At 43.4% G+C, this 142,891-nt stretch overlaps 1 protein-coding gene and 1 pseudogene across 4 annotated transcripts; one reads left to right on the forward strand and one right to left on the reverse strand.

The window, feature by feature from the left end:
* Window positions 1-53,475: 53,475 nt before the first annotated feature.
* Window positions 53,476-112,241, reverse strand: XPNPEP1 (X-prolyl aminopeptidase 1). Of its 4 annotated transcripts, none has more exons than XM_003825561.4 (21): window positions 112,058-112,241; window positions 103,730-103,818; window positions 96,408-96,532; window positions 81,702-81,765; window positions 80,413-80,517; window positions 77,206-77,298; window positions 76,752-76,895; window positions 74,937-75,032; window positions 72,764-72,845; window positions 71,125-71,335; window positions 69,537-69,626; window positions 68,883-68,933; window positions 66,705-66,763; window positions 66,495-66,572; window positions 64,235-64,306; window positions 62,074-62,134; window positions 60,500-60,569; window positions 59,439-59,612; window positions 58,661-58,737; window positions 57,322-57,420; window positions 53,476-54,019 (listed from the first exon to the last, which is right to left on the reverse strand). In XM_003825561.4, exons 1-21 carry the CDS (start codon window positions 112,087-112,089, stop codon window positions 53,891-53,893), a joined length of 2,001 nt encoding a protein of 666 aa, XP_003825609.2. In that variant the 5' UTR covers window positions 112,090-112,241; the 3' UTR covers window positions 53,476-53,890. The 4 variants fall into 4 exon arrangements, with proteins under 4 accessions (XP_003825609.2, XP_034787334.1, XP_008949139.2 ...); XM_034931443.4 differs by lacking the exon at window positions 112,058-112,241 and adding an exon at window positions 111,536-112,053; XM_008950891.4 differs by lacking the exon at window positions 103,730-103,818 and having other exon boundaries at window positions 112,058-112,078.
* LOC112441126 (U4 spliceosomal RNA) lies at window positions 58,566-58,634 on the forward strand (annotated as a pseudogene).
* Window positions 112,242-142,891: the final 30,650 nt, after the last annotated feature.

Raw genomic sequence — 142,891 nt, forward strand, 5'->3', positions numbered from 1 at the left:
ACAGAATGGGAGAAACTATTTGCAAACTATGCATCCTACAAAAGTTTAACATCCAGAATCTGTAAGGAACTTAAATCGACAAGCAAAATCAATCGACTTCATTAAAAAATGGGCAAAAGATATGAATGGACACTTCTGAAAAGAAGACATACATGCAACCAACAAGCATATGAAAAAATGCTCAACATCACTAATCATCAGAGAAATGGAAATCAAAACCACAATGAGATGCCATCTGACACTACTCAGAATGGCTATTATTAAAACGTTAGAAAATAACAAATGTTTACAAGGTTGCAGAGAAAAGAGAACACTTATACACTGCTGGTGGGAATGTAAATGAGCTCAGCTACTGTACAAAACAGTTTGGAGATTTCTCAAAGAACTTAAAATATAATATTTAACCAAGCAATCCCATTACTGGATACGTAACCAAAAGAATATAAATTATTCTACCAAAATAAACATGCACTCATATGTTCATCACAGCATTAGTCACAATAGCAAAGACATGGAATCAACCTAGATGCCCATCAGTGGTTGACTGGATAATGAACATATGACACATATACACCATGGAATATTACTTGGCCATAAAAAGCAAAATCATATCTTTTGCAGGAACGTGGGTGCAGCTGGAGACCATTATCCTAAGCAAATTAGCACAGGAACAGAAAATCAAATACCACATATTCTCACTTATACATGAAAGCTAAACATTGAGTACACATAGACACAAAGAGGGAAACAATAAACACCAGGGCATACTTGAGAGTGGAGAGTAGGAGGAGGGTGAGGGTTGAAAAACTACCTACCTATCAGGTACTATGCTCAGTACCTGGGTGACTAAATCATTCCTACAACTAGTGACATGCAATGTATCCATTTATGTACCTCCACATGTACCTCCAAACCAAAAATAAAAGTGGGAAAAGAAAATTTTAAAAACATTCAAAGATCAATCAATATAATTTATTATTAATAATATATATTTATTTTTACATACTATTGATGTTAGCAGAATAAAATAGAAAATGTATATTATCATTTTCTTAGATGCATAAGAAGTGTTTGACCAAATTCAACACCCATTCATTATAACAATTCTCAACAAACTAGAAATAGAGGAGAATTTCCCCAACCTGATAACAAGGCATCTATGAAAATCCTACTGCTAACATTATACTAAATGATGAAATGCTGAATGCTTCATCCATAAAACTGGGGACAACACAAGGATGTCCACCCTCACCACTGCTATCCAACATTGTGGTAGAGGTCCTAGCCAATGAAATAAGCCAAGAAAAACAAAGGGCATATAGATAGGAAAATGTGTTTATGCACAAATGACATAATTGTGTATGTAGAAAACCCTAAGGAAACCCCCCAAAAAGCTACTAGAACTGAGCAGTGAGACTAACAAGTTTGTAGAATACAAGGTTGATATACCTACAATTTTATGTCTATACACGAGTAATGAACAAAACAATACTACCTACGATAGCATCAAAAACAATGAAACACTTAGAGATAAATTTATCAAAATGAGTGCAAGACTTGTCAAATGAAAACCATAAAACATTGCTGGAAAAAGTAAAGGAGCCATAAATAAATGGAAGAGACACCTATACTAACCTATAGATTCAGTGTAATCTTTAATTCCAGACAGGCTATTTTTGTATTCAGAAAAAAAAGCCAATTTCAAAATTTATATGGAAGGCAAAAGACTGGAAGAGTCTCAACAATTAGGAAAAAGAAATAATAAATACAGACGACCTACTCTACCCAATTTCAATACTTACTCCAAAGTTACAGTAAGTAAAGTGTGTAGTGGCATAAACATAAATATATAAATTAATGGAACAGAACAGAAAGTTCAAAAATAGATCCATACATTTATAGTCAGTTGACTTGGGGTATTTTGCTGAGGTAAAATGGGGAAATGATACTGTTTTCAACATTGTTGCTGGAACAACTAGATATAAATATGAGGGAAAGTATCTTCACTCTTACCTCACACCATATATAAAACATTTACTTGAAATGGATCATAGGGTTCTATGGCAAAGTTAATACTCAAAAACTTCTAGAAAAATAAAACTGAAGAAAAGATCTTTGTAACTTTGGATGGAAAATGATTTTTCAACTAGGATACAAAAAGCATGAATGATTTAAAAAAAGAAAAGAAAAACTGGACCTAATCAAAATTTAAAATTTTTGCTCATTGGAAGACATTATTAAAAATAAAACTGCAGCCTTTCAGCCAGAACTGCCACCTTCCAGTAATTTACCAAAATGACAAACACAAAGAGAAACAGGAGAGGCACCCGACAGATGTTCTCTAGGTCTTTTAGAAAACACAGAGTTATTCCTTTAGCCATGTATATGCAAATCTGGAAGAAAGGTAATATTGTAGACATCAAGGGAATGAGCACTGTTCAAAACAAAATGTCCCACAAGTGTTAACATGGCAAAACTGGAAGAGTCTACAATGTGACCCAGCATGCTGTTGGCATGGTTGTAAACAAACAAGTTAAGGGCAAGATTCTTGCCAAGTGAATTAATGTTCATATTGAGCATATTAAGCACTCTAAGAGCCAAGATAGCTTCCTGAAACACATGAAGGAAAATGATCAGAAAAAGAAGGAAGCCAAAGTGAAAGGTACCAGGGTTCAACTGAAATTCCAGCCTGCTCCACCCAGGGAAGCACACTTTGTAAGAACCAATAAGAAGGAGCCTGGGCTGCTGGAAACTCTTCCTTATGATTCATGTATAGTAGGTGTTAAAAAATAAAATAAAAGACCTCTGGACTGTAGAAATGTTTCTCTTCATTGAGTAGAAGTATGGTCCTCTCCCAAAGAAATATTTAAAGCAAATCTTAATTGTGTCCTAATTCATTTGTGTAATGTCTTTACTATTCAAATTTAACGTATTTCTTGCTGAAAGATGTAAGGTAGCTTATTGTGCAACAAATTACTCAATTGGTTGGAAAATGGCCAGATTGTATTTATGAAATATTTGTACTGCTTTGAAGATAGTCCCTCTAAATCATCATGGAAGAAATAAAATAATTTAGAAAAAAATAAATAAAAACCTGCAAGTAACAGACTGGAAGAAAATATGTACACTGCATACATCTGACAAAGAACTTGTATTCAAAATTTTTTTAACTTACAAAACAATACTAAGACAAAAAAAATTTAAAATGGCCAAATATTTAACAGACACTTCATAAAAGAAAATATGCAAATGGCCAATAAGCACATGAAAAAATGCTCAACATTATTAGTTGCTAGGAAAATGCAAATTAAAACTGCAATGAGATACCAGTAAATACACACTACAGTGACCAAAATTAAAAAGACCAAAAATACCATGTGTTGGTGAGGACATGAAGCAACTCTCATGATTGCTAGTAGGAATGTAAAACAGTACCATCATTTTTAAGATCATTTGGCAGTTTGTTGAAAATTTAAATCTATACTTACCATATGATCCAGCAGTTTCACCTTTAGGTATTTGTATTTGTCTATTTGTATGCTGCTGCTAAAGACATACTCGAGACTCGGAAGAAAAAGAAGTTTAATGGACTTACAGTTCCACATGGCTGGGGAGGCCTCACAATCATAGAGGAAGGCAAGGAGGAACAAGTTACATCTTACATGGATGGTGGCAGGCAAAAAGAAAGAACTTATGCAGGGGAACTCCTCTTTATAAAACCCTCAGATATTGTGAGACTTAGTCACTATCACAAAAACAGCATGAGAAAGACCTGCCCCCATAACTGAATTACTTCCCACTGAGTTCCTCCCACAACATGGTGGAATTGTGAGAGTTACAATTCAAGATGAGATTTAGGTGGGGAGAGAGCCAAGCCCTGGCCCCTCCCAAATCTCATGTTCTCACATTTTAAAACCAATCATGCCTTCCCAACAGTCCCCCAAAGTCTTAACTCATTTCAGCATGAACTCAAAAGTTCACAGTCCAAAGTCTCATCCAAGACAAGGCAAGTCCCTACCACCTATGAGACTGTAAAATCTAAAGCAAGTCAGTTACTTCCAAGATAAAATGGGGGTACAGACATTGGGTAAACAGAGCCATTCCAAATGGAAGAAATTGGTCAAAACAAAGGGGCTAGAGGCCCCATGCAAGTCCAATATCCAGTGGGGCAGTCAAATTTTAAAGCACCAAAATGATCTCCTTTGACTCCAGGCCTTACCTCCAGGTCATACTGATGCAAGAGGTGGGTTCCCATGGTCTTGGGAAGCTCTGCCCCTGTGGCTTTGCAAGATATAGCCTAGCCTCCTTCCTGGCTGCTTTCATGGGCTAGCACTGAGTGTCTGCCACTTTTCCAGGCACAGTGGAAGCTGTCAGTGGATCTACCATTCTGGGATCTGGAGGACAGTGGACCTCTTCTCACAGCTCCACTAGCCAGCACCCCAGTAGAGAGTCTGTGTGGGGGCTCTGACCCCACATTTCCCTTCTATACTGACCTAGGAGAAGTTCTCCATGAGAGCCCTGCCCCTGCGGCAAACTTCTGCCTGGACATCCAGGCATTTCCATACATCCTCTGAAATCTAGGTGGAGGTTCCCAAACCTCAATTCTTAACCTTTCTGCACCCGCAGGCTCAACACCACATGAAAGCTGCCAGGGCTTGGAGTTTGCCCTCTCTGAAACCATGGCCTGAGCTGTACCTTTGCCCCTTTTAGTCATGGCTGGAGTGGCTGGGACACAGGGTACCACCAAGCCCCTAGACTGCACACAGCACAGGGACCCTGAGCCTGGTTCACGAAACCATTTTTTCCTCCTTGACCTCCAGGCCTGTGATGGGAGGGGTTGCCATAAAGACCTTGAGAGACATTTTCCCCATTGTCTTGGGGATTAACATTCTGCTCCTCATTACATATGCAAATTTCTGCAGCCAGCTTGAATTTCTGCTCAGAAAATGGGATTTTCTTTTCTATCACATTGTCAGGCTGCAAATATTCCACACTTTTATGTTCTGCTTCCCTTATAAAACTCAGCCAGGCACAGTGGCTCACGCCTGTAATTCCAGCATTGGGAGGCTGAGGTGGGTGGATCACCTGAAGTCAGGAGTTTGAGACCAGTCTGACCAACATAGAGAAACCCTATCCCTACCAAAAATACAAAATTAGTCAGGCATGGTGGTGCACGCCTGTAATCCCAGCTACTCAGGAGGCTGAGGCAGGAGGATCACTTGAACCTGGGAGGCAGAGGTTGTGGTGAGCCGAGATCATGTCATTGCACTCCAGCCTGAGCAACAAGAGTGAAATTCCATCTCAGAAAAAAAAAAAACTGGATGCCTTTAACAGCACCCAAGTCACCTCTTCAATGCTTTGCTGCTTATAAATTTCTTCTGCCAGATACCCTAAATCTTTCTCTCAAGTTCAAAGTTCTACAAATCTCTAGGGCAGGGGCAAAATGTCACCAGTCTCTTTGCTAACACATAACAAGAGTCATCTTCTCTCGAGTTCCCAACAAGTCCCTCATCTCCATCTGAGACCACCTCAGCCTAGATTTCATTGTCCATATCATTATCAGCATTTTGGTCAAAGCCATTCAAAAAGTCTCTAGGGAATTCCAAACTTTCCCACATTATCCTGACTTCTGAGCCCTCCAAACTGTTCCAATCTCTGCCTGTTACCCAGTTCCAAAGTCACTTCCACATTTTCAGGTATCTTTTCAGCAGCACCCCACTCTTCTGGTACCAATTTACTGTATTAGTTTATTTTCATGCTGCTGGTAAAGACATACTGGAGACTGGGAAGAAAAAGAGGTTTAATAGACTTACAGTTCCACATGGCTGAGGAGGCCTCACAATCATGGTGAAAGGCAAGGAGGAACAAGTCATGTCTTATATGGATGGCCACAGGCAAAAATAGAGAACTTGTGCAGGGGAACTCCTCTTTATAAAACCATCAGATATCGTGAGACTTACTATCACAAGAACAGCACGAGAAAGACCCACCCCCATGATTCAATTACTTCCCACTGTGTTCCTCCACAACATGGGGGAATTGTGGGAGTTACAATTCAAGATGAGATTTGGGTGAGGACACAGCCAAACCATGTCAGTATTTATCTAGAAGAAATGAAAACATAGGTCTACAAACTAAGTCTTTTATCACAGAAACATTATTCATAATAGTAGCCAAAACTTGAAAACAATTCAAATGTCCATTAACGAGTAAATGCATAAACAAATTGTGATATGTTTATACAATAGAATACTACTTGGAAACAAAACCAAAAAAACTACTGGTATGTATAGCAACATGAATGAATCTCAGAAACCATATGTTGAACAAAGGGATCCAGAAACAGAAGAGTATCTGCCATGCTGTTCATTCATTAAAAATTCCTGGATAGGCAAAACTAATCTACAGTTGTGAAAAGCAGTGGTTGCCTGGAGCTGGAGGTTGGAGGATTGAGTGCAAAGGGGCAGGAAAGGGTTTTGGGGGATAAAAATGTTCAATATCTTATTGTGCTGATAGTTACGTGGGTGTCTATATCTGTCAAAACATTAGCACTTTGAGAGGCTGAGGCGGGCAGATCATTTGAGGTCAGGAGTTCAAGACCAGCCTAATCAACATGGTGAAGCCCATCTCTACTAAAAATACAAAAAATTAGCCAGGTGTAGTGGCACACACCTGTAATCTCAGCTACATGGGAGGCTAAAACACGAGAATTGCTTGAACTCAGGAGGTGGAGGTTGCAGTGAGCCCAGATCATACCACTGCACTCCAGCCTGGGCAACAGAGCAGTGAGACTTTGTTTCAAAAAAAAAAAAAAAATTAAACTGTACGTTTAAAATGAATCATTTTATTGTATTGTAAATTAAATCTCAGTATGGTGATTTTTTTAACAAAACATAAATGAGAGTCAGCTGCAAGGGCAACAATACTTTTTCCCCTTCAGATTAATTCCCATTTAACATGTGGTATTTGTCCTCCCAGAAGACAAATAAAGCCATGTTCTGAGCTGGAAATTTCCTGTTAGTGACATGCAACTGTCAGAAGCAATGCCTGAGAGATGTCCTTGAGATGTTCCTTCAAATGGGTCATAAGTCCTTGTGGCTATGAAGGTTGGGAGGATGTAGCTCTGGCCTTCTTGTCTCAGAAATGAAGATGACATTATGATTTAAAGGACTAAGTAATTTCCTTGTCAGCAGAACCAGTGTTTTCTGCTAATGGAGGCAACCAGGGAGACTTGCCCTTTGGTCCCTCACAGTGAGGCAGGTCTTCGTTGAGTTTGTTAGGACTGTACAGGGAAAGCTGGCAAATTCCACACAGCAACACCAGCGGTATCATGTATTATTGTTGCCACAGAATCCTGTCATTTATCATCATCTAGAACTCAGGCATGCTTCTAAAATGGCAAACAGTTTTTTACCTGTGCCAACCTAGTCTAGGAATTATAAAATGAATCACGAAGACCAAAAAGAAAAAAATGAATAAGCATTTTCCCTGCAATTTTTTCACCAACTTGTTATCAAAAAGCAAACAGCTTAGCTGGCATTCACCACAAGGGTTATGGCGTGATTTTAGAGAAGAGATATATCTGGAAATGAATTTTTCCTGAATGTTTTACACCTAAATTTATGAGGGATATTGACAAGCAGGGCGATCGGTCAGGAATAAGTGAAACAAAGGATACTTTGCTGAATTCAAGGATTTACTAAATAACTTCACTGAGGCTTGCTGTGCCCTTTCTCATCAAAGAACAACATTCAGATCCAAATATTGTGGAACAAAGAAAGGGAGTGTGGGTTTGTTTGCGGGGAAAGTAAGAGGAGCCATCTGCTTCACCTTTGTTTAAAAATCATGAGGTTTGGGAACTGGAAGGGACCCTGGAGTCATCTAGCTCTGAGCTTCCCAACACTGAAGGAATGAGGTGCTAATGCCAGTGAGGGTAGAAATCAAAGGCAAACGTGGTTCAGCTTCCAGGACAATTCTATCCATATATAGCATTACTATACGTTAAAGCAAACACAGGTATACAATCAAGTAAAATGAAAAATGTGCCTGAACTTGAAAAATGGCACTATAAAAGAACTTTAGTGATTGAGGTAGCTGCTTTCAGCTGTGCTCCAAACCCACAGGCCATCTCTCTCTGCCACCAGGCATACCTCAGTGGAAATGTCAGTGCAGCATAGAGTGAATTGCCTCCTTGCCAGTGCTGTCATGATGAAAGGGGGTCCAGGAAAAAGCAAGGTCCTGTCCAGGCCATCCTATGTCTATAGGCAGAGCTGGAACTAGGTTCCACTTTCTCCTCCTTCAGGGCCCTTCCTCTGACCCTCAACACGGCAAGAGGCTGCACCAGGAATTGTTGTATAGAACCTGGAGAGGTGAACCTGCTCGATCTTCCTTGCTCCAGCCAGGCCCTTTGGGGTAGAAACCAAATGGCTGGCTGCTCTTTCTGAGGAGGAATCATCGGCCCCTGGGCTAATGGTGCTGGGTCCTCATTCAGGAGTCAAGCCTTATCTCCTCTCCACCCTCCTGCAGCACTCTTCCGCTCTAATAGAGCCAGCTTCCCTTCTCTCTGCAGGGATGGTTTTTTAAGAGAGATCATTCATCAATTCTCTCATTCATTCATCATTCATTCACTTATATTTTGTGCATGTTGATGGAAATACAGAGCTAAGTAAGCCAGCCATCACCTCTTCCCTCAGGACGCTTACAGTCTATTCTAGCAGGAAGACAGCCTTAATTAATATATATTCACCTCACACAGGGAGTACATCCTCCTTCCTCTCTTCACCTTCACCCACCAAGAGGCTTTTGTTTTTTTGTTGAGGTCTCACTATATTGCCAAGACTGGCCTCAAACTCCGTGGCTCTTCCCACCTCAGCCTCCCAAGTAGCTGGGAGTACAGGCGTATGCCACTGCAGCTAGCTCCCAGCAGGAGTCTTCATGACAAAGAAAGCAGTTTGGTTTTCCCACAGCCATCAGCTGGGGTTGCTCTGCCCTGGTTCCCTGGCCAAAGAAAGTAACCACCCCTTCCTGGTCCTGACCTACTCCCATAAAATATATCCACAGCAAATAATGGAACTGAAATTCTAAAACTGAGTTATTTTGGTAAATATTTGCCTGTTGATGGTGAAGCCTCGGGTTAACTTCAGGAGAACAAATCTTGGTGCTAAGACCAAGACTCATGGGCCTTTGTGTGTCCTGAGGACTTTTTCCCCTTGTTTCTTGGTAGTGTCTCCTGTCATTGGCCTCCCACCTGTGTCCATGGGTGTGGGAGGCAGGATGGAGATTAAGGCCATCCACGCCTGAGTGACCATCCTGCCCAGCAGTAACAGAGGTGGCTCAGGGGTGGCATACCCAAGTGGCTTCCCCTTCTGGCTCCTCCATGAGCCAAACCCCTTTCTCTGGCCTCCCATGCCTCATGTCTCCCTGTACCCTGTGGAAGGGGCAGGCACCACCACACAGCAACCCTGCTCTTCCCCAGCCTTCCTAATAAGGGGGATTTCAGAGGCCGACCTGCTATGTGAAGTATGAGACTATGGCAGAATCATTGTGTATAAATACAATTCATGAGAAGTAGATTTTGTTTCAAAGCATCCCTCTCTCTTGCCATTCATTACACCTCTCCTTACTCTTTTAAAGCATGGCAGCAGCTTCCCCTTTCTGACTCACAATAAGATGGGATTTTCTTTTCCAGGTCAGCAGCTGACAGGAGCCTTGCATTCTCAGAGACCTGGATCGGCACACACCTGCTGTGTTTCTGAGCGCACCTGCTGTGTGATTTCTCACCCAGATTCTCCTTGTCTGCTTGAGAGATTATGAAAACATGTGGTATGTGTACAGACAGTTCATTCCTAGGTACTTTAATACTTACCATTTCACTTAATCTTTGCCACAATTCTGTGAGCATTTTCCTTCTTATACTGGGGAAGAAACTTATTCAACCAACGTAGACTGAATGTTTGCCAAGTGCCATCACCAGGCTGTGGGCAGAAAGATGAGCCAGGCAGACATCCTGTTTTTAAGACACTTACAGTCTGAAAGGGCAGGCGGCAAGTAGACAGACAATTATAATACCATGTGGCAAATGAAGCCCACTACCACCATTCCATCTTATATACATAGTATTAATAAATGTTAATGCTTGTCCTTATTCTTAATGAGGAAATTTTACTGTCTGCCCTCCATGATGAGACCAGGAAAAGATCTTAGGTGACGCTCTAAAAGAAACTGAAGAAAGACAATTTACTAAATGGACCTTAGAGGAACAGGGAAGAGGGCATTCTCGAAAGTGAGAAGATGTTATGCAAAGATCTGGATGATTCGTTTGCAGTATAGTGTGTTTAGGACTCTTCATAGTAGGGGGCCTGGATGAAGTACTTGTCCAAGGTCCTGCAGCTGTTTAACCGCAAGTCTTGGGTTCAAGGATGGTTTCCAGAGCATCCTTCTCCCCGGCTGTAAGTGGCCAGACCCTCCCTAACACACTGAGCTTCCTGAGTATAATGCTGCCTGACCATTTGCCCTCCAAATGGGTGCTCACAGCAAATCATCTCTGTGATTCTTGATTTCAAGCTGCATCTCTTTGGACAAGCCATCTCTATACACTAGCAAATTGCAATCGTTATGATCATAGTCATAACATCACAAGAATAATCAAATGCTATTGAAACAAAATGTACCAATTTAGGCTAGGCTTCAGCTACTGTAATGTGCATTTAAATGTGTGCATAGTTATGATTTATTGTAAAGATGATGCCCTTGATGATTCCCCTAGAAGCTGTGATAGACTGCCCTCTATAATCTGGTTTTGTTTGGCAAATTTATCTCCCCTTCATCCATCCTCAATTTTGAAAGAGAGGGAAACCAACCCATCTGCTGTAATCTGAGCCTATGCAAACTAGGCCAGGCTGAAGTCATGATAAACTACTATTTGATAATTCCATTCAGTCTTCTTTTCACTGGCAGGACCAGATCGGGCTTCTGTAAATAAGCTTCCAACAGAAATCAGTTCAGCAACTCAGTCCCTGACACTTTCCTGAGGCTGCCCATGATCTACATTCCCCTGCCCTACGTCAGTTGGTCTCATGCAGGCTGCTCTGGTAACTTTCAGACTCGAAAGAACACAGTGTCTGCCACCAATTTTCTCTACAGAAAGGAGCAATCTGGTTGCAAGTCAGGGCCAGAGACTTTTTTGAAGCTATTATATTTGCATGGCAAGGACATTGGGCTTATTCAATTATGTGTTTATTTGAGATGGCGTGGAGAGAGCTGATGGCACGGTGTAATGAGAACTCTCCCACATGACCCCTCAGTACTAATGTTGACAGCTGTTGTGATACCTCGCTTCTTGTCTTCTTAGTTTAAAAGAATTTAAGCAAGAGACACACAGCAAAGGATATATATCTAGAATAGAATAGATTTATTCTATTCTAGAATAATATTCTAGCATTTACTCTATTCTAGAATAATATTCTAGCATTTACTCTATTCTAGAATAATATTCTAGCATTTACTCTAGTCTAGAATAATATTCTAGCATTTACTCTAGTCTAGAATAATATTCTAGCATTTACTCTAGTCTAGAATAATATTCTAGCATTTACTCTAGTCTAGAATAATATTCTAGCATTTACTCTAGTCTAGAATAATATTCTAGCATTTACTCTAGTCTAGAATAATATTCTAGCATTTACTCTAGTCTAGAATAATATTCTAGCATTTACTCTAGTCTAGAATATTATTCTAGCATTTACTCTAGTCTAGAATATTATTCTAGCATTTACTCTAGTCTAGAATATTATTCTAGCATTTACTCTAGTCTAGAATATTATTCTAGAATTTACTCTATTCTAGAATATTATTCTAGAATTTACTCTATTCTAGAATATTATTCTAGAATTTACTCTATTCTAGAATATTATTCTAGAATTTACTCTATTCTAGAATATTATTCTAGAATTTACTCTATTCTAGAATATTATTCTAGAATTTATTCTGTAGAATAATTTATTGCAAAAGAAAAAGAATATTTTGAAAGTTAGATGCAGAATAGACAGTACACCCTGAGAGACAGAATTCAGAGAGGGTGACTCAGAAGGAACAGACAGCAAAGACTGGCGCTAGGGACACTCCCTTTATGGGAGTCTTATCTGATTATTCATAAAGGGATAGGATGAGGTGTTATTAGTAAGCATGTCCTGGGTGGTCCTCTGGGCACACATGCGCAGTAGCTGTCCATGCTTGTTCATACATCGCCTGTCTCATTAGCATCTTAAATCTCCACCCGGGGTGTGACTTTTACTATTATAATGAGTAAGGGGTCAGTTTGAGAACACATAAAATCAAAGTACACATGATATCTACAGGAGAAATTCCCTTCTGAAGATATCTTTACTTTAATGAGCTCAATTACAATGCAATGCTGGGCTTATTATGTTGATTATACCATCACCATGGTTGCTGTGTCCTGAAGATATGGTCATTTTCTTGACTACCTATCCTGCCTCACTACTAGTAGGAGACCACTCACTTGAGAAGACTGCTTTGTTGTTCCCTCCCCATTTTAAATCCCATATTCCCAGGTAGAATTCCTCTCTCCATCTCTACAGCTACCTTGGCACTCTTCACCTGTATCTGAGCACTTTTTATAGACAGCCAGGTACTAGGACTGCTTGAGTTTCATGTATTTTCTCCATTACGAGATGAGCTCTTAGAGGACAGAGTGCCATAATTCTCTCTGCTTTCCGCATGTATGTTAGAGGTTCAATAAAACCTACGGGAGCTTGTCAAAGACAAAAGTCAGATGAGTAAAGAGATTGATTTTATTCAGGTAATTGCAATAAGATGAAAAGATCTGAAGACCAGAATGTCTCGACAAGGTGGCTTTGCCTTAAACTTTTAGGGAAGGGGATGGAGGGTAAATAGCTTACAAAGGAGGTAATTTACAGTTGGAGTTGTTTTGCAAGCAGGACAAGTCTATGTTAGTTATCAGGCCCGGAATATTTTTCTCTATGGTTAACTAATTTCAGGGATACAAGCCATTCCAATCCAGTTAATCAAATATGAGAAAAAAAGAACAGGAGTTGGAGGGGCTGTGTCCAGCCTTGTCAGCAGGTTCAGACCAAAGAGGAAAGGTCTGTGTTTGGCCTTGTCACAGGGTAAACAAGGGAGCCACCCACGAGTCTTATGAGAGTCATGGGAAAGAATGGATTCTGAGTTTTATCCAAATCATATAAGGAAGGGTGTTCTTTACTGGAACACAAAAGGCTGGGGAGATTTCTCAACCATCACTCTTGCTCTCCAGGAGCACAGGGCTCAGGTAAGGTCAAGCTCATCACACTGAATGAAAGCAACTGTGCTGTATTCTTCACCCTCTCTCACTGACCTTCTTTCTATATATATTAATCTATATTGGCCAATAGTCTGCTCAAAGAAAGATTATTCACGCTCTCTCTCTCTCTCTCTCTCCCCCCCCATCTCTATTTGTGACCCATTCAAATAGAGAACTAGAAAGAGAAGGCAGAAAGTTCCAAAAGAAAGAATTGCCTTTAAGATTATTGGACTTCAATAACTTTCAGTATAAATATCACACTGGTAATTTTTCCACTAGAATTGAAGATGTGAGAAGCAATGAAAATAGTGTTTCTGTGAGTGTATTGGGTGAAGAGACTGGTCAAAGGGGCTGTTCTCTGAAGAGCTAGAGTCAGGGAAATTATAAAGATTTGGTTCAATCCTGGTTTACTCTGCAGTGACCCCTTATTCACCACATCTAGAGTTTTGTGGAGCTGAATCCCATATCCAGGTTGTTTCAGCAACCATCAACCTATACTATGGTTCACTGAGTCAGGGATAGTTTTGCAAGTCTAGCCTGCTCAAGAGTTGAATTTTCTTTCTCCCTACACATTTCTTTTTCATAACATAGAGTTTTTGTGTATGTTTCTAGAATGGAGTGAAGAAAGGAGAATTAGGAGATTTGGACGAGACTTGTAAGGTGAGGAAGCTCTTTGAAAAACAAGCTTTCGCTCAAAATCTGGGCAGAAACTCTAGTTGGCTCTCCCCTTTTATTTTTAACTGGTTTGTTTATCCCTAACAAACAGTAGATGAGCAGTTCTGGGAATCATTATCAAAAACATTAAAAAAAGATAAGCCTGCATGTAAAGAAATCCTTTGCTGTTGTATTTGATGAGGTGACATGTTTTATTCAAATACCCCATTACCTAGTAGAATCTTTGGCACATAGTAGGTGCTCAATAAACAGTGATTAGTTGACTGACTGAATGTATTAATTGTCTTTTAATGGTATTTATCTTTCTCCTCTCATAAGGGGACACAGCTGTACCTCCCAACATTCTCATGTGGCTTGTCGAAACAAAAACAGACTAGGCTTGAATTGGCCACCCTGCTTAATCTGGTCTTGATATTTTTTCAGAAGCCATTTTTGTCATCAGTGTAGCTGGTGAAAGACTTTATCTGCAGGTACGGGGGATACAGGCCAAACTTGCCCAAAGGTAGCAAGGTGGATGCCCAGGCAGTGCCAATTCTTGGTCAAAAGTAAGAAATGTGGCAGAGGAGGAGGAGCCAAGATGGCCGAATAGGAACAGCTCTGGTCTACAGCTCCGAGCGTGAGCGACGCACAAGACAGAAGACAAGTGATTTCTGCATTTCCATGTGAGGTACCGGGTTCATCTCACTAGGGAGTGCCAGACAGTGGGCGCAGGTCAGTGGGTGCGCACACCGTGTGCGAGCCGACGCAGGGTGAGGCATTGCCTCACTCGGGAAGTGCAAGGGGTCAGGGAGTACCCTTTCCTAGTCAAAGAAAGGGGTGACGGATGGCACCTGGAAAATCGGGTCACTCCTACCCGAATACTGCGCTTTTCTGACGGGCTTAAAAAATGGTGCACCATGAGATTATATCCCGCACCCGGCTCGAAGGGTCCTACGCCCAAGGAGTCTCGCTGATTGCTAGCACAGCAGTCTGAGATCAAACTGCAAGGTGGCAGCGAGGCTGGGGGAGGGGCGCCCGCCATTGCCCAGGCTTGCTTAGGTAAACAAAGCAGCCGGGAAGCTCCAACTGGGTGGAGCCCACCCCAGCTCAAGGAGGCCTGCCTGCCTCTGTAGGTTCCACCTCTGGGGGCAGGGCACAGACAAACAAAAAGACAGCAGTAACCTCTGCAGACTTAAATGTCCCTGTCTGACAGCTTTGAAGAGAGCAGTTGTTCTCCCAGTACGCAGCTGGAGATCTGAGAACTGGCAGACTGCCTCCTCAAGTGGGTTCCTGACCCCTGACCCCCGAGCAGCCTAACTGGGAGGCACCCCCCAGCAGGGGCACACTGACACCTCACACGGCAGGGTACTCCAACAGACCTGCAGCTGAGGGTCCTGTCTGTTAGAAGGAAAACTAACAAACAGAAAGGACATCCACACCAAAAACCCATCAGTACATCACCATCATCAAAGACCAAAAGTAGATAAAACCACAAAGATGGGGAAAAAACAGAACAGAAAAACTGGAAACTCTAAAAAACAGAGTGCCTCTCCTCCTCCAAAGGAACGCAGTTCCTCACCAGCAACGGAAAAAAGCTGGATGGAGAACGACTTTGACGAGCTGAGAGAAGAAGGCTTCAGACAATCAAATTACTCTGAGCTACGGGAGGACATTCAAACCAAGGCAAAGAAGTTGAAAACTTTGAAAAAAATTTTAGAAGAATGTATAACTAGAATAACCAATACAGAGAAGTGCTTAAAGGAGCTGATGGAGCTGAAAACCAAGGCTCGAGAACTACGTGAAGGATGCAGAAGCCTAAGGAGCTGATGCGATCAACTGGAAGAAAGGGTATCAGCAATGGAAGATGAAATGAATGAAATGAAGTGAGAAGGGAAGTTTAGAGAAAAAATAATAAAAAGAAATGAGCAAAGCCTCCAAGAAATATGGGACTATGTGAAAAGACCAAATCTACATCTGATTGGTGTACCTGAAAGTGACGGGGAGAATGGAACCAAGTTGGAAAACACTCTGCAGGATATTATCCAGGAGAACTTCCCCAATCTAGCAAGGCAGGCCAACGTTCAGATTCAGGAAATACAGAGAACACCACAAAGATACTCCTCGAGAAGAGCAACTCCAAGACACATAATTGTCAGATTCACCAAAGTTGAAATGAAGGAAAAAATGTTAAGGGCAGCCAGAGAGAAAGGTCGGGTTACCCTCAAAGGGAAGCCCATCAGACTAACAGCGGATCTCTCGGCAGAAACCCTACAAGCCAGAAGAGAGTGGGGGCCAATATTCAACATTCTTAAAGAAAAGAATTTTCAACCCAGAATTTCATATCCAGCCAAACTAAGCTTCATAAGTGAAGGAGAAATAAAATACTTTACAGACAAGCAAATGCTGAGAGATTTTGTCACCACCAGGCCTGACCTAAAAGAGCTCCTGAAGGAAGCACTAAACATGGAAAGGAACAACCGGTACCAGCCACTGCAAAATCATGCCAAAATATAAAGACCATCGAGACTAGGAAGAAACTGCATCAACTAACGAGCAAAATCACCAGCTAACATCATCAAGACAGGATCAAATTCACACATAACAATATTACCGTTAAATGTAAATGGACTAAATTCTCCAATTAAAAGACACAGACTGGCAAATTGGATAAAGAGTCAAGACCCATCAGTGTGCTGTATTCAGGAAACCCATCTCACGTGCAGAGACACACATAGGCTCAAAATAAAAGGATGGAGGAAGATCTGCCAAGCAAATGGAAAACAAAAAAAGGCAGGGGTTGCAATCCTAGTCTCTGATAAAACAGACTTTAAACCAACAAAGATCAAAAGAGACAAAGAAGGCCATTACATAATGGTAAAGGGATCAATTCAACAAGAAGAGCTAACTATCCTAAATATATATGCACCCAATACAGGAGCACCCAGATTCATCAAGCAAGTCCTGAGTGACTTACAAAGAGACTTAGACTCCCACACATTAATAATGGGAGACTTTAACACCCCACTGTCAACATTAGACAGATCAACGAGACAGAAAGTCAACAAGGATACCCAGGAATTGAACTCAGCTCTGCACCAAGCAGACCTAATAGACATCTACAGAACTCTCCACCCCAAATCAACAGAATATACATTTTTTTCAGCAACACACCACACCTATTCCAAAATTGACCACATACTTGGAAGTAAAGCTCTCCTCAGCAAATGTAAAAGATCAGAAATTATAACAAACTATCTCTCAGACCACAGTGCAATCAAACTAGAACTCAGGATAAAGAATCTCACTCAAAACCGCTCAACTACATGGAAACTGAACAACCTGCTCCTGAATGACTACTGGGTACATAATGAAATGAAGGCAGAAATAAAGATGTTCTTCGAAACCAACGAGAACAAAGACACAACATACCAGAATCTCTGGGACACATTCAAAGCAGTGTGTAGAGGGAAATTTATAGCACTAAATGCCCACAAGAGAAAGCAGGAAAGATCCAAAATTGACACCCTAACATCACAATTAAAAGAACTAGAAAAGCAAGAGCAAACACATTCAAAAGCTAGCAGAAGGCAAGAAATAACTAAAATCAGAGCAGAACTGAAGGAAATAGAGACACAAAAAACCCTTCAAAAAATTAATGAATCCAGGAGCTGGTTTTTTGAAAGGATCAACAAAATAGTTAGACTGCTAGCAAGACTAATAAAGAAGAAAAGAGAGAAGAATCAAATAGACACAATAAAAAATGATAAAGGGGATATCACCACCGATCTCACAGAAATACAAACTACCATCAGAGAATACTACAAACACCTCTACGCAAATAAACTAGAAAATCTAGAAGAAATGGATAAATTCCTCAACACATACACTCTCCCAAGACTAAACCAGGAAGAAGTTGAATCTCTGAAGAGACCAATAACAGGATCTGAAATTGTGGCAATAATCAATAGCTTACCAACCAAAAAGAGTCCAGGATCAGATGGATTCACAGCCCAATTCTACCAGAGGTACAAGGAGGAACTGGTACCATTCCTTCTGCAACTATTCCAATCAATAGAAAAAGAGGGAATCCTCCCTAACTCATTTTATGAGGCCAGCATCATTCTGATACCAAAGCCTGGCAGAGACACAACCAAAAAAGAGAATTTTAGACCAATATCCTTCATGAGCATTGATGCAAAAATCCTCAATAAAATACTGGCAAAACGAATCCAGCAGCACATCAAAAAGCTTATCCACCATGATCAAGTGGGCTTCATCCCTGGGATGCAAGGCTGGTTCAATATACACAAATCAATATATGTAATCCAGCATATAAACAGAGCCAAAGACAAAAGCCACATGATTATCTCAATAGATGCAGCAAAGGCCTTTGACAAAATTCAACAACCCTTCATGCTAAAAACTCTCAATAAATTAGGTATTGATGGGACGTATTTCAAAATAATAAGAGCTATCTATGACAAACCCACAGCCAATATCATACTGAATGGGCAAAAACTGGAAGCATTCCCTTTGAAAACTGGCACAAGACAGGGATGCTCTCTGTCACCACTCCTATTCAACATAGTGTTGGAAGTTCTGGCCAGGGCAATTAGGCAGGAGAAGGAAATAAAGGGTATTCAATTAGGAAAAGAGGAAGTCAAATTGTCCCTGTTTGCAGACGACATGATTGTATATCTAGAAAACCCCACTGTCTCAGCCCAAACTCTCCTTAAGCTGATAAGCAACTTCAGCAAAGTCTCAGGATACAAAATCAATGTACAAAAATCACAAGCATTCTTATATACCAACAACAGACAAACAGAGAGCCAAATCATGAGTGAACTCCCATTCACAATTGCTTCAAAGAGAATAAAATATCTAGGAATCCAACTTACAAGGGATGTGAAGGACCTCTTCAAGGAGAACTACAAACCACTCACTGCTCAATGAAATAAAAGAGGGTACAAACAAATGGAAGAACATTCCTTGCTCATGGGTAGGAAGAATCAATATCGTGAAAATGGCCATACCGCCCAAGGTAATTTACAGATTCAATGCCATCCCCATCAAGCTACCAATGACTTTCTTCACAGAATTGGAAAAAACTACTTTAAAATTCATATGGAACCAAAAAAGAGCCCGCATCGCCAAGTAAATCCTAAGCCAAAAGAACAAAGCTGGAGGCATCACACTACCTGACTTCAAACTATACTACAAGGCTACAGTAACCAAAACAGCATGGTACTGGTACCAAAACAGAGATATAGATCAATGGAACAGAACAGAGCCCTCAGAAATAATGCCGCATATCTACAACTATCTGATCTTTGACAAACCTGAGAAAAACAAGCAATGGGGAAAGGATTCCCTATTTAATAAATGGTGCTGGGAAAACTGGCTAGCCATATGTAGAAAGCTGAAACTGGATCCCTTCCTTACACCTTACACAAAAATCAATTCAAGATGGATTAAAGACTTAAACGTTAGACCTAAAACCATAAAAACCCTAGAAGAAAACCTAGGCAATACCATTCAGGACATAGGCATGGGCAAGGACTTCATGTCTAAAACACCAAAAGCAATGGCAACAAAAGCCAAAACTGACAAATGGGATCTAATTAAACTAAAGAGCTTCTGTACAGCAAAAGAAACTACCATCAGAGTGAACAGGCAATCTACAAAATGGGAGAAAATTTTTGCAGCCTACTCATCTGACAAAGGGCTAATATCCAGAATCTACAATCAACTCAAACAAATTTACAAGAAAAAAACAAACAACCCCATCAAAAAGTGGGCAAAGGACATGAACAGACACTTCTCAAAAGAAGACATTTATGCAGCCAAAAAACACATGAAAAAATGCTCATCATCACTGGCCATCAGAGAAATGCAAATCAAAACCACAGTGAGATACCATCTCACACCAGTTAGAATGGCAATCATTAAAAAGTCAGGAAACAACAGGTGCTGGAGAGGATGTGGAGAAATAGGAACACTTTTACACTGTTGGTGGGACTGTAAACTAGTTCAACCATTGTGGAAGTCAGTGTGGCGATTCCTCAGGGATCTAGAACTAGAAATACCATTTGACCCAGCCATCCCATTACTGGGTATATACCCAAAGGACTATAAATCATGCTGCTATAAAGACACATGCACACGTATGTTTATTGCGGCACTATTCACAATAGCAAAGACTTGGAACCAAGCCAAATGTCCAACAATGATAGATGGATTAAGAAAATGTGGCACATATACACCATGGAATACTATGCAGCCATAAAAAATGATGAGTTCATGTCCTTTGTAGGGACATGGATGAAATTGGAAATCATCATTCTCAGTAAACTATCACAAGAACAAAAAACTAAACACCGCATATTCTCACTCATAGGTGGGTATTGAACAATGAGATCACATGGACACAGGAAGGGGAACATCACACTCTGGGGACTGTTGTGGGGTGGGGGGAGGGGGGAGGGATAGCATTGGGAGATATACCTAATGCTAGATGACGAGTTAGTGGGTGCAGCGCACTAGTGTGGCACATGTATACATATGTAACTAACCTGCACATTGTGCACATGTACCCTAAAACTTAAAGTATAATAATAAAATTTAAAAAAAAAAGATAAAAAAAATAAGGAAGAAATGTTACCTTATGCTTGCCTGATGAAGCTGGACATGTCCTTCATACAGAAGGAAGATTTCACACCATGACTCACTTTGGCCTCTCCAGCCAGGGCCCTCCTCCTCTTGTGTGATCCTAGCCCTTAGTCACAGTTCACTGGAGCTGAACAAAGCAGAGGCATAAGATTCACTTGGAATCAGGGCATGCGAGTGAACATTGGAAGTGGACATACTATGCCGAGGTCTGTGCCAGGAGCCAGGAGGTATGGGAAGCTACCTCCTGGGAAGATGAAACAGAGTTTCCTACTCTAGGAACAAGTTTACATGTGCAAGCACTGCCGGGGGCAGCAGTTTCGTCCTGTGTCATATGAGGAACGTAGATCGGTGGTTCTAAGTCCTGGTTACACACCAGAATCGCCTTGGAAGACACATTTTTTAATAGGATGTCGAAGCCTCAGCCCAACCCAATTAAATCAGAATTTCTAGAGTATGGATCCCAAGTTTATTAGTCTGTTCTCACCCTGCTAACAAAGACATACCCAAGACTGGGTAATTTATAAAGGAAAGGGGTTTAATTGACTCACAGGTCAGCATGGCTAGAGAGGCCTTAAGAAACTTACAATCATGGTGAAAGGGGAAGTAAACATGTCCTTCTTCACATGGTGGCAGCAAGGAGAAGAATGAACAAAAGGGGTAAAGCCCCTTATAAAACCATCAGATCTTGTGAGAACTCACTATCATGAGAACAGCATGAGAGTAACCACCCCCATGATTCAATTGCCTCCCACTAGGTCCTTCCCACAATACATGTGGATTATGGGAACTGCAATTCAAGATGGGATTTGAGTGGGGACACGGCCAAACCATATAACCAGGCATAGATTTTTTTTAAAAGCTCCCCCAGCTAATTTTAATGAGCAGCCAAATTTGAAACCCCATGAACTTGATGATTCTTAAGAGCTGTTCCGGGATTAAGATTCAAAGTACCGCATACTTGTTACAACAAAATCAAGAAAATATAAATACCCCATTGTTTGGGCCAAACGGTGTGTGGATGGGGTGTGTTGTAAATAGAAGGTATGGCTGCCTCATGATTTGGGGAGATTTTGAAAGGCTGAGCCCAAGGTGGTGAAAAGATGTAGGAGTCTGGAGAAATAAGGCACAATTGGTAATAAACTTAGAGATCACCAACGTGGGAGATTTATTGAATTTATTTATCAATAAATATTTATTGAGCACTGACTGTGCGCCAATACCTCTTGGACTCTGAGGTTGAAACACAGTATATTGGACATGGCCAATTAGATATGAGCATAATAGAAACACCATCAGTATAGGCACTAGGATCACTTCTCTGTGAGCACCAGGATATGCTTCAGGAAGGAGGTGGTGTTTGAATTGAACCTTGAAGACTGCATGGATGCACCTGACCAGGTGAAACTCAGGTCAGGGCAGAAGGCAAAGTCAAGGGAGGAGAAAGTTGGTAAACAAAGCTTTGCACTTCACACTTAACAAAACTGAACTGTGTTGTTCCACACACTCCATGCTCTTCCACATCTCTGTACCTTTAATCAAGACATTCTGCCTGCCTGTGATACCTTCCTTCTTTTCACCTGGACAAGTCCTGTCATTTTTTTTTTAAGAGTCAGCTGAGATTAGTCTCCTCTAGGAAACCATCTCTGAGGCCCCTGTCAGTCTCCCAACACTTTCCTATGCTTGCTTCCATCAACACACTTACACACAATAGCCCCAATTATGCTGTGAGCTCTTCAAGGGCAGGAACATCCTCTATATTCATTCATGCGCTTGTCTCCAGTGCCCATCACATGCCCCTTGCTCTAATGGGTCTTCAATAATATTTACTTAACTGAACATTTTAAACATTATTTAAAAGAAAATTTAATAATAATTAAATCATTTTGCTTAATTTATTATATAGAATTATATCTCCAATAATGGCTGTATTAACGTTCTTTCTGATAATTCCATCATTCCTTTTCTGTATCTGTTTCTATTGGCTAATTTCTCTGTTGGTTAAAATATAATATAATTATATTTTAATTTAATTTATCATATTAATTAAAGATAACTTTAAACATTATTTAAAAGAAAATAGTCTTTTTAAAAAGATAAATCAGATTGATATCATTCTTTAGCTGAAACTCATCTCATGGTTTCTTGATTACTTACAATAAAATCTAAAGTCCTCATGGGGATATACAACATTCTAGATGATTTGGCTCCTAAATATTTTTCTAGCCTTGAATCACTTTCCTTTTTCACCATGTACATAAAACTAGTCTTAAAAGAATCAGCCTGATCCACAAGTAAACCCTACCAGAATAAAACACTTTTATTAAGAAAGATAATGAAATCCAGACAGTCAACACTACAGCATCCAACATACAATTAAAATTTACTAGTTATGTAAAAAAGCATGAGAATGTGATTCCTAACCAACAGAGAAATGAGCCAATAGAAACAGATACAGAAAAGAAAAGGAATGATGGAATTAGCAGAAAGAACTTTAATACAGTCATTAGTGGAGATAAAATAGGATGCTAAAAAAAAAAAAAACCCAGTTACTCCTAAAAAATGCAGGAAAGAAGGGGAAAAGGAACAAAGAACATATGGCCCAAGTAGAAAAGAAATAGCAAAATGGTAGACTAAATCCTAACTAAATGTAAATGGAATAAACATGCCAATTAAAGTGGGGAGGTCGTCTGGCTAGAAATAAAATTGAAAATAATCACTTGGAAAATAGCAAGTGTCCAGTCTGACCAACTAGTCAGGTTTGGAAAGTTAAGTAATGGGAGATAGGCCAGAAAGTTTGACTGAAGCCAAGCTATGTTGGGTCATGGATGTCAAGTCCTATACTTACTACAGGCACTTGTGCCTTCTGTGTGCAAATTAGTAGTCAAGCCTATGAAATGGCATGAGCCGCTGAAAGAACAGGTATAAAGCTTCCTTTTCGGGATGTTTTATTTCATATGGAAAGCAAACCTTTCTCCCATCTCCTGATTGTTACCTTCTTCATAACAGAGTGGCCATGGCCATACATTTCAGCTGCCCAGGTCCCTAATGCGTAAATAAGCCAGGTGAAAAAACATTAACCTTCAAGCTACATACTACATACTATGAATCTTTCCTTTTAAAGTGAAAATACACTTGGAAACTGAGGGAAGTAGTAAGTATAATCTTCCCTTGTCATTAAATCAATAAAGAAATTACTCAACATTACTGAAAATCTGCAGTTCTTGGAAGGTATCTCCTTGTTTGTTATTATCATTATTGTTGTTATTTCACTTTTCAGTGGCTGCCAAGTCTGAAGGTTCCTGGAGTTAAGGACATAACAAGATAAAGAAAAGATATTGCTTTTGCATGAGTTAATGAAGCTGATATCAATCTTTTATTTCATATACTTCAGGCTGATTATTGCTTTAAATGCAAGCTTTGCTGCATTAAATGTGACACTAACAGGAATACAAATAAGAGAATTCTCAATGATATTAATGAGTGGGGCTGAGGAAAGGCTGGCTTCCCTCCCACGCCTAGAGAACAAAACACAGGAAAGGTCACAAAGCAGCCAGACCTGGAGATAAATCTGAGCTCCACTAACTCAGTGAATGACTCAGAAGTATATTTTTGCTGTTGTTTGTTTCAAACTAGAGGAAGAAAAGACAAAAAATTTGACTGAGCCTCAGGACAAGGGCTGGCCAGGGTGAGGTTGAAAGGGCCCAGACTTCAGAGTCAGAAGACTTGGTGTTTACCCCTAATTCAGCCCGTAACTAGCCAACCCCTCTGGGCATACACTATTCTGTGAAATGACAGCATTTTGCAGCAGTTAATCTGTAAAAGTCCTTTCTGGCTTGAAATTTTAAAGACCAAGTACAAGCCTATTATGAAATAATCAGAAAGATTTGGAAAATGCCTTCCAAAAGACCAATTGCCTTGATGCCTATGACCTGAAGAGGAAAAAAGGGAACAGTTGAGTAAACTGAGTTTTCACTAAGCTGAAGTACATATGATGAGCTAACCAAACAATAGAGCTAGTCCTACTCTATGGGTCTTCTGGCTTCTAATCCTGCTTCTAATATTGAAGCAAAACGGGGAAATGGTGCTTTGGAGTTCCACAGGGAGGATTTGGATCTGGAACCAAACTGTAAAAGCTTCATGGGTTTTTTCCATAAAGTGAAGATTTAGAATGACATTTGCCCACTCCAAAGTATATACCCAAGAGAATTGAAAACAGGTACTCAAACAAACCGTGGTGCATGAATGTCATCAGTGGCAGAGGATAAGAACAGCCTTTATACTGCTTGACATCCAGATCATTTCTCCACGGACTACAGAATAAACAGCAAAATCCCTAACTTCATTTCCAAAGCCCCCAGTAAACTGGCCTTCTTCTCCTCCACTTCCCATGTAATCCTCACCACTCCACTTCAGTCAGAACAAAGAATAGCCCTTTCCTGTGCCTGCCTCACACTTTCCTGCCAACATACTATTTCCTCAGTCCGTGATTGTATTCTCTTGCTTATCTCCACACATCTCCAAAATTCCAAGAAACATTCTGGCTGGAAGTGCTCCTCTCCCTTTCTCTTCTAAACATTTTCTTCTTTCTCCTCTGTGTACTTTACTTCACTCCTATATTATCATCATTGCTGAACTTGCCTTATCTCCCCTCTTAAATGGTACATTCCATTAAGGCTAAAAAATATGGACTTTCACAGGACATGGCTTTAGGGACTTGAACCAATCTTATCTTGATCTCTATGGTGCCAGGAGCCCCTAGTTGGCATCTCAAATTGGATATTAAACAGCTCAGTATAAGTATATAAATATATAGTAATATTTGTTGAATGTTATTTGTTTATTGGTTCATTTCATTTCAAGGCCATTTTATGCTAAAACTCTCACTCTTTATTCACTTTTGGAGTAATATTATCTAACTGCAACACAAATCTGTGGAAAAGCTGAAGACTTCCATGAGCACTTTAAGGGATTTTCTTCTTTAAAAAATGGAGCACTAAAGACCAAGACTTGGGATCCCATTGCTCAATTCTGATATCACCAGAAGAGCTTTAGCCTTGGCAATAGAATTTTCTTTGTGATATATTTTTAAACCTCCCAGAAGGAAACATGCCGAATTGAAAGGAGATAATTTGATTTCATTGATTTAAACCCTTATTCAGTTGATTACTAAAGCACATACCTAATCATGGCACATATTTAAAACCATGAAATATTCACAATGCAATGCATAAGAGACATGATGTATCGTATATTTATTCTACAGTTCAGTAAATTCTGGATACAAAGGCTCAAATTGATGCTCTCAAGTTATCGTGTTGGTACAAACACAATTTCTTTCAAAAACAGTTCTTCATCTCCAGAATTTGATTTCCATTCTGAAAGATGCTGTCTGTAGATATGCCTTAGATGACATAAATAAATCTAGGCTATAACTCTTTCATACAGCCATCAAAGTACATTCTGCCTGTGGCTGAATCACTTCTGAACAGGTGAGGCTGTTCCTGCTGCTCCTAACATTTTAGAGTTACCCCATAAAAGGCTACGTCTAAGTACATATTTGCTAAATGAAATAAAAATTCTCAGTTGAATTTCCCAGAGCTCTGAGCGACTCCCCACTGCTGTTTTGATGTCTCATAGGAAGCGCTGGCACATCACTGAGTTTGTAATCCTGGGAAACCACAAGGACTTAGTAGTAGTAGGTGCATGAAAGTGGGACAGGCCAAGAGCCTTTCTTGGTCAAAGACTGGAACTGTTTTACTAACTTCTACATTTTATTCATTTGCCTCTTTAAATCGAGTTACTCTGCAACTTCCTTTTCTACAGTGATTCCACCATTAACCTTTTGTTTTGTTTTCCTTGCTCACTTTGTGCAATAGTCACTAGAGTCAGTTAGCGAATACTTAACAAATATTGGTTGAATGAATACAAAATTATTTATGATACTTGGTTACCACATGCCAAGTATTGTGCTAGGTGCCAGAGATGAAACTGTGAAAAAATAAATATGGCCTCTCACACTACAAAGTTAAAAGTCTAGTGGGGAAGACAGACCACCAGTCAAATCATCACAAAATAAATGCTGACTTATACATGCGTTAAGTGCTAACACAGAGCAGCATGCGTGGCTCTAAGAGGGGTTAGGGTAGGGGGCTCTGAGCTGGTCAGCAAGGTCAGGGAGTGCTTCCCCGAGAAACCGAAGCTTTAACTGAGATCTCAATTGTGAGTGGGAGGTGACAAGTGGAGAGAGAGGAGACGTCCCTGGTAGAGGCAGTGGCAAGTGCAAAGTTCCGTGGAAAGGAATCTGGAAGTTACCAAGGGCTGAAAGAAGCCTGAAGGGCTGAAGCAGAGAGTTAGGAAGTATGGGCCAGGCGCGGTGGCTCACACCTGTAATCCCAGCACTTTGGGAGGCCAAAGCGGGCGGATCACCTGAGGTCAGGAGTTTGAGACCAGCCCGGACAACCTGGTGAAACCCCATCTCTACTAAAAATACAAAAATTAGCCAGGCGTGGTGGCCAGCGCCTGTAATCCCAGCTACTCAGGAGGCTGAGGCAGGAGAATCACTTGAACCCAGGAGGCAGAGGTTGCAGTGAGCCGAGGTTGAGCCATTGCACTCCAGCCTGGGCGAAAGAGTGAAACTCCGTCTCAAAAAAAAAGAGAGAGTTAGGGAGTGTGGTGAGAGAAAAATCCAGAGAGAATGGGCAACATCAGGTCACGCAGACTCCTAGGTCCATGTTCCAGGGTCTCTATTCTAAGAGCCACAGAAGTGTTGGAGGATGCTAAGCAGAGGGTGGCAGATCTGGATTTGGATTTCAAAACCAGAGTGAAATCATTAATACAAAAGGAGAAAGCAGAGGTAGAACTGCCTTATGGTAGCAGACAAATATTAACTGCAAGGTTAATAATAACAATACGCTTTCATTATTGAGCTATTATTGTTCCCCACTCCTGTTGCTACATCAACACATGTGTTTCTAGAGGAATCATCTGTTTGAAATCATCTCCAAGTAGATCCTTGGAAACCCAGTCTCCTGTAGTAGTAGCCTTTTGGCCTGCAGAGATACTACCTTTGTGATGAAAACAGTGAGGGAAAGATCATTAGTCTGTGGCCTGACCTTCGGAAGTATGCTGCACCTCCTGGTGGTCATTAGCTCACTCAGCTTCTACTGGACACGAACTCGCAGGCCACCATGGCCACCAGAAAGCACAGACTGCAGACTGCTCTCCTGACCCAGGATGACCATTACGGAATAACAGCCCCTGTCACGTGCCACCTCACTCCTACAAAATATCCTAGCTACGACTTAGGGCCATAGGTTCATCACATCAATTTTGCATATGAATCAATGTCCTATTTACTTTTCCTCTATGGTGTTTAAATGACATCTGATTCCTCACTGTAACCTTGAGCTTCTAGTACATGCTACAGGATAGTTCTATAACTGAGGAAGCTTTTTAAGTGGGAATGTTAGCCACTTGGGCACTTAATCATCTTTTTATGGATTACAGGATGCATTTTAGGATATTGTTTATTTATGAGGGAGTCCTTATAAGCTCCCTAAGTACAAAGACATTCTAACTAAAAATATGAGACTTTATTCTTAATTCTCTCTTCCTAATTAAACTGAATAGTCCGTCTTCCTAATGAGACTGAATAGTCCGCCTCACTGATTTCAAATCTACCATGTTTGTGAATCCAAACACAATTCCAAAGGGCCACCTTTTGCTCTTTCTCAGTTGAAATTACACCACTCTGGCTAGGCGTGGTGGCTCACGCCTGTAATCTCAGCACTTTGGGAGGCCGAAACGGGTGGATCACCTGAGGTTGGGAGTTTGAGATCAGCTTGACCAACATGGAGAAACTCCGCCCCTACTAAAAATACAAAATTAGCCAGGTGTGGTGGCACATGCCTGTAATCCCAGCTACTTGGGAGGCTGAGGCAGGAGAATCGCTTGAACCCAGAAGGCAGAGGTTGTGGTGAGCTTAAATCATGCCATTGCACTCCAGCCTGGGCAGCAAGAGTGAAACTCCATCTCAAAAAAAAAGAGGAAGAAGAAGAAGAAGAGAAAGAAAGAAAAGAAAGGAAAGAAAGAAAGAGAGAGAGAGAGAAAGAAAAAAGAAAGAAAGAAAGAAAGAAAGAAAGAAAGAAAGAAAGAAAGAAAGAAAGAAAGAAAGATTATACCAATCTTCATGGTCCATATTATGATAATATCTCCCTTGTTGAGTTTTCCTGATTACTATCCCTTAAAAGGCCATGATATCTTTCTTCTCTAAATCTTCCAAAGCTTTTATATCACAATTTTTCCTTTTATGCCAATACCACACACACCTTCCCTAGGCCGTAAGTTGTTTGAAGGCAGGGGCTTTACAATGAGTACCTAGTAGTACGTGCTACAGTCTTCCGGGGATGCTCGACAAGTTGATTGTATCCTCCAGAAGAACCCTGAGAACCCAAACTTAATTATTAGCCCTCCCACGGCTGTCTCAACAATGCAGGAAAATATGCTTCTCATGTTCAAGCTGCTCTTTCCATCTGCTGGGCTGGGCCTTCTTGCTGCCAAGGTAATAATAAACATAATTCCAAACTTACAAATGAGAGAAGCTTTGTAGCTGAAAGAATTGCAATCCTAAGTGTATAAATGGGTGAAAATTGCTAAAGAGAGGAATGAATGCATGTCAGTTACTATGTATACAGGGTTTACAAGTGTATTCATAAATTATTTATATAAGCAGTTGCTTGCTTTCCTTACAGAAACTTATACTGTTAAGGAATTGAGGCTGCTTTTATCTTTATATCCATAGTACTCTGGTTGGTAGTAGAACTATGCCTGGTTGGCAGCAGAAGCCCCATAAATACATGTGGAAACTGATTTCTGGTGTGCCTTGCCATCATGATCAGAGTAAACTATGTTACTAACAATGTGCTACCACTTCCCAGATATCCTTGTTTTTAAAAGGATAACTGCAGATGATAAAGCCTAACCTAGATCTTTGATAAAGTTGACTGCTTGGGCTTCTTCAAACCACAGATATAAGATGGCCCATCCCCCTCTTAGAAGGTATTCTGTTCTCCCAGCTCTATTTTGAGCTCTCCAAGGGCAGGGGCTGGGTCTTGCCAGTATTCCTCAGCCACCTGACACAGAAGTGAGCACACAGAGAGAAAAAAAATAAAAGATTTTCTAGGCCAGGCACAGTGGCTCACACCTGTAATACCAGCACTTCGGGAGGCCGAGGTGGGTGAATCACAAGGTCAGGAGTTCAAGACCAGCCTGGCCAACATGGTGAAACCCCATCTTTACTAAAAATACAAAAATTAGCCAGGCATGGTGGTGCACACCTGTAATCCCAGCTACTCAGGAGGTTGAAGCAGGAGAATCACTTGAACCCGTGAGGCAGAGGTTGCAGTAAGCTGAGATCGCATCAATGCACTCCAGCCTGGGCGACATAGTGAGACTCAAAAAAGATTTTGTATATTATTATAGGCACAATCTCAACAGCTGATGGCAGACAGCAGCACTCTGTTACCGCTGCCAAGCCCAGCACCAGAAATGGACTCCATCAAATGCCAGGCTACCCTATGCCAAAATACTCTCACCCAGGCAGAAAGAAGGTCTGTCCTAGTCTTCCAAAAGAGCCAAAACAGGGCAGAAAAAAAGAGGATGAATAAAAATTTAAAAAAAAACATTTAGTTCTGTCATTTGCAAATAACCACATCATCACCAAGATTGTCAAACCAGCGAACCTGAATGCCCTCTTTATCCCCTCAAGGAATTCAAAGTCCATCTTTGCACAGGTCTGGCTATAGAAAGTTCATCCTGACATTGAGCCTTTGTTCCCTGCAATTTCCTCCTGTTGAGGGGGGAATAAAAGTCAGCACCCTGATCGCAGGGATTTTTGTCCTTTTTTAAATGTTTCACTGCTTGTAACCCCAATGTCTAGAATACAACCTGACACAGAGTAGCATACAATATGTATCAGCTGAATGAATGAATAAATTAGTCTTAGCTCGGCCTCTCAGAGCTACACAGAATAAGTCTGACCTCCTTCCACATACCACCCTTTCACATTCTGATGCATAATCATTACACGATGTATCCGTACATGTTTACCTGAGCTTCCTGCTAAAACTTCTCTCCTAGGACAAGTTTCCAAGCTGCTTCTCCATGCTGGTCTTTCTTCTCTGACTACTAAGTCAAGGTTCTCAACAGGTTGGCTTCAGGTGATTTTATCCCCCCAACCAGGTGACAAGCAATGGTTGTAGCCTATGAGACCAGGGGTCATGGTCATGACCATTTCTATAATCCTCACATTGTCTGGGACTGCACATGGCATCATGGCATGCAGTAAGTGCTTAGTAAGTGTTGATGAATAAAGCCCTTAGCCCCTGTTTAAGCTGCAGCCTGGCTGAGCTAGATTTCCATAGCAAGATCTCTTCTCCTTTGTTTCTTTCTGTTTTGTCTCTTTTCTCCAGAGCATTCACTGTCAGGGAACTCCTTCCTCCTCCAATCTAATTAGAGGAGTTATAATTAATCCAATCTATAAGTAATTAGGCAAAGCAACAACAAAACACACTATAACTACAAAATGGAAAGTATATTCCTAAAACCAAGGTTGTTCACACACACACGCCCCACCTACAAACACGCACACGCACACGCCCGCACACACACACACACACTCATATTTTTTCTACCTGTCCAGTAGGAATTAAGAAACATGGGGAGAAATCAGAATGAGCAATAAGACCGAAGTGGAGACTGTGGGGACAGGAGCAGGGGCCACCTCATTCATAATGACTTAAGTGAAATCTTTGACACACACTCATTTTATATGTATGAATGTCATTATTTTAACTTTAAAAAATATCTTTTAACACTTTTCAGAAGGATAGAAAGACAATTAATTATAATACATAGAGTGGTATTGAGTGTTTTTAAATAACCCCAGATACATCTTGCTTTGGGATATAACTTGCGATTTCACTGAGTGCTGTGTGTCCGGCCCTTAGAGAGCCTAGCTTACAACAACCCTCGGAGAAGGTTGTTAGTTGTCTCCATCTTAAAGGTGAAGAGCTTGAGACTCTAATCACATCCTAAACTTGTTGAGCTTATGATCTGCCTGGCACTTCAGCTTGCTATGTCACTCTACCTCCTACAGTCTTGTGAGGATGAGAACACTGAAGCTCAGATGACTTTCCCAAAGTCACTCAGTCAGCAATTAGGAGATCCAGGATTTACAACCAAGTCACTCTGATGCCAAAGCCTGTGATGTTAGTCACTAGACCATGCTGAAAGAAGATGAGGAAACAGAGACTTAGAGCGGTCCCATGACTGGGAGAGAAATTGTCCCTCAGGCCAATGAATATGTCAGGAAACAGACATGACTGCCCCCTCCCAGGATTCCCATCTACTGCCAGCCAATCCTTGTGTCTCCTGCCTTCAGGTCACTGTACAGAACTCCCTGTTCCACTGAGCCATGTCCCATTATATGCAAGGTTGAGTCCTCCCTGCTCTGCAGCCTCTTAGCACTTGCCAATTCTCTGGGGCCCTGTCTTTAATCTGCACTCATTTATGAGCTGTGCTGCTCTGAGAATGTTCCTAAGTGCACGCACGCACACACACACACACACACACACACACACTTTCCTCAACTCAGCTTTATGCTCCCTCGTCGCAGAGAAAAAGAAGATTGTCCTATGGCTGTGTGGTTCTTGCACACAGTGGCAAGAAATAGCTCCTGTCCTGGAAATGCCGAGAAAGACTACCATCACTAATAACAGTGGGCAGGAGACAGGCCAACATGAAACTAGTGACAGGTGACCTGTTTGTGAATAAATGATCTTCAGATAAAATGCAGGGTAGAAAGCAGAACAGTCATTGGAAAGGTTCACACAGAGTTCCAGAGAATCTTTCCAATGTGGAGTATATGAAAAATCAGAGCAGGCTCCAAAGAGAAGATGACATTTCCTCTGGGCGCTGAAGGATGGAAGAAGTTGAGTACATGAGAGGGAATGGGCGTTCCAAATAAACAGCAAAGATAAAAGCCCCGAGGCAGGTAATCACAGGAAGAACATGAGGGGCAAAGAACATGTCCATCTAGCTGGATCGCTGGGTGCAAAAGGGTGCAGCGGGGGAATTAAGTTGGTTATGCAGGTGGGGTCCAGATGCGGGGAGCTTGAGTGGCAGGACCGAGGATTTGATCTCTAGTCTGCGGACAATAAGGAGCCACTTGAGGTTTTAGAGTAGGGGAGTAGCATAATCTAAAATGTGCTTCAGAAAAATATACCTGCTATTAACATGGAAATTGGATTGGAAAGGGAAGAGGTCTGTAGCAAGGATACTTGTGTGAGATTATTTCAGAAGATTACAAAGAAAGAAGATGATCTGAAACAACTAGGGCAGCAGCAGACACAAAGGAAAGGAAAGGGTTCTGAGTGCCCACAGAGACAGAATGGACAAGATTCCACAAAGGGGAAGAGGAAGGGAGAGAATGGACAAGATTCCACCAAGGGAGTGTGGGAGAGGAAGGAGTCAACGCAGGACACCTGGGAAGCTGAGACAGGAACAGCAGATACTGGATGCTTACTGAGTGCCAGGCATTATGTGGAGGACTTGATACAGGTCCCAGCCCATGGAATCCTCAGAAGCACCTATGAAGTAAGCAAACTCATTTAACAAGTGTGATCACTGAGGCATTGAGAGGTTAAATAACTTGCCCAGGTGCTCTCAGCTGGTAAGTGACAGCACTGGGGTTTGAACTAGGGGATCCTGTCTCCACAGCCCATCCTCTTCATCGCAAAGCTAGGCTGAGTTGCAGAAACCAGGAATCCAAGAATTCCAGCAGGTTAGGATGGGCCAAGGCTGAAGAGAAAGAAAAGGAGTCTAGAGAGCCAGGAGGAGACTGTGGAAAGTCCAGGAGTCAAGGGAGAAGGGAGCTTCGAGAAGGGAGCAAGGGTGGGAGGGTCCTGCTTCCTGGGCACCCCCTCCAACGGATCTTGCAAGCACTGCACTTGCTTCCCTCCCAGAACCAGCAGCCACCCTATGAAGCAAGCACTTTCCTTCCATTCCTGTGTTTACAGGTAAAGAAACTGAAGCTCAGAGCTTGTGCACAGATGAGGTGTGGGAAATTAATTCAGGTCTCTGTTTGTCCTAAAGTCTGAGCTTTTAACCAATACTTTGTCAAAACAGACCCAAGAATCAGTACAAATGAAAAAAAGAAAAGGCCACTGTATATGTCTAGTAAGCAGGGGCTGCTGGGGAGGTTACTGTATAGCTTAAAATCCAAACCAGAGCATTTTAGAGAGTGAAATGGATGCTATCAATAATTATGCCAGGAGAAGTGGTGTCAGATGGGACTTTCCCAAGCAACCTAAGATGTGTGTTCATCCTACTAAAAGGGCATTGGCCACTAAAACAAAATAAAATTTAAAAAATGCAATGGCAGTGAGCATGGAAGCCAGATAACAGCAAGCGAAGAGAAATAGGACATGAGGAGCTGGAGAAAATGAAGACGAACTTGGCGACCTCAAAAAGTCTGAAAACTTTAAAAATAACTTGTGGAGGGCGGCAGGTAAGACCTGCTCAACCATGAGCAGGAACAGCACCTTGCACAGTGCCCAGTACAAGCACTTCAGAAATGCCTGGTGACTCATTAATTGGGGGCAGGGAAAGAATTCTTTTTTAGGAAAGAAAAATACTGAGTATATTTGTAATCAGAAAGAGATGATCCTTTGGCAGAGGAGTATAAAAAATGCAAATGCAAGAGAAATTAATAAAATAAAGAGAGCCTCAAGGAAGTAAGTGGGAGAATAGTTTGCCTTAAAAAGGAGCAGAGGAGCTTTCTTCTGGAAAATATATAAAAGGCAGGGATCATAAGCAAAGGACGTGCAGGGAGGAAGTAGACAGCTACTCAGGAGACGAAATTGAAGAGCCTTGGGGCGAGGACAGGATATCGGCAGCGTCCACTCCACATTTCACCCAACAAGTATGTACTGAGTGTCTTCCCATGAACAGGTTTCCTGAGGCAGCCAGGACCCTTTTTTTAGAGTAGCCTGCAGCTGCGTGGTGACCCCAGGACTAGGAAGCTGGAAGCAGAGAGTCCAGGGGCCAGGGACCAATTTCTAATTTGGCCACTGATTTGCTTTGTGACCTGGAACAAGGCACTTCCCCTCTCAGGGGATCAGTTTTCTCCACTATCAAATGTGGAGGTTGAACTTTATCATTGGGTCCCAGAGAACTAGAGACCCAGGTTAGACAATGATGAACTGTGTGTTTTTAACAATTCAAATGTAGTAAGGACAGAAAAATGCATGTTTCATACATTTTCAGTTCTCTGCATTTTCACAAACTGAACATGCTATGAAATCAACACTCAGATAAGAAACAGAACATAACTAGTAGCTCAGAAGCCCCATGGTGCTCACTAACCCCTCACTCAGAGTAACTATACCCTTATCACTAACAGCATGGATTAGTTTCACCTGTGTTTGTCCCATCTCCAAGTATACTCCTAGAATACGTGCTATTTTATGTCTAATTTCCTCCACTCAGGATCATTCATGAAGTTTGCTACAATACATTCCTACATATGTGAAAAATAAAGACAATACTGTACATTCTGTTATCAAGCTAAATATGTTTAAGTTAAATGACTGTCCTTTATTCTGAGATAATATTCTTTCATCTACTTTGTATAAACAGTCCTTTTGAAAAATTTCCCCCATAGCATTGGAACTTTGGTTGGTATTTTGTTTTCTTTTGTTGTTGAGATAAATGTTTTTGTTCCCATTTAGAAAATTCAACTTCTAAATTATATTGTCCAGGAATTTGGCTGGGCTAGGCCACCCCCAGATGTGGGCCCTGCTGGTGTAACTGGGCTGTAGGGTTCTGGACACTGTAATTTACTGGGCCAAGCTTTAAGACTCTGAGCTTCCTGGTTAGAGCCCTCTCTGATGGCAGAATGTGAAAGAAGAGATGCCACAGGTTCTCAGCAGTGTCTGCAGAAGCCACAGACATAAGACTCGACTTTTCTGAAGAGAAGAGAGGAGAGGAGAAGAGAGGAGAGGGGAGGGGAGGCTTGAAACCTCCACACACTATCCACACAGTGACATAAACAGCAGTTTTATCTCCCCATTAAAACAGACCAGATGAGGTTTTATCAGGCAGCAAAGAAGTCTGGGCTGGGAGTCGGGGGAGGGAGGAGGTGGGCAGAGGGAAACGTGTAACTCACTTGTGGGACAGGACCAGAGGATGGAGCAAGGCAGCACAAACTCAAATCAGAGTCTCCTCAACTCAGGGTCCCTATGGAATGCTGGGGAGAGGAGGATGGTGTGTGGGCTGTATCCTCAGGAGGCCTCAGAACCAGAAGCAGGACCTTGAGGAGAATGCAGGGCCTCTGTTTTAAAAAGAAGGAAAGAAAAAAGAAAAGAAAAGCTTGCTGCACTGACTTCTCCGGCAGAGGGGCAAAAGGTAAAGAAAGTCTGAGAAAGAAGCAAAAATCACCTGTGCTGTTGCAAACAATACCAGTTGTGATGAGGGTTCGGTCTATCTGCAACAGCATCCATTTAACGTGAGCACCCCACAGGAAACCTTAAAAAAAATGACCCTGGCTTATTCCCTGTTCTCAAGAAGCCATACAGGAGACAGAATAAACATGAAATTTTTAAAAAGGGAACCCTGGCATGCCCAGTTCTTAAGGAATAATTGTCTGGTGTGATTATACAGAGTCTGTGATGGAATCTTCCATCAAAATCTATTCAAGGAGATGTGCCTTCAAGGAAAAAGATCTCTGTTCCTCAGGAGTGCACAATTATATATGCAGCTGGATCTTCTTTGGAGCAATCCATTATAGGACAATTCCACATAAAACAAAATTACTCTCAGGCTATGTTTGCATCATTAGTTTGCAAAAGGATGTACCAAGAGTTTCTTTTAATAGATGGTGTCCTGCTCCATTCAACATAGGATTCCTTGTGAATACAACTTTTTAGAAGGCTTATATATTGCATAAAGCAAGATACATACCAGCATCTCTCCACAGTTGGTTGTTTTGCCATTGTTTCCATAGGGGGCAGTTCTGGGTTTTGTTTTGCTGTTGTTTTGGGGGTTTTTTGTTTTTTGTGTTTTTTGGCTGTTCAGCATTCAACAACACCCCCCACACCCACCCCACCGCCCATTTCTGCTAGCACCTCCATCTCCTGTTGGGGAAAATTCCCCAGTTTTAAGATCTCGGCAGAAGGTAAGTCCCAGCCCCTGCCACCTTGCACCACCTGCTCTACTAGCGGAAGTCAAGGAGGCCACACTGTTTCTCCACCACACTATGCCAGGCTTGACCAGTCAGATGTTCATTCCTGGGACTTTGAGATTTGGCCAAGTGATGTCAAGTCAGAGGGAATATTCAAAGGGACACATTCACCACAGTGACTGAAGCCTTTTGACACCAACTGTTCCTGATATCCCAAAACCAATCCCACCAATAACTTTTCCTAAATCCCTCCCCCTTCCACCTTTTCTCCCTAAATATGGACAGAGTTGGTTTCTGATTCTTGCAAATGAGAATACATCTGGGAAACTGAAAAACACTGTTTCTAGCCCACATATAAAAGGGCCACAGGCCTTCCCAACAGACTCTACACCTAATACATTGCAGGTCCTTCAATAGTAGAGACCACATTTTCTGTTATCTCTTCCCATTCCACCGATGAAACAGACCAACAAAAGAGCTGAGGGACACTAACCAATATGGACTCCAAAGTCCATATTGAAACTTAGCATGAAGTTAACCGAGAAGAGGCCAAATAGAAGCATCTTAAAGTCTTCTAGAGTAGATTGGGTTGTAAATAATACAACAAGTTCATATACTAAAGTACAAGAATATAAATAACTATACTTCATGTCTGCCTCATGAGCAGACATTATGTCTTAGGTATTTAATTTTAAAGTCACGCTGAACATTATGTTTTAATTAACGAACCTTGCTTCACAAGGCAATGAGGAGCATTTCTGCCAATTAGCGTCAGATCTATCTTTCATACATATGTCCTCTAATTCCTCACTTGCACTCCGGAATGGCCCAGGGGAAATTAATGACCTCTCTTTCACTTTATGTATATGGGTTTTTCCACCCACTGGTGGCTCACTTTTTGTCACCTCCCTGCCAAAGGACATCTGGAATATCTACAGCTGCATCTGTGGATGCCATTCCTTGATGTATAATCATGGCAAATCCAATTTCCCTCATAACAAAACCATCAAGAGTGCCCCCGCAACCCCAGGTCCCCAAGCCTTTCCCCTACAACCAGGTTATGCAAGGATGTGTCCAAGTCTGCAAATGGTAGCTGCCTCCATGAGATCAGCACAGGGCAGGGGGCAACACTGCCTCTCAGATGCCAGCGCAGGCTCCAGCATCAGCCCGCCAGGTGAAATTCCTGGTTTTACTAGCTGTAAATTCCAGCATTTACTAGCTGTGCAACCTTAACAAGTCCTTTCACTCCTCTCAGGTTTAGCTTCTTTACATGGAAAATTGGACTATTAATAGTAGCCACCTTACAGGGGTGTTGGGAGGACTAAATGAAACAGCATGTGTTGCACTTAGAAAATAACCCAGCACTTAGGAAATGCTTAATAAGCGTTTGCTATTGCTCTGCCTTCAACTTTGTGAAGTTCAACTTTGTGCCTTCAACTTTGTACACTTTGTGGAGACCTTTCTGTCCATCTTTACAACAATCCCATAGACCCAAAGGTTCCTAATGTTTGGGGGACTTTTTGGCTTTGCTTTGTTTGGTTTTGTTTTTTTTGCAGGCCACCCACTTGCCTTGCCAAATGCTCCATGAACCAGGTGCCCAGGATGGTAATGGGCTGCTCTAATTCATTCACATTCTCCCTCACCTGGCTGCCACCTAATCCGGTGCTACAGAGATGTAAGCAACATGTCCTATGACTCCCCTGGGAAAAGAAGGGTAGGGAGTAGACAGGCGAGATCAGGGATCTGATCCCTGGGGCAGGCAGCAACACAACACACAGTGACAGGGAAGTGGTGTTAGAGAGGGGGTGAGAGGCAGTGGGTGGTCTAGGCTAGTGGCACCTCCTCTGAGGAGTCCAGCAAAAAGGGGCATGTTCCACCAGATATAAAGGAACATGCGACTCTGTAGTCGGGGGGTGAGTACAGCATAGACTTTCAAGAAATATTTGGCATCGATCAAGCTTAAGCTTCCAGGTCCTAGGAATGTAAAGGTGGGGGAAGTGGGAGAGTTGGAATTAGCATTAACTGATGTCCATTTTGCTCGGATTCGAAGAAGGCCACAGTATGAGCCACTCCCATCCCTTTTTTGTTGTTGTTGTTTGCTTGTTTTTGAAATGGAGTTTCGCTCTTGTTGCCCAGGCTGAAGTGCAATGGCGCGATCTCGGCTCACTGCAACCTCCGCCTCCTGGGTTCAAGTGATTCTCCTGCCTCAGCCTCCCGAGTGGCTGGGATTACAGGCATGCGCCACCACACCTGGCTAATTTTTTGTATTTTTAAGAAAGGAAGAAAGTGTGTTTCGGAGAAGCCAGGAAACAAAGTCAAGGCACATGGTGGGAAACTGGTAGGTAAGCTCCACCCCACCAAGCTAGTACCTCTGCCCTCTCAGAGTCCAGAAGCCACCAGAGGGCTGAGCAAGAAACCAAAGCTGAATTTCAGGCAAGGAAGGTAATTCAGAAGCCCAGGCCCTTTCTTAGAAGTGGGCACAAGGGTGCTGGCTGCGGTGGCTCAAGCTTGTAATCCCAGCACTTTGGGAGGCCGAAGCAGACGGATCACTTGAGATTGGGCATTTGAGACCAACCAGGCCAATATGGTGAAACCCCGTTTGACTCTTCTAAAAAAACAAAAATTAGTTAGGTATAATGGCACACATCTGTAATCCCAGCTACTCAGGAGGGTGAGACAGGAGAATCACTTGAACCCGGGAGGCAGAGGTTGCGGAGGTTGCGGTGAGCCAAGATCACACCACTGCACTCCAGCATGGGCAACAGAGCAAGACTCTATCTCAAAAAAAAAAAAAAATGGGCACAAGGGGGAAACAGGCCTGCAAAAAGAAGACTCCGAATCTGCTCAGCATTCAGCTTCACAGAGACGGCCCTGGTCCTAGAGTCTGGGCAGGGTTGGTTCTGAAGATGGGGATGAAAGGAGATCATTTTGGGGCTGGAGAGATGGGGATGCAGGAAGTAAAGCCAGGACATCATGTCAACAGGGCCAAGGTGAAAGTTATTGGCTGTGATCATGGAACAAATGAAATCTACTAGATCACCTGAGGTCTTGACAAAGATTCTTTGCTTGGCCAAACTTTAGTCCACTTTTGGAAACTTCTCCTAGGCCCAGCTATGTACTCTCTTGTAAAGTCCACTTTTAGCAAAGAATCCTAAGTCAGTTTAGCAAGAACCCCCACTCCCACCCTTGATATCAGACCATCCTCAAAATCTGATCAGGTTTCTCATCCTCCACCATCCCCCAAATGATAACTGATCCCCCTGGCCTTTCTTCAGGAAGATTCCTTTTAGGTCAGTTTAGCCAGAACCTCCTAGCCCCTGATGTTTCTTCTAAGTAATTTTCCATCCACTGACCCCACCCTGCTCCTTGGCTATAAATTGCTGCTCGCCAATGCTATCATGTATTCAAAGTTGAGCCAAATCTCTCTCCCCGGCTGCAAGACACCATTGCAGGGGTCCCTCTAGCTATCACAGTGGTACTGAATAAACTCTGCCTTACAGTGCTTTGACAAGTATCATTGAAAAATTTTTTCTTTAACAGTTTCAGCAAAGGATTTTGATCTTATCGGTGCTGAGCTCCAAACCACTGAACTAACCAGACTACCTGAGGCTACAGACTACAAAGCACAACACATGAAGAGAGAAGAAAGGATTCTGGGGTCAGAGTGAACATAAACGCCTAGTGGTATCACAGCACAAAGCCTTTGTTTAAATAGGAAATGGCACGATAGAAGGCAGCCCTTAGCCCTCCTCTTGCTATTGCAGAGAATAGAATCCTCATTAGGTTTCCTGTTTAGGACAAAGTCAGAGGAAAGTCACAGAGGGATCCATCGGAAGAGTCCCAGAGGGAAAGGGAAAGGGAAAGGAGGTGAGATCGTTGACAATGAAGATAAAAAGGCTGGGGCGACTTGCTGGCACGGTGAGCCGCCTTACACAGAGGCCAGAAGTAGGCTGTTCTGATGAAATGGATTCGCACATAACTGGGGAAGTCTGAGCCAGATACAGGCTGTGCCAATGGGACAGAGTACTGGGACCCAGCCAGGGGACACCCTAGAGAGGTTCTGTAGATGCCTTACACCTGTTCCATTGCATCATAACCATAACCTCCTCTGTACTGTAGTCACATTTGGGCATGTCAAGTCTCCGTCAAAGCACAGGCTCTGTGAGGGACACCGTAGGATGTATCTTTCTGTTCCCATCACACCCAGCTGAGGGTCCCATCAGAGCTGGCATTCAGCCCATCTTTATTAAATGAGCTCTCCCTACATTCCTGCCTACAGTCATGAGCTGGGTACAATGGCCTCTGAGAGGACACTGAGTGGCAGCCACATGAGCGCCTCCAGGTCAGTAGGAAACCTCGAGAGGGTCCTCCCCGTGTCATCCTTCTCTATAATAACCCATCCGCTTCCTCAGCTGGCTGGCCGTCTCCACTCTCTCCACAGATCCACACTGCCATCTGCTGGCAGAAGGCACAGGAGCGTCTCAACGCCGCTGTGCCTGCCTTGCAGGGCGTGCAGCAATTCCCAATGCCTGATGCCCAGAGTAATGCCCTCCTAACCCTTGGCATGTGACAGTGTCAGCCGTAGAAACTTCAGGCTCTGTTCCTTGTGACTTCCCAAGCATCTCCCTGTACTCATCCTCCCTTTCTTCACAAATTGTTCTCTAGTTCAGAAACGTGTCTTCCTCCACCATCCCACCTGGGCATACTGCAGACTCCTTTGACCCTGGGTTGGAGAAAAGAGAGCACAGAAGAGAGCCAGACACCTTCCACTTCGCAGCTCAGCCCTTCTCTAAGGCACTTCACTACAGATCATGATGCCTGAGCAGGCTTGGTTAGATTTTCTATAGTGAGATCTGTGATTTGTTTGTTTCACATTTCAACAACTCAGAAATGAGGATGCATCTTAGAGTCATGAGGTCTCGTGTGAAAACTTTGACACCTTCTGGAGAGATCAAGAAGCACCAGCATTAACGTGTCTCACTTTAAATAGGTGAAGTGCATGATGTGTGAATTATATCTCAATAAGGCTACACTTAGTTTTGTTTAAAGCTGTCTCAGGTTGGGTTGGGGAACATGGATGTATACACAAAGCTAACATTCAAGGATACACTCTACAGGAGCTTTCTCATTCCATCCTCATAGCCTAATGTGGAGACATCGCCGCTAACCTCACATTACAGAGCAGGAAATGGGGGCTCAGAGAGGCTGTGCTCTTGCCCAAGGACTCACAGCTGGTACACAGTGCCATCTGCTTTAGAACCCATGTTCTAAACCACTATATACTCTTTTTTCACATGTTACTTCTATAAAGGAAAAACAAAAGAAAAATTTCTGTTGTAAGAAAACAAACTTTCTTTTTTGATTTAAAAAAAAAAAAGTTATGATAGGAAGTATCCAAGATGTCCTCCAATAGGTGAATGTATAAACAAACCTTGTGTATCTATAACAAGAACATTATTCCATGATAAAAAGAAATAAGCTAACAAGCCATGAAAGGACATGGATGAACCTGAAATACATATTGCTAAGTGACAGAAGCCAGCATGAAAAATTCTACATGCTGTTTGATTCCTATTATATGGTATCTGGAAAAAGCAAAACTATAGAGACAGTAAAAAAAAAAAAAATCACTGGTTGCCAGGACCTCACGGGGAAATAGGAGGTTGAAATCAGGGAAGCCCAGGGGATATTTTTTTCAGGTGGTGAAACTATTCTGTACGATTCTGTAATTGTGGATACATGACACTATGCATTTATCAAAACATACTGAACCTTACAGCACAAAGAGTGAACCATAATGTATGCAAATTGAAAAAACAAAAACCATTTAGGAGGTCAAAGGAATCCCAGGATGGAATGCAGTATGTGATAAAATGATCTAACTATATTAAAATGTATGAAACTGTAATACCTTACTGAAAGAAGGGGAGGGGGTGAGAAGGAAGGTGCTGACCTAAGCAACTTTGGAAATAAATGAGTGGAGTCTGTAAAACCGAAGCAAAAATAATTGCATATAAACACTATACTCGGCCGGGTGCGGTGGCTCATGCCTGTAATCCCAGCATTTTGGGAGGCCGAGGCAGGCGGATCACGAGGTCAGCAGAACGAGACCATCCTGGCTAACACGGTGAAACCCCATCTCTACTAAAAAATACAAAAAATTAGCCAGGCGTGGTGGCTGGCACCTGTAGTACCAGCTACTCGGGAGGCTGAGGCAGGAGAACAGCGTGAACCCGGGAGGCAGAGCTTGCAGTGAGCGGAGATCGCGCCACTGCACTCCAGCCTGGGCGACAGAGCAAGATTCCGTCTAAAAAAAAAAAAAAAACCACCGTACTCAAGTTGATAAAGCTGTTCCCCACAGTAGTACAGGTTAGCAATCTTAACACTGCTACACATGTACACTAGAATTAAGCAATTAAGTGAAATATAAGTGAAATGGATGGCGGATGGTGGGAGCCAGGTTCTCACTGATGAAGTAGGAAGTCACAGAGAAGCAAGGGGAGATGATCATGAATTAGAGTTGGAGACATCAGTGTGAACTCATGTTTAGTTTAATATAGAAACAGATGGTTACATATAGAAACACTGAAAGATAGTTGTGTGTGTATATGTATATATACATATACATATGCATACCTCTTTGTCCTTGCTCTCAGCTGAGACGGCCTAGCAGCAAGGACAAGCCAGTAAGAGAACCTATCTAGTGCTCAGATCTTGGTTTTATTTATTTATTTATTTATGAAATGGAGTTTCACTCTTGTCATCCAGGCTGAAGTGCAGTGGCATGATCTTGGTTCACTGCAACCTCCACTTCCTGGGTTCAAGTGATTCTCCAGCCTCAGCCTCCCGAGTAGCTGGGATTACAGGTGCCCACCACCAGGCCCAGCTAATTTTGGTATTTTTAGTAGAGACAGGGTGTAATTTTTGTATTTTTAGTACAGACAGGGTTTTGCCATGTTGGCCAGGCTGGTCTCGAACTCCTGACCCCAGGTGATCTGCCCGCCTCGGCCTCCTAAACTGCTGGGATTACAGTTGTGAGCCACCATGCCCAGCCTGGATCTTGGTTTTAAATACCTTTCTCCAGTAAAAGGCACTAGAGCTTCTTGAAGAAATGGTTGATTCTAGAATTGGAGCAGGAAATACACAAGATGAGCCTGGAGCAATTTGTAGTGCCAGAAAGTAAAGAAGTGCTTACAACACACACACACACACACACACACACACACACACACACGATGGGATATATCAAAGGAACACAGGAGACAGCTGAAAGAGCCCTCAGTGGCCAAAGCTGGAACAATTTAAAGAAAGCAGTATTGATTATAATCCAAAGTATAAAATAAATATCTGCAAGCCTATACAAATATGAAAAAATAAAAGAATGTGGAAAAAGAGACAAATCTGTGCAGAAGCATTCTAAATAATTTACATATATTCTGTGCCCTCAAGAAAGTTGAACATAACTTCCACTCCTTAAATATGGGCTACACGTAGTGACTTTCCAAGAATACAGGATAAGCAGGGGGTTGAAAGAGTCACTTTCCTATGGAGAAATATGACAAACACTACCTCAGCCAGATGATCAAGGTTAACCTCATCAGTCAAAAGCCATGTTGATAGTATGTACCCTTGACATGATGTGACAAAAATGGCACTTTACCTCCATCGACTTCCGCCTATAAAACTAAAACCACAGTCTAATCATGAGAAAAATATTTAAAATCCCAATATAAGGATATTCCACAAAATATTTGACCAGTATTCCTCAAAACTGTCCAGGTCATCAAAAATGAAGAAAATCTAAGAAACTGTCACAGCCTAAGAAGACGGGACAACTAAATATAATGAGGGACTCCGGATGGGATTCTGGAAGAGAAAAAGGACATTAGTTAAAAACTAGGGAAATTTGAATAAAGTGCAGCCTTTAGTTACTAATACTGCGATAACATTGGTTCGTTAATTGTGACAGATGTACTATACTAAGATCTGAATAATAGTGAAAACTAGGTGTGGAGCATAAAGAAACTCTCTGTACTTTCTTCGCAGTAAGTCTAAAACTGTTCTAAACAATAAAGTTTGTTTTTAAAAATAATAATATAGGAAATTTGGGAGGTATTTGGGAAGGAAGAAATAAGGGACAATAAACAGAGAATTCAAAACAGAATTGCACATCTCCTTCTTGTTTAAAAATATAGGTGCCCTGTCACGATAAACAACTAACATTTACTGAGAGCTGATTACATGTCTGACAGCATGCCAAGTGATTTGTGCATATTATTTCTTTTAATCCTCACAAATATGCTGTCAGAAAATACCATCACCCTCATTTTGTAAAGGATGAAACTGGAGGTCAGAGAAGATACATAATTTACCCAACCAAGGTCACCAGCTAGGAAGTAATGGGACTGAATTCAATTCTGCTCCCATCATCCATTCTGTTGTAAACTTGTTTGGAATGTCTTCATCAATTCTTAAATGTATCCATCAATAAATATTTATTGAGTAGCTCTTATGTGCCTGGTCCTGAGCAATAGCTGGGGCTGGGCCCCAAGGAACTACAAGTCTAGTTGGAGAGACATGGGAAAGGTTAAATTTCATAAAGAGAATGTCAATTACAGTTTGTGAAGAAAATGAATGCCAGCAAAACTTAGAGCAAGGACTTGTAGCTGGAATAATTGGGAAACACTTCATGAAGAAGCTATGTGGGAATTGCACTAGATTCTAAAGATGGGAAGGAATTCAAAGTTGAAGGACAGGAGGAAGCCCTCCAGGAAGAAAGGCTGGAGCCAATGGCTGTACCTATCTGCCTGCAGAATAGGTGTTAAGGAAGTAGCGCAATCCACCTGGTGCAAACAGCCCTGGCCTGAGAGCCAGGAGACCAGAAATTGATGTGAAGTTGGTCTTAGCCTTCAATCTGGACCTCATATGGTTCACTCTTTTTTTGTTATTGTTGTTGTTGTTGTTGTTGTTGTTTTTCAAGATGGAGTCTTGCTCTATCACCCAGGCTGGAGTACAGTGGCGAGATCTGGGCTCACTGCAACCTCCACCTCCCAGGTTCAAGCAATTCTCCTGCCTCAGCCTCCCGAGTAGCTGGGATTACAGGCTTGTGCCACCATGCCCAGCTGATTTTTGTAATTTTTTTTAGTAGAGACTGGGTTTCGCCATGTTGGCCAGTCTAGTTTCAAACTCCTGACCTTGTGATCTGCCTACCTCAGCCTCCCAAAGTGCTGGGATTACAATCATGAGCCACCATACCCAGCCCTTCCAACACTCTTTAAAAAAAAAAAGAAGAAAAAAAGGATGTTTAGAATCCACCCTAACAATTAGAATACAGAGCATTCTGGACTGAGAAAGAGATAAGAACATTAGCTAGGTGCACACCTGTAATCCCAGCTACTTGGGAGGCTGAAGAGGGAGGATTGCGTGAGCCCAGGAGTTTGAGGTTACAGTGAGCTATGATTGTGCCACTGCACTCCAACCTGGACAACAGAGTGAGACCCTCTCTGTAAATAAGTAAGAAAGAGATCCCCAACCAAATGACCTAGCTTGTCTTTTGCAGCTTCTACTTTCAGAGTGTGCAGCGGGGAACGCTTAAGCCTCAGGTGTCTGTGATGCTGCTCAGCCGCCAACCTTTCCCTGGCCTCCAGGCTGCCAGGAAGGGGATCCTGGCTGGGTACCTGTCTTTACAGAGCTTGCAGTGCAGTAAGAAGCCACAGCTTCTGCCCGAGAACCAATTTTAGATGACACATGTGTTTTGTTAGACCTACATGAGATTTTGTTTTAGTTTGTAAAATGTTACATTGGTTGTAAATGTTTAAAAACTAGGATATGCCCACACACACAGTTTCAGCTCCTCTTTAAAATCCTGTTTCAGGCCAGATGTGATGGCTCACGCCTATAATGCCAGCACTTAGGGAGAGAGAGGCGGTAGGATACTACCTTGAGCCCAGGAGTTAGACACCTGCCTGGGCAGCATAGCAAGACCATGTTCTCCACAAAAAGTAAAAAAGACATAAAAACAGTAAAATCACATCTTCACTCTGCCCCTGTGAGCTCTCTTTATCCCAAGGCAGACAGGCTGGAGATGGGACTTCCTGCCACCTTTACATAGAGTACTGCTCTCCCATCCATCATAGGCTAATCCTACCAGCTCTAACTCATTCCCTTGCCCACCTGGCCACTGTTGGCACTGTTTCTTTTTAAATTTTGGGGTTTTTTTATTATTGTACTTTAAGTTCTGGTATGCATGTGCAGAACATGCAGGTTTGTTACATAAGTACACATGTGCCATGGTGGTTTGCTGCACTCATCAACCCATCATCCAGGTCTTAAGCCTCGCATGCATTAGGGATTTGTCCTTATGGTTTCCCTCCCCTTGCCCCCCACCCCCCGACAGGCCCCAGTGTGTGATGTTCCCCTCCCTGTGTCCATGTGTTCTCATTGTTCAACTCCTACTTGTGAGTGAGAACACGAGATGTTTGGTTTTCTGTTCCTGTGTTAGTTTGCTGAGAATGATGGTTTCCAGCTTCATCCATGTCCCTGCAAAGGACATGAACTCATTCTTTTTAATGGCTGCATAGTATTCCATGGTGTATATGTGCCACATTTTCTTTATCCACTCTATCATTGATCGGCATTTGGGTTGGTTCCAAGTCTTTGCTATTGTAAATAGTGCCACAATAAACATACGTGTGCATATGTCTTTATAGAATGATTTGTAATCCTTTGGGTATATACCCAGTAATGGGATTGCTGGGTTAAACTTTGTTATTAAACTTAACACAGATGCAAAACACCATGTAAAGCAAACATGGGGCTTATTGAATTACATAATGAGCACCCTTGTCACTACAACTAATGTCATTTTATTTTCTTCTGACCTAAACTGTTGCTTTGAAAATTTCTGATGGCAATATAATTTTTTTTTCACCATAAGTTACTTGGTCTTTTGTCTGATTAACCAGGAAATTTTTTTTTGGTACAGTAATTCTACCATAAGTATGCCCTGTTGGCTAGTCTAGGTTTATTTATTGAGTTATAGGGCATGCCTCTTCAAAGTGTAGTTTCGAACTTTTTTTTATCTCAGGAGTGTTTTCTTATAGTTTTTTATATTTGTTCTGTTCCCTTTAGCTTTCTTCTTTGTTGAAACCTATTATGTAAATGTTGAATGTTGTTGCCTATCTTCTACATTTCTTTCACTTAAATAATTTTTATTCATTTTGGTTTCAATTCTCCTTTTAGTCATCTCCTGTTTATCTTAAGACATTATCTGTGGTGTTTATTCATTCCTGTGTTCCTCCTACTTTAGTCTTCATTATTTCAATTGATTTTTTTCTCATTCTTTCCTGAGTTCTCTCACTTAATTCCTCAGCTTCTCTAATTCTCTGTTGTATATTGTTTTTGCATACACTGTTTTTAAACCTGTAAATGTGCTTTGAACATTACAGATTTTCATCTGTTTATGGGCATGTCTCTGTGATGTGTTTCATTGTAGGCACGTCATTCTGCACCTTATTTTCCTAAGTTTGCATAGCATTTTACCTCAACCTTTTTTTCTGTTTCTTATTTTTATGTGAAATTTTTCTGAACTTCTGGGAGACTTTAGAATAGTTTTTTTCTTATTTAGGGCTCTAGAGCTCCCTTTTCTGTTGATTTCCTGAAGTATTCAAAAATATAGTACTTACTTTTGGAGATCTCCTGGCTCTGTTCCCCTCCAAAAGAACCTTCTTTCTCCTTTGCCTCCGCTGTACCTGTCCTGCTCCTCTTTGGCTCCTATCCCTCAGCGTGGGGCTTGGTCCTGGGAGTTCCTGGGACGCTGACTGCTCCAGCCCCTGCAGGCCTTACCAAAAACCTCTCATCCTCACCCACTGGAGGTGCAAACTGCTCCCAGCGTTAGTGGCTGTTCTCAGATTGGCTCCATGAGATTCTGAGCTCCTGATGGCTATTGTGGGGTTCTGTTCTCAGGTCCATCAGATACCCCATCACTTCCTTCAGCTTCCTCCTGCACAGATGCTGATAATACGCTGGTTAGTCTTCACGTGCTCTTATTAAGGGTTTGTGGAGATGCTTGACACCTGTATATTTGGTGCAAAGCTCATCCCTGAATTTTAGTTTTGCTACTCCAGTTTATCCGTGTTTTTATGAAGTTATTTGGAGAGATTCAAACACTATGGCACAACTGCTGCCACCTTGCCAGGATCTGCATCGTTGTTCTTAATCCATGATTCTATGAATTTCTTAACCGCTGCACCAGCTACCTGCAGGAACTAGCAAGCACAGTATCCTTCCTCCCCTCTCACAGCCCTCCCAGTCCCCTATCTTGTCTCTTGCTAGAGGCCAACGGTGCTTGAAAGATGCCCCAAAGCACTCTACGTTGTCTTCATATCATTACTGGTATAAACCCCCAGTTGCTGGGAAACACGAGGGCAACACCTCCCTCATGACTTGTTAGTTCAACCTTGGTTCCTTTCACAATTGCCCACCCCTAACCGGGAATGAGATGAGCCTGATGAGAAACAACTGATGGTTACTGTCAGGCAGCCAGATGCCAGGCACAGCCCTCAAGCTAAAGAAGTGGTGAGAGCTGGGGTGGTGGGGGCAGCCCCCTCACTGGCAGGAGGCACAGATGGACTCTTTCCAGAAGGCAAACAAGCGTCCCACAAGTCAGTCCCTGGAGTGTTCACAGCAGGGGCCCCACATCTGTCCCCTTCCTTGAATCCTCCTACCTTATACATAAAACTTCACCAGGGAATACAGTGAGCAAGACAAAGAAACAAGATCAGCTTCCTTCTTTAAATTCAACACAATGCCCATTTTCCTACCCAACATTTATTTTATCATTTATTTAAAAGTGAGGAAGAGTGATTTTTTTTTTATCTACATTTTTATCTCCTCATCTTCCCTCTGAGCTCTGGCACATTAGAGTTTTATTCTGGTCCTCAATCCTTATGGGGCCATCTTGCCTAGTTTATGTCTCTTGGACTTAATGCCAAGACAAAGCAGGTCCAGGCAGGAAGCTCCAAGCACCCAGCACCTGTTACCTTTGCTTCTCGGGCTACAGCCAATTAAATCAAACTTTGCTCTGAGGCTGCCTTGGGGAAGAGCAGGCTTAACAGCCTGATGAACAGACAGTGGAGTTGCCGTCACACTTGAGTTACGGCTATTTCAACTCCAAATCAACTGCGATTCATGCCTCCCATTTCCTCAGCAAGAGAAGACTTTGGGATATCAGAGGAGACAACAGCCTGAGTCCTAAGGGAAATCTTCTAACTTCCAGAGGAATGACAGATGAGAAACATGCTTAATACGTTCTATCATTTGGGGAGAAATTTCTCTCTTAAGTCCAATGTTATGGTACATATTAGAAATATGACCAAGCATGGACAAAAGGCATTCAAGAATTGATCTTTGATGGATCAAAATATGTCCTATTATTGGGAGACACTGCTTCTATGCTTTCCTGACCTCGTTAGAAATATACCGAGAGGCAGCAGTGAATCTTGCTTCCTCCCACATAGCACATTGAAATCAATGATCCTTGAGAGAAAAAAAAAAAAAAAAAAAAAGAGGAGGGTGGGAGACGAAAAGCAAATAAATGCTGGTTCATTTGTTTTTAGGCACTCTATGTAGGACCACCCTGGTTCTGAATGGTAAATAAAGATTGTTTCATTTCATTTTCTGCTCCCCCAGGTGGAGAAAGTAATGGGCACTTACAGCCATGCTTTGGTAAATGGCCAAAGTATGCTTATATTTATTCATTTGTCAAAGCCATTCGAATTAAATATGTGGTTTAGGATTTAAGGAGAGGATTCTGGGAAGATGGTAGGAAGCACTCGCAAAGTGTCTCTCCACCTAGACAACAATTGCACTGGCAGAATCTGCCTGATGTAACTACTTTAGAACTCTGGAGTCTACTGAAGGCTTGCAACTTCCAGAGGTCAACTTGGATGGTAAATGAACGTTAATTTCAATCCATTTCAGCTCTTAGCACAGTAGCAGCTACCAATGTCTACTCCTAACCCCGTGGCAGGAACTTATGCACACGTTCCCAGAGCAACCAGCATACAGCTTGTGGGAGCCAAAATGAACAAAAGGAAACTTGCCCTCCAAATACTGCAGACCTGTGTTCTGGTAACTGCTTCTGAACACAGAGACGCAGACAAAGAGGTGGGCAGCCACTGTTGCTGTACATCCCATCCCCAGACTGTTAGACGGCCCTTCTCCCCTTCTGGCTGAAGTGACTTCCAGAGGATTTAAAGGACCAGTACCCTTTTCCTGCCCTTCATTTTTCTTTTTCCCTCGTTGGGAGCCAGACATTAAGTAATAGAACATTCAAAAACAACTGCACATGTAGGGGAAATTAGAGACTGACTGCACATATCCAGGGAAAGGCTCAAGCTCAGAAAAAAACCTGAGAAGACCTTAAGTTGATACCTCAGGCTGATACTTGGCCCAGAGACTACCTATAACAATAAATAATAATAATAATAACACACATTAACAAAAAAGGGCAAACCCTAGGGAAGGAGGAAAATCTGATTTCCAGAGTTGCCATATTATTAGATTTAAATGTCCAATTTTCAACCAAAACTCACAAGGCATACAAAGAAACAGGAAAGTATGGCCCATTCAGAGGAAAAGAAAAATCCACAGAAAAAAGGAAATATCAATAGAGACAGAAAACATAAAAAGAAACCAAAATGAAATTCTGGAGCTGAAAAGTACAGTCACTGAAATGAAAAATTCATCAGAGGGATTCAAAGCACATATGAGCAGGCAAAAGAGAAAATCAGTGAACTTGAAGATAGGATAACAGAAATTTTGAGTCTGAAAAACAGAAAAAATATTAAAGGGAACAGAGCCTAGAAGACCTGTGGGACACCATCAAGCTGACCAAAATATACATTGTTAGAGTCCCAGGAGAAGACAGAAAGCAGCAGAGAGAATATCTGAAGAAATAATGGCTGTATAATTCCCAAATCTGGTAAAAGACATGAATGTAAACATCCAAGAAACCCAATAAACCACAAGTAAGATTAACTCCAAGAGATACACACAAAAATACATTATAGTCGAGCTTCCAAAAGTCAAAAACAGAGGGAATCTTGAAAGCAGTGAGAGAAAAGCTATTTACCACGTAAAAGGGATCTTCAGTGAGATTACCTGCAGATTTCTCATCAGAAATGCTGGAGGCCAGAAGGCAGTGGGCCAATATTCAAAATGTTAAAAGAAAAAAAAAAAAAAACTGACAACCAAAGAATCCTATATCCAGCAAAACTGCCCTTCAAAAGTGAGGGAGAAATTAAGAGGTTCCCAGGTAAACATAAGCTGAGGGAGTTCAGTACCACTAGACCCACCCTGCAAGAAATGCTTATAGGAGTTCTGCAAAGTACAATGAAAGGACACTAGACAGTAACCCAAAGCAATATGAAGAAATAAAGATCTCAAGAAAAATACATACATTGGGCAATTATAAAAACCAGTATTAGTGTACTGATAGCTTGTGATTCCAGTTTTTGTTTTCTATATGATTTAAGACTAATACATTTTTTAAAAAATTATGTCTAAATGCTAGTATTATTGTTTTTAAAAAGTTAATGAGACTAGTTTTAAAACAATATAACCATACGATGGAATTAAGTCATTAAAAATAATTCAATCTAAAATATTGCCAAGTTAAAAGATAAAATTGTATACATACAGAATGATTCAGTTTGTAAATGTGATATGTTCATATATGGCATATTCTTTCATACATACACAAATAATCAATATTTTAGTAAATTTTGAATACAAAAAAAAGGAGTCAGCAAAAATATAAAGCAGAGTGGTTATATCTAAAGAGTATGTCAGGTTGCATTAATAAAAAAGCAGACCCTAAAACAAGGATTTGCATGTAAATGGTTCATTCAGGATGGTACCAGGAAACACTAATGGGACAGGAAGAAAGTAGGACATGGAAGAGAAGAAAGAAAACAAAGGGTTGGTTATTGAGCAAGTTACCATGGTGGGCAAGTGGGGCTCAATCCCACTGGGAAACCCTGAGTGACAATGTAAGACATACCTCTGGTATCTTAGCCAAGGGATGAGGAAGTCTATTTGCCCATCCCCAAACGTGATGGTCTGAGATCTCAGGGACATTAACTCTCCAACCCTTGGAGCTTGCCCCACATATACAAGTCAAAAGAAATCCTGCAGAATGGGAGTCGCAGGCACTTGTCACAGAATCCTGCCTACAAGTAACGGAACAATGAGAGCTGTGGCCATGTAGGTAAGACACTTGTGGCATCTGCTATAGGGTGAGTTATGGAAAACTGACTTTTGACATAATTTTTATTGTTTTTTGCATAGGAATGACACATTTTAAAATCAGAAAAAAAAAACTGAGATAAAAACACCATAATATTAGGTTTTCTAGAGAAAAGAAAAAGCTTACAACTAAGCCCCCAAATGTGCGGGGAGGCCAGGGGTCTCTTCTCAAAGGGGCCCTTCCACCTAGGAAATGTCTGCCACAGAGCCAGCAGCCCTGGAGATCAGCTCACCCGACATGCCGGGGGACAGCACCATGAAGAAAGAGACAGCTAAGACAAAGCACAGTTTTGACATTTTTATTCACTGATCATAAATATAGTCTCATGAGCATTAAGGTGATCATGAATGATGTACTAGCACCTGGAACATGACCATCATGGAGCACTCACTGATTCCCCATCACTGGCCAAAGAAGTCAGGGCATCTCCCTTTCACCAAGTGTTCAACTTTGGAGGGACCCTCCTTCTGGTGCAGCAATTTTATTCTTGGCTTGTTCTCAACAATTAAAAAAATCATAAAAGACTGAGTGTTTGCAATAAAATATCAAAGAGGATAAGAAGATTTTCTGTTCTTCTTAAAGTCTAAAGTAAAAAGGGGAGGTAGGGAAGAAGGAAAGGAAAGGGGAAAGATGTCAGGGATCTGCCACGTTTCTTCCTTCCTCCAGAGCATTTTGCAAAAACAAAACCGGGGCGGTATTAATGCTGTTTGGAGATGGGTTGCGTCTCTCTGATGAGCCACTCGAGAGCTTCCTGGCGGCCCTGTTTCTGCAGTTCCTTCCCAATCACATCCCTGCAGGTCAGGTGGTAATTGTTGAGCCAGTCACACTGCAGGGAAGAGAAGGACAGACACAGTATTCACCACCACATCTTTAACAACTGGCTACACAGGTCCACAGCAAAGGCCCCCATGTGCTAAGATCACAAGCTGAGAGAAAAGGTGTGCAACACCCTTTCTCCTTACTCATAGGTAAGTATTTTCCTTGTGTTCTGTTTCCCCGGAAATACATAGGACCAGACTTCATGGCTTCTGGTGAAAAGGCTCCCAGAACAGTTTACTATTATAGACAGCAGTCTCTAAGCCAGTAGCTCCTGCTCCCACCTGTGTGGCTTCATTCCCTTAAACCTGAGCCATCCTGGGAGGTGGTAAGTGGGGGAATAGCCCCTGGACTCTGTGAGAACTCCTGCTGAGAGAGACACTCGAAGCTGTCCTGCCAACACACTGGGCTACATATCCTATATCCACTGAAAAAGCTGAATAAAAAACTAGGATCAGCCAAGCCCATGGGTGTCTTTTGAGTGTAGCTGCCTAGATGAACCCAAAACCTGCGGTGGTTAAAGACTGTGGTGCAGCAGAATGGCGCTGGGAGTAAACTTAGTTTTCAGACTCTCAACTCAACATGCCGCAAGAGCAGGAGACAAAAAAGAGAGTGAAAGGAAGGACCTGCTGGCAGGACTTGGTGCCTGGGCAGGGGCTGATCCACTAGACATGATGGCAAAAGCTCTGAGGCAGGAAAAAGGGTGAACTCTCCCCCTTGGTTGTATATGGGAAAAGGTGAAGTCTGGAGTGAAGCAGGTTTTACCAAGAGGACAACAAGCCACTCTCATCACTGTCTATGGGGTAGCTGTCTGGAAGCTGATGAGACTGATAGTGCCATGGCTGTGCTTGTCATAAATGAGTCAAAGGCCATTTTGGAGGGCAGCGATGTTACAGAAGTACTGCTTTCAGGGACTACAATCCAGCCAGGTACCAAAGCCCAGCTGGGGTCAGGATGGGCACACAAGCCCATTAATTACAAGGGACTGAGGGCAGACAGATAGGGTGGTGTTACCAACTGGCTGTGACCCAGCCAGGGTTCCAATCCCTACTGAGAAGAGCCTACTAGCCCCTTCTGGGAGTCAGGGAAGTGATGGGGGCAGGGGAGGATGTTAAAAGCAGGCAAACTGCTATGTGTCCACAGCAAGGCCAGCAGGGCTACAAAGCAGCCTACTGTCCAAAGCAGCTCAACAGTAAGGCAACGGCAGCATCCTGGTGTAAGCCTGGGGCCACAGCCAAATGCCCACGGCCCTTTTGGTTGGAAGTAGGGAGGGAAAAGTGGGAGTGTGGACAGCCTCGGTGGAGCCTGAGGAGCAGCACAAGGCCCTGACACTCTGCAGCTGGCCATATTCATATCTGACCAAGGTCCTTTGCTGCCATCTGGTGATAAGTGATGACGATGCAGACCCAAACCAAAAACTCCCTAAAGTGACTTCAAAATAAAGGCTAAATAGTAAAGGGCAAATGACCAGATATTTTAAAAGCCAGATATTTTAAGAAGACATTATCTGCCCTACAAAGAGTAACTGGCCGAAAGAATAGTTCAATCATGTGGGCATGCAAGGTGCAGCAATGAAACACTGGGTAACACAGATCCCTGGTCTATGTCCAATGTCACGGGAGTAGACTGATTCTCCTTCGAGGAAAAATGGCCTGGCTTAAACTTCCTCATATACTACTTCCCTGGATAAAGGGGAATGTCATATGGGAGAAATGCCCCCTGATGGGTACACTTTATGTGGACAGGAAGGACTGCGTGACCTAGAATTACTTGGCAGGAATCCATAGCCTTGGACTTCCAAGAGTGCGAAATGACTTATTACTGGAAAGCCCCTTGCTAAGTCCCTGGAAGCTGTGCCCAAGGGCCATTACAAGAGACACTGGTTCCTATGGGGCAGAGGGATTCTAAGCAGGGTGGCTCCCATGCCCACCTATGTGTTTTCATTTCCTCTCAGCTAAGGCAACACTTACAGGGGCTGGACAAGAGCCCCTGGACACTGGAAGGACTCTTCCTGCTGAAGAGACACACCAGGCATTGTGCTGATAGGCTGAGTTTCCTTTTCCATATCCATCTACAAGCTGCATAACCCACCCGGTATCAGCAAGGCCCATGTGGGTCCTGTGAGTGGGAATGTTTAGCTGAACCAAGGACACGGATGGTTAAGCAGAGGCGCTCAAGCACAGAGGAAAGCTAAGCAGGAAGTGGATGGACTTTCTCATCACCCACCTGTGAACTGGAACAGGCAGAAGAGGCTTCTAGCTGGGAGAATCCCATTCCACAGCTCCTGTGGAAGGGAAGGTCCTTAACCCCCAAAGACCCTTTCCTTTACAGTGTCAAGAACGAGGCCCAAGTGGGCGCCAGTGAGGAAATGTTCCTGCCTTGAGAGGCACTCAAAGGCCATTGGCTGCCTCAGATAACAAAATATTCTTATTCTGAGAGTAACCCACCGTGCTTACCCTGCCTTCGGCTCCCACCAGTCATTTGCTTTTCACTGGAACTTCTGACCCCTGCCTTGCTCTGGAATTTGTGTCCTCCTGGCTTCCAGCTTCCTGGTTTGGGAACTGTTTTGTCTGTCTAGTGCTAACAGTTCCTACCCCATTTCTGACCCTTGTTTCTGCTCTGACCTTGAACATCTGTGTGATTCTTCAGGCCTTTCTCATGTCCCCAGGACTGCCATCTGACCTGGCCTTACCAGTCCAGGGTCTGAAGGAGTTAAGACCCATAACCCTCTGAGCTGGGCAAAGTAAGCACTGTTGTGCCCCAGGCTTTGTGAAGGGTTTCACTGCCCCAGAGTGACCACAGTAGTAACCGAGAAGGGCTGGTACTATCTTTCTCCTTGTCTGTGTGAAAACAGGACATACGATAATAGATTTTGCTTTCCATTTCCTTAATGTTTCATGTAACACAAGAAAACAATCTGGTATGTACAGTGGCCAAGAGGCCCCACCATCCATCTGGCTTTTTGTAGGGACACACATAGGCTCATATTTGCTAAACACGCCTCACTGCAGCTATGGAGGAATAGTACAGCCAAACAATGGCATACGAGTTCCACCCACAAACCCTACAGCCCCAGAATGGCTGCGGGAAACAGGACTATCTCCACCTGGAGGCCCAACAAATACAGGAAAAGCTCAGGAGTCCTCAGAAAACCTAGGGCTTTCAGACTCAACTGGCCTAGACCTCTAAATTTAAAAATTACAAAGTGAGACTGGATTAGAGAATTTAGGATTTAGAGGATGGATTAGAACTATTTAAGGTAGTCTCCACCTCCCCTAGTAACATACCTGCCCACCAAGACTTCCCCATTACCTCTTTGTCTGTAAGAGAATCCACATCTATCATTTTGGTCTGAATTGGAACCAAAGTTAGAGGTTCAAAGGTCAGGCTTCCCCGGTTATTAAAATTATACTGTGGGGGAAAGAAGAAAACAGATGTTTTTACTCCTCTTTACTATGCTGAAGCACCATGAGGTCATTCCACCAGCATGCCATCCCTCAGAGCCAGGGGTAACTGGGAGCCAAGAAGTGGTGAGCTGGTCACCACTTTTCACAGACACACAAGGAACCTGATGCCATTTTCCAAGAGCTCCTCTACTGGGCAAACAATGGCCTGTGCCATCAGGAAAGGCCAAACAAAGGGTGCTGAGGGGCTCCCCGCAACAGGTCCCAAGGCTAATGTCTACTGTGATAGGAAACAGGGGCAGGATATGGGGGTATCTGGGCTTAGGGGCATCTCTGGTTTTGGTTCTCCAGGATGCAGGGGTGTAAGTCCTCAAAATCATTTTTATAACAGTCAACTGTGTGGTCTGCCTTGACCCAGCCAGGCCCATCAGGCGACAACACATCTATCCACTGGAGCACACAAGAACATGTCGGGTTTCTGTTCATGGCAGCTTTTGGGAATGAGATGGGAGGTCACTTCCAAGAATAGTGACTTCCATGCCAAAGCAGAGAGCAGATCCCCGCAGTTAACCACCTTGTAGACACAGGAAGCTACTTCCCTCCAATTGTTCAATTCCACCAATGGAGGAGGCACAAACAGGTCTTTTAGGTAAAGCCTAGAGCCTAAAACCCTGCAACCTTGGTAACACTGATGGGGGAAGAGGGTGAAACACCTGTCTTGTATTGCCTTTGAGGCTGACCCATGGATAACTCAGGGTTCCTCAACTTTACCTAATAAAAGTCACCTGGGGAGTGTGACAAAATTACAGCTTCCAGGCCCCCCACCCTGGAAATTCTAGGGTCTGGGAGGGGCCCTGGAAATTAGCGCCTTGAATAGGCACCCCTAGCAGAAGAGACAACAGGCCGCCTATAGTAAACTCAGAGCCCCAAATCATGTGAAGCAAGCATCAGCCTGAGGGTCTGTGAATCCCAGTTCTAGATCCCAGTTCATTAAGGATTTTCTTTCTGGCTTTGCAGGGAAGGAGTGTGGTTTCCAGGAAAGTCCCTGATATCTGGAGAAGAAGGCTCCATGTTGGCCCCAGAATGGCATACTCTTGGCTCCAAAGACATTAAGTCTTCATCTTCCCACACTAAGAAACAGGAAAATTTTTAAGCTTTGCGCAGTGGCAGTATCGTAGCCAATGAGGTCTATCTGTGGCGTGATTATTGCTAATAGAAACAGGAAAATTTTTTTAATAAATCCTCACCTTGGTCTTCACAGGAACCACAAGGACAACATTCTCAATGCGAATTCCAAAAGCCCCATCTTCATAGTACCCGGGCTCTAAAACAAACCAAATCCCAAAAATGAGAAGCAGCCCACAATGAAGATGTCTACAGAGAGAAACTTTCACTCCTTGGATGACTGCCCTACTCCAAAGGAGAAGAAACAGGTGAAGAGCCCACTCTATCCGGTGTAAGAGCCTAGAGATGCCACCTTCTCTCATATGGCCACTTTTTTATAGGCACTTGAGGTGCAGAAAGCTAGACTCTGAAGTCCCTGCACACTGGCTACAGGGTAAGGAGTAAAGTAACAGTGGATCCACTAAATAAATCATGGTTCACATCCATAAGACACAATAATGAAGGCATTAAAATATATTTACAAAGACTTGGCAATGACCTGAGAAAAGGCAATGTATCAAGTAAGAAAGCAGAACATAAGACAAGATGCCCAGTAAGATCTCAATGATTTAAAAAAAAAATGCTATCTACATACCTGAAAGACCAAAAGCTAATACAGTAAAACACTAAGTCATGTTTCCCCTGAGTGGTTAGATTGCAAATGATTTTCATTTTCTTTTTACACAGTTCCCATCTCATTTTTTCTAAAATGAACATGTATCAGTTCTATAATCAGAAAAGTTTGTTGGAAGGGAAAAGTATTGCCAATTTACTTTAAACTAATTTAAAAATACAAAACAACAAATAGCTTTCAAAAAGGCTCAAGGATCCACGCATGCCCTCTATGTGAGGGACACTTACCATCAGTGACAATCATGCCTGCCTCCAAGGGCTCATCAGAGAATGTTTTGTAACTGATGCCGCAAGGACCCTCATGGACATTCAAAAAAGACCCAACACCATGTCCAGTCCCGTGCAAGTAATCTAGGCCTGAATCCCATAAAGCTGAACGGGCGAAGGAGTCAAGAAGGTGACCTGAAAGACATAAAGAGCCACTTAATTGGATTTGTACAGCGCTTTAGAGATTAAATTTATTATGTGTGGCTCCAGAACGTGAAACAGAAACCAATAGGTAAGTTACTGGAGGGTTCAGATTTCAGCACAGCACAAGGAAGAACTTTCTAACAATCAGAGCTCCTGAGAAACCATCAGAGCTCAGTCTGAAGCTAGGCGATCATCCATTCAGGATGCTGGTGAGCGGGGATAGACACCTACAGCACCCAGAGGCCGTATCAGACATGGACGTTCCCTTGCCAGCTCTGCGACCCTAAGGTTTCAGAATTACAAAGATGAGACTCTAACCAGACTGCAAGCAGACAGGCAGGCATGACAGATGAGGAAACTGAGGCCTAGGGAGATGAGTACATGTCTAATCTACCCAGAAGCAAGGCAGCCCAGGTCTTGTCAATGCCCAGTCCAATGCTCCACCCACCAGGCCTCAAGCAAAGTAGTACATAGCTGAAGTCAGGGTCCCAGTAAAATAAATCCTAAGAATCCCGAAAGGAAGCACTGGCCCAGTACTAAAGGGAAGACAGGAGGCTGCACCAACTTCCACTCAGGCCCTGTGACCTTCACATCTGGTTTGTCCTCTCCTGGGAGCCATCCACATGTGTCATCCAATACCATAAGTAGTCAGGAGAATGGTGCACAGGGGGTACTGGGCCCAATCCTAACCCGGCTCCCTGAGGCCTCTGGACTCAGTCAGTGGGTTATGGAGACTCACCCCATGAGCACCTGGCTGGGCCTGAAGTGGGATGGGGACCTCACAGTGAGGGAACGACACGTTCTTTCACTCAAACATAGACATATTTGATTCTCAAACAAGAAAAAGAGCCTGCCATGTGACAGAATGCACCACCTACCTTTGGTTCCAGTCGGGAAAACGGCTGCACTCACAGCTATGTGGCCCTTGAGGACATATGTGAAGCATTCCTGCAAAGAAAACCCAGGGGCATGTTGCAGAATGGGGACAGATGTCTAATCCTTTTGTTTTCTGGTAGTTCAAAAATCCTGCCTGCTAAAGTTTTTAGCAATATCATAGAGAAAATGTAAGTAAAAAGAAAAAAATCTGGTGGAAAAAAAGCCTGGCCACGGGACCAATTTCCCAGAAAATCTTGAAATTCAATTTAGTAGAAGAGCACTGTCAGAGAGATGACCCCACATGACTTTATAATGAACACTCTGACATACTCCATCATGTGAGCCTTAGAAAGAATGGAAAAGTAATAAAAAGTACTGATGACCCTAGCTAACATTACTGAGCTATCCTCTGTGCCACACACTATTCTAAGCACTGTATGTTTGATCCCACACTTCACGATGGAGGCACTACTGTTATCCTCGCTTCACAGAGAGATTCAGCAGCATGCCCAGATCACACAGTGCCTAAGTGGCAGCATCTGGCCTTGGAGCCAGGCACTCTTGCTTCAACAGCTGTGCTCCCTACCACCATCCTATCTTCAGGGGTTATCCCCACTGTCTGGACAAGAGAAGTGCTACTCAGAAGTGTAGCAGCTTGCCAGTAAGGTGCAGAGTCAGGACTAAAACTCCATGCTCCTCAGCCTGGTTGAGCTCTTTGAAAAGCACAAAAAGAGTCACACCAAAAGAATCCTAGACGCAAGGTCCAAATTCTTCTAAGGCACTGGTGAATACAAACGGAAAAGGCAAGGGACCAAGACAATGAAACCTGCCCCACTACATTGCATAAAACCCTTTTCCTTGGATAATCTTCCTGAAGGAGCTTTCTTGGACAAACAGATTCACTTAGGTGCTCAATCAGCATTTGCTGAGCAGTGACTATGATCCAGGAACTTGCTGGGCTCATGGGAATTCACAGCCACCCGGGAAGGTGGGTCCTTTTATCCTCATTTTTATGGATGGTGACTGCTTTGTTCAACGTCACAGAGCTAGTAAATGGCACAGAAGCTCTGAAGCCAGGTCTCCAGACCCCTGGTACACATCTCTCTGCCTCACAGCTCTCTTTCCCCTTTCCATGCCAATCATACCAGAAACTTAATAGAGTCTGTCATTTCAGAAAGTTTCCAGAGAGTTAAGCCTGTAAATAAGAATCTCAAAAAAAGAAGGGGGTGGCCTTCAAAATCAAATCTAGACACTGCTTATAAAGCATGTATTTCACTGTCTCATCCCCAGCCTCAAAGGCATTTCCTGACTCAAGAGAAGGCCAAAGCTATTATATTTAAACTTACACCTGAGCTGCCCTAACCTTAGCAGAATGCTTTAAAAATTTCTCCAAATGTCTTATTCCAATAATTAGTTAAATGAACCTCGTAAAGCAGATAAGCCTGACTCCACAGCAAGGAGCAATTTTACTACCCCACATGTAATTTTTACTTCTTTATACAATCCCTTTTCATAAAAGCAATGCTCTTCTTAAGAAAGCAGAGAGGACCTCTTGAGTTTTTTACCTCCACCTTACCTTCTCGTAGGCTGTAGGGGTCCCAAAATGCATTGTCCGCGTCACATCTGTGGTGCCATCCCTTTCCAAAAAAAGGACAAATTGGTTTCCCGTCAAAATAAGCTTTAAGTCAAATATGACACAGGCAAGCATGTGGACAAGTGAGAAGCCCCATACAATGCTGGTGGGCATGTAAAATAGCACAGCCATCTTTGCAAATAGTTCGCAATTCCTTAAAAGGTTAAATATAGTCACCATATGACCCAGTAATTCCACTCCTAGTTATATATCCAAGAGAACTGAAAACATACATCCACACAAAAACTTGTACATGAAGGTTCACAGCCACATTATTCATAATAGCCAGAAGATGGAAACAGCTGAAATGTCCATCAACTGAGGAATGGATAAACAAAATGGGGGATTATCCACACAGTGCAATACCATTCAGTAATTAAAAAGAAATGGAATACTGATACATGCTGCAACATGGATGAACCTGGAAGACATTGTGCTAAATGACAGAAGCCAGACACAGAAAGCCATACATAATACAATTCTATTTCTATGAAGGGTCCAGAATAGGCAAATCCATAGACACAGAAAGGAGAGTAGTGGTTCTCCAGGGTAGTGGAAAAGGGGGGAGTGACTGCTATTGGGTATGAGGTTTCTTTTTGGGGTAATGAAAATGTTCTAAAATTGATTGTGCTGATGGCTGCAAAACTCTGTGAATATATAAAAAAAATTAATTGTATATTTTAAGTGGGTGAATTACATGGTACATAAATTTTACCCCAATGAAGTTATTTTAAAAAATGAAACAAAGTGTGAATGCAGGGATGGCTAAATAAAGTGGGAGTGACGTCAGCCCCTGACACACACATTCTTGGTCTACAGCATAAGGGCTGTTTCACGAGAGACACTATCACTGGGGTTATGAACAAGACAGAAGAAGGCAAAGAAAACAGGAGCCCATCTCTAGCAAAAGAGGGCCAAAACCCAACTTCTCCTGTTAGAACAGCAGGGGGTTTCCTGGACAGAGACCCTAAAAATATCCAAGTACATATCTTAACACACACTAGACTATATCCCTGACATAGAAAGGATAACTTCTAGAATCCTGCTAAAAATTTAGAAGTGAAGAAAAGTTTACACCATTATCAAGCAATCCTTAGCTCTAGGCTGATATTATTAACACCCCTGTGTCCCAAGGCCAGGCACGGTTGCCACGTAATTGGCTGAGCTCATTCAATAATTAGGTCCTCCCTTAGCCATAGTCCCAACTTCAGTGGGGAATGGAGCAGCACTAAAAGGTCTTGCTCGGCTGGGCACAGTGGCTTACGCCTGTAATCCCAGCACTTTGGGAGGCCGAGACCGGCGGATCACGAGGTCAGGAGATCGAGACCATCCTGGCTAACATGGTGAAACCCCGTCTCCACTAAAAATACAAAAAATTAGCTGGGCGTGGTGGCGGGCGCCTGTAGTCCCAGCTACTTGGGAGGCTGAGGCAGGAGAATGGCTGCAACCCAGGAGGCAGAGCTTGCAGTGAGCCGAGATCGCGCCACTGCACTCCTGCCTGGGCTACAGAGCGAGACTCTGTCTCAAAAAAAAGGCCTTGCTCGTGCCCTCTTAATGCAGACAGGGTCTATTCTTACTCCTTCTTTTGGGTTCCGTACCCAGACCCAACCAAATCTTGGGTTCTTCTCTGAGAAACTTTGTTCCAGAGATGATAGCCGTGAAAGCAGCAAAACATGGAGAAAGAAATTCAGAAATGTGGGGGCAGCCCTCATTTCTCATTTATTCATTCAAAATTAATCCCTTACTTCATAAGGCCCTGGGGCAGCTGAGAGTACAGGGAACCGGCAGGCGGTTCATGGGCTGGGGTGGAAAACTTTCAACGGTTCCAAAAGCTTGCTTTACTTCACAGTTGTTTACTTATATTTTTAAAACTTCCAGCCAAGGACTGTAACATTTCTATCAAACAGTCTTTTGTGAGAACAGAGTCACAATTGGGCTATTTCAAATAGGGGTGAAAAAAACGACAAGACACAGGAACGATTCCATTAGTGGCCAGCACAGAGGGCGATGACCAGCTGAGTGCTCTCAGCTGGAGCTCAGCTGTCCACCTTCTCCACTGCCTCGAATCCATAGTCAAGTTCCACAGCAGTCCTGGTTTACTTACTTGTATTGAGCACCCGAGTCAATAAGGTACACCTCATCCAGGGACAAGGTCCTATTCGTCTCAGGGACTGGCCTAACAAAGTTAATTAAAAATTAATTATTCCACAAATGTAAACACTTAGTGAATCTGGGAGGAGGACACACAAGAGCTCTTTGTACTATTCTTGCAACTTACATAAGCCTGAAATTATATCAAAATAGAAAGTTATGCAATAATGAATTATTTCAACTAATATTAAACTTCTACTTTTCAAAGATCCAATCAACCTATCTCCCTAGCTGAGATAAAGAGCTCAACAAAGGAAAAGTAACACATTTCTTTATGTCTACCTCTGTTTGTGTCTGAAACAAAACAGGTGTTCAAGAGATAATTCTAAAAGCTAAAAAAATGAGAATGATTAGATGCAACAGGACCTAGCTAGAGTCCTGGGAACTGGGACAGGAGCAGCCTGGAGTCACTGCAGCCTTGCTTGTCTCTGGGAGCCCCAGGCCCCTGCCTCAGCCTCCAGGCCCCTCCTTCAGCCCTGACCCCAGCAGGTACCTCCCCACTTGCTCCCCAGACTGCTAGACAGGCAGGAGTGGATGTCTCAACTTGGGCGAAAAACTAAAGGAATTTTGCTGGGAAAAGGAATGGATCACGATATTCTTCTGCTTCAAACAAACATGAGGTATTTTCAAAAAGTGATCTCTTTCCCTACACCGTTTTCAAAACAATATCACTGCACTGGGAAACACCCAAAGGGATGAGAGCACTCCAAGTCTCTGCCCTGCAGCTGAAGTGAGGTTGTCCTCCATTTCCAGGTACCACCCCCTCTTCAGCAATAAGGGCACCAGTCCACACACAAGCTGAACAACTAAAAAAGACAACCAGTGCCTCCAGAACCCCGCCTCTAAACAGGCTTCCAACCACCCACAATGAAGAAATGCCAACGCAGAGGCAAATTTCTTCCACTGGCATGAAACTGTTTAATGTTTTAATTATACGGAAAATTCTAGGATAGTATCCAGCCAGGAAATTCATCCTGAGTTAAACAAAAACTGAAGTCCCTCTGATATTTTTATGCTGGAACAGAAGCATTAAGTGAGGAAACTGTACTGTCCCATCTGTGACTGTCTCCCACACACAGCTTCAAAATCTGCCCCAAGACTAAAAACTCTAAAAACAATTATTAAAAGGGGGAAAAAAATGTGTGCCCAAGCACAGTGTTCTTTTGTTGGCTGTGCACGTAACAGATGGGGATGCACAGAACTCAAAATACCCAGTGCAAAGCAAAGCGGTTTGAACCAGGCAGAGCTGAGGCTGAAGCCCAATGGCCACACCTAATGACATTTCCCCCCATCTCCACAGGAAGATCTGTCAGTCCTAGACATATCAGTGCCCCTCTGTCTCACAAGGAAGGGAGGCTCGGCCCTGTGGGTCCATGGGTTCTTGTAGACCACGTGGTAAAAATACCACATACTGGGATGCCAGGCTTCAGGCTCAGGGGGACAGGAAGAGAGGGTACTGATTATCTCTCCACCCAAAACAGGTTGCCTCACAACCTACTACTAAGTTTTTTTTTGGTATGGAACTGATGGAGCTCACAAGATGTATGGACTAGTACAAAACAGCTGCTGTTACCAAGAAAGAAAACTACTCAAAAATTCCAGTCATGGGCCAAGCACAGTGGCTCACACCTGTAATTCCAGCACTTTAGGAGGCTGAGGCAGGAGGACTGCTTGAGTCCAGAAATTCGAGACAAGCCTGGGCAACACATCAAGATCCTCATCTCTACAAAAAAATCTAAAAATTAGCCAGGAGTGGTAGCACATGCCTATAGTCCCAGCTACTCAGGAGGCTGAGGCAGGAGGATTGCTTGAGTCTAGGAGTTCAAAGTTGCAGTGAGTTGTGATGGCACCACTGTGCTCCAGCCTGGGCAGCAGAGCAAGACCTTGTCTCCAAAAAAAAAAACTTAGTCATCAAGATGCAAGGGCTATGCATACAGTTCCTGCAGCTTCAAAAAGGAAAGAGGGACACCCATCTGACTACCCTGCAGAGAATGCCAGTGCCATACTGAGCCTAAGAAGAGGCTCCCAAAAGGCAGAGGCTTGGGGATTGGGAGAAAATAAAACCTTAGAAGTCTTATTTCCCTTCATTTTACAGTCTCAACAGACAGATGAAGGTGGGCACAGAGGCCTCTGGTAAAATAATGTCTCTCCCCTGCTCAGGCTCCTGTGCAGAAGCAGCAAGGCCAGGCAGCATGCTCCTCCGCATGCCTTACGCGTAGTGAATGATGGCGCCGTTGGGTCCCGTACTGGAAATTGTTGGGAAGCTCAGGTCCACAAAGTCTGCCTGTTGCCTGTAACAGAAAGACAGAAAGCAGAGTGGCTTAAAGGTTTTTACTGTGCTAAGATTCAGGGCCCTTTCAGCCTCATTCAACTAGCAAGAAAATCAGCACGAGGCTCCTGGGTCCCCCCAAATGGATCCTTACCTGCGAAACTCCTCAGCTTTGTCAGCAGCTAAGATCTCTGTCACACCACCTTTGGGAACCTATGAGAAAATTGCTTATAAATCATCTGGTGAGATAAATTCATGTGTGCCTCTTACAAATTAGAGGAGGTACATTAAAAGCTCACTTTTTCCTCAATTGCTTCATCCCAACTGACCAATCTACAGGACACATCTTTAGCAAGGGAGAACTCCCAAAGGCTCTCACCAAAGCTATCTAAAATCCAATAGTTTCTATTCATTTAATTTTTCACTCAACTATTGTGCTTCAGTATTTTATCCTAAAACCTCCCAAAACAACATATCTAAGTTTAAAAATTCAAAAGCATCCCGTCCTAAGAAATCATCGTAAGACAATCATTCTAGAGAAATAAAAAAGATAAATGCGGAGAGATTATTGCAGGATTACTGATAACAGCAAAAAATTAAAAACAACCCAAACATTTAAAAATAGGAGGACTGGGTTAGTAAATCAGAAGAGCCACTAGATGCAGTTTTCATTTGGATCCTTTTTTAAGGCCTCAATGTACATGGAAAATGTTCACACTATGATTCTAAGAGAATAAAATAAAACACAAAATCATATCTAAGCCAGGTGTGATGGCTCACACCTATAATCCTAGCACTTTGGGAGGCCAAGATAGGTGGATCGCTTGAGCCCAGGAGTTTCAGATCAGCCTGGGCAACATGGCAAAACCTTATCTCTACAAAAAAATCAGAAAAAATCAGCTGGGCTGTAGTCCCAACTAATCGGGAGGCTGAGGTGGGAGGATCACCTGAGCTTGGGGAGGCTGAGGCTGCAGTGAGCTGTGATCACACCACTACTCTCCAGCCTGTGCAACAGATGAGACCCCATCTCAAAATAAGAAAAAAAATTTATCTGCACACTAAGAGACATGTAAAAATAATTTATATTTTTAAAAATAATTTATGGCCAGGCACGGTGGCTCACGCCTGTAATCCCAGCACTTTGGGAGGCCGAGGCGGGCGGATCACAAGGTCAGGAGATCGAGACCATCCTGGCTAACACAGTGAAACCCCATCTCTACTAAAAATACAAAAAATTAGCCAGGCATGGTGGCGGGCGCCTGTAGTCCCAGCTAGTCGGGAGGCTGAGGCAGGAGAATGGCGTGAACCCAGGAGGCGGAGCTTGCAGTGAGCCGAGATCGCTCCACTGCACTCCAGCCTGGGCGATCGAGCAAGACTCCATCTCAAAAATAAAAAAAAATAATAAAAATATAATAATAATAATTTACATAAAGTCCAGGCATGGTGGCTCATGCCTGTAATCCCAGCACTTTGGGAGGCCGAGGTGGGTGGATCACAAGGTCAGGAGTTCAAGACCAGCCTGGCCAAGATGGTGAAACCCCATCTCTACTACAACTACGAAAATTAGCCAGGCGCAGTGGCAGGCGCCTATAATCCCAGCTACTTGGGAGGCTAAGGCAGGAGAATCTCTTGAACCTGGGCAGCAGAGGTTGCAGTGAGCCGAGATCACACCACTGCACTCCAGCCTGGGTGACAGAGTGAGACTCCGTCTCAAAAAATAAAATAAAATAAAATAATAATAATAATTTACATAGATGAACAATCACCAGAAGGAAACATGAAGAAAAAAGTTACACTAGTGGGAATAAAGACAATATTTTCTTTTCCCAATTAAAGAGTTGTTTATACAATACTTAAAGGGAACATGATATTGTTTAATAACACCACAGAGAAACCACCCTCTTGTCAACTAGAGCAAGAAATTAATGGCCAAGAGTCAATTTAATATAAAAAGGCTCAAGGCTTAAACTGAAGTTCAAAATGTACACAAAGATCTTTTTCTCCTAATACAATCAGCTTGCCTATAATAATATTATAAGACTCATTTTTCCTTATAATGAAATTCCACTTAGTTATGATTCCCTAACCCAAAAAGCATCCACTCTATTATGGAACTTCTTTCTTCATTCTTGTTACTATTTTCATAATTAAGGAATTTTGAAATCTACACACACCAAATTTCCAGAGAGAATTATTAAAATAGAGCCCAAAAATTTGATGAAGATCTCAGATCTCATGGTCAGCAGAGCATGGGAGATGCTAGAGTTAGAATCACATATAGGTAGGTCTGAATAATGTATATCCACATATTAAACAAACACTAAGAACCAACCTCTTTCTCCAGCCAGTTAAAGAGTTCACAGAGGGCAACAGCATCTTTAATCTGTGCAAACAATGGAGACATTTTTTAAGTTATCACTGAAAATCACATGACCAGATTCAGAGCCTAGCCCTAATGCAATACTGAGAAGGCTGTACCTGCAGGGCCACACATCATCAGCAACCAGAGCTTTACATGTGGACATTTCTGGGAAGCCGGCGCGTGCAGCAACTCCCATTATCAGGGAAAGGCTCCTCTGCTATTCAGTAGTTCAGGTACAATCAGGAAGGGCCCCACCTCAGAGCACAGGGAGCTCCTCCAAAAGGTTAACTTAAAGGTTAAGAACCCTACAGGGGCCAGGAAAAAATAGGCCACTATCAAAAGCCACCTCTGGGCCCAAAATCTTTCTTCATCAGCATCACGTCATCACCATCATCTACACTGTGAACATCAATATCTCCTTTTGTGTTGTGTATTATACTTTGTAAAGATCTAATCCATCAAGTATTTTATTTCATTCCCTCAATAACTCCTCCTGGAAGGCCAGGAGGCTGAGGCTCAGAGAGATTCTAACCTTGTGCCAGGCTCAATGCCACAGAGGAGGTGAAGGAGCCGGGCCTTCTGACCACCTCACATCCCATCTTCTGCACCAGCTCCTCTACTCACGTGAGCCCGCCTCATGCCTTCTGACTCAGCTGAATTCTTCACAGCTTTGGCGATGCAGATGGGGGTGTAAGGCATACAGCAGCGGTGGTCCTAGAGGCAAAGGGCAGTAGGGTGGGAAATCAAACCGGCTCCACCCACCCAAGACCAAGGCAACAACCTTTTTGCTCAGCAAAACTTACTTTAGACAAATCATTTGAAGAGCTCCCACTGGCGACCCATATAGCTGTCCCCTGGGGCCCCAACGACCTGTCCCTTTTGATTGATGACCCTGAGCTTAAGCTCAACCAAAAAGAGTAAGTACATCAAACAAGGTGTCTCTCTTCCATCCCTCACTCCCTTAGCTCTTTGAGACTGCTGGCTGCCTGCCGTCAGCAAGACATTGCTTTCCAAGCCACTGTGGTTGTGGTTAGAGTTCACTAACACTGAAAGCTTGACCGAAATCACCCTTCTCTTGCTGTACAAAGGGGGCTTTTTCTCCCTGTCTGGCCATGCACATGACCTGATGAGTGAGGTCTCCTGCTCCCTCCCTTTCCGCCCAGTGGTCATATCTCAGCTACTGATAATAATCTGATCCTGAAGGGCTGGAGAAGACCCTTTCCAATTTGAGAACAAGTTAGAATCCAGCAGAGGGGCCTCAGCACACCTGGCACTCGCACAAAGCTTCTAAAATTGCTTTCGTGATCTTATCTCCTTTTCTCTTTCTCTCCAGAGAGAGAGGAGAGAGAGAGGAGGAGTCACACTGTGTGTGATGATGGCAGGGGTACAATGGCAAGACAGATCTAGAGAGCCAGGCCTGGATTCTTCCCAGGATGCCCCACTGCTCAGTGGAGAAGAAAGGACATCACTGGGCTTGCCAAAGGCCACTTGGCAGCCAGAAGCCCAGGGCAGGACAGTAGAAAAGCCTACCTCTAAAGAGGCCTGGATTCCAGTCCCATCCCAGACCCTAATGAAAATGAGGCAACAAGTGTCAGCTGCTTAGCACTGCCCAGCAAGGGCTCAGTAAAGGGCAAGGCTATCACTATCACTTGAATTTGACAAATCCCCAAATCCCCAACTCCCCAATCCTCTCTGAGCCTCAAGTGTCCTTAGCTATAAAATGTGGTGCGGCAGAAGGAGGGTGTAGAGAAGCATTTCCCAAGCTTCAAGCATTCTTATACCACCTGCACAGCTTTTACCCTAGCTTCTTAACTGCTGTACCCTTATTCACTTAGTACTTTACTTTAGACCATCTTTAAATCAGCTTTATTAAATTCAACTTTATTTTAAATAATTATATCATGAACTCATGCTAGTTATGTTTTTTCTATTATATGCTAAATGCTGTTAAAACAGATATATTTAAGTAAACCTAAATAATAATGTGTACCACCTAAAATAATCTCTCATGCCACACTCTGGAAAACACAAGACTCAACAAGCAATAAGGGCCCTCAGGCTCTTGCTATGGCTCCAGCTCTAAGGCCTCATCCATGGAGACCACAGTTCTGATCCAACAGGCAGCCTCAGAAATCTGCCTGTGCTCCAAAGACAATACCAGAACTGGGAAGGGGGTGGCAGAGTTTAGATGGGCCAAAGTGGGGTCACCAACCTTGGGGATGGTCTCGCTCACAGCATAGCTGGCCTTGTCACTGACCCACACCTTCTCCCTTGGGGAGAGGTCAGCACACAGGGCCTTGAGCTCGCTCAGGATGGACTTGTAGGGATGCACCTGGATCCTGTATTCGGCCTCCAGACCCAAGTCAAGAAGCAGGTGCTCCTTCACACTGGGGGCGTCTATGCGGTCACCATCAATGAAGAGCCTGCAGATGGAGGAGAGGTGGGTGGCAGAAAAAGGAGGGAACATGAGTGAGAGGTGGCAACACAGACACACATACACATCAGGCTCTGTTTCCTGGCAACCAAAACCAAGCCCCTTTTCTCTCCTCCCCACTCCTTTCCCAAATCCTGCCCTCCAAGGTGCATTCCCTGCCCCCATCCACCCAATCTGCCAAGCCAGAAATCTGGGCAGTGTCCTCCTTCACTGATGACCCTCTTCCCGTCCTTCATTAAGACCTTGGGACCCACAGCCTAAATCTCCATCTAATCTGTCCAGCTCATCTACAGCCTCGCCCAGTCACCACTCAGGTTCAGGTCCCACCATCTCTCACTTGGGTTAGTGCCACAGCCTCTAAGTCTTTCCCCATCTACCAATGTTTCAGTCATAATATTCTTTACAACTTGTACATCTAACATGTGGTTCCCTCTGAAAAATTCGTTCAATAGCTTCCCACTATTCTTGTTCAGAAAAAGAACCCAAGCTCCTGAATGTGGCCCACAAGGCCTCTCCTTTCTGTGGCCCCTGCTCACATTCTGGCCTCACTATGTTCTGACCTCACTGAACCACTTCAGGTCCTCCACATGCACTGTGCTCTCTACTGTCCAGAGTCTCTGAAAATGCTGTTCCCTCTGCTTGGATCATGGTTCCCCGCCCCTCCTCACCCTGCCATTCACCTAACTCACCCACATTTATCCTTACTCTCTGCTTCAAAATATTACTTTCCCCAAGAGTCTCCTCTGATCTCCAAGTCTAGGTCAGACCCCTCTCATAACACCTGTATCTGTCCCACAAGCAGACTGGTGCCCACTTATGTGCCCAAATACTTTAGAAAGAGGACATGCTCATCTCCCCAACTCCAGCCAAGGACCCCGTCCTGTTTCAGTCACCCTAGCACCTAACAGAGACCCTTACTTAGCACATCACCAGCACTTAATAAATGTGTTGTCTTAATGCAAAAAGCTATTGAAATAGAACAGTAATGAAAAGAAGGCCACACGAAATGCTTTGAAAAAATAAACTGACAATTCAACAAAGCGTAGTTGGAGGGGTTTTCCCATATTATTTTTGACCTTCAAAATGACTGGGTTTATTTGCATTGTGGACCCAGAATTGTATAATTGAGCATATATACCCCTTAACACTGGCTGCTAGAAAACTTGACATCAAATGGGTGGCCCGAATTATAGACACTTTCATGCGTTTCAAACCATTTTGGGGGCTCAAAGAGAGGCAGGATATAAATAAACACCTACTGCTAAGGAAAACAAGAAGGGAAAATGTTAAAAGGGCAAGAAAAAAGAAGCACATCAGTGAAATATCAGGCAGTGATGGGTGGGCCAGGACCAGAAAGGGCACACTAGGGCTCTGAGGAGCTCTGGAAGGGAGTTCCAGATGCAGGGCAAACACTCACATGATCGTCTCTAGTCCTATGATTGCGTAGGAGAAAAATACTGGATTGTGCTCCACATCTGATCCTCGGAGATTAAATAGCCCTAGAAAAGAAATCAAAATCCCTGTCACCTGTCTGACTTAAGATGTTAAGGGGTCGCTTGTAGCGGGAGGGAAGAGCTTCAGCTTGGAGTCCAGCTGCTGCGCAAGGATTCAGTGGAATCGCACAGAAAGGCTGGAAGCCTGACTCCCGTCTGGTTCCACCTCGGAGCTGCAATTGCTCATGTCCACCACGTGATGGCACCAGAGCTGTTGTTTCTCAGGCTTCCACATCACTGCCCGGAGAAGGGAATAAAAGCTATTAGTTGAAATCCTGAGAACTGCCCCACAAGGAGTTGAAATGATCCGCCTAGTGGTGACCTGCCAGGCCTGGCCTTGAAGCCGACAAACCTCTGGCGCTCCCAAATAAAAAGGAAGGAGACAAGCACTCTCTCCCTTCTGAGGCAGATGACCTAGGGTAGAAAAACTGAGACCCTCCCACAAGGGAAGCCAGGCAAGCCTCCTCTGTAAGGGTCAGTGAGCCCCAAGGAGACGGAGCTTCCTGTCAGAGGTGGAAAGAAAAGCAGTGAGTCAGCAAGGCTGCAGCTCACCAATGAAATCAGAGCCTGCAGCCCACCCATGGGTCTGCTCTGGCACCACGACTGGGTGGGGGACCTGCGGACAGCCAGTAACAGTGATGTTGCTGAACGTCTGAGAACTAGACAGACCAGGAGAGAGCACAGTTCTGGTCCCAGGACTTCCAGCTTCCGTCACTTGTTCTCATGAGGATCAGAGCAAAAAAACGCCTGGGCATTAAAAGTATAACCTCTATTTTAAAATAATGGCTTCTCAAAGTGATGAGGCACCATTTTTTACCTATCATACTAGCACTTCTTTAAAAATGACAGTACCTGGTGTTCAGGTGTGGCAAGACAGACAAATTCAAATACAAAGGTGCAAACTTTCTGGCAGACAAAGGGCAAGATGAGTCAAAAGCCCTAAAAGCCAACCAGAAATAGGAAGAAAATTATCAAACACTAAGACATGGATTCATGAACCAAGATTTTGATGGTAGCATCATAATAAATTACAGGATTACTGCAAATAACCCAAAGGTCATCCTTAGGGAAACAGTTAAATAAATTATGGTATAACCACATGATGGAGTATTTAATACTCACTTAAAATTATGCTTGTATATGCTTATAGTGTACTGATACAGTGAAAAAATCAGGCTATAAAATGATATATGCATAGAATATTGACACTGATTATCTCTAAGTAACAGAATTTATACGTGATTTTTTTTCTTCTTTTTACTTCCTCTGCATTTTCCAAGTTTTCTATCATGGGATTGTGTTTTTGTTACAATCAGGGAGAGAGAAAAGTTTTACAGGTGTTTTTCTCTGATGTTGAGATCATTAAGTTAATTAGGGATGTAAGTCACTGACACACTTGACAATGTTTTGGGGATGGAAGATGCAGGGACTGAAGAGAGAGGACACTGCAGTAGGGTCTCATTCTCTAGTGAGAAGGCAAAAAGATAAAGCAGTGCCTCTTCTCAGTTGCCCTGGGTCAAATCCACTCAGAAAGACAGGACAGGAAGGTTCAACCAGATTCCGTCAGGTTTTAGATGAAAGAAGGTGCTGAACAACTGCATGAAGGTGGGTTAAGGTCCAAAGACTGAGAAACTACTATTACATCAAAGGGCTTGGGGAGGAACTTTTAGTTCCTAGTTTTCTGAGGTAGAAATGCTCCCAGAACATTCTCACTATAAAGACCTTAGGAAACCACAGGACAAGTGTAAAGAAAGAAGGCCTCTCCTATGAGCCCACTTCTACACCTACAGAGGCTGACAGACATAAAATATTTGTAGGAAATGCCCTTCCTCAGAGGTGCCATGGTCCTGAGGGACTGGCCAGAGGTGGGCATCACCCAGCTGTAATACTGCTCTGGACAAGCCTCACTCCCCTCCCCAGCTCCCTGTAATTCTTTCTCCTTCATCCTAGTTGGCATCTCCTATACCCATTTGGTGACGTAGTCTTCTTCTTATTCCCTGGCCACTCAGAAAGTTGAATGGCATGAAAACACAGATACCCAGAGACCCAAAGGAGAGATCGGGTAACATGCCCAAACAGCGAAACCAGAGCACTCACACGCAATCTCATCCAAGGCAGTGACCACAAACCACATGACGTTCCTCTCAGCCATTTTCAACCGAAGGTCTGCAACCTTGTCCTTCCAGGGGATGCCTGCAAGAAACAAATGTGCTTTAACTCCAGCCCTGGTCCCAGAAAGCAGTAGGAACCCAGTGAAAGAACCTACCCTAAACATCTTTAATCAGCACCATTTCTTACAGGAGCACGCTACTTAAACAGGCAGGAGGCCTGGATTCAAGCCCTATACAAGAGGTGTCCAAGCCACTTGACTGTCGTGAGCCTTGATTGCCTCACCAGTAAAATTCATTCATTTACGCATCCCACAAATGCCTGTGTAACATCTAGATCTGCCAGGCATAGATACGTGCCAGGCACTCTGCTGGTCACTGTGGTTACAGCTCTGAGCCAGACCCAGTCCAAGTCTTCATGGGGCTTACAATATAGAAGGGAAGACAGATAATTAAACCAGCAATTAACACACTACTGTAAATACTGATGCAACAGGGGACACACAGGGACCTATATCAACACACTACCCAGCAGAGGGAACTCACCCAGTCTCAGGGGTCAGGGAAACAGCACCCACCACTTGATGTTCCTGGGGGCTGCAAGACTTGCCTTTCAGTGCTAAGACCTAGGAATTCCCTGTAGTCTGACTCACTGTGATTACCACTTCCAAATCACACTTGCCCTTTCAGACACTGCCAAGGCCTCTCTGTTGCTCTGCAAGATGAAATCGTGGTGCTAGAGGAGCTCACCCCATTGCCACCACAACCACCCTACCAGGGCAGCATTCGTAACTCAGGGAACAGCCACCTGTGAGCAGGGTGGGCATCTGTCTTATTCACTCAGCACCTCGCACAGCATCCTGCAGATAGTAGGCACCCAAATGTGTACTGAACAAAAGCTTTATCAGCAACATTTGCTCTCCCCTCTCCTATAAGCAACAAGTCAGAGCTTCTGCTCTAGTGAAAAAAACTTCAAACCACGCTGATGGAAAATATTTAGCTGACCCTGGGCCACTCACTGGACCCATCCTCCCCATTCCGCAATACCCCTCTGGTGAGGATGTCACACAAGAAAGTAGGCTGGGGCTGCCCCCACACCCAGGGCTGCACTGAAGATCAGTTGGGGAATGCTGTTTAAAACTTGGCCCAGAATCTAGGCTGTCACGCTTTCTTCCCAGGACCCCTCTGGGCAATCTGCCTACATTCCACAGCCATCCCCCATCTACCTCTGTTTCTACAGCAAGACGCCCTCCCCTGCAGCCCCACCTCCAGGCCTCTCTCTCTGCCCCCTCACTGCTTCATAAATCCACACAATGGTTCAGAGAACATGCTGCTTACCCATCACTATCGCACAGGCCAAGGAAACACACCCACACCCCAAAGCCTCTAAAGCAGAAGGTACAAGATGGAGGACAAAGGCCTAGGAAGGTAAATCTACAAATGCTGAAATAAGAAGGGAAATGGAACCTAGAAACCTCTATGCTCTATTTCCAATATCAAATACGTTCGAGTGGCAGTTAGCAGCTGAGTGGATTAAAAAAACTCAGTCTTTTCAGCAGCACCCAAAAAGCCACCCAAACGAGCTTTGCGAAAATAACCAAAGCCAAACTAAGTGGCAAGTAGGTGGCAACAGTGGAAACAAATAAAGCTCCTGCTTCTTCAAATATCCCACTGGGGCAGAGTAGGGCAAAATCCTCCTGTCAGCTCCAACTCGACTTGGATTCGGAGGACGAGGTTGGAGACAATAGCAACAGGTGGGGGGACAATGGCAGGGGCCCTGCTGGGCGGAACCATTGATTCTGACCTGTGTAATCCAGGCCCAGTGTGAGGAGAGGCTTGCAAGGGCGCTCAGGACGGTCTGTCCAGATTTTGTCAACGAGGTTCTCCTTGACAGGAATGAGGTGGTGGCCGGCACTTCTCAGAACTTTGGCCATTTTCTTCCAATAATCTGAGGAGACACATTGTGGCCCAGCCATGAGCCGAACGCCCATTGCAGCAGGGCAGGGAGCAGGGCCTTGAAAGTCCGGAACCTTCAGAAAGGTGGTCCTGCCATGGCCCAGAGCTGGGTGTGCAGGATGAGGAACTGTAAAAGCACATCTTCACCACCAGTAGAACTCTTCTCTTCACCCTGACCTCTACTATAAAATCAGTCATGCTGAGCCCCACAGTGCTCCACACCCCACAAGCAAATGAGGAGAATGGAGGGGAATCTAGAAGTCACTTCCTTACCCAAGCAGAAAGGGACCAAGCTCACTTACCTGTAGGAATGATCAAGGGGTCCACACCAACCCTGGATCCTTCAGGAAGCACACTCACCAGCCAGTCTTCCTGAGTTGGTGTGTCCTTCAGACCTACAGGGGGAAGAAACGATAAGAAACAATTCCCAGTGGGCCCACGCTCATTATCCCACCAGAAGGATACAATTCTCTAACATCATGATAGCAGGGTCTTTATTAAGCAGCTGCTTTAAAGTGGATTGACAGGACTTAGAAAATCTGAACCTCCCTTAATCCTGGAAGGCTACAGAGAGGGAGAAGTGTAAGTTTTTGTGTATGAAAAACATAAGACAAGGGTGAGACAGAAGGGAAAAAAGTATGATTTTTCACTTGACCCCTTGTAAAAATATCTTGGGGATCATTGCCACGTACACACATGGTGTCACCACAAAGATTGTCTCCTCAGCGTTCAGTCACTTCCCCACTACTGGTCACTTGATGAGAATTTGGGCAGTGATTTGGTGAAGTCTGGGAACTGGGAGACTCCCACATATCACACACCAGGTAAGGTGATAACATGCTCCCAGTGCCCGCCCCTCATCTGCAAGGGCAGGGTGGCCAAGAGAAGGCCGCTGCCCCATAACCAGCCTCTGAATAGAGGGCTAAGCACAAGTCTTGGCAGCAAAGAGATCTTTCCAAAGATTTTAAGAGAGGCACACAGGCACCTGTCCTGTTGTCTTTATTTATTTATTTACTTCTGAAGACAGAGTCTCACTCTGTTACGCAGGCTAGAGTGCGGTGGCACCATCTCAGCTCACTGCAACCTCCACCACCTGGATTCAAGCAATTCTCCTGCCTCAGCCTCCCAAGTAGCTGGGATTACAGGCTCAAAATTACCATGCCCAGTTAATTCTGTATTTTTAGTAAAGACGGGGTTTCACCATGTTAGCCAGGTTGGTCTCGAACTCCTGGCCTCAAGTGATCCTCCCACCTCAGCCTCCCAAAGTGCTGGCCATCCTGTTGCCTTTAACATGAGCCTCTGGGTTCCCCAACTCCCAGGATGAGACAGCCCTTTCTGTTTCTAAGACGCTAGTCATAGGACACTATATCAGCCTCCAGAATAGAACTAAAATTACTTCTATAGTCCAGTTTTCCTTTAATCTAAGCCAACACCTTCCATATCTAGCCAGTTATCTTTGAGATGTATACTTTTTTTAACCAATGAGGTTTTGGCCAAACAATTAACATCTTGATAAAATATACATATATTTAGAGTAAAAGTTCACATATTCTAAAACAGTAGAAACTTATCTTTACTATTTTCTCTACTGACTACTGATACAACCACATAACCATAGAAGGGAAGTGCAAAGGTTTATAAAGAAAGAAGCTCATGGATTCCAATTCTAAAAAACTGCCTAGAAGCTGACATTGAGTTTCATTCTGCTATTTGATTCTTTCTTATTTTTTTTCAAACCACTAAACAAGCCACTTATTAATACAGTTTCTCCTAATGCCCTAGTACACTACATAATGTAACTTTCACAGGATGAAGTCATGTCATTTCCTAGCAGACAGATCTTCGGCAAAACCCCAGGGATGAATCACTCACTGGCCAACCAAACCCACCAGAATCTCCCTACACAGAAGACTCGACTGAGGAAACCAGGAAGGAGCCTGGAGGAGAGGAGGACTCACTCCCTCTGCCACCCCCTTGCTGCCACATACCTACATTAAGGAACAGGCAGGCAGTGTTTGCGCCTCTGACCCCCAAAATGCTAACAGACTTTAGAGCTGGAATCCGTGGGCCCCAAAGAGAGATGCCTGCTCCCCAGGGGGACACAATGATCTACTGGGTGCAAGAAGAAAGTAACAGAGCTTCTATTTGTATTTATTTTTAAAAAAGAAATTACAAAGTTAGTTTTTGATATTTGGAATATAGAGGAACACTAGCACATATAAATAACAAATAAACAAACATACATACATGTTGCGGGTGCTTGACTCCCATTAACAGAAGCACACAAACAAAAAAATTTAAAGGCCACTAGCTTGTCCATTTATAACAGCCAGCTTCAAATGCCTGCCTTTGTGTGTGTGTGTGTGTGTGTGTGTGTGTGTGTGTGTGTGTGTGTGTGAGAGAGAGAGAGAGAAAGGGAAAGAGAAATCAACTGCAGCAACAGGCAACAATCTGTAGCTTTGGTGTTTTTATATTTATGAAATGATTTTTGAGAAATAGAAACTTAATCCAATGCCAAGACAAAAATGTTCCTTGTTCCTCCCTAAGACAAAGAACACGTGTGTGTGTATGTGGAGGGTGTGTGGCATACACCTGAGTGCACACACCCCTCAGTCAGCTGGCTGCCTGGATCTCAAGGTCATGGTCTAGTCCTCTGTTCCCTGCTGTGAGTCTGAGGACTATTTTCTTTCCTCGTTATTTCCTACAACAAACAAGAAGCATCAGGTATTTTGTTTCATCTTCTCTTTCCCACTTGGCCCTTCCTTATCTTCTGTTCTCCAAGTTCAAAATTCAGGAAGCAAAGACTTTGTACAGTCCCTAAAACTGTGTTTCTAAAGACTATTTTAATGACAGGAAAGTACACATGGCAGAAAATTAAATGAAAACACAGAGTACATACACACATTATTCAATAAACATTGATCTATATGCTTTCCACATAGTAATGCTTTAATTCTCACCACTTTATATGTTACTTACTGTGATTAACCCATTTTACAGATGAGGAAACTAAAGCACTGCAAGTGAAGCGACTAGCCCAAGCAAGTTCCAGACCTGTTCGCTTGTCCTGAATGCTGCTCTTCTCCAGAGCTAAGCTTCCAGAAGCAAATCCAAGATCCTCAGAGAGAGCCTCAGGGGAAAGCTTTCTGGCTTCTGTTGCCAATGAATCCTTGCCTTTATCTCACTCTGAATCATGAGGCAGCAAATAGTAGAAGGCCCCCAGTACAGGAGTGAAATGCACAGCAATGTGATCTGCAGCAAATCAACTGTCCTCTCTAGCCCTCAGTTTCCCCTCAGTAAAATAAGTATCCTGAACCAGCGTCCTCCAAAATTGAATGCACATTGGTACGTATGTATAGGCATGCCATTTTTTTTTTCTCAGTTTTCCTTGGATTCTCAAAAGGGTCCATGACTGCATAAAAGGATTAAGATCCAGGAGTCCTAAGGACCTCTAGGATCCCTCCCCAGATCAGGCCAACTAAGTTTGGGCTAGCCATGCCTGTACCCACCCATCTTCATAAGTGTCCAGTTGCTGTCCATTTGCTTGGCAGCCTGGAGAAAGTAGCGCCCGTCAGTCCACATGGCTGCATGCTCTTCTGTGATGATGGCTGTGCCTGAAGCAGGGGAGAAAAAAAAAAGAAGAAGAAAGGTTTCTAACAACTGCTCAGAAGCTGCACAAAATGACAGTAGACAGGCAAGAGCAGTAAGAGGCATCAGCTCCTAGTGGGGCAGATGGGTCCTTGACTCCAAAGAAACCTCTGGGCAAGAGAAGACCACACTACTGAAAACAAGCTGTGTGTCAAGCTCTGAAAGAACAGTCCTGAGACCCAAGCTACCTGGCACTGGTCCCTGCACAAAAAGGACTCCACTTGCACAGTATGAGTCAAGAACAGAGAATGGAGAACTGCAGACCTATGGCCAAAGTGGTCTCGTATAATCAACAAGACACAGGGAGGGATGGTTCCTGCTCAGCAATCACAGCCACTCCTCTGCTCCACCAGACACCCCAGGGGAGCTGTTTCACCTTTCCTGGAGAAAGACCAAGTGGGCCCTATGAGTGTTCCTGCTGTGGTCACTAGCGGGAAGCCTATGCCTCCTACCTTTATCTGCCCTCCGTTCCCACAGGCCTGGCAGAACTTGGGGTTTTGGCAGAGGTGTCAGCCAAAGCCAATCCTAATGTGCCAACCAACACAAGCACTTACGCCAAAGGAAGCAGCATGCTAACCATGAGGGGAGGGGAGCTCCCACCTTGTCCAGCTTGCTTTAGAGAACAAACCTGAAGTGGGGAGTCCACCCTAAAACTCAAAGGCATAATGGTTTTGAGGAACACCAATGCAGCTTAGAGTTAACCTTTGTTATTTAAACCAAGAGTGAAAACAGAAACCAAAAGCCAAGCACTTGGGAGAATTATCTGGGACCAATAAGCTAAGAGAGGAGGTTCTGAAACTATATTAAAGTCTCATTTCTTATTTGGGGTGCTAGTAACACAGGTATATTCAGTTTAATTGATAGAATTTTATATGTATGTTATATTCAATAAAAAGTTCAAAAACTTTTTAAAAATAAAAATTGTTAAAACTTTGAAGCAAAGATACAGAGAGGAATAAAAAGGGTTACTGAAAGGTGACCTTGGGGAGCGGGGAAAGACTGGGAACCCACACCTTTCTGCAGAGAGTCAATGTGGAGCATCTGGTTTGCATTTTCTTTTTGCTTCTATATCACAGGCTGAAACTCGGTTCAGTTATTTTTAGGAGGCGAACAAAGGTGCAGCAAGAACAGAGAAAAGGTAGTGACTCACCCGCAGAGCCATCGAATCCAGAGACAAAAGCCCGCCGACAGTCACATGGAGCAATATACTCACTCTGGAAAACAAAGATGACAACAAAGTGGGCCTCGATCAGTCATGAGCAGACTGTTCTGCCTGCTTAGCCTTGTGCTAGGCTCAGCGGGGACTACGAAGACTGGGGAATCCTTGGCCCCCGCCCTCAAGAAGCCAACAGTCTAGCTGAAAACAACAGATTAGCACACACTGCAGAAGATTGAATTAATTAAGGGCAGACAGAGCTGTTCCCTTTAGCCTCTATTTCCTCATTAGGAGAACCAAAGCACATCAGGAGAAACAGATAAAAACTGCTCTTTCTTCACTGAGATCTTACTCAAAAATCAAACCAATAATAGCCTTCTCCCCTCCTTGCCACTGACATTTAGGCATCTGTTATTTTTCTGAAAAGTAAGGCTGAATTTCTGTGTTAAGCACCAATAATTCCCTAACTTAAGTTTCTGTAGATACTGACTTGTTTCCAAACTTCCTGTTTGGGTCCTCCTCTGAGGTAGCATCACCAATCTCTCCCATGCAGACCCTGTCCCTTCCTGTTACAGAGTGAGCGGAAACGCTTCATCCAATCCAGGAGGCTTCAGCAAAATAAAATGTCATGTCCAAAACCAAGGTCTTCTCAGCTGATAATCCCCTTGCCTCTGTATGGAAGGGGTTAGGGAGTGAAGAAAGTAAGAAATTCTTACGTGTGGGCAAAGGGTACAAGTCAAAGTGTGCAACTTCTGGTAATAGCCAGTGAGGCACACAGAGTTTAAGTAACTTGCCCCAAATCACACAGCTAATTAAGTAGCAGAGGCAGGATTTGAACCTAAGCAGTCAACTCCAGAGTCTGGACTCTGAAGCCCTACGCCAGGCTGCCAATGCATGACACTTTATCTCTCGCCCTCATCACTCTCTAGGATGAGACCAATAGCAAATGAGAAAACTGAGGTTCAAAGAGAGAATCTTTAAGTAAGCTGCCCACTTACAAGTTAATAGTAGGTCAGGATCCAAAGCCAGGCCTGCCTGAGTACAGAGCTGCTGCTCCTTCTGCAGTTACCAGGATTCTCCCAAGCCAAAGGACCTGGCAAGGTTAAGAAAGTTTAGGGTGGGGAATGGGGCTGCTGGCCAGACCCAAGGCATTTTTAGGACAGTCAACATGATGTAGGGGGAAAAGGCCCTCATGTTCCTTTCCTGCTATATGGTTAAGAACTACCCCTTTCAGCCAGGCACAGTGGCTCATGCCTGTAATCCTAGCACTTTGGGCGGCTGAGGTGGGAGGACTGCTTGAGCCCAGGAACTCGAGATCAGCCTGGGAGCATGGTGAAACCTCATGTCTACAAAAAATACAATAATTAGCCAGGCATGGTGGCACGTGCCTGTAGTCCCAGCTATTTAGGAGGCTGAGGTGGGAGGATAATCTGAGCCCAGGAGGTTGAGGCTGCACAGTGAGGCGTGATTGCGCCACTGTATTCCAGCCTAGGCAACCGAGTGAGACCTTGTCTCAAAAAATTAAAAAAAAAATTTTAAAAAAAGGACTGCCTCTTTCACCAAGGCACCGGCAATCACAGCCTCAAACCAGCCTCCAGGGAGATACTAGAAGGGCCAGCATAGAGAACCACAATGGCAGGATAAAGCAGCTCTGGGCCACCTGCCCACTAGCCCAGGCCCAGCTGCATAGTCTGCAACAAGTCCTGGCAGCTCTCTCAGCCTCATTTCCTCATCTCTAAGACAGGTCATTTCAGATTGCTAAATGCAACAGCAAACACGTTTTATTCCTAAAGCATAAAGGAACATTTGGTCAACAGCACTAAGGAAATAGAAAGAAATGGCCACCAGCATCGTTTAGGAACTGCAGAATCCTCACTTGTTTATTAACCGAGTAATTACTGTGTGCAAGACTTTTTATTAAAAAGTAACAACGGGGGGAAGGGTGGCCCACACATCTCCTAGGACTCTTGTGAGAAACAGTAAGTTAATGTCTTTCAAAACTCACCAGAAACCTGAAAGTGCTGCACATATGCAATGGAAGAGATATTATTAATCTCTTCTTCCTAAACAGTGAGAAGACATCTAAGGGGCTGGGAAAACTAAGTTAAAAATAACTCTTGTGCTAAAAATCACTGCACACAATGGGGAATACACAGTGAGGGCACTCTCCACCAACATGACTCCACAGGCTTGGGGCTCTTCCACCCGTGACACAGGGTGAAGATACTGGCAAAGACTGGCAGAGAATGCAGTGCAGGTCTGAGCCCGGCTGGACTCTTCCACTCAGGGACATAGTACTCTAGGGATGCCCCACCCCTTTCTGGGCAAGCTTGGGAGAGATGGAAGATCCGCAGGGTTTACCTAGACTTCTCCATCAGCAAAGGCAAGGAAAGAGTTCCTCCAAAGGGAGGTGGAATTAACAGCAAATGGACATGTTTAGTTTGGGATGGAGACAAGGTCTGGGGTAAGAATGTCCAGACATGACCTAAGTGGTCAACATTCCAGAAAGACATTGCTAAGCAAGGCTGGCCACAGCCTCACCTCCACACTGACAGGCTATGCAGAAGCCAGACAAGCACTGGGCCCAGGCCTGTCACTCTCCTTCTCCCAGGCATGAAGCTGGCAACGCCCAGGGGCGGTCTCCTCAGAGCACAGCATAGGGCCTAAAATAAACCAAAGCTGTAGCATGCTAGGAAAAAGGCACAAAGAAGCACAGCTGCTGGCTTTTTCTCAAAACCACCCACTTCTCTCCATTTCTAATAGCAGCACTCAGTCCAAGCCTCCATCATCTCTACCTGGACTACCGCCCCTACAATCCACTCTGCACATACACTCAGAGTGAGCTTTTCCAAATATCTAAGATCATGTTAGCAACCTCCTTAAAACCCTCCAATGGCTTCCTATTATATTTAAGATAAAATCCAAACTCTGGCCCAGTCAAGGTACCAGCTGATCTGACTTTGCCAGTCCTCTTGCAGCTCTGCTCCCATTCACCATGCTCCAGCCATACCCACCTCCTTTCTGCTCTTTGCATATCCTGAGCTCATTCCTGCCTCAAGGCCTTGGCACATGTGCTTCCTTGTGCCTATAAAAGTATTTCTGATCATGGTATGGCTAGGTCCTTCTCATCATTACATTTGAGATCAAATATCACCTCTACAGAGAGGCCTACCTGTACTACCCAGCTATAATAGCCACCCGGCCACTTTTAAGTCTCTGTATAGCACACACATACTCTAGATATTTGTCTTTTTTTTTTTTTTTTTTTTTGGAGACAGGATCGCCTTCTGTTACCCTAGCTAGAGTGTGGTGACACAATTATGGCTCATTGTATCCTTGACCTGTCAGGTTCAAGCAATCCTCCCACCTCAATCTTCTGAATAGCTGGGACTACAGCAGGCACACACCTTTTTTTTTTTTTTTGTAGAAACGGGGTTTTACCACGTTGCCAGGCTGGTCTTGAACTTCTGGGCTCAAGTGATCAGCCTGCCTCAGCCTCCCAAAGTGCTAGGATTACAGGCAAGAGCCACCATGCTGGGCAATGTTTCTCTTCTTAATGAACTTTTTATATGTTTATTGTCTTGTTCCTCAACCCCCATCTTACCCCCAAGCATATAAGTTCCATGAGATCAGGGTATCTGTCCTGTCCCTGCACTCAGCACAGGTGACTAGATCCTCAACCCACATTTGTATTATAAATGAACAAGCAGAAAGAGACATGAAGCTTTTCCCTACATCCAGTTAAAACCTCAACCATATCTATGAAGATGGACGAAGGGACCATGAGCCAAGGAATGCATGTGGCCTCCAGAAACTGGAAAAGGCAAGGAAATGGACTCTCCCTGCAGCCTGCAGAAGTAACATAGCCCTGCTGACCCATTTTAGACTTCAGACTTCCAGAACCATAAGAGAATAAATTTGTTTTAAGTCACTGTGGTAATTTGTTATAGCCGTGATAGGAAACTAATACATTATCTAATGGGGAAAAGATCATAAGGGATTATAAATGGGGTTTCAAATTCAAATACCTCAGGGTACAGGACAAAGGATATCTTTTCTAAAGACAGCAGCTCCTACTCAGCTCTGATTTCTGAAATGCAGGCCACATGTTGCTAACCTTCAATATTTCAGAAGAAGCTAGAAATATGGGTTCATGAGAAATTACCCAATTTTTAAATGTTGGCATCTAATTCCAACAATATAAACAATACATAGCCAAATAAAGCATCTGTAAACTACCAAAAAAAAAAAAAAAAAAAAGCTAGTCATCTCTCAAAAATCTGGTTCATGTGCCCCCTTTTCCATGAAGCTTCCTGACCCACTTCAGCTTTCAGAGGCTCCCACATTTCTGAATTTTACAGGACCATCCATGTTGGCACTTATCCATATCCTACCTTGGATAATGCTGACAAATAATGTTAGCTAAGATTATTTAGTCTGTATTGTTTATTATTGTCTCAACACCTACTAGTCAATAACTGTATTCATTTCCTCTCATTCTAATCCTCACCAGCAGCCCTGGAAGGTATCCTCCCTTGCCAATCTACAGATGAAAAAAATGAAGCTTAGAGAAATAACTAACTTCCCCAAGGTAACACCACAGTAAATGGCAGAACCAAGATCTGAACTCAGGTCTGACTTTTTTTTTTTTTTAAGATGGGGTCTTGCTTTGTCGCCTGGGCTGGAGTGCAGTGGCGCAATCTAGGCTCACTACAACCTCCACCTCCCAGGTTCACGCGATTCTCATGCCTCAGTCTCCCAAGTAGCTGGGATTACAGGCACCCGCCACCACACCCAGCTAATTTTGGTATTTTTAGTAGAGACAGGGTTTTGCCATGTTGGTCAGGCTGGTCTCGAACTCCTGACCTCAAGTGATCCGCCCGCCTCGACCTCCCAAAGTGCTGGGATTATGGACATGAGCCACTGCACCCAGCCTCAGGTCTGACTTTCGAAAGCCCATACCCTTGCAAGCTGCCAAGCAACCTCTTCTACTTTTGTACAGAAGTTGTACACATCTAGTCTCACAATTGGATTATAAATTCTGAGGGAACAAGGAATATGAGGTGTATGCTGCACTTACCTCTACTTTCATCAGCCACAGAATAGACATCTCCTACAACCAGCAGTTAGAACTCTGTTCAAGCCTGGTTCCCCACTTACTAGCTGGGTGAACCTGGGGCTCAACTTCCTCATCTGTAAAATGGGGATGAACATAATGCCCACCTTGAAGGGTTGAGGTGTGACATAAAGCAATTAGCGCATGCCGAACATCTGATGAACTGCAGCACTTATTGCTATGAACTGCACCGAGCTTGACTCTATAGCAAACATAAGAAACTATCTTCTCGAAGTGGACAATCGGCAATAGTAGACAGATATTCCATGAAATATTAACACTAATAAACAGCCATATAAACGATGCTGAACATGCAGTGTGGTATTTGCTATAGTTTAAAGGATGCTCAGATGTGCCTTAGATCCATCAGACCAAGCTCAGAGGTTTGACTGGGCCACCAAGGATAGGTGAAGAGAGCAGGAAAACAGTCCAGAGGGAAAGGTGTGACAAGGCCCAGAAGCAAGAGGCAAGAGGCCTGTCATGAGGCGACACCCAATTAGCCTAATGGCAGGGGCAAGAAGTTCAAGGGAGCAGCTGCAGAGATTTCTGTAAAGGCCGTCTGAAGGCAAATAGTCAAAGACTTCAAACATCAGACTAAGAGGCTTGAACTTTATCCTGCAAGTTCTAGAGAGACACTAAAAGTTGAAGAGAGGGTGGTGACATGACCAGAGCTGGGTTTTAAGAAGAGGAATCAACATGGCTGGTCACATGCAGATGGAACTTGCCAAGTAAAGCTGACAGCTGACTGCCAAGATAAGCATGACTAAAGTTACTAGAGTCCACATTAGCATGACATCTTTCCCCTTCCCTGACCCTCTTCTCCCATCGGCCATGAGCTTGGCACTGTGCCTCAAATATACAAGGTTCTCAAGAAAAATGAAACTGAATGAATAAATGGCCATCGGTCCACAGGAAGTACCAAAAGTTAGACTGTGAATGGAGATGTGGACTCCTTGTTTCCAAATATAAGTTATTGGCATTTTTTTCTCTCCTAAATGAAACCAAGTCAGGGTATGTGGGAAAAACTGACAGCTGTCCAAAGATTTGTGCTCCTTCCTTAGTGTAGAAGAGTCACTGGAAAGTAACTGCCCAGCCAGGCCTTCATTCCCACGCCTCATTACATTGAGGTGAGGTCACATGACTTATTCTTACCAATGAAATGTGGGTGAGAGGTGATGCCTGGGTCGGGGCTCTAACAAATGAGTGTGCCCTGTCCATACTCTGTCCCCTTCCACCAGCTAAAATGGTGGTACTATGGGATGGAAGAGACTAGATCCCTGAATCACTTTCCCTCAAGGTAGAGGGAAGTCCCCCACCAACCAGGAACACCCACTCTATACTGCTACATGAAATAAGAAATAAGGCTTTACAATACCAGGCCACTGAAACTTCGAGATGTGTTACCACAGCTAGCATTATTCTAACACAACAGATAAAATCACTGTGGGATAAAAATCATTAACCCCACCCCAAGAGAAAGCCTGTTTATGAAATACAAAACAAAACAGGAAGCTGACTCCAGGAGAATGGAGTAGGGTCCAAAGAGTTTAGGAAAATCTGATTCATGTCTTCCAGGAGGAGGAACCACAAACAAAGCCAAAAATTCACATTGGCAGAGTCAGTCCCTGACAAAACATCACCCTTTGACTAAGCCAAGCCCAACAACATAATATGGGGTCTACGGATGAGGAGGATGAGGAATCAAGATTTCTAAAAGGCAGTGCTGGCACAGCTCTGACTCCAACCAAGGATTCTCCTGCTTTGAGGCAAGTGGTGCCCACGAATCCCAATATACGACTAGGATGGTACATGAAAGTATCCAGATTACCAGAGAGAACAGACGATTCCTTGCTATAAAAGTCCCCCAGGGCCCAAGCTCATTAATACAACAACCCTAATACCACAACCCTTGCTCTGAGTTTAAAAAGAAGAAACCCTTAGAGTTGCAGAGGACAGAGAGAAGCAGACCACTGCAGTGCCAAGTCCTTGCGTAATTATGCATTTGAGGTACGTTTTCTCTCTTGCAGGGAACAGTGTGTGGGTGTGTATATTTGTGTTTTGGAAAGTACACAAAGGACAGAATTCAAGATTCCCCTTCACTTCTCCAACACCCTCCCCTCCCCAGCCGTAGGAGAAACTCCATCAACCCAGAATCTACCCTGAAATGAAACAATTAGGAACAAGAGCCGCAGGGAACAGCAGCCTCTCTATTACTGAGGAGGCTACTATGGCAGGTCACACATGAAGCCAGCCCTTCCTTCTTGTTCTCACAATCATAGCAAGGATCCAGAGTCCCACTTAACAGAGTCGCCCCAACTATGTGGCTCTTCTCCACAGGAACCAAAACAAGGAACCCATTTCTTTCTGTTGATGGCACCACAAACACTCCCAGGCTTCAAACCTTCCCAATCCCCTCTACCACCTGCCTGCAAGGTCCACATTTAATCCAGGTTGTACTACTTCTCCAAATCCTACCCCTCCTCTCCGCTCCTAACCCCAGTACCCAAGTCCAGGCCCTCTTTACCCCAACTCTGAAATCCTGCAAGGCCTAACAGGTTTCTCAATTCCCAGAGTCTCCTTTCTCCAACCCATACTAAACACTGCTCCCTCTGATCATGTCACTCTAAAATCCTGATTCTGGTGGTCAAGGACAACCATGACCAGTCAGGGGTAATTCATGGATGGTCTTAACCAGGCCACTGTTCTCCCTTCTTCTTCAAGCTTATTGTCATGCATGTTCTCCTAATTCCATAGATATCCATGGTATTTCTTACCATTTGATCCAGCCATCCTATTACTGGGTATATACCCAAAGGATTATAAATCATGCTGCTATAAAGACACATGCACACATATGTTTATTGCAGCACTATTCACAATAGCAAAGACTTAGAACCAACCCAAATGTCCATCAGTGATAGACTGGATTCAGAAAATGTGGCACATATACACCATGGAATTCTATGCAGCCATAAAAAAGGATGAGTTTATGTCCTTTGTAGGGACATGGATGAAGCTGGAAACCATCATTCTGAGCAAACTATCGCAAGGACAGAAAACCAAACACCACATGTTCTCACTCACAGGTGGCAACTGAACAATGAGAACACTTGGACACAGGGTGGGGAACATCACACACTGGGGCCTGTCATGGGGTGGGGGGAGGGGGGAGGGATAGCATTAGGAGATATACCTAATGTAAATGATGAGTTAATGGGTGCAGCACACCAACATGGCACATGTATACATATGTTAACAAACCTGCACGTTGTGCTCATGTACCCTAGAACTTAAAGTATAATTTAAAAAAAGATATCCATGGTATTTCTTGTACTTCTCTCCCTCTTTCCATGCATCCAAATTCTACCTGTTCACGTTCCAATTTAAATCCTACTTTCTCCATGAAGACTTCCCTGATCCTGCCAGCTTAAAATACTCTGTCACCTTTGAATTCAGTTCACACTTTAAGTAAACTTACATTACAGTTGCCACCAGCCACATGTGTCTTAGCACTTGAAATGTGGCTATTGTGAATGAGAAACAGAATACTTAATTTTATTTCACTTTAATAAATTGAAATACAAATTTTAAAACTGATATTCAAGATTCAGTTACTGGAAAACTTCTAAGTATGTTTAGAACAACTTGGGCATGTGAGTCCACCTTTTCAACTGTCTTATGAAATCTAAACACAGATCAAATATTTCCAATGAAAATTTCACATTCAAATTGCGAAGTTTTGTAAATGTAAAGACTTCCCATATTTGAAACCGCAGCATAAAAAGGAATGTAAAGTATCTTCTTAATAATTTTTATAATGATGATGTGCTAAAATAATATTTTGGATATGTTGGATTAATATATTGTTAAAATTAATTTCACTGCTCTTTTACTTTAATGTGTCTATGAGAACATTGAATATTACATGTGTATCTCACAGATTCTACTTAGACAGTGCTAATGAGGTCCTTTCCCATGACATTCACCAGTTTCTTTTTGTGTTCTCATTTATGACTGTGGCTTACCTATTATTTAATCTCTTCAAAGGGAATCTCATTCATCTCTACAACAGTAATAACAACAACAATAGCGGCAGCTAATATGACGAGACTTTTCAAGTGACATCAAGCATTCAAGCAGCAAGCATTCAAGTGCTTCAAGCATTCACATCTACAGTATGAGCCCATTTCATCCTAACAATAGCCCATGCGGTACATACCACACTGTCACAATCTCCTTTTTGCGAATGCAGAAACTGAGACCCAGAAAGTTTAACTGACACTTCAGAATTTCATGTAACTTGCCTGATGTCAAGCAACTAGTAAGTAGCAAATCTGGCATCTGAACCCAGAGAGGCTCTAGAGCTCATATGCTTACCTATATGCTAACTACCTGCCCTCTGCATTTGCCCCAGACCTAGCCCTGAGCAGCAGTCAGAAAACATGCAAACAAACAAAACACAATTTCTCCACGTATGTAAGACAGACAGCTAAGCTACAGCAATAGAAATGACAGTTAAGATTATAAAAGAAAAAGTGGAGAGGGGTGATGAAGATGGAAGGACAGCAAGAGTGCAAAAATGTAAGTCTGTGAAGTCTAAACAGTGACTTCTGCGATAAGAGCAACAGCTAACACCGAGCAAGCTTGATACATTTTGTATTTTCAGGATGTTGCTATAAAACACATCTGTCTGAGATTAGAGCCTCAGTTTCCTCATGGAGGGAAAAGCCATCTAATTCTGATATTGCAGGATCATTAGTAGGAGATAAAGAGCTGAGGGAAAGCCTGGAACATCCCCTGTGGCTTAGATGGCCTCACTGCCACTCCCAGAAGGAATTGCTTCGGGTGTAATAGGCCACACCTACTGTCAAAGATAGAACATTTTTAAGTATCAGTCAGGGTGTCCAAAAATCAGCTTTATGATGACCAAACAAACAAAAAAAGCTGGCAAAAGAACAGCACCCAGGACCAAGAACATCAAGATAAACTTGACTCAGCTATAAGATGTCGGTGTCTCCTACTAGTAAACACACAGATAATATCCTAACTCCAGGCAAAAGAAAACTGAAACTGAAATACAAAGACTACAAAGCTTCCAACACACCCTTAACCAGAAACCTTCAACTCTTAATTCAAGTAACATTAGCAGGTCGAATCTTTCTGTACACTGAGGCCTCCCCTGGAGGTAAAGATTCACAAATAGTAGAGCTATTAGGAGTCTTCAGCTGAGGCTCCATGATGACCTGTGAGAACCCTTTCGGAGGAGGGCCCCAATTTCAGACAACTGTGCCAGGGGACCTACAGAACTGCCCAAACCAACTGCTACATAATCATCATGTGCTCCAGTTGCGGGAACCACCATCTGCTCAACACTAACAGGGTGACTGCAATCAAATCAGCCTAGGGCACTGTCCAATACTTGAAGGGCAGAAAATTAAAAATGCCACTGGTGAATCCAGCAGAGAATCCAGGTGACATGAAGCCAACATCCAAAGGCTGAGGCCTAGGACTGACAGGAAACAAGGAAGAGCTCATCAGAGGGGCCCAAAGAAAAGAAAAAACAAAATTCCTTGAAGACAAGGCAATGGTCTGCCCTTCTTAAATGGGGGAGTGCCCAGCTCCTCAGCTACCTACGACTCATACCATAACTCAGGCTCAAATCACAGTGGCCAGCCTACTTCCTCATCCAGTCCTTGGTCAAGATGATACTTTGCTTCATATGAAGTTGGTCAATCTTTTTTTTTTTTTTTTTTTTGAGACAGGGTCTTGCTCTGTTGCCTAGGCTGGAGTGCAGTGGCGCAATCTCAGCTCACTGCAACCTCCACCTCCTGGGTTCAAGCGATTCTCCCACCACAGCCTCCCAAGTACTCAGGACTACAGCCATGAGCCACCACGCCCAGCTAATTTTTGTATTTTTTGGCAGAGATGGGGTTTCACATGTTGACCAGCCTGGTTTCGAACTCCTGACCTCAGGTGATCCACCTGCCTCAACCTTCCAAAATGCTCAGATTACAGGCGTGAGCCACCACACCCAGCCTGAAGTTGACCAATCTTATTTGTCTATTCTAATGAACACAGACGAACCTCACCAAGTCTATCCTTACCTTCCCACTGCCTACTAGATCTAACAGTTATGCACCCAGCCTCATGGCTTCCTCACATGCCACCACCCCGATTCCAGCTTGATATTCTACTTTTCCTATATTCTGCCAGGCTGAACAGCCAGTGAGCTGGTGCCTGAATACACCTCTCACTCTGACCTCTCCCTTCATCCACCTCTACATGCAAGACTCATCATCGGATGAAAAGTACTATCATAGAACAACATATAAAGGTATTCCATGAAACACTAGATTCTCCCACCCCGCCCCTGAAATAACTGGGAAAATTCCATGGACATTTAAGTCTGAAAAATGTTGAATACTTTATCCCCTCCTTAGAGGTACAGAGTGCACATCAGCATATTAAAGGACCTGAGAAGTCCTGCAGCTATGAAACTCATTGGGGCAAAGGACTTGAATAGACATTTTCTCCAAAGAACATATACAAATGGGACCAAAAAGCATATGAAAAGATACTCAACATCACTAACCATCAGGTAATGCAAATCAAATCTACAATGAGCCATCACCTCACAACAAAACAAAAAATAGCAAGTGTTGGTGAGGAAGTGGAAGAACTGGAATGCTGTGTACCATTGGTGGGAATGCAAAATAGTACAGGTGCTGCGGAAAACAGTATGGAAGTTCCCCCAAAAATTAAAAATAGAAGGATCATATGATCTGGCAATCTCACTTGTGGGCATATATCCAAAAGAACGGAAAACAGGATCTCAAAAAGATACTTGCAAACCCATGTTCATTGCAACATTACTCACAATAGCCAAGAGGTGGAAAAAACTGAAATGACCATCCACAGATGAACAGGTTAAAAAAAAAAGTCTCTAAATAAAATGGAATATTATTCAGCCTTATAAAAGAAAGAAATCCTGTCATATGTTACAACATGGATGAACCTTGGACACTATACTAAGTGAAATAAGCCAGTCACAAAAAGACAAATACTGCATGATTCCAATTACATGCGTTATCTAAAGCAGGCAAACTTTTTTTTTTTTGAGACGGAATCTCGCTCTGTCACCCAGGCTGGAGTACAGTGCTGCAATCTCGGCCGGCTCACTGTAACCTCCGCCTCTCAGGATCAAGCAAATTCTCCTGCCTCAGCCTCCTGAGCAGAGGGATTACAGGCACGTGCTACCAAGCCTGGCTAATTTTTGTATTTTTAGTAGAGATGGGGTTTCACCATGTTGGTCAGGCTGGTCTCCAACTCCTGACCTCGTGATCCGCCTGCCTCGGCCTCCCAAAGTGCTGGGATTACAGGCGTGAGCCACCGTGACTGGCCCAGCAAAATCTTAGAAAGAGAAAGTAGAATGGTGGTTGCCAGGGATAGGAGGGGAGGAGAGAGACTGGGAGGAGATGTTTAATGGATATAAAGTTTCAGTTTTGCAAGATGAAAAAGTTCTAGAGATCTGTTGCACAACAATATGTGCATGTACTTAACACTACAGTATTGTACATTTTTAAATGGTTAAAATAAATGTCATATTATACATTTTTCACCACAATAAAAAAACACTGTTCAGCTCATTTCACTATTTTCTCAACTAACAAATATATTTTTTGTAGAGCATCTTACAAGACACAACAGGAATACTGAAGAACACACACAGTTTGGGGAACACTGTTCTAAACATCAAAGTATCCTAAACTTCATACTGTTGCCTCAAATATCCGATCCCTTTGCTTATTCATTTCAAGCCCTTCATTTGCTCCTAAGGCCAGGAAATCCATGTCTCCAGGCAGAGATCCAGTCTTGAGGTTGAGTTGTTCCCAGGTTAATACAGGCCTGACCTTGTCGCAACCATGTAGACCAGGACCTCTGGGGAGAGGCAGGAAGTCAGCCAGCCAGAATGGACATGTTTTGTGATCTTTGCTCAACTTACAGAAATACCCTTATCTACCACCCCCTCCATCATGGTGGACTGGTGGACCCCCATTACTCATGTCTGACATTACACAGACACACACACAGACACAGACACGCACATGTGCACACACACAGAGTAACCAGGACCATGCAGAACCAAGTTGCTACATATACCAATCAAGTTCTCATCCTGGACTTTGAATTTGGGGGATTAAGGTTCTAGTTCAATCTGGTATCTTGAAAGTAAGAGAGGAAAAGATATAAATGTAGGTGTTGTCAGGTTTATATGACCCAACCAGTTGGCTGAAAAAGAGAAACTGATATGCAGCAAGACCTAAAAACCCTCCCGTCCCAGTTCTTCTTGAGGGCCTGCTACATTCCTGCCCTCATGTTCCACAAGACACCCTATCTGAGGCCCTGACATGCATAACTCTGAGAGCACCATTCACAATCTGGAGTTGTGCCAATATGGTGGCTCTGCCCTTGAATCCTTATAAAGCATTTTTATTGCTCAAGGTATCTCAAGGCAGTTTCTATTACCTGCAACTGAAGAATCCTGTAACAACAGCTTTATTTCCCACCACTGCTTTTTACTTCCCTGGTCTCTTGCCAGGGAAACCTGTCCCACTGTTTCTGAAGAGCATCCGAAGCTTCCCTGTTTCTTTGCCTTTGCTGCCACTAATACTTTTACCTAGAACCTCTTTCCTCCTCCTCCACCCCATCCCTCTATTTACCCAAACTCCACCCATCCTTCAAGGTCCAATTCAAGTGTCTCCCCTGTGCCATGAAGCTCTTCATCATCTTCCCCTCTCACCCTCAAACTTCCACAGCCTTCTGTCCAGATTTTCTTGATCACACTTACCACATTTTACCTTACAATACAGGTATGTGCATGTACATCTAAACTCCATTATTAAGCTGTATGCTTCTTAAAACCAGGAACAATCCTCATCTCTATATCATGTCTAATACCTGAGATGGGTAGGGCCTTATACATAAGTAAAGGCTGGGAAAAACTGTACTTATAGATGATTCTGTGGAAGAATAGCACTCTTATATTATTTCATCTCTCACTAAACCATAAGCCTAGTGAGAGCAGACATTCAACCTTAAATTCATCTTTGCACCCTACAGCACCATAACCACAGTGTAAGCACTCAAACACTTGCTGACTCAATGACTTCATAGTGGATCCTAGAATCCTTTTACCCTACCGCCCGTCAACCCTATCACATGAGGTCTCTGCCTCTCCAACTCTCCTGGATTGGGCAAAAGAGAGACAGGGCAAACAATTCTGCTAGGAACAGAGTGTGGCAGAGGAGATGTGGAGTATGCCAGCAACAGAAAGTTCCAGAACTTCTGTCCCTTAATTTGCCCACTAACTCTTCATTGAAAGATGGCTAAGTCACTGGAATCAAGGAAGCTAGGGCCAATCCACAAGCATTCAGTGAGACCTATTGGACACAGATCCCCATAGCAAGCCCTGGAAGGGCTTGGTTGTGGCCTTGTTTGTGGGTTGACAATTAGAATCCTACAAACACATTAGGGCTGGGGAAAAAAGACTGAAAAGAAAGGAGAGGCCCATTGCCATGCAGTACCTGATGAGCATCTCCCGATGGGATGATGTAGGCCTGGATCGGTTCGGTCACATACTCAGAGTTCCTCATGGCTTGTCTCAGCTGCCGAAGCAGCTCTGAAGTCACCTTTGGAGGCATTCTGCCATCTGCAACAACAGGAGAGCTTATTTCAAACCAGCCTGCCCCCAGCAATTCAATGTCCAGTTCGAAGTGGGCCACAGAGAGAAGTGCCTTCCACGTTCTGCCCCACTCCCAGTTAGGTCTTCAAATTGACCACCCTACCACCAGACCAAGACCAAAGCTGCCAGAAACACTAATGTTCACAGTTTTTAAATACTACCTCCAAATAGCCATTTGTGGCCAGAAAAGTTCAGCTACTAACCATTTCCAACTTGACTGGTTACCTCTTTCACTCCTAGGACTTTATTCAAGAATAGGAGATAAGTACACAGAAATTTAGGTGTTTATCTTTGTTTATAGTAGAAAAAAACAGGAGAAGTGTATGGTCAGTTAAATAAACTATAATACGTACAACAGTATACTGTGTGCTCATTAAAAATTACACAGACCTAGAAAAGAATTACATAGACTTATATATTTTATTTGGAAAGATACCTAGACAACACTTGTGGGTGATTAAAAACAGATGACAGGCTGGGCGCAGTGGCTCACGCCTGTAATCCCAGCACTTTGGGAGGCCAAAGCAGGCAGATCACAAGGTCGGGAGATCGAGACCATCCTGGCCAATATGGTGAAACCCCGTCTCTACAAAATATAAAAAATCAGCCAGGCGTGGTGGCACGTGCCTGTAGTCCCAGCTACTCCGGAGGCTGAGGCAGGGGAATCACTTGCACTCGGGAGGTGGAGGTTGCAGTGACCTGAGACCACACCACTGCACTCCAGCCTGGCAAAAGACCAAGACTCCGTCTCAAAAAACAAAATAAAACAAACAGATGACAAAGGAAAAAAATATAGATTGTTCTTATTTATTTAAAACTGTGTATGTATATATGCAAAGAGAAGTTTCTAGAAGGACAGTCACCCAAGTGTTAAGAGTGGTTACCTTTGGGTAAGTAAATTTGGAGTAATTATTGTCTTCTTGTATTTTTCTGCTTTTTAAATTTGACTGCTTTAAAAGAGTATGTTTTATAAACCTTTTGTTAAATATCCAGCTACAGATTTAGAGTAGAAAGTTCCGTCCACTAGGAGTCAAAAGTCTTATCTTCTAGTGAATACCCGCTACCAACCAGCTGTGCAAGGGAGAAGGGGACCAGGGCCTCAGTGCTCTGTGTTCTCCTCTTTAAAGTATGGCGGGAGTGGCCGGGTACGGTGGCTCACACCTGTAATCCCAGCACTTTGGGAGGCCAAAGCAGGCGGACCACAAGGTCAGGAGATCGAGACCATCCTGGCTAACATGGTGAAACCCCGTCTCTACTAAAAATACAAAAAAGTTAGCCAGGCGTGGTGGCGGGTGCCTGTAGTCCCAGCTACTCGGGAGGCTGAGGCAGGAGAATGGCGTGAACCCGGGAGGCAGAGCTTGCAGTGAGCCAGGATTGCACCACTACACTCCAGCCTGGGCAACAGAGTGAGACTCTGTCTCAAAAAAATAAATAAATAAGTAAATAAAGTATGGCGGGAGTGGATGAGACCCAAGGTTTTCAAACGAAGTCCCAAGGCTCCAGGGGAGTCTACCATTCAAATAAAACCAGAGCTGGAATCACCAGCTTTAGAAAATACAAAATAGGAATAAAAATATAAAACTAATTAAAATGAAATGTTAAAGATGTTAACTCTGGTCCTACTAGAAATTCTTAAACTTGTTTCATCTATATCTATAGTCAGGAATAGTCTCTTGTACTCACTAAGTGGAAGCACAGATGATACAAGCTGACTTAACCACTTTAGTTGGTTCTTCAAAAAGACCTTTTCTCAACAATCACTGATATTAGTTAATGTTCTGATAAACATCATAGCTGTAGTCCTATGTCTACATAACAAAACAACTTCAGAAGGAGCCAATTACAGAATAGTGATCATGCATATTTCACTATATCCCATATACTGGCACAAAACTATACTATTAGAATTCAAAATAGAATGAGTTTTTCCAACTCATTTTTAATAGACTTCATTTTTTACAGCAGTTATAGTTTCACAGCAAAACTGAGCAGAAAATACAGAGTTCCCATGTAGCTCCAGCCCCAACACACACACAGCCCCCTGCCACTATCTGCATCCCCAACCAGAGTAGTACATTTGTTAAAATGGATAAACTTACATTAACACATCATCATCACCCTAGGTCCACAGCTTACTCCTGCATTCATTCGTGGTGTTGTACATTCTATGGGTTTTGAAAAATGTGTAATGGCATGTATCCACCATTATAGTATCACACAGAGTACTTTCACTGCCCTGAAAATTCTATATGCACATGCAGCCTATTCATTCCTCCTTCCTCCTCTCCTCTAACCCCTGACAATAACTGAGCTTTTCTACTGTCTCCATAGTTTTGCCTGTTCTAAAATGTCATACAGTTAGAAACATACAATACATAGCTTTTCCAGATTGATTTCTTTCACTTAAGAATATGCATTTAAGCCAGGCACAGTGGCTCACACCTGTAATCCCAGCACTTCGGGAGGCCAAGGCTAGTGGATCACCTGAGGTTGGGAGCTCAAGACCAGCCTGACCAACATAGAGAAACCCCATCTCTACTAAAAATACAAAATTAGCTGGGCATGGTGGCACATGTCTGTAATCCTAGCTACTCAGGAGGCTGAGGCAGGAGAATTGCTTGAACACAGGAAGCAGAGGTTGTGGTGAGCCGAGATCACACCATTGCACTCCAGCCTGGGCAACAAAAGTGAAACTCTGTCTCAAAAAAAAAAAAAGACAATATGCATTTAAGGTTCCTCTATGTCTTTTGATTGCTTGATAGCTCATTTTTTTAGCCCTGAATAATACTCCATTGTCTGGATGTACCACCATTTATCCATTCACCTGCTGAGGGACATATTGGTTGTTTCCAGGTTCTGGTAATCATGAATAAAGCTGCTATAAACATCTGTGCGCAGGTTTTAGGTGGACATAAGATTCCAACTCATTTGGTGTTTCTGGTGTTTTGGAGTTTGCCAACTCATTTTTTAACAAAAATATTTTACTTAATCAAAAACATTGTAACATAACTCTGTAAGTAACACAGAGTTAAATCAGGACAATTACATGAGGTGATCTTCAAGGATTGACATCCTGACTTGCTGTAGCTTAAACCCTGCTGGGCATAGGTCCTTTTTGGATCTTTTTCTTTAACATACTCATTTGCTTCTTCCTTTTCATCATCACCAGCACCTTAGGCTTCTATGCCTCAGTTGTTATGGTGATCTCCAATAGAATCCCCTATGGGGTACCATACTGATCTTGAGCTAGAAAAAGTCCCCCACTTATCATCTGCAGCAAGGGCAACTTCAAAAGCAGGCCTTAGGGCTCACCCTCAGGAGTCTCAGAAGAGAGAAGTACTCAAAGGAAGAGTCAATGGAAACTGTCCTACTCATAACTCAAGCATATCCATGTTCCTTGCATTACACCTGCTTCTGAATATTGTTCAGAGGGGCATTCTTTTTTTTTCTGAGGGGAGACGGGGTCTTACTACATTGTCCAGGCTGGACTCCTGGGTTCAAGTGATCCTCCCGCCTCAGCTTCCCAAGTAAATGGGACTACAGGTACACACCACCACATCCAGCTATCCTTTCGTCTAATCTACTGGGCCTATAATTTCTCACCTATCAGAGAAAAAGGGATCGGAAGTATCTGGTCTGATCCAAGTTTATATGTCAACACCTCCATTGGGGGTTCAAAATAAAGCCCATTGTGATCTCCCAAGCTTGCCAGCATCTAAAAATTTTACTCTGATATCTTTCAGGAGCTTCAGAATAGATTTATTGTGTTTTCAAACCATATTTCTGAGCAAGTTATCATTCTTAAAAACAGTCAAGCAAAAATGAAGCTTTCTTTAGGAGCAGGACTTCAACACCGGCTGCACATTAGGACTATCCGGGAAACATCTGACTTAACTGGTCTGGAGTACAGCCTTGGCTTCAGGAGTTTTAAAATGCAAAAATATAAGAGTCTAATATACTTTCTTTCAAGATCATTTATTTCTTTATAGACTCTGCCTTCCATTCAGGTACATTCTGACTTAAGGATTTTGGTGGCACTGACTGGGTGTTTAGTGCTGATTGTAGTATCAATATTATCAGTCACTAACTTCATCAATAACGTTAACACAACCAATCATGAGCACAAAATCTTCAACTGCAAACTAAAAACCAACAAAAACAAACTGGATCTGTTCAAAAACATCCTCTGCTTCCTGGTCATCACAACCTGCCTCCTCATTCCCACATTCTGATCTTCATCACTACCACCATCACATCATCACGTTTCCCCTGGTGACTGGCATATCAGACCCCCACAGAATCATCAGCTTTATCAGTCTCACTGACACTCCCCTCCACAATGCTACCTACCCCCATCAACACTCAACACTTTCCCTCTTCCTACTTCCTCATCCTTCAGGCCCATCACATTCATGTTCTGGGTGAAATGCAGCTACTTCTTTATCATCAATATTAGACATGATGAAAGAAGTCCCAATACCATAACCAATAGTTAGGATGTGGTAAGGGGCAGTGGCAGCAACAGTGAAGGTGAAGAAGATAGCAACAGGCAATGGCTGAGGCAGTGAGGCAGCTACCACTGAAGTGAATACAGTGGGCCCTGGTGGTTGAGGCAGCTGTACCCACAAGGAAAACAGGTGATGGAAAGTGATTGAATGAGTGAGCAGCTGGAGCTAAGGAGAGAACAAAGTTGGTGCAATTATATAAGTCCTAGCCATTGAGGTGGCACTGGTTGAAAAGGCAGCCAAGACGGAGGAAGTGAAAGTTGTAGCTGATGACCCTCATAATTTGTATAAGGAGTAAATGAGTTACTATACATATGGCACTTAGAAACAGTACCTGGCACATAACAAATGTCACGTAAATGTTTAATGTTATTAGAGTTAGACACACAACTAACCATAAATGCAATGTGATAAATTGTGTAAACAGGTGTGTATACCACTTCTCCGGAAGGCAGGGATGATGTCATCTCTGTATCCATGTATCTACAATTAACATATACATATGCTCACTCAAAGATGGCTAAATCAAATTCACAACATTGGATCTATGATCTTTTCAGTCTCAATGAACAGTAATGAATCTTCAGTGACAGGCTCTTGCAAGGTGCTGTATTATGACATCTGCTCATTCCACATCCTATGACTTTTCAGAAATGTTAGAAACAGCCAAGAGCTAAGCAAAGTATGCAGCAAAGTAGGAAGCCAAGAGCAACAGGCCTAGTCCACGATGAAACATTAGCCCATACACTGCCAGGTATTTTCAAACTATGCCTTACAGAGAATGACTCACTTAAAAGTCTTGCACATACAGGTCTGCTTTTAGAAATAAGTTCCCACACCTTCAGCCTTTATCACAAACAAGATTTTTCACTGATTGTACATGAAAAGCACACCATACTTACCTCACTGGTGGCCAGGCAAATTAAACATGATAACGTGTGTGAAAGCACCATGCACAGCATCTATTACACTGCAGGAGCTCAAGAAATATTTGAATCTGGATCTGAAGCACCAGCTGGAATTCCCAAGTCTCGTTATAAGAATGGAAGGGGCCAGTTTACTTCAATTTCAGCATCTTAACATGGGCACAGATGCTCTTCCAGCATCAATAGCTTTACAGGTAGTGGTTTGTTTCTCTGTTGCACAGCTGAGGGAACGCTAAGGGCTTTACATACATTAGTGGCTAATTCTCACAACAATCCTCCAAGGGAGGTTTCACTATTCTCATTTTACACATAAAGGAACAGGAGTTAAAAGGAGTTAAGTACTTGCCCAAAGTCAGCTGGTTCAACAGGAACCGGGACTCAAGGTCTATGCAATTCCCAAGTCCATGCTCTATTACACCATATTAGCTGGGGGACATAATAGAGCCTTAAAGTGTTCTAAGACCAACAGAAGCAAAACAAGTGAGCTCCAGTTTCCAGCTGGGATCTACAACCTCAGGCAACTGAAGCTACCTAACCTCTATTTCCTCATACATTACAAAAAGAAAAAGAAGTTATCTTCCAACTCTAAGTTTGATGATTCCATCACTTTTTTCCTTTCTTTACTTTCTCTTTTTCCTCCTTCCTCTGCTACCTCCTAATATGGTCCAAAATGTGTTGGATACATCTACATTTTTTAAAGAAAAGGGATCTAAAATTGCATGCAATTATAGCACTGATCTTCCAAACAGAGATTAGACGGGCATGGTTTCTTATGTACTTCAAGAGATCAATTTTTCAGTCAGCTAAAAAAAAAACACACATGGTTCTCCTTAGTAGTCGTTAGAGCAGTACTGGCTTACATGGGATAGAAATACAGTAATACACCACTTTTCAGAATTCAGGTTTCTGGCAACCCATCAGACAATTAACCAGTTCTGGGGAGAAGGGACAGCCAAGAAATATTTCCCAAAAAGACTTTCTTATATGCACACTCAATTTATAAAGGACAATAATATATTACAAGCTTTTCTCATTTTGCAATCTTATGATCAAAATTGAAAGCTAATTTCTAAGATAATGAAGGACTATATTAGAGAAATAGAGAACATTTTCCATAATAACCTATCTCCTTCTCCACCACCACCACTCTGACAAAAATGGAAAACGAAAAAAACAAACAACAAAAAAAAAGTTGTAATTCTCTAACTTACTACCTTAAAAAAAAACGGTAATGGCCGGGCGCAGTGGCTCATGCCTGTAATCCCAGCACTTTGGGAGGCCAAGGCGGGCAGATCACCTGAGGTCGGGAGTTCAAGACCAGCCTGGCCAACATGGAGAAACCCCATCTCTACTAAAAATACAAAATTAGCTGGGCGTGGTGTCGGGCGCCTGTAATCCCAGCTACTCCGGAGGCTGAGGCAGGAGAATCGCTTGAACCCGGGAGACGGAGGTTGCAGTGAGCCGAGATCACGCCATTGCACTCCAGGCTGGGTGACCAAGGGCGAGACTCCGTCTCAAAAAAAAAAAAAAAAAAAAAATGGTAAATATATAGAAACAGTAACCAACCACTTAGGAAGCCAAAAAATAAAATGGTTTTTAACTTCCAGATACTAACCCCCAGTCATGATCTGTTACTAATTCCTTACCCTCTTCTTCTCACCCAACCTGGGGTTGGGGTGGAGATCTAAAATCCTTTACAGATGTTCCATCTAATTTCCAGACAAAATTATTACCTGTTTCCACACCTGTGTCTCCTGAGTGTGTCACCTCGTTAGGTTCAATTATTCTTAAATTTCTCAGTTGAAAATCCTGGTGATTCGCCCTTAAGGAGAGAAAGAACAGGAAGTTGCAGACTTTGACCACAATAAACGTGGCAAGGCTCAGTTAGAGGGGGCATCGCTTAACTTAGCAGTTCTCTAACATGAGTCAGAAGAACTCTCACCCCCATTATCAGTGGCAGAATAAATAAAAGTTTGATGTAAAACTTGCAGGTGTAAAACATCTCCATGGCAGGTTAACCTTCTCAGTTGCAGCTTCTAGTTCATAAATTCTCACACCTCCTATTTAACTAGACTAAGAAAACTTATTTTCAATGTTTTTTCCTTACACAAGTTCTATTTGGTTCTTTTTCACATCTGCCCGTTCTTTCTTTATGGTGTCCTATTCTTTCACTCTGGTTTCTATGCCTTCTCTTTGTGCCTTCATTACTGTAGGCCCTTATTTTATAATTTCTCCCATACTTTCAAATAGATCTTGGGAGACTAACCCTCATGTTTGCTAGGTCTGCTGCCTCTCCCTCTTGGTGGTTCATTCCTTCTGCGTTTTGTGATCTTTTATTAAGAGCTTATCTTCAATAGAGGCTATTTATCTATGAGAATGTGATGGGTCCTGGTTTGTACAAGCAGTTCTGTTATTGTTTGCTTCTAAGACTTTCACATTAATTTCTTAGCTAGAAGATTTACACACAAACTTCTTGTTCCCATATGGGGATAGTCTAATGCCCTGGACACCAGGCATGAAGGTCTATATCTGCATCTGGTAACTTTCCCAGGCTCAGGTTACTAGCATACCACTCAGGCGTTAGGTTCCCTCTACATTTTTGGCACTTGAGGATTTATCTTTCTTTCAAGTTCATTCAGTCAACAAATATTTATTGAAAAATCTTCCATAATCCAGGCCCTATTCTGGACACAACAGTGAACAAAACAGACAAGATCTCTGACTTTAACAAATTAACATGGGGCAAGGCAGGGGGATGGGCAGAAGACAGGGAAGAGAAGGCAACAGACACAAAACAAGTACACAATATGTCAAGTAATAAGAACGTGTTTTGTGAAAAAAAGTAAAGCAGAGCAAGGGGAAGAAAGCATCAAGGAGGTAAGGGGAAGGATTATTTCATATGGGGTAGCCAGGGACAGCCTCTATTGTAACAGACAACATTTTAACACAGACCTAAAAAGAGTGAGGAAGCAAGCCATGTGAACGGCTAGGGGAACAATGTTCCAGGACAACAGCAAGTGCAAAGGCCATGAGGCAGGAGTATGTCTAGTTTACCTGAGGAAAAGCAAGAAGGTCAGCGCAGTGTGATTGTATCAGGGGATGGGGAGGTAAGTGGTTCAGAGACAACGTCATTGAGGCACCAGGGGGCCTACTGTGGGGCCATAGAAAAGGTTTTGAATTTTACTCAGCTATGAACTCAATTAAGTTATAATTTAACCGCATTTTTACATGTTGGTAAAGACAGAGAGGGACATATTAGCTCAGTCTACCACACGGTAAGAACCAGATAACCAGGCAGCTTTACCAATGACTCTAGGCCTGCTTTCATATGGCTGTGACTTTAGTTTTACTGGACAGAATGGGATGTTCTTAACGAGAGTAAACATATTATTCTTTCATAAAAAAGTAAGACACCCCAGTATGTCTTCTAAAATATAAATACAAATATCCTCAACAAAATACCAGCAAACGGAATCTAGAACAATATAAAAAGGATCATCATCGCCAAGTGGGTCTTATCCCAGGAATACAAGGTTGGCTCAATATATGAAAAATCAATTATTATAACAGGCCATATCAATAGAATAAAGAACAAAATCTACATGGTCTTCTCAACAAATGCAGAAAAAGCACGACAAAATCCAATGCCCCTTCAAGTTAAAAGTACTCAGCAAACTAGAAGAAAAATTCCTCAACCTGACAAAAGTTATTACAAAACCTACAGCTAACATCATTCTTAATGCTGAAAGACTGAATGCTTTCCCCTATGATCTAGGGAATGTCTACTCTTGGCAGAGTAGACAGGGATGTCTACTCTTGGCACTTCTATTCAACATTGTACCAGAAGTTCTATCTAAGGTAAGTAGGCAAGAAAATGAAACAAAAGGCATCCAGTTTAGAAAAGAAGAAGTAAAACTATCTCTATTTGCAATTGACATAATCTTGAATACAGAAAATCCTAAAGAATCCACAAACAAAATTAGAACTAATAACTGAGTTCATCAAGAATGCAGGATACAAAAATCAATATTTAAAAAATCAATTTGACTTCTATATCCTTGTAATGAACAATTCAAAAATAAAATTAAGAGAAGTCCATTTACAATATCAAAAACAAAAAAAGTTAGAAATAAATTTAACAAAAGAAGTGCAAAATGTACACCATAAAAACTAAAAAAGACTGCTGAAAGTAACTGAAGAAGACCTAAATAAACAAAAGCTATTCCATGGTCATGGATTGGAAGGTTTACTATTGGTAAGATGGCAGTAATTCCCAAATTGATCTATGGACTCAATGCATTCCCTGCCAAAATTCTAGCTAGCTTGGAGGCTGAAACTGACAAGCAGATTCTAAAATTCATATGGAAATGCAAGGGACCCAGAATAGCCAAAACAATCTTGAAAAAGAACAAAATCTTGAAAAGAACTCTTCCATCCCAATTTCAAACCTAAATACAAGACAGTGTGGTGCTAGCATAAGAATGGACTTACAAATGAGTAAAACAGAACTAACAGTCCAGAAATAAACCCTCACAACTGTCAACTGATTTTTGAGGATGCCAAAACCATTCAATGGGGAAGGAATAGTCTCTTCCACAAATGGTGCTGGGACAAGTGAATATCCACATGCAAAAGAATAAAGTTTCCAACATGGCAAAACTCCGCTTCTACAAAAAATACAAAAATTAGCCGGGCATGGTGGTGTGCACCTGTAGTCTCAGCTACTCTGGAGGCTAAGGTGGGGTGGATCACTTGAGCCCTGGAGGTCAAGGCTGCAGTGAGCCATGATAGCACCACTGCACTCCAGCTTGGGTTACAGAGCAAGACCCTGCCTCAAAAAAAAAAAAAAAAAAAAAAAAGCCCAGGCACAATGACTCACATCTGTAATCCCAGCACTTTGGGAGGCCAAGGCAGGCAGACTGCCTGAGTCCAAGGGTTTGAGACTAGCTTGGGCAACACAGCAAAACCCATCTCTACAAAATTTACAAAAATGAGCCAGGTTTGGTGGTGCACACCTGCGGTCCCAGCTACTTAGGAGGCTGAGGCAGAAGGATCGCTTAAGCCAGAGAGGTTGAGGCAGCAGTGAGCTGTGATCGCCCCACTGCAGTCTAGCCTTGGTGACACAGAGAGATCCTGTCTCAAAAAAAGAAAAATGAAGTTTAACCCACCTCATATCATATTCAAAAATTAACACAAATGGGCCGGGCACGGTGGCTCACGCCTGTAATCCCAGCACTTTGGGAGGCCGAGGCGGGCCAATCACGAGGTCAGGAGATCCAGACCATCCTGGCTAACACGGTGAAACCCTGTCTCTACTAAAAATACAAAAAATTAGCCAGGCATGGTGGCGGGCGCATGTAGCCCCAGCTACTCGGAAGGCTGAGGCAGGAGAATGGTGTGAACCCAGGAGGGGGAGCTTGCAGTGAGCTGAGATCGGGCCACTGCACTCCAGCCTGGGCGATAGAGCGAGAGAAAAGGAAAGAAAGAAAGGAAGACAGGGAGGAAGGAGAGGAAGGAAAGGAAAGAAAGGAAAGAAAGGAAAGGAGGAAGGAAGGAAGGAAGGAAGGAAGGAGAGAGAGAAAGAAAAGAAAGAAAGAAAAGGAAGGAAAGGAAGGAAAGAAAAGAAAGAAAGAAAATTAAAAAAATTAACACAAATGGATCACAGGTATGAACGTAGGCGCTAAACTGTAAAACTCTTATAGCGCAACCATAAGTCTGCCTGACCTTGGATTAGGCAATGACTTCTTAAGACACAAATCAAAAAGCACAGCAACAAAAGAAAAAAGAGATACACTGGACTTCATCAGAATTTAAAATGTTTGTGTTTCAAAGGATACCATCAAGAAAATGGATAACAACCCACAGAATGGGAGAAAACATCTGTAAATCTGTTGAGTCTAGTATCCAGAATATATAAAGAACTATTATAACTCAACAATAAAAAGACATATAACCCAATTTTAAATGGGCTAAGGATCTGAATAGACATTTCTCCAGCAAAAGTACAGAAATGACCAAGAAGTACATGAAAAGATGCTCATCATTAGTCATTAGGGAAACACAAATCGAAACCACAATGTGATACCACTTCACACCCACTAGGAAGGTTATAATAAAAAAGATTGACAGTAACAAGTGCGGGTGAGGGTATAGAAAAAATTAGAACCCTCAAACATTCCTGATGAGAATGTAAAATGGTGTAATGGCTTTGGAAAACCATTCCTAGGTACACAGTCAAGAAAATTGAAAATATATATCCTTATAAAAAGTTGTACACAAATATTCACAGCTGCATTATTTGTAACAGCCAAACTGTAGGAACAACTCAAATGCCCAACTGATAAATGGATAAATAAAAGTGTCTATCCATATAATGGAATGTTCTTTGCCAATAAAGAGAAATCACGCCAGGCGCGGTAGCTCACGCCTGTAATCCCAGCACTTTGGGAGGCTGAGACGGGCAGATCATGAGGTCAAGAGATAGAGACCATCCTGGCCAACATGGTGAAACCCCGTCTCTACTGAAAATACAAAAATTAGCTGGGTGTGGTGGTGCACATCTGTAGTCCCAGCTACTCAGGAGGCTGAGGCAGGAGAATCACTTGAACCTGGGAGGTGGAGGCTGCAGTGAGCCAAGATCGTGCCACTGCACTCCAGCCTGGCAACAGAGCAAGACTCCGTCTCATTTAAAAAAAAAAAAAGAAAAGAAAAGAAAGAAATCACACCTATGACATAGGTGAACCTTGAAAACATGCTAAGGGAAAAAGCCTAATACAAAAGACCACATAGTATATGATTCTATTCACATAAAATGTCCAGAATAGGCAAATCTGTAAAGACAGGAAGTAGACATGCAGTGTTAGTGGTTGCCAAGGGCTGAGGTGAGGAGTGACTGATTACAGGTAACAGGATTTCTTTTGGGGATGAAGAAAATGTTCTAAAATGATTGTGATGATAGTTGTACAACTCTGTGACTATACTAATAACTTGAATTGTACATTTTAACAGATAGATGAATTGTATATAAGTGAATTATATCTCAATAAAGCCATTATAAATTTTATAACATCTCTTTCTTGTGGACAGGGATACAAGTCAGATTCTCACCGAATTTCCCATTACTTCATACGTAAGTTTCTAAGATGGTAAGTAACTGATCCCAATGACTGGTTCAGACACATGACTACAGAGGTGGAAGGTTATCATTTTTTTAGAGACAGGGTCTTGCTGTGTCACTCAGGCTGGAGTGCAGTGGCACAATCTTAGCTTATGGCAGCCTCAAACTCCTGAGCTCAAGCAATTCTCCTGCCTCAATCTCCCAAAGACCTAGGACTACAGGTATGTGCCATCACACCAACCTGATTTTTTTTTTTTTAATAATTTTCTGAAGAGACAGGATCTCACCACATTGCCCAGTCTGGTCTCAAACTCCTGGCCTCAAGTGATCCTCCCACCTCAGCCTCCCAAAGTGCTGGGACTATAGGTGTGAGCCACCGTGCCTAGCCAAGGTTATCTTAAGGTAATCCTATTCATTCATTTCACAGAATAAAAAAACAAAGATAACTTACCATAGGCCATATAACTCAGTAGCTGCAAAGCCAAGACCAGAAACTAGGTCTGACAGGTGAGCTCAAACTCTCTGTGTGAGCATCAACACCTCCACCTTTCTGTCAGGATCACAGGAGCTACGAAGCAGCTCAATACTACAGCTGCTCTGCTCTTGTCGTATCTTGGTCTCCGCAGAGTCCAAGATCTATCCACCTTTCACTTGTTTGGACAGATAAAATTCTTAAGTTCTCTGTCAAAGCACAATTATCATTAAATATTAAGAACTAGAAGAATATACCTCAGGGACTATCCAACTAAATTCCCTCCTCTAGACCAGGAAACCAAGAAACAAAGATCAAATGACTGGCTCAAGGCCTCACAGCTAACTGCTGACAGAGCTAGAACCAGCATTCCAGCCTCCCAACATCCAGCTCAGTGCTCCTACCCTTCCCAGAACTTCTTCGACCTACACCTTCTCAACTTCATGATGAGCCACAAAGTGGGTAAGGGGCAAGAAGCATGCAGAGCACTTTCAATCTTTGTATAAGATGGTTATGGTAGCACTAGAAAAGGCCTTCTCCCTCTTTTTCCAAGAAATTCTGGCAGGGTTCTGAATACCTCACCCCCCTGCAACCCCCAGTTCATGGGAATCACACATGTGTAGCGTTCAGCATGGGGCAAAACAAGGAACAAGATGCTCAATCACACCTAGTGGATGAGACAAGGGTAAACTGGAACAAGTTCTAAGGTTGGGAAGTAAGCAATGTTGTCTTTGTCTACCCAGAATCCATCCCTCCTTTTGATGGGAACCTTGGTTTTCCTTTTGAGAATGTACCCTCTCCATTTCAGCCCAAGGGGTTCAAAGCAGTCTTATCCAAACACCTAACAGGCTCTGGGACCCAAAGCAGGTCAATCCCTCCCTCTGGCCATAATGATTGGTTCACAGATGAACATGAGAATTAAGGCAGCCCAGTGAGCATCAGATCAGGGACTTCTGCTCCATTAGGAAGGAGGGCTCAACTTCTCTGCTGGGGCTGTCAGCCTAGAACTGTCATAACCTGCCATAAGGAGAAAGTCTCCCTGAGAATGAAGCGGATACTGAATAAATCAGAGCCAAGAGATGATAAAGAGAAGTCTGAAGCCAATGTTGGTGGTGCTCCCGGATTCAGCCACACTAGAAGCCAGCTCAACCCCATTTTAGGTAAATCAATTTGAGTTCAGTTTCCATTACCGAAACTGAAAGAAGTGCTCACTTTTACAAGGAATGGCACTCAAATTCTACCAGTAGGGGAGGCGCCTGTGGAAAATGGCTTCCCCTCTCTCAGCCTTTCACTGGACTTTCCTTTGAGGTAAAAAAGACTCTACCAGCTGGTGTAGAAAAGACTCTTCTGCTCCTAAAAGGCTGTGAGTCTATAAATCTAGCACAGATCACCTTGGCCCCCTAAAGACCACCTGAGGCCTACAGCCTAACTCATCATTATCCACTTGCCTGACTCCATTTCCAGCACTTCACTTACAGGAAGCTCCTTCCAGATGGAAGTTCTCCACCCCTCCCACATACTTCCACAGGGTGGGTCTGGTTTTCTGCTCACCCTTAACAAGCTGTGGCAACGGCAAATCCAGGTCAAGGTAGGTTTGGGACCCCCCTACTCACAAACACAAGCAGGAGCCATGGTCTGTGTTCAGCAAGAAAGCCTGGCCATGCTGCAAAGTGAGTGCATTCATGTCTCAAGTGGTTAGCAGGTGGGTGACCCCTTGGGGATGGCCAGGGAGTCTGGCCTGTGGCCTCCATGAACTCTGAACACCTCTCTCCGTCTCCCACTTTGTCAGAGGCTCTGATAAGTACATCCTGGTTATGGCAGGGGAATAAACTAAAACATGTTTAACTTGAGGCCGGGAAATTATCTGTCTCACCCTCCTATGCCCAAGGAGAGCCCAGGGCAGGCTACTGGGGGGATTTTCCTGGAGATTATACCAAAATATTCCCTTACACAGCCTCTGAAACCATTTGGGTGGGGAGGGGCCCGCGACCGTCTATCCTTGTGGCGGTGACAGATCAGTAGAGTGAATTGCAGGAGTCAGTATTGTCGAGATAGTAACTTGAGGTTTAGATTCCTGGGTAACAGAAGCGAGGGCAGAGGCTCGCCCACCTCCCCAGACACGAAGAGGGGCCAACTTCCTCCAAGAGCGGGGCCTTCCCGCGGGCCAGGAACTGTGACGGCCGCCGCCCTCTCAGGCCGAGTGCAGCAGTTCCGCGGGCACACGCGTCCAGGAACCAGACTCGGGCCGCCCCGTGCCCACCGACCCTCCGGAAACGAACCGGATCTCGCCCGGCCTCATGGACCCCCTCCCCCGGCTCCTGTTCCGGGGCTCCGGCGAGCGCGGCCCTCGCCAGACTGCGGCAGGCCGGGCTCCTCACCCGCGCGTCCCAGCCCGCCGAGGTGCAACACGCGCGGCCGCGCAGCGAGGGCTGCACGCTGCCCGGACGCCGGCTCCCGGCGGAGTGCCCTCACCTTACTCGCGGTGGCTTTCTGGAGGCTGCCATTCGGCGGTGACGTGCCCCAGCCCACGTCAGGGGAGCGCAGACCAGCTGATCACCCGCGGAAGGGCCGGCGCGAAGGAGACGCGAGAGCGGGCGGGCGGGCGGGCTAGCGCCGGGTCGGCCACGCCCTCGCCCGTGGCGGGCGCTGGCGCCGCGGCCCCGCCCACACGCAGGCCCCGCCCACACTCCTGGAGCTGGGGTTCGCGGCCGCAGCGCCTGCGGCCCAGAGCGGGGCCTGCTCTTCCACACCAGTCCGCATTGCCTCTCCCTGCAGCGAGCGGGGAAAGGACGCAGTGCTGCTGAGTGTCTTCATTTTTGTTCGTTTTTGTCGTCATTCCTCAAAGAGGAAAAAGGGCTTTGCCGAATAAAGGGGCTACTGTCCCAGGGATTTTCCGGCTTAATTTAGGAGGGCTGAGAAGAGAGGGACGTGGCCGGCTCCGGAAGAACCTCGACCTGGTCTTCGAGGCTTTGGAACAGGGTCTCAAGCTTTAGAAATGTCCCCAAAAGTATGTTCCCAGAGAGCTTCAAAATCCAGCTCTCCGCTCCGCTTGGATAGTAAATAGCCCCTTCAAACTTAACGTCCAAACGGAACTCCTGGAACTCCCAATGCACCGAAGCAAAGCAAAAACGTTCTCCACCAGTCTTCTTTGCCATCTCAATCAATGGCTACTCTATTCTTAAGAGGCAAAAATTTAGGAATCCTCCCTGCCTCTTCTCTTTCACACCCCACATCTAATCTGCCAGCAAAATCTTGTTGGCCCTGCCTCCAAAATAGACCCCTAATCTGGCCGTGTCACACCACCTCCACCTCCTACCCTCTGATGTGCATCAGAGGGTTGTACCACCCCACCCGTGTGGTTACAGCAGCCCCCCAAATATCCCCTCACCATCCCGCACCTGCACAGTCCAGCCTGAACAAAGCCGCCAGACCAGTCCTTTGAAGCGTGACACCAAGTCACTTCTTTGCTCAGCACTTTCCATTAATTCCTCGTTTCACGCAGGATAAAAGCTCCATTTGATCTACCCCCAGCCACATTTCCTCCTGTTCTCACCTTCCTCACTCTTCTTCAGCTGAAATGGCCTCCTGGCTCTCCTTGAAAAAGCAGGGTACACTCATGTCCCAGGGCTTTTGGACTTGCTCATCCCCCAAATATTGAGGTTTCCTTCCTCATTTTCCTTCAAGTCTTTGTTCAAGTATCACCTACCCTGACCATCCTATTTAAATTTGTAAATCATTCCAATATTCCTAATCCGCCTTACCCTACTTCGTTTTTTCCATAGCACTTACCAGCTTTTAACAGGATTCTTTTAATGTACTTATGTGTACTGTATTCTTCCCCCTCTCCTGCCACCACCCACGCACACAACATAACCATCAGTGCAGATTGTTTCTGTTTTGTTTAATGATGAACAATACCTAACATGTCATAAGTTCTCGTTATATATTTTCTGCAGAAATGAATGTTTCAGAATGTGCACTCCTCAAAAGCAGGGATGGTGGCTCTCTTGTTCATTGTTATATCCCTGGTGCTTAGAACAACACCTGGCACTAAATGAAAGTGACCACATTTTTTTAAAGGTGATTGGCACCTCCTCCTGCTTTGACCTTGGTGTAAGGCCTAATATACCTGTATCAGCTAGGTTCTGCTACCTGCAAGAACTCAAAGTCGTTATTGAATAAGCATTTAGGCAAGCCGAATTAGACTGTGTAGTTAAAGCATGAAAAAACTAAAGATGTGCTTCCTGGGAAAGCAGCACACATCTGTTGCATTTCCCCAAATTTATGAAGCCAAAAACAGAGAGATTGTAAATAAAATACTGGTTCCAGCCCACATCTGAAAGCTGGTGGGAAAAATCAAGTTATAAGAGAAAACGAGGTAAGAGAGAGAGAGATAAGTGAAACTTAAGGGGGACAGGTATTTAATAATCACATTGCCTAAAAGAAAAGGAGTTGGCTCAGAATTTATGGCATCCAGCTTCAGGGGAGAGAGAGAAATACCTTGCATTCCCTGAGCTGGATTTGAGTTCCTGTTTGCAAGATAAAAAAAGGAACCCTTTCCCCTCTTGAAGTTTTTTTGTTTGTTTGTTTTTTGAGATGGAGTTTTGCTCTTTTTGCCCAGGCTGGAGTACAATGGCACAATCTCAGCTCACTGCAACCTCTGCCTCCCGGCTTCAAGCAATTCTCCTGCCTCAGCCTCCTAAGTAGGTGGGATTACAGGCATGCACCACCACACCCGGCTAATTTTTTGTATTTAGTAGAGACGGAGTTTCACCATGTTGGTCAGGCTGGTCTTGAACTCCTTGGCCTCGACCTTCCAAAGTGCTGGGATTACAGGCATGACCCACTGTGCCCGGCCTCCCTCTTGAAGTTCTAACAAGAGAACCTCCGGAGAAGTTATAGCACTGAATTACCATGAGAGAATGAGAACACTAGGAGTTATATAGGTTCTTCTCCTGGCTCTACAGTCCTTGCATCCTCAAAGAAGTGGAACAGTCACACTGCCTGACATTTATTGAAGGTTATGTGTCTAACCCACAACAAACCAATGGGTGAAGGACTCTTATCCTCATTTTACTGGTTGAGGAGACTGAAATTTGCAGAGGTTAAGCCCCTTGCCCAAAGTCCCTGAGCTAGTAAGTGGTGGTACTGTAACATACATTCAGACAGCAGGATGGATTCTTAGCCTGACACTTAATCGCGAAGTTATCTGGAAGGGACCCTAGAGGCGGCCTCATCCAGTCTCCTAGCCCACACAGCAGAAAGAGGGAGACAGCTGGTTTTGGCATTCACACCCAGACCGGGTGGGTCTTAGATGTAGCCAGAAATATTAAATGCGTGGAAATATGTTGGGTTGAATTGTGACCTCAAAAATTCATATGTTGAAGCTCTAACCCCTAGTACTTTCGAATGTGATCTTATTTGGCAATAGGATCAGTGCAGATGTAATTAATTAAAATGCAGTCATATTAGAGTAGGAAGGATCCCTAATCCAATATGACGTGTCTTTATTTAAAACAGAAAAAGAAATCACACTGTGCACACAGGAAGAACACCATGTGAACACGAAAGCAGAGATCAGGACGATACATCTACAAGCCACAAACACCAGGACTGCCGAAAGCTAGGACAGAGCCATGGAACAGATTCTCCCTCACAGCCCTCGGAGTGAACTAACCCTGTGGGTATCTTGATCTTGGACTTCCAGCCCTCCAGAACAATGAGACAACAAATTTGTTTTCAAATCACCCAGTTTGTGTTGCTTTGTTACCAAAGCCCTAGGAAACCAATACAAAACAAGTTCCAAATGTCCGTGTATAGATTGTGGACCTGTGTTTTGGGCCACCCGATATTCATTCATTCTCCTTCTGATAACCATCCTCCCAATTCCCTCTGGGGCCCACCTCTCCCTACTTCCCTGCTTTCCCCATTCTCAATGTATGTTATCCTAGTGCAACACTTGGATTCCAAGAGTGTATCATATAACTCAGGCATAAGCTACAATGATAGGATCAGATATTGCTATGGGAATAGAGTCTTGTTTTCTTCTGCCAGCCAAGATCCTGGATGCATATACTCGAACTGCTGCCTCTATGTGCAACATGTGAATGGCACCAAGGCAGCAGAAGACAGAGCAAATAGAAAGGGGAGAAGCAGACCTCAGAACATTATTTGAGTGCTGCATCCCGCGACACCTTAAACCAGATGTCCCACTGGATTTTACTTAAGTAACCATCTGTACAATTGAATTTTATGCATGAGTAGATATCATTTTATTAATGTAGACAATCATGAACTAACAAAGGGAAAAAGTAAATTATAAAACAATATAATATCCCTTTTTTTGTTTTTGTTTTTTTGTTTTTTGAGACAGAGTCTTGCTCTGTCACTCAGGCTGGAGTGCAGTGGCACAGTCTCGGCTCACTGCAAGCTCCGCCTCCTGGGTTCACACCAATCTCCTGCCTCAGCCTCCCGACTAGCTGGGACTACAGGCTCCCGCCACCACACCTGGCTAATTTTTTGTATTTGTAGTAGAGACGGGGTTTCACCGTGTTAGCCAGGATGGTCTCGATCTCCTGACCTTGTGATCTGCCCACCTCGGCCTCCCAAAATGCTGGGATTACAGGCATGAGCCACTGTGCCTGGCCAATATCCCACTTTTATAACATATCCATAACTATGTATACTGATATAGATATATAGATACAGAGTCTTTTGGGAGGGAGAGACAGGGTCTTGTTCTGTCACCCAGGCTGGAGTGCAGTGGTGTGATCACAGCTCACTGCAGCCTCGACCTCCCAGGCTCAAGCAATCCTCCCACCTTAACCTTCTGAATAGCTGGGACCATAGGCACACACCACCACACCCAGCTAATTTTTTTTCCTTTGGTAGAAATAGGGTCTCCCTATGTTGCCCAGCCTTGGTCTCAAACTCCTGGGCTCAAGCAATCCTCCCGCCTCAGCCTCCCAAAGTGTTAGGATTATAGGCACGAGCCATTACACCCAGCGTAAGTACTTTTTTAGAATAAAAGGAAAGTGATCCACAAAATCTTAGTGCATATCTTGAGGTGGCAGAACTTGGGCTGATTTTAATTTTGCCATTTTTTTGAGATTTTTTTTATTAACAAGAAACTCAAAGTACTAATAATTTCTCTGGCCCTTACTCCTTGGAAGGCAGAGCAAAGGAACTCGTTTTGTACTCCAAATCCAAGCACTACAAGTAATAGTAGCCCTCTAGTATTCAATTTGATAATTGGTTGATGACCTGACCACTTATTGAAACAGGAGCAACATCTCTTGATAAACTCCCAGATGAGAGCACTAAAAAAAATAGAAATCCCTGTAGGAGATCAAACAAACTTATAGCTTTAGAGGAAAGTTTTAACCTTTTCAAACATTTCAGTTTGTTCTAATAAAATTGATAGTTACAAGAACAGTGATGAGTGAAGCTCTCATAAATCATTATAACATGGCCTTATTTTTTGTAAAGTTAACTAAAAGATAGGCTTGAGGTTGCACCCTAGAAAGGAATGGGAGAAGACAAGCCAACTTTCAGGATTGTAGAGTCTGCCAAAACAATGTACTGTAAATTAAGGGTGGGAGAATGCATTTGGCTCAGTTCAGAATCTACTCACCCTTTGTATTCAATGAAAACTGAACTCAGACCTTTTGATATCTGAGTTCCATTTACTCTTGGCAAAGTTCAATTCTCTGGCTCAAATTTTTTAAAAAGCCCTTTAAGAGGCCCAGAGGGTTTCTTGAACATCAAATGTTTCTTGCACAAACAACATATTGATGAGCTAAGTGCAAATGAATTAGAAACATACAGAGTAAGTGTTCTTTGAAACACACAGACCCTCCCACCCTATGAGGGAAAAGACTCAAGGAAGCTCTATGGCAGTCTCTTCCTTTAAGGAGTATTCCTTTCACCATAATTTATCCCCTCCTCAAGAAGCCTTTGGGGGACCTTTGCAAAATATGGGAAAGGGAAGAGAGTATATCCAGCTGTTCATGATGTTGACTTCTCACAATCCCTTCCAAGCTATGTCTTCAAAACTGGGCTTTGGAGAGGGGCAGCACAGCCTAGAGGTCAAGGTCAAGAGACAAATTCTGACTCTGTTTCTGCCGCTAAATAAATGTGTGACTATAGAACTGGCAGAGCACCCTTTCTTCTGGTTTCTTAAGGTGTTGGGCTTGACAAATGCCTTCCAGTCTGACTATGCAGTAATCAAATCCCATATGTTTTCTTTGACCCTGAGTATATATTTTTTCTTTTCTTTTCTTTTTTTTTTTTTTTTTGACAGAGTCAGAGACAGAGTCTCACTATGTTGTCCAGGCTGGAGTGCAGTGGCATGATCTCAGCTCACCACAACCTCCACCTCCAAGGTTCAAGCGATCCTCCTGCCTCAGCCTCCCGAGTAGTTGGGACTACAGGAGTGTGCCACCACGCCAGGCTAATTTTTGTATTTTTTAGTAGAGACGGGGTTTCGGCATGTTGGCCAGGCTGGTTTTAAACTCCTAATTTCAGGTGATCCACCCACCTCAGCCTTCCAAAGTGCTGGGATTACACTATGCTCAGCACTACATTCTCTTTTTAATAACAGCTTTATTGGAATACAATTCAGTGCTATACACAGAGCCAATTTAAAGTGTGCAATTCAATGGTTTTTACTATATGCACAGAATTGTGCAAGCATCACCACAATTTTAGAACATTTCATCACTCCAAAAAGAAATTCATACCCTAGGGCAGTCACTCCCCATTTCCCCCTGTCCTCTCCACCCTAGGCAACTGCTAATGTACTTTCTGTCTCTATAGATTTGCCTCTCTGGACATTTCATAAAAATGGTATCATTTAATATCTGGTCTTTTGTGACTGACCTCTTTCATTTAGCATAGCATTTTCAAGATGTATCCATGTTGTAGGATGTATCAGTACTTGATTCCTTTTTATTACCAAATATGCCAATTAAAATTCCATCGTACAGAATATTACTTTGTTTATCCATTCATCAGTTGATGGACATTTGGGTTGCTTCCACTTTTGGATATTGTGAAGAATGTTTCTATGACAATTCATGAGCAAGCTTTTGTGTGGACATGTGTTTTCATTTATCTTGAGTATATACCTAGGAGAGAAAATACGGAGTCATATGGTCACTTTTTGTTTAACCCCTTGTGGGAAACTTTTGGACTGTTTTCCAAAGTGGCTACACCATTCCCAGCAGCACTGTTTGGGGGTTCCAACTTCACATCCTCATCCATACTTGTTTTCTTTTTTTCAATTCCAGCCATCCTAGTGGATATGAAGTATTATTTCAAGTAGTATTGTGGTTTCAATTTCCGTTTCCCTGATGCTAACGATGTTGAGCCTCTTTTCATGTGTTTGTTCACCATCTATATGTCTTTGTTGGAGAAATGTTTAGTCAGATCCCTTTCCCATTTTAAATTGGGTTATTAGGTTTTTTTGATTATTGAGTTGTAAGCGTTCTTTATATATTCTAGATGCAAGTCCCTTATCAATTATATAATATGCAAATACTTTCTCCCAATCTATGGGCTATTCCATTTCTTTTAAAATTCTAATTAGATGGAAACATTCAAAGAGGAATATTTCACTATTTAAAAATCCGTGACGGGCGCGGTGGCTCACGCCTGTAATCCCAGCACTTTAGGAGGATGAGGCGGACGGATCATCTGAGGTCAGGAGTTCGAGACCAGCCTGAACAACATGAAGAAACCCCATCTCTACTAAAAATACAAAATTAGCCGGGTGTGGTGGCACCTGCCTGTAATCCCAGCTACTCAGGAAAGCTAAGGCAGGAGAATCGCTTGAACCTGGGAGGCGGAGGTTGCAGTGAGTGCAGATCGCGCCATTGCACTCCAGCCTGGGACACAAGAGTGAAACTCCGTCTCAAAATAAAATAAAATAAAAAATAAAAATAAAAATAAAAATCTGTGTCTTCGGTCTCTTTTGAAAAATCAGAAGGTTGGTTTGGCAATACTGGTCTTTCCTTCCATACAGTAACAAGGAACATGAACAGCGTAGGGACTGGCCCCATGAAATGGGACAGAGAGCCCTCCATTTAACCACTTACACTGTTCTACTTTACCTGCCAGACCACTATTGATGTCCAAATTTGTGACTCCTCCTCCTGGAGAATCTGACAAACATGGCCTGGATTTCAACTTCACTGAAATTGCCCTTGCAATTAAGCTAAGGTAACTACTTCTTGTCAGAATGGTTTCACCTTTCGCACCTAAACATAGAATCCCCCAAACTTAACACCAGCTAGCAAGTCCCCACTCTTCTTGTTTTGCAATTTGGATTTTGCAAGGCATGGGGCAACTCACTGGGGCTTGGCAGAGCCCCCAGAATTCTGGCAGCCCTGTGTGTACTGATGTCATGAGTGTCCCTTGCCACAATGCATCCTCATTACTAACTCGAATCTGCCAAACTCAAACAATTGGAGCTGAAAAACAGAGTAACAGGCTGCCTGAGCTGCAAAACAGTGCATAAAAATACTCAGAAAAACAATTAGTGCCTAGGACCATATCCAAGAATGAAAATCACTATTTATTATTGTTAATCATCCCTTTCCCTGATCACAATTTGCCTGCTAAAAGCAGACCCTTCTCAAAATACAATGAGTAGTTCTAAAAGATATCTTAGTAATATAACCTAGTCATATATATTCTTTTCCTTAGTTTCTCATTAACCTTTGTTTAACGTTTTATTCATCTACTCCTTCAATTTAATAACCTTTTTACCCTTATTTTTTCTTTTTTAAACAGCTTTATTGAGATATTAGTTCTCATTACCATTCAATTTGCCTCTTTAAAGTGTCCAATTCATGTCTTTTATTATATTCAGAGTTTTACAACCATCCCCACAGGCATTTTTAGGGTTTTGTTTTTTTTGTTTGTTTTGCGACAGAGTCTCACTCTGTTGCCCAGACTGGAGTGCAGTGGTTCGATCTCGGCTCACTGCAACCTCTGCCTCCCGGGTTCAAGCGATTCTCCTGCCTCAGCCTCCCAAGTAGCTGGGATTACAAGCGTCTGCCACCATGCCTGGCTAATTTTTGTATTTTTAGTAGAGACGGGTTTTCACCATGTTGGCCAGGCTGGTCTCAAACTCCTGACCTCAGGTGATCTTCCTGCCTTGGCCTCCCAAAGTGCTGGGATTACAGTCATGAGCCAGTGTGCCCAGCCAATTTTAGGACATTTTTATCACCCCAAAAAGAAATCTCATATCCTTTAGCATCACTCTTCTTTCCTCCCATCCTCCCCAGCCACAGGCAACCACTAATGGGCTTTCTATCTCTATAGAGTTGCCTCTTCTAAGCATTTCAGATAAATGAAATCCTACAACATATCATGCTCTGTGACTGGCCTCTTTCACTTATCATAGTGTTCTCAAGATTCATCTGTAATGTAGCATTCATCAATACTTCATTCCTTTTTTGCAGAATAATATTCCACTGTATGAATGTACCACATTTTACTTATCCATTCAAATGGACTTTTAGGTTGTTTCTACTTCTTGGCTGTTATGAATAATGCTGTGAAAACATTTGTGCATAAGTTTTTTTGTAGGTAGATTTCATTTTTCTTGGATAAATACCTAGGATGGAATTTCTGAGTCATAGGGTAACTCTATGCCTAACATTTTGAATAACTGATGAACTGTTTTTTTTAAAGTGGCTGCACCTTTCCCACCAGCAATGCCTATTCTTATTACTCTTTATTAATATATTTGTTTTCTTTTTTCCATCAACTGTCCCCAGATTTCAAATGAAATTCCTAATTGCTTTTGCCATTGGGGAAGTGGAGTGGCATTTAATTTTAGAGTGAACCCTTCTTTAGCCTCTCCTGTTAAGGACTCCGTTGGAAAAATCACACTTCAAGGGTCCCTTCACTCTTGTAAATCAGAATTGTTACCACAGTGCTACTTAAGCCAAAGTCTCTAAGTATCTAGCCTAGGTATTTTAGATACAAACAAAATAAAGTAATTCAATCATTTAAAGGCATAGACGTGGAAATTTGGAACTAGAAGGGGCCCTAAGGATTCCTTCATCAATGCCTTCATTTTATACATAAAGATGCTCTAACCAAACCGAGATTCATGTGAGCAAGGCCACACAGCTGCTTATTAGAGAACAAGACTGAAACCCAGGTCTTCTGATTCCCCTCTATTCCTCTGATCAGTTCACCCTATAGTCTCTCAGCCAGCTGTGCTTAGCAAACACTGGTGCAATTATAATTCCAAGAGCAAGGGCTGCATTCATACATACAACAGAGTGGAGAATTAGGTGATTCCGGGTACCATGGGCTGATTCTAGCCCATAGATGTATTTAGCTTACCCTACAAGGTATTTTAAGATTTTTTAGAAAATAGTTGCCAACTCATAAAAATGAAGAAATTTCGGCCAGGCACGGTGGCTCGAGCTTGTAACCCCAGCACTTTGGGAGGCCGAGGGGGGTGGATCACGAGGTCAGGAGATGGAGACCATCCTGGCTAACATGGTGAAACCCCGTCTCTACTAAAAATACAAAAAATTAACCAGGCGTGGTGGCGGGCGCCTGTAGTCCCAGCTACTCGGGAGGCTGAGGCAGGAGAATGGCGTGAACCCGGGAAGTGGAGATTGCAGTGAGCAGAGATCAAGCCACTGCACTCCAGCCTGGGCGACAGAGCGAGACTCCATTTCAAAAAAAAAAAAAAAAAGAAGAGATTTCACCCCGCCCCCCCAAAAATCTGTTAGCATTGGACCTGTGGTTCCTGCTTAAATTTTGCAAGCAACAGGCTAGAGTTGAACAGTACCTCCCAGTACCCATCCAGTGGACCTCTCTTATCATGTCACCTGCCTAGTTCCTGAAAGTATTTTAATTTGGGACCCTTATTCCAGATAATTGAGACATATATGAGGTGTTTATGCATTTGCTCTCTGTAGAAGTACCCCCACCCCACCTGGTCCCGGTTAAAGAGAGAGGGAGAGAGATAGACACCAGACAGACAGATATTGGTTGGCAACTGAGATCTTTGCAGGCTTGCAGGGCTTGTGAGGGAAGCAGCAGGGTGAGCAGGAGGCTGTGGGGGACTCTGTGGGGCCTGCCTTTGGCCTAAGTTCACAAAATAAGCAGCAGATGCAGCAAGGCCTCTGCAGATTTAAAAAAAAAAAAAAAAAAGCATGTTGCGTCAGAGCACATGTCTCCCCAAAGGGTATGTGTAGGAACAGCATGCAGACTTGTGAACTGAAGCCCTTCACTTTCCCAAGTGTGAAGAGCTGGGCCTTATTTGTTTCCATAAATTGCCGTTTAGTTTAAGCTGCTGTGCAGCACATCATCTCTCCTAGTCAATTGCTAACTGGTAGTGTGCACCATGGTAACCTGCAGGCCAACAGATCCTGTTGGATCCCAAGCCAACAGATCCTGTGGAGCAAAGCACTCTGCATACTGAAGTCCTCTGTCAGCTGGTATGCCTGGACTCATTCATGTGTTGATTGTGAAAAGCATACTGCACATCTTTTGGCTCTTTGCAAGCTCTCAGTTCTTGGAGGTGACCAAAGCTTAATCCGCAATTGGGTCACAGACACTGAAAGGAGTTTCACCTTACCTTAGTATTTAACACCACAAGCCTTGGTGTCAAATAGATCAAGGCTTGAATGCCTGTTCTGCACCTTAGTAGCTGTAAGATCTTGAGCAACTCACTTTTTTCTCTCTAAGCCTCATCTGTAAAGTGGGAAAAAGGATACTTGACTCTGAAGGCTATTCTGAGGACTAAAAGAAAGAATACAAGAAAAGTACTCCGCACTGTCTGGAGCACAGAAAGAGCACAATAAATGTTGGCTCTATTATTCCTGGAGAGCTCCCACAGTGCATTGTACAAATCTGATATCTATACATCTTCATAAAACCATAGACGGTCAAAACTGGAAGAGTCTTTGGAGACCATCTAGTTCACTAAACTTACGAGGAAAGCAGTTTCCTCCTCCACAAAATGAGGTGGTGGCCCTGGCCAGCATGTGGTCCCATCAGTCTAGGGTTTTGTCAATGCCCTTATTGTGTAAAGCAAGGCGCACCTGCAGACACCAGAGTAGATTTGCCCATGGGGTAGGCTTTACTGTTATGTTAAAGAGTCACCTTTCCTGCAGCCTTGGCTCACTCCTTAATAGGCAGAGCTTAAGAGGCCCCTGGGTGAGGCTCAGAGACAAATGAGCTCAGAACACATGTGGGAGGGCACGACTTACATCCTTTCCCTCTTCACCAGAGTTGCCCAAGTGTGTGAGCAGTGGGATGGACAGCTCTGAGTTGGAGTTCAGCACAGCTGTGAAAACAACCTGTTCCCATGCCTTCCCCCAGCTCTTTGGCACAAAGAGACCTTCCAGCAGCTTCAAACAAAGGAGGAGCTACTCTTAAATGGAAAGAGAGCAAAACAAAAAGCTGCTATTGTATGACCTCGTCACCAACTAGGTCTTCCTTCCTTCCTTCCTTTGAAGTTAGAGGGGATTGGAATCATGTGGGTGTAAAGCAAAGAAGAAAAAAGAAATAGATTAAAAATCTCATGTTATACACCACAATCACCAGTTTCCAGTGCCCTTTAACTGCAAATAGCCTCAAGACATGGAAACAACTCCTGTCTGTTGACAGATAAATGGATAAAGAAATTGCATAAGGGAATATTATTCAGCCTTAAAAAAAAAAAAGAAGGAGGTCCTGCTATTTGTATCAACATGGATGAACCTGCAGGACATTATGCTAAGTAAAATAAGCCAGATACAGAAAGAAAAATACTGCATTATCTCTCATTTTATTTGTGGAACCTGGAAAAAAAGAAAAAGTTAAATACATAGAAACAGCATTAAATGGTGGTTACGGCAGGGGGCAGGAAATGAGGATATTTAGGGCAAAGGGTACACAGTTTCAGATATGTAGGATAAATACATTTAGAGATTAATGTACAACATGAGGAATACAATTATAATATTGTACACTGGAAATTTGCTAAAATAATATATTTTAGGTGCTCTTGCCACACACGCACACAAAAAGGGTAACTATGTAAGATTTTCACTATGTATATCAAAACATCATGTTGTACACCTTAAATAAACAATAAAAGAAAACTGCAAACAGGCTTTCAAAGGCTAAAAACCTTAAGCTGTTGTGCTGGGCAAGGCTCTGCCCAACCCTCCGCTTCATCCGTGCACCTTCTCTGGGCCTCTTTCTCACCTTCCTTTGTGCCTCGGGACTGTTGCACATCCTGTTCCACAGTCTGAGGATATTGCACGTCCTCAAAATGAGCCCCTCTGCACACCACCTCTGCCCCAATACCTCTGCCCCAATAATGCAAAATTTAAGCAGGAACCACAGGTCCAATGCTAACAGATTTGGGGGAGGGGGTGGTGTGAAATCTCTTTATTTTTATGAGTTGGCAACTATTTTCTTTTCTTTTCTTTTCTTTTTTTTGAGACGGAGTCTCGCTCTGTCACCCAGCCTGGAGTGCAGTGGCACGATGTCGGCTTACTGCAAGCTCCATCTCCCAGGTTCACGCCATTCTCCTGCCTCAGCCTCCCGAGTAGCTGGGACTACAGGCACACGCCACCACGCCCGGTTAATTTTTTGTATTTTTAGTAGAGACGGGGTTTCACCATGTTAGCCAGGATGGTCTCGATCTCCTGACCTCGTGATCCACCCCCCTCGGCCTCCCAAAGTGCTGGGATTACAGGCATGAGCCACCACACCCGGCCAGCAAGTTGGCAACTATTTTCTAAAAAATCTTAATCCTCCTGCCCCCTGCCATAACCACCATTTAATTCTGTTTCTGTGTATTTGACTTTTTCTTTTTTTCTAGGTTCCACAAATAAAATGAGAGATAATGCAGTATTTTTCTATCTGTATCTGGCTTATTTTACTTAGCATAATGTCCTGTAGGTTCATCCATGTTGATACAAATAGCAGGACCTCCTTTTTTTAAAGGCTGAAAAATATTCCTTTATGCAATTTCCCAAAACTCAAATGACTGACAAAAGCAGTGAATGAAGTACATGAGAAAGACTGGATTGGGCAATATTTATTAAGCATGTATTATGTTCCAGGCACTATCCTCAGTGGCACCACAAGGGAGACAAAGATGACTGAGCCTTGCCTCTACCTGGCAGCAAAACACTCCATGGATGTCAAACTTGGGGGCTGTTTTGTTCCAGCTTCAGCCAAAGTTGACCTACTGTTCACCTGTATATCTTCTACTCTTCTTCAGGGATCAGGTGAAATGTCTTCCATAAGGAAGCCCTCCCTGCCCTCCTGACCTTATGAGTGTCATCTGTGCCAGCCTCCCACAACAGCAAGCTCCGTGATGGCAGGGCCTATCCCAGTCCTGTTCCCACACTACATTCTTAGGGCTTAGCACAATTCCCAGCCCATGTGAGATTCTCACTTCCATTTAATACGACAATGAATGTGTAGATAGCACATGCAGCCCACAATACTCGACTTTTTCCTTCTCCAAGGAGCTCAGATTCCTCAAGTCTAGATGTACCGACTTGGAGAAAGAACCATCTCTTTGCAAAACTCAACTGACTGAGAAGAGCAGTGAATGAAGTACATGAGAAAGACTGGATTGGGCAATATTTATTAAGCACCTGTTATGTTCCAGGCACTATGCTCAGTGGCGCACAAGGGAGTCAATGATGACTGAGCCCTGCCCCGACCTGGCAGCAGAACACTCAGTGGATGTCAAACTTGGGGGCTGTTTTGTTCCAGCTTAGCCAAAGTTGACCTACCATTCAGCTGAATTGTCCTCTTCCATGCAACTCACATGCCAGACCTTGTGTGGCAGTAAAAAAGGAGAAATTTCCCCCCTCATCAAATAAAAATCACTTGCAAGCAGGTCTTTTATGTGGCAAATATCTAGGTAATGTCATGTAGCCTTAGAAAGAGGGTAAGATCAACGCTTTAGAGTTTGAAGACCTAAAAAGGATGGTGAGCAGGACTGAGACACCAATTCTAGATAACTTCTGAATGTATTCCCATATTTAGCAAAATTTTTTTTAGTCCTCCAATATGCCAGGCACCTAAGTGGCAGCAATAGAGCAAAAAACAAAATCGACCAAAATCTTGGCCTATGTGGAGCTTACATTCTAGTGGGAAAAGACAAGCAATAAAATAAAAATATAGTATGTAAGGCAGTGATAAGTGTTAAAGAGAAATAAAAAGGAAGGGAAGGGAAATTGGGTTGCTGGAAGTGGAGTGGGGTGTAATCTCTCTAGGAGTGTCAGGAAAGGCCTCTTTGGAAGCCTAACATTTAAAGGACGTAAAGGGGTGGGCCCTCACAGTAATGTCTTGATGGCTCAGCAGCACCAAAGTTGACAAAGTCACTGAACAGAAGAAAGAGCTGCCCTGGGTGGGATGTGCCAGTGCCCCGGAGCAGTGCCTGGCGGAGGGGACCCAGCCCAGCCTAGGCAGGTCACTTCCACAGCTAGGTTTGCAGCATCTCTCCCTTTTCCATGCTGCCTCCCACACCCTAGGATTATAGCAATACAGTTGGACATTATAAATCCAAGGAGGTCCAGGATAGCCAATGGAAGGAGCCATGGTTGGTGGGTCATGCATGCATTATCACCAGCTGCCAAGGAGCCAGGTGAGGGCAGGGGCTTTTATTATAAGTGTAATGGAATTATCAGACAGGTCCATACCACATACCGGACATGCTAGAGAGCCCTAGGGAAGGAAGCTAGGTACGCTGAAAATGAAAAGGAGATGTTGCAGGGCAGTAGGAGGTGTTCAGGGAAGACCATGGAGGACAATAGTTATAGCAGACTTGAAACAAAAAGGCATGGAGATATTCTGGGCTTTTAGGGAACGTTTGACCAAAAAGGAGGGAAAATTGAAGCTGAGTTGAGAAAGCAGTGTTAAGCTGGGTGTGATGGCTTACACCTGTAATCCCAGTGCTTTGGGAAGCCCACATGAAAGAACTGCTTGAGGCCAAGAGTTCAAGACCAGCCTGGGCAACATAGCGAGCCCACATATCTATTTTTTTTAAAATTAGCCAGGCATGGTGGCACATGCCTGTAGTCCGAACTACTCAGGAGGCTGAAGTGGGAGGATCACTTGAGCCCAGGAGTTTGAGGCTGCAGTGAGCTGTGATTGTGCCCTTGCACTCCAGCCTGGGCAGCAGAGTGAGGCCATGTCTCTAAAAAAGGAAAAGAAAAAGGAAAGCAATATTGTAAATATAGCCCTAAGGGGCTACAGTTTTCTTAATTGGAGCTCCTAGGTTGTGGAGTTAGAGGAGGTGAGCAGGGGTGTACCGGTACAGAACTGGAAGAAAAGCAGGACAAATTAGGGTTCTGGCTCTTGGGATACCCAGTTCTGCCACATGTGAGCTGCAGGGCCTCAGCAGATCACTGTCCACACTGGGCCATATTCCCCTTCTCTGAAACAGGGCAGACTGGATGTACCCCAAGCCTTCTTCCTGCTATGACATTTGGAGACTATGGTAACAACTAAGGAATGATCCTCTCCTGGGCCTGCACATCCAACAGAAATATGTACATATGTTCACCAAAAGGCACGTACAATTGCAGCACTGTTCATTGTAGTCAAAAATTGGAAACTACTCAAATATCTAAAAACAGTGAAATGGATAAATTGCGGTCTATCCATACAGTTGAAAAGTGTAAAACTGTAAGAATGAAAAAGCTATGGCCATATGCACAGTGTGACCGAATCACACAAATAGGACTCAGACACCTAAGAGTATATGCTGTGTCTGTAGGCCTTTATAAAGTTCAAAAACAGGAAACACTAAATTGTTACATTAGAAGTCAGATTAATACTTACCCTGGCTAGGGGGCTTGTGACTAAAGGAGGCCTGAGTGACGCTCCCTGGCTTCTGATTATGCTCTTTCTTAATCTGGGTCTGTTTACATAGATGTGTGGACTTTATGAAAATTCCTGGAGCTATACTTTTATCATCTGTGCACCTTGTAAGTATATTATTCTATAATTAAAAATATACTTTAAAACACTTTTAGAAGAAAATATAGGTGACAATCTTTAAGATCTTGAGGTAGGGAAAATTTTTTTATATAAGACAAAAAGAACACAAATCATTAGAGAAAAAAAACCGATGCATTCAATTATATTTAAAAAATTTTTAATTCAGAAGGAAGCAGATACAATAACAGCAGTGCACCTGCAAACAGCCTCAGTGTGATAGGGGAATAACATAATGAATAGATTATTCATTTCATTTTGCTGTGAACTATGCCAAGCCCCTTGCAACTGTTATTCTATTGAACCATCATAACTATTCTCTGAGGCCAGTGCTGTTATCATCCCCATTTTGTAGATGGGTAAACTGAGGTTTGGAGGAGTTAAATTACTTGCCTATGAGCACTCGGTTGGTGAGTAGAAATGCCAGTAATTGAATTCAAGTAGGTCTGACTTCTGAGCTTTTCATCATTTCTCAGTGACAAAGCAGGTTCAAAGGCCAGCTCGAGTGGGGAGGAAGGTCACAGATTGCAGGTTCAGGTCCCCAACACAGTCCAGTCCCAGCAGTGTTTTCAAATAGAGCAGATAATTAGTTATGACTCCAAGCTCCCACCCCCCAAGATCAGAAGCCCAAGGTTGAATCAGAACCCTGTCCTCTTGATGGGGTGGAGTAAATGTGAAAGGTGGGATTATGGGAATCCCATCAATCTCAATTTCAATTGAGAATTGAGAGGAGGAGGTTGGGCTTTTCTGTTGCATTCTCTGTGCCTGTTATAATCAGTGATGATGCCTTTCTCAGTTCCTCAAAAGGAATGTTCTACTCCAGCTAGTCCTCTCCCGCTGAGTGTTGGCCCGGTATGCCAGGTTCATTCCAATCTCTGAACACCGTTTGTCCCACCTGGAAGACCCTTTCCCTTTCCCTCCTCTTCTATCTAATTCTGCTATATTTCCAGGCCCAGGTGGAGCCACACCTGTACTCCGAAGTTGGCCTCTATTACTGCAAGCCAATACTGTCCAATAGGACTTTCTCTAGTGAGAAGGTTAATTTTGCATTTTCCGGTATAGTGGCCACTAGGTACATATGGCTGTTGAGCACCTACTATGCCTAGTATGACTGAGAAACTACATTTTTTATTTCATTTAATTTTCTTTAATTTACATTTAAATAGGTGCTTGTGGCTAGTGGCTACCATATTGAACACACGACTTTACCTTATACCGACTCCCTGTATTGCTTTGATTATATTCCTTCAGGAACTGAATACGAAGTTAATAGATCTTCTGCTTATTTTACTTACATAAGTCTTATCTTTAGAGCTGAACCATTAGCCTAAGAAAAGAGAAATAGGAAAAAATCTACTTGTGTGGCCATACTATTGGCACACAGTGCTGAGCATAGAGGATGTCAGTCTCAATGAATTCCTGCTGAAATCAGTTGCTGGCTCAAAGTAGGCAGAGGTGGAATACAAGGCCTGGAGCACTTGGAGGCCTGAGTGGATGGTGCTCTGCTTTTGGGTGTGGGGTAGAAGGTGGATTCCCAGGAAGAAGTTAACAGCTCCCCTGTTACAGAAGTCAGCACCTAGAGCCTAGATGAAGACAGACTTTTGTCCTGGCCAAGTACATACTTAAACTCCTCTAAGGCCTTGCTGCCATTTCCTGGAATCCTCTTGCACCTCCCAAATGGCTCACGGTTCCAGAGCGCATGTCTGAGGCAGAGTGCAGAGAAATGATTACAAAGCAGCAGTGCAGCCGTAGCAGAAGCGCCTGGGGTGTTAATTAGAGGCATTAACTGGAGCATTCCTGAGAACCCATGAACTCTCTCCTCCCTTCGCCAAGCCGCAGAAACACCCTCTTTGGGATTTTCTCTCTGAAGTAGTAAGGAACAGCAGAGTGGGAAAGAGAAGCAGCTGAGCAGAAAAACCTTTGACATGCCCCGACCCTGCAGCTTGTCCTTAGGCCCTGCCCTCCAGTCTTGGGCATTTCCCATTGGGACAGGCAATGAGGGACAGGGTCATCAGGGACACTCAGGAACAGATTGAAATGAAAGGGGCAGGCCTTTAATTATGCCTGTAATCCCAGCACTTTGGGAGGCTGAGGCAGGCAGATCATCTGAGGTCAGGAGATCAAGACCAGCCTGGCCAACATGGTGAAACCCTGTCTCTACTAAAGATACAAAAATTAGCGAGGAATGGCAACGTGCACCTGTAGTTCCAGCTACTTGGGAGGCTGAGGCAGGAGAATTGCTTGAATCAGGGAGGCGGAGGCTGCAGTGAGCTGGGATCGCACCACTGTACTCCAGCCTGGGCAACAGAGCAAGATTCTGTCGAAAGAAAGAGAGAGAGAGAGAGAGAGGATGGAAGAAAGAAACAGAGAGAGAGAAAGAAAGGAAGGAAGGAAGGAAAGGGAAGGAAGGAAGAAAGAAGCAGTGGGGCCCTTGAGACAAGAAGACAAAAGAAGAGATAAAGGGGCTAAAGCCTATTAAAGAATGTTTGTGTCAGGGGTGAGTGAGAAAATAAAAAGAATGTTCATCAGTTCCTCCCAAGGCCCATGCCCACCCAGGTCAATTAGGGATTTCAAAACAGATGAAGGTCAAATTGCAAGAGAAAGATAGAAGTGAAGATAGAAGGTCTGGGGAGGCTGGACATTGTACCAGGCAATCTGCACACTGGGCACTCCGGAAGGTCTTTGTATGGCGTTTGAAGGGGCCCTTGTACCTTCCTTCAGGGTGAGGTGGCAAATAGAGTGCGATGGAGATACCTGCTACCACCCAGGATGCCCAAACGGCCACTGGAAGATGTCCTTGGGCTGGCCCAGGATGCCCAAACGGCCACTGGAATGAGAAGAGTGGGAAGGTACCTGGATACCTGATTGCATTAAAGATGGGCACCCCAAGGTGACATCGTCCTTATCCAGTCTAGGAGGGGTGTATTAGGCCATTCTTGAATTGCTGTAAAGAAATACTTCAGACTGGGTAAACCTCAGAAAAGAGGTTTAATTGGCTCATGGTTCTGCACGCTGCACAGGAAATAGTGCTGGCATCTGCTCCTGGGGAGGCCTGGGGAAACTTCCAATCATGGAGAAAGGTGAAGCAAGAACAAGCACTTCACATGGCAAAAGCAAAAGAGAGAGAGAGAGCGCAGGGTGTGGGGTGCGGGGATGCCACATGCTTTTAAATGACCAGATCTCATGTGAAGTCAGACCCAGAGCTCACTTATCCCACCAAGGGGATGGCCCAAGCCACTCATGAGGGATCCGTCCCCACGATCCAAACACCTCCCACCGGTCCCCACCTCCAACATTGGGGATTACATTTCAACATGAGATTTGGGAAGGGGAAAATATCCTAACTATAACAGGAAGAAAGTATTTGGGGTCTATATACTGTAGTACATCATCTGTAGCAGATCCTAGGCCCCACCTTCTCTGTCCACATCTGCTCCCTTGTCCAGGGAGAGGAGCATCATCAGTTTAGGTGGCCTGGCACAAAAAGTACTTAACATCTTCAAAGCCGTTTTGGGGGGAACAAAAAGTGTCTTCCCTCTTCTCTGAGTTTTGCCCTCTCTGCCTTTCCCCTGGGCCTTCAGAGACAGGCTTTGCTGGGTGAGATCCTCAGCCTCATCACTTCCCACCCTCCCCTCACTGACTCCTCCTCCACCACTCCACATCCCTCCACAGAGACCACCAGGGACCTACCTGTGGCCAAACTGAACAGAAAAAGCTAAGGCCTCATCTTACCTCTGAGACAATGCCTCCCCACTTCATCAACTGCTTTTCTCCGTACACCTTCTTTTTCTGTGTGTGTGTGTGTGTGTGTGTGTGTGTGTGTGTGTGTGTGTGTCTGTGAGACGGAGTCTCGCTCTATCGCCCAGGCTGGAGTGCAGTGGCGCGATCTCGGCTTGCTGCAACCTCCACCTCCCGGGTTCAAGCAATTCTCCTGCCTCAGCCTCCCAAGCAGCTGGGACTACGGGCACATGCCACCACACCCAGCTAATTTTTTTGTATTTTTAGTAGAGACGGGGTTTCACCGTGTCAGCCAGGATGGTCTCGATCTCCTGACCTCGTGATCCGCCCGCCTGAGCTTCCCAAAGTGCTGGGATTACAGGCGTGAGCCACTGCACCCAGCCTCTCCCTACGCCTTCTTAATACAGTGTTCTCCTCACTTTTCCAATTCCGTGGGGCCCCCTTCCTTTTCCCTCATAAGCCCAGATCATGCGGTGTCAGAGCTCCACTCACCCTCCCTGCACCACCCAGGGGGGCTTGCCCTGCACCTGCTGGCCTCTCCTGTCGTGGCTTTAACCACCATATCAACAGCACCAGCCCAAAGCTGAGTCCTGGGTCCTTATTTCCAACTTACTCCTCAATAGCATTGTCCACATATTCTGCAGATACTTCAAACTCGACATGCCCAAAATTAAAATTATTCTCTCTTTCTGCCCTTGAAACTTGATTTCCTTTGCTCTATTTACAAATATTCATTACTATTCTACTCTTTGACAAAGATTCAGCTCCTAATGAGGGGCGGTTTTGCATTTATTTCCCTTCCTCCTGTTAACAGTACCTAGGTTTTCATTCAGGCAAGACCCCTCTCCCCACGGCCCATATGCCACTAGAGAAGGTGGTGTCAGGCATGATCCTTGGTTTTCAGCACATCCCCTCCTCCTAGCCACCAAGTTGGGTTTAGGAATAGGCAGCACGTGGCCCAGTTTGAACTAGGGAGATGTGAAGAGATGCTGCCTGGGAAGGAACTGTCTCACACTTACAAACTCCTTGGACAGCTGCTTTCTCATCCCGAGTATAAATAAGGAAGCATGTAATTCTCAGAACATTCTGGCAGCCACCCTGTGATCATCAGGCAGCCAGTCTTAGGATGAGGCAAATACCTGGGAGCCTGAGAAGAAAAGGAGAAAGAACTAGATCTTTGGTATTATGACATTGTTGAACTTCTGGATCAACCCTCACCTGAAGGTCACCTTATCACTGGGGTTGTCAATAAATTCCTTTTATATGTTAAGACTGTTGAAATGGGGTTTGCTATTGCAGGCATACCTCATTTTATTGCACTTTGCTGACACTGAATTTTTCACAAATTGAAGGTTTGTGACAACTCTGCGTCAAGCAGGTCTATCGGCACCATTTTTCCAATAGCATGTAGTCACTTTGTGTCTCTGTGTCAGTATTTTTTAGCAATAAAGTATTTTTTAATTAAGGCATGTACATTTTTATACATCATACTATTGTGGATTTAACAGACTATAGTATAGTGTAAACATACCTTTATATGCACTGGGAAACCAAAAAATTCATGTGACTAGCTTTATTGCAATATTCACTTTATTGCGGTGATCTGGAGCTGAACCAGCAATATATTCAAGGTATTCCTGTACTTGTAACCAAAACATCCTCAGTGATAGAACTAGTAGTAGATCCTCAATAAGTATTTTTTGAATTGAACCAACTTGCAAAAACGCATTAATTATACATTGTCCTTCAAGTGATCCAATGCCTTGATCCCATTAAACTACACACATCTCATTAAGAAGCACTTCAGTGGCAGAGATTGTTTTATTTTTTATTTATTTTAGAGGTTTACAGTAATCATAGGCCTCATGGGGTGCCTCAGATCACACTATGGAGGCAGCTAGACATGCTGCCTGCATGTGAGCCCAATTCTCTCTCCATTTCAATTTCCTTGTCTCTAAATCCAAGTGATAAAACTTGCACTTCCTTCTACCACCCCAGGGTCATGAAAAAGTTAGGAAACCAAACGTATTCCATGTTATAAGGTTTGTTTTCCACTGCAAGAAGTGTGGATGCTATCTATATAAAGCGAGACTCCTCACATTTGGAGGGGCAATTTCTCTCTTGGGAAACTTGTGAGAAGAGCTCTTAGGTTGGCTCCTTACACTGATGAAACCTCTAATGAGGTGTCAAAACCACAAACAAAACTATAACACATTATGGCCAAAACAAACTTATTAAATGCTGATAAAATCGTTAAGATGAGTAGGTTGAATTGGATCAGAGGTTTTTGACCATATTGTGCTCACACACTGGTGAGTCACAATCCCATGTGCCATATGTGTTATAAGTACTTGCTCACTAATAATTGTCCAAATTTTTTATTTACTATAGGGAACATCTGTTGGTTTTGCCCACTCTGCTTCCATTCTCCCATTTTCTAGTAACGCCCCTCAGTCTTCCTTTGGGGAATACTCCCATAGCCCCTCTTAGTCCATGTGGTTCAAATGAGGCCGATGCCACCTCCATCCCCACTTCCATCCTGGAGAGAAAGAAAGAGAGAGAAGATGTAGTCCTAGGCAGTCAGCATATCCCACTGCCCTGAAAACAGTGGCTGATTCAAGGATAGGGGACAGTGATTCCAAGTCAGTCCAATGAGTCTTAATCCTAGAACTTAACACTGAAACTATTGGGAGAAGAAAGCTCTCTTTTCACAGAGGGTGCTAAGCTTTGGGGATATAAACCGAAGCCTGCCAACAGCCATTTATCACTCATGAAAAGACTCTGTCTGACAGTGTCGATAGAAAGAAAAGTAGAACCTAGAGATGAATAAATAGTCTAAGTTCTGACAAAACCATTTGATCCCCTGGATCTAGCCAGGACTAAAGCCTCTACTGCTGGATATTCTTTAATTTCACAAGTCAATAAATATCAACTCTTGCTTAAGTTGGTTTGGGTCAGGGTTTTGTTCCATGTGAGAATCCTGAGTTTGCATTTTTGAAAAATAAATTAGAGTGAAATCAAGGTTACCCTTATAATAACCTCTCTCACTAACATTCTGGTATGCTTTCTTGAGTGAGTGAGAGTGGAGTGGAGAAGGAGCCAATGCCAGCGATGGCATTTTGCTTGCAGTTTAGGTGCCTCTTAAAGTGAGAGACCAAAAATCTGAGCCACCAAAGTAATGTGTCCTGCTCCTGCCCACGATTCATCTGTGCATCTTCACAAGATAAAAGACTGAAACCTCTTTACTATTATTTCTGAAGTTCCTTCCAGCTCTATAGCTTCCAGAGTGTCTAAATGACTTTTATCATCACAGTGCAGTTCTGTCTATGGCTTTTTGTATTTCCTTAAGCATTCCTGCCCAACCCACAGCAACATTTGCACTTAGACAACCCTAAGCAGTCAACAGCCCTTATAATACCACTTCACAGATGAAGAAACTGAACCTGAGAATGGTGAAGTGACTCGCTCAGCCACAGAGCATGGGAAACTCAAGTTTGCTTCCTAACCAGCTCCCTTTCTTCCTCCTGCAAGGGCAAAATGAGACCATAAATAGGAAAGCACTCTGAAAAGAAGGAATCTCTATTGATGCCAGATGTATTATTATAAAGCCAAACCTAAGTATAGGGTGACCTTGTTATCACCCCCAGAGGTGGAGATGCTTACAGATCTGGCCGGTTTAATCTCTGGATACCCTGGGGAGAGTATCTGGGGCTTTCTCCAGTAGGGTTAAGTTTTGCATGTTCCTGACATCACTTTCTCCAGAGGGGACCCATCAGAAAGAAAAGAGTGACATCCCCTCATTCCTTAAAAACATCACCCCCTCAATTTTGCACAACTCAGGCCAACCCAAACGTCAGAAGGTAATAGTGTTGATGTCAGGATTCAAAATTTATGGACAGTGTGGACATATGCGATGGTTTGTTTGGGGAAATGGATTTGTCATGTGCAGGATATATGGCACCAGATAAAACATCCTGACAATATTACACGATTGGGGAGGAGGGGGTGCACAAGGATATTATTTTGAAAATACACTGTTATGACATTTAAAAAATTCCAGAGTGAATGCTGAGAAGATCCAGAGGTTAATGTGATGCTGGAACATGCAGCTGTGCAGGACCATAAAGAGTCATCCATTTTGTATCACAAAGTACATTTTTCATCTTCTTCTCCCTCAAATCATGGAATTGGGGGCAGGGATATTGTAAGCAAATTTGATTTAAGTACATTTAAAGGAGACTAATACAAAAGTAATAATAAAGATTCATCTTTTTGAAATTTTGAAAATAATCCAAGCTGGGCGTGGTGGCTCACGCCTGTAATCCCAGTATTTTGGGAGGCTGAGGCGGGCGGATCACGAGGTCAGGAGATCAAGACCATCCTGGCTAACACGGTGAAACCCCGTCTCTATTAAAAATACAAAAAAAAAAAAAAAAAAAAAAAATTAGCCAGGCATGGTGGTGAGCGCCTGTAGTCCCAGCTACTCAGGAGGCTGAAGCAGGATAATGGCGTGAACCTGGGAGGCAGAGCTTGCAGTGAGCCACGATTGCGCCACTGCACTCCAGCCTGGATGACAGAGCGAGACTCCATCTCAAAAAAAAAAAAAGAAAAGAAAAGAAAAGAAAAGAATCCAAATAATCTAAAAATAAAAATTTGTCCAAAATTGCAAGATTTTTGACCTGCAATCCCAGCAAACTATAAACTCTGCTTCTTCTCTTGCCAGCTGGCCAACATAAATGGCTGCCATCCTTTGCCAAGAGGACTCTTATATCATGAGATTTGTTTGTTTGTTTGTTTTCTACTCATCTGAGGTCTCATAAAGTGCAACCCTAACAAAATGCAGCTTCCTTATACTTAGATGCAGTAAAGTTTTTCAGAGGGCCTGTTATATATAGGCTTTCACATGTCTGCTATTTTAAACCTCACAATAGCTCTAACAGGTAGATAACGCCATCCTCATTTCACAGAGGAGAAAACGGAGGCTTAAAGGATTTGAGTAGCTTGCCCATGGTTATGTAGTGAGGAAGTTGCAGAGCCAGAACTCACATTCAGGGCTTCTATCTCCTCTCCACCACAACCACTCAAGCCAAAAGAGATGAATTTGACTGCATTTATGCATATAGTCATTGTTCTCCAGGCATGTGTCAGACACTGTGCTAGGCACTAGGTCAGTGAGGACGGGAAGATTCCAGAACCAAGATTTCATACGGGCAGGCAGTGCTATAAGGCCTAGGGTCAGAAGTTCCAGGTCAGTTCCAGCAGGTATCAGTATCTGGAGATATGCATGGCAGTGAGAGATGGACAGGGGTGGGGTGGGTCCCCTTCGCCTGGATGGTGTGTTGAACAGCACAACCAAAGCTAAGAGTGCTTCCCTTCTAGGTTAGGTTAACTTCACACCAGAAATTATGGAGATTCATTGTAATGATAGAAATAGAAATAAGAAAGCTCAGCCAAGTTGGTAGGCCTCTCGTGTGAACCAAGCTAAACCACCAGACCGCACAGAAAGAAAAAAATCCATGGCCCAGCCTAGGGAGTTTGGGAGTCTTAGGGAGTTTTGCTCTTGGTTTGGGATCTGGAAGCTGGTAGTCAAATCAGCAGGTTATCTCATGGACTTTCAGGTCTGGTGCTGACTGGTCCCTGGCATCCTACCATTACCATGCCTCCGCTGTTTCCTTTCTCTCTGCTTCTACTTCAGCGGCTCCTGTTGCAACTGACCAAGTCCTGATTCCATCCTTCTTCCCTCCCCATAGAGCAGCTTGTTCAGGACTTCTACGACTTCATGAATTGTATTTACTGTTTTTTTCTCTCTATGTATCTTTTGGCTTTTTTTCTTCCTACCAACTGATTCTCTCACTCTCTCTTACTGATTATTCTCTTACTCTCTGACTACTGAGGGAGAACCTCTGATTTGGTTCACTTAGACACTATTTCCCTCTAGTGCAAAGGTCTTGCACCAGGCTACTTTTTAGACTGTGGGCCAACCTATGCACTAGCTGACCTTGGGTCAAGTGCTCACTCCTGATCCAATTAGCTATGATGTTGGGGATGGGGTAGGGGTGGGGTCCTGTGGGACACAGCATGACCACCTACCTGTGCATAAAGAGCTTAAGGCCATTTCCTCAGCAAGGAACTGTAGGTGTAGGGTTGCCAGATAAAAAACAGGATACACAGTTAAATCTGAATTTCAGATAAACAGTGAATAATTTCCTAATAGAAGTATGTCCCACAGATGGCATGGGACATGCAAATACTATTTATTGCTAAGCTGAAATGTAAATTTGTTGCTAAGCTGAAATGTAAATTTAACAAGGTGTCCTGTATTCTTATTTGCTAAATCCAGCAACCCTATATAAGGGGAATTATTAGAAGAACTTGTAGATATCCCTCGAAGGCTTGGCCAGTTCAAAAAAGAAAGGAGGTAGGAGAACCAAGGCCATGGATACAGAGAAGGACATCCAAACTCGTCATCAAAATCAAGGGACAGGAAGCAGGTATAGGAAGCCACAGACAATAAACCCATAGATCCAGAGAAGGAATCCATGGGTGGGAGAAGTAGGAGGAGGGTGGTCCCACGTACATGCCTGATGCACAAAACTGTTGTCCCCAGCAAGCTTGTAGGTGATCTCCATGGGCAACATGTGGGAGGGGGTTCTGGAAGACAGGCAGGCAGCAGGATTCTGCTCATGGGTTCATCCAGACAAGGGACATAACCTGTGCCTATCAATGGGAAGAGGGAGATGTTAACGACATTGTCCAATCTCCAGGACAACTTGGCTTACAAAACCATAGCACAGAGAATACAGAGCAGAAAATGTAAGCAAAAGTTCAATTGTTTCAATTAGGCAAAGGTAGCCATAGGCTGTAGTTCAGGAAGCAAGCAAGCCTCTGGGACATAAGCCATGCCATTGGGATACTGGGCTCAGATGAGCACGACTAAATTGAGGTCCTACTTCTGCAGGCTGGAGACTCCAACCAACCATCTGCCAAGATAAGGGTGGGCTCAGGAACCAAGGAAGGGTTCGATTTCCTAGTAAGTGAGGCAAAGGAAGGCTGGGCTTGGCAACTCACAGTGCTATAATTTTTTTAACTTTCACTTCCTGGGACACTGGGGAGTCAAACCAGGCTGAACTTCCCAGAGTTGGGCCTGGACATGGAGCTGAGAGAAAGAAAGTCTGAGACCTGAATGAATGGGGAGCAGGAATCAAATTCAAAACAAAGTTTCAGCAAAGAAAATAAGGCAAGATCACAGGAGTAGTGAGGGAGACAAGGCCTAGAAAGATCCTCTCAGATAAATGTCCCTAGGGCACCTGCATCAAACCTGTGGGCAGGCAGATAGGAGTGAAATGGTTTGGGCTTTGGTTTGGTTTTTGATCACGTTGCACCACAATCCACACTTTATATACTAGTTTACCTTTACTAGGTAGGTTGCATGCTAATATTTCCTAATCTCTAACCTCTTTTATTTCATTTCTATGTTATTTAGAAATATGACTCACTACATTGATTTCATAGCCCATTAATGGGTCATACCTCATAGTTTGAAAAACATCAGCTTAGATTATATTCGATATACCTTTGGACTATTCATTTTTTTAATCACTGGCCCTTGGTAATGCCGTGTTTTGAGATGTCTGCCTTTCTCATACAACCCCTTCTCTGAGAACAGTTTCCCATTTCCCCCAGATGGGCTCTCCAAAGGCATTGAGACTCTGGACATATGTGCCTACAACATGATATTTCCAATCTGAGCATATCTGATTGGAGAAGAGTGGACAACTGGCCCAAAATGGACCACCAAATGTTTTCTTCCAGAAATTTGGAATTTGGCCATTGAGATTAATAGTTAGTTGGATGGTGGGTGGTCCTTGAGACAGGACTATACAACATATGGTTGTACAGGTTGTGGACTACACAACTATAGAAATTACCAGTGACAGCCAGGTGCAGTGGCTCACACCTGTAATCCCAGCACTTTCGGAGGTCAAGGTGGGTGGATCACAAGGTCAGGAGTTCGAGACCAGCCTGGCCAATATGGTGAAATCCCACCTCTACTAAAAAATAAAAATAAAAAATAAAATTAGCCGGGCGTGGTGGCACATACCTGTAATCCCAGCTACTCGGGAGGCTGAGGCAGGAGAATTGCTTGAACCTGGGAGGCGGAGGTTGCAGTGAGCCGAAATTGCACCACTGCACTCCAGCCTGGGTGACAGAGTGAGACTCCATCTCAAAAAAAGAAAAAAAAGAAATTACCAGTGACATAGACTATAGGTAAAAGGTGCTCCCTAGGATGGCTTAGTGTACAACCTATACAACTGTACATGACAACCCCGCTGGAGTTGAAAGTTAATTTAGTTCCAGGGTTAAAATGACTGCATTCTATCAAGTACATATGAAACAAGGTTAAAAAAAAAAAGCTTTTATGATATTACCAGCTAGAACCTAAATTTATTTTAGGGAAAGAATTATCTTTGTATAGGAAAGTACCATGATAAGCTGCTCAGGAAATCCTTCAATAACAAACATAAGTTGATGCCAAGACATCAGAGAAGGACAAAAGACATTCCACTGGAAATAAAGAAGAAATTTTCTCGGTTTTTCTCCTAAAATGTAGAGAAAGAGTTGAGCAATCCTATATTAGGAGGAAGCTGGTAGACCTGCCTGGAATGCCAATCTATAAGCAGTAGTGAAACCTCATTAGGATAATTTAAATGTCACTAAAAATGCAAAGAAAATTGGAAAATTTAGGCTAACAAAACTCAGAAAGAGAAGGGTACATTTTTAATGAACACTTTGATAAGCCATATGGGGTTGGGGTGAGTCCCCAGGGACATGATTGCATAAAGACAGATAGTTGTTTAAAACAAACAAACAAAACTCTAAAAAGGGTGGGTTGAGCAAAATCCATTTATTCTATTTTATTCTATGCATTTCTTCTATTTTAGTAAGTTGTGCATATTGGGGCCAGAGCTGAATTGCTCAGGATGACAGAGGCTGAGTGTGGTCCTTCTACTTTGCTTTGTACCCCAGGCAGGATTCTGCCTCTCCTCCAAGTAGCAATTTGAAAAAGCATCCAATTGTTAGATTTCCCAATGTACCAACTTGTTAGTCTTCCCAGAATATCCAAGGGCTTTTGTCTGGCTCTTGGTACAAGTAAAGGGGAAAATGACAAATAGAGGGAGAGAGAAGAATGAAAACTAAGGAGACAAGTTGGGACCAGGTGAAGTGAAGGGCCAGGGATACTCACCAGTGGTAGGTGGCTTCAGGGTGGTGACACCTCTCTTTCATTTGAGGTTTGCACCCCTGTGAGTGTAAGCCCTTCCTCTACTTATTCCTCACCAATTTCTCACTACAATCTCTTACTCTCATAAATAATTTGTGTGAGTGTGAAGTATATATGTATGCATGTGTAACTCAAAGGAAAAAAAAAAAAAGGAAAAAGGGTGGAACAGAACAGAGACCAGCCAGGTACGGTGGCTCACACCTGTAATCCCAGCATTTTCAGAGGCCAAGACAGGAGGATTGCTTGAGCCCAGGAGTTCCAGGCTGCAGTGAGCTGTGATTGTGCCACTGCACTCCAGCCCAGGCAGTAAAGAAAGACTCTATCTCTAAAAAAAGAAGAAGGAAAAAAAAAAAGAGAGAGAGAGACAGAGAGAGACCATTTGAGCTGAAGACTTCAAAAGGGAAAGGAATCTTTAAAAACAGAAAACAGAAGCTCCATTGGGAATTCAGAAATATCTTGGGAAAGCTTTAGATAACCATATGATAAGGCGATCATTCCAATTTCACCTAGACCTTATGGGAAAGGGAAGCTCCAGCTAACAACTGAGTTACATGCAGAATTGAAACAAAAGCCAGCCTACAGAGAGAGAACATGTTTAGCACACACAGAGAAAAAGAGATCATGTTGCTTCTTATATTAATTAAATAAACTAAGCTGTGGTAACGAGCATACAAAATCTTATAATTGCTCAAAAACAATAGGAGTTTATTTTTCACTCACCCAGTATCCAACTGAAGACAGCTCTCCCAGCTGAAGACAGCTCCCCTCCATGTGATGATTCAGAAACCCAGGCTCCTTCCGACTCCTGGCTGCACTGTTCCTTAGGGTCTTGGGCCTCATGATTATCTGTATTCAACTAGCAGGAAGGGAATGAGAGCCAGGAGAGGACACACTGGCTTCTTGGCCTGGAAACAACCCACATCACTTCCACTCACATTCTGTTGGCTAGAACTCAATCATGTAGCCACACCTAACTGCTTGTACAGCCAGGAACGTGTGGTCTAGCTGTGTTCAGGATGAAAAGGAAATGGATTTTTAGTAAATAGCTATCAGTCTATCACAGTCCACCCTCCTGTATGCCAACTGTCCATTTGCATCCTTCTTCCCTCATGGAGACTACACCCATGCCCTCCTCAAGAAAGAAAACCCAAAGTCCCATTCAGCCACTACATCCACCTCAAAGTCCAGGATGCTTGAGGACACAATGTCTTCTTAATCAGGTCTATATGCGGTTCCTCCTGGTCCAGCAATTGATGAACTCAAAGACCAGTTACCTGTCCCTCTAACACATGTCCACT

The sequence above is a fragment of the Pan paniscus genome, chromosome 8 (genome assembly GCF_029289425.2).
Source record: "Pan paniscus chromosome 8, NHGRI_mPanPan1-v2.0_pri, whole genome shotgun sequence".
Taxonomy (NCBI): Eukaryota; Metazoa; Chordata; class Mammalia; order Primates; family Hominidae; genus Pan; species Pan paniscus.

Excerpts from the sequence above, each read along its gene's own strand:
- XPNPEP1 (XM_003825561.4), bottom strand. The coding sequence starts at position 112,089 with ATGGCAGCCTCCAGAAAGCCACCGCGAGTAAG. Across the intron at positions 96,533-103,729 it reads AGACACAGGTGTGGAAACAG|ATGGCAGAATGCCTCCAAAG; the intron begins GTAATAATTTTG and ends CTGTTGTTGCAG. Across the intron at positions 60,570-62,073 it reads CCCCTACAGCCTACGAGAAG|GAATGCTTCACATATGTCCT; the intron begins GTAAGGTGGAGG and ends TTTTCTTTGCAG.